Source organism: Canis lupus (genome assembly GCF_048164855.1).
Source record: "Canis lupus baileyi chromosome 16 unlocalized genomic scaffold, mCanLup2.hap1 SUPER_16_unloc_4, whole genome shotgun sequence".
Lineage (NCBI taxonomy): Eukaryota > Metazoa > Chordata > Mammalia > Carnivora > Canidae > Canis > Canis lupus.
In genome coordinates this window covers 70,164-213,586 of record NW_027326431.1, presented here as the reverse complement: position 1 = coordinate 213,586, position 143,423 = coordinate 70,164, and the positions used below count along the sequence as shown (strand labels likewise).

The window sequence follows — 143,423 nt, the reverse complement described above, 5'->3', positions numbered from 1 at the left end:
CAGTTTGAAATTTTACTTCATTTTCAAACCATCCTCTATAAATCATTCTTATTTTGATTAACCGCATTTTTGTATTCTTATTGCTTATTATTTTCTATTCTGGGTATCCTTACAATGATCATTGATTTAATTCTATTATGTACAATTTGAGACCACACTTGTTCCTTGGTAGACTCTTTGGTAGGATCCTATTATACAATTAGATTCAGAAATACTATTTAGTAGAATTATTTATATTCTTCAAACATGGGTTTCCAATTATTTGAAAAGTGTTTTTGCTTTTCATGTTCATTTAAATTTTACCTAATTCCCCTATTAATGAAAAAAATGCATTCTCATGGCATCTTATTTTTCAGAAACAAGAGTAAAAATAGAAATCACATAGGAGAGTAAAGATGCATTCCCAAGAGTGAATGAAAGTAGATCACAGCTGCCTCAAAATAACAAAATATTGATCAAGGTTTTGTCAAAGGTAACAAAATGCATTAAATATGAGCATGAAAATTTTGAGACAGCATGTTGAAAAGCTAGAAAGGGGGCAAGAAAGGGAAGATGCTGGGGGAGCGGACAGCCGAGTTGTTAGAGAGAGAATGGACTTTGACAGGCCTTGCCAAGGGGCACAGGGATTTCCAGTTGTAGAACAGTCATTTGAATTTTTGTGTGTGTGTGTGTGTTAGCAATCCACTTTCAAGTACAAGAATTGGTACTATGCTTGAAGGAATTAAATGGTGCTACAATACTGCAGTTTTCAGAGTGCTACATTGCTCCAATCCTCAGAGCAGGTTGATTGTCTGATGGAGTTGTTTGCATCCTAAGCTGCACTTGTGTATTCTAGAAAGTTCTGATCTCTTTGGTGTCAACCGAACCATACCATCATGTCTATCACATTTTCTGACAAATAACATTGAAATAGAGTCTGTGGGAAACAAAAGCAAAAATGAACTATTGGGACTTCATCGGGATAAAAAAACTTTTGAACAGTAAAGGAAGTAATCAACAAAACTGAAAGTCAGCCTATGGAATGGAAGAAGATATTCACAAATAATATGTTAGATAAAGGGCTAGTATCCAAAGTCTATAAAGAACTTACCAAACCCAACACCCCAAAAATGAAAAAAAAATCCAGTCAAGAAATGGGCAGAAGACATGAACAGACTTCACTGAAGAAGACATACAAATGACTAGACTCTTAACTCTAGGAAACAAACAGAGGGTTTCTGGAGAGGAGGTGGGTGAGGGGATATGGTAATTGGGTGATGAGCTTTAAGAGGGCATTTGGTGTAATGCACACTGGGTGTTATATGCAACCAATGAATCATGGAATTCTACTCCTGATACTAATAATATAGTATATGTTAACTAAATTGAATTTAAATAAATTTTTTTAAAAACCCAATCTATCCTCATTTGTAGCAAAAAAAAAAAAAAAAAAAAAAAAAAAGTTCTAAAACTATGTTAAAATGCAGAAGATAGCCAGCAAAGAATTGTCAGTGTTCCAGATGACCAAAGCATTGGTAGGGATCCAAGGAAAGCAGAGTTATTTGTCCAAGTATATAGTTGAGACTCAGGAATTAAAAGTGCAAATGCTAGCCTTGTATTTGCCATAACTTGGTTTTCGACCTTTACTAAGAAGGCTGTAGGAGAACATGAGCACTGTATTTAAACGACTGATGAGTTACATATGATAGAGAAATGAGACTTGGTCTGAGTGACCTTTAAGGAGTGGAACTAGACAAATAATAGATAAAGAGATGAAGACTGTGGCTTGATATAAAGAAATGTTTTCTAATAGCCAGGGCTAATGAAATAATAATCTATTATTAGAATGCATTGGTAAATAGTTGCTGGAATTGCCAAACATGGGCTAAGAGCTCTCTTGGCAGTGCTGTTCTAAAGGGGATATACACATGGATAAATATTTGGCCTGGAATAACTACAACATCAAAACATCAAATACAACACTAGATGTAATGGTTAATTTTATGTGTCAACATGGGGCCACAGGTTGCCCAAATATCTGGTTAAATGTTGTCTCTGGGATGTTCGAGGGTGTTTCTGGAAGAGATGAGCATTTGAATTTTTGAACAAAGTCAAACGGATGGCTCTCTCAAAAGTGTGTGGGCATCATCCAGTTTGTTGAAAGCCTAAGTAGAACAAAAAGATTGAGGATGATTGAGCATGCTGTCTGCCCTGCTGAGCTGGGACATTGATGTTCTACTACCCTTGGGCGCTCCTGACTCTCAGACCTGACTATCCTATTAGTTTTGTTTTTCTGGAGAACCCTGAACACTGGGCACCATGCTTTGCACACACTATAATTTTCACAGTGATTTTCTATAATTTCACTATAATTTTCTTTGCTGAGAGTATTCTTTTAATCCTTTTTACAGAGGAGGAATCTGAAGCTCAAAGATGTTTAGTAACTTGTAGGAGGTCTGTCAGGTAGTAAGTGGCAAATTTGAAGTTGCTTCCAACATTTTTTGACAGTTTGTGCTTGGAATAACATTTTTCCATTGGAAAAGTTTCAATTGGTGCAAGGTCAATGTTGCCCTATTTTTCGTTAACTGGATGGTTGGCTCCAAGTCTCTGCTCTCCTAGTTGTGCCTCTGTGACTTCCAAGATCCTTCTGACCATAATATCCCATCATTCTAAACCAGTGTTAACTAATGGATACTTAGAAGAACACAGGAGATTGAAATTCCACCACCAACCTCAAAGAAGAAGGAACATTGTGAGGTCTTGAAAAATAGAGAATACTACCTACCATATTCTTCTTGAAAGATTTATATTACAAATTTGTATTTTAAAGTTTTGAGAAGTCTTGCAATGAAGAAACTTGTATAAATTTGTATTTCTGGCATTTTTCAAATTTGCTAGACTGTGGAACTAATTGTCATGGAACTCTATTAATATCTCCCCAGAGCCAGTGTTTTGGAGTACATGTTTGAAACAACATTAACATTCAACCCTCCATGCCTCCATTGTATACCATGAAAGTCAAGTGATTGAGCTAGATGGCCTTTAAGAGTTCTTGCAGCCTACAATGTGTAGTACTGGTATTGTGTCCACATAGCCAGCTCTACTGAGTAACCACTAGGACTCAGCCTCTAGAAGCCTGGCCACATCACCTCTACCTCAAAGTAAACCAGCAAAGAGAGACTACGGGAGGTAAAAAAGGCAAAAAGTGATTATGCCCTCAAGTCCAGTATTATACCTACTATGATTTAAAAAACAATTTCTTAAATTTCTCTTTGCATAACAATAAGTGCTTAACATCCCTTTAACCATACACAAAAAAGTATTTTATTATGTATATCAACATAGTCATACCAGGAATTAAAGAATATTAAATTGGAAATTTCAAGAGAGATGGTAGGATACGATAGAAATTAATGACAGTAGTAATGATAATGAAAGTAGCAATAAGAAACCTTTACTATATAGTAGGCTCTATTCAAAGATATATATAGATATAGAGATAGAGATAGAGATATATAATCATTTAATCTTCACAAAAACCTATAAAGTAGATGTCATATCATTATTGTTTCCAATTATGTAGATGAAGACACTGAAGGAAGCTCAGGAAAGTAAAGTAACTGCATCCCAAACCCAGTAAGTGTCAAGAAGCTGGCATGGAAGAGTAGGAGGGTGTGAAAGGGGGAGAAAAGGTTTGTGAAAAGAAAGTTATGGGGATCCCTGGGTGGCTCAGAGGTTTCGCGCCTGCCTTCAGCCCAGGGCACGATCCTGGAGTCCTGGGATCGAGTCCCGCATCGGGCTCCCTGCGTGGAGCCTGCTTCTCCCTCTGCCTGTGTCTCTGCCTCTCTCTCTCTCTATGTCTATCATAAATAAATAAATAAATAAATAAATAAATAAATAAATAAATCTTTAAAAAAAAGGTTATGCTATGACTCCACCCCAACCAAAGTGGACTGATGAAGGGAAATTAACCCCCATTACCTCTGAGGTAATGAAACTGTAATATATACAGTTAACCCTTGAATGATGTGGGGGTGTGGGATGCTAACCTCCCCATGCAGTTGAAATTCACATATAACATTTGACTCCTCAAATATTTAACTACTAATAGCCTACTGTTAACCACAAGCCTTACTGATAACACAGTTGGATAATACATATTTCATATGTTAAATGTACTATGAACTTCATTTTTATAATCAAGTGTTCTGGAGAGAATAAAAGGCTCTTAAGAAAGTCATAAGGACTCCTATTACTGTCCAGGGGCAAACCTCTGTCTCTCCTGACACGCAGCCTCCAAGCCACCTGCACAGTATTCTTGGCTCATCAGTGGGAGACCCCAGCCATCCATACAGGAGCTCTTTATCCCCAACATCACTGAGAATGATAGTGGATCCTATACCTGCCCCATCTAGAACAATGGCACCCACCTCAATAAGACCACAGTCAAAACTATCACAGTCTTTTATAAGAGCATCCCTGGAGCATCTACACTGAACACCAGGGCAAAGGTCTGTCCGCCTTTCAGAAAAGAGCCTAGAAAACTTATTTCCCATGTGCTTGTCATAAGCAAATCCCAAATCTGTCCATCAACTCTCTGATTACATGTCTGCAGGCACTTCCTCTCCTTAACTCTCAGATTTCTCATGGCACCTTGGGTCCAGCCTGGAATATGAAGAGAGGAATTGTCAGCCCCAGAAAGCCCCACACATAAAAGGGGGTTTTGCAAATGGGGAAGAAAAAAGGGTCCCCTGGGTGATTGTCATTTGTTGTTGAATTGCAGAAGCTCTTTATATATTCTGCAGATTAACCTCTTACCGGATATGACTTGCAAATATTTCCATCTAATCCATGTGTTGCCCTCACTTTTTTGTTTTGTTTTGTTAGTGAACTTTAGTTGACACACAATGTGACTTTTGTTTCCTGTGTACAACATAGTGATTGAACAAACATATATGTTATGCTCTACTCTACACCATGCGGCTCCCATCTGTCACAATGCAACCCCATTAAAATACCATTGAGTATATTTCCTTTGCTGTACATTTCATCCCTGTATTCTATTCATTCCGTAACTAGTGTTATGACTCTCTGGATTGTGTCTTTTGATGCTCAGAAGTTTTCCATGTTGATGCAATCCAATTCATCTATTTTTTTATTTTGTCATCTTTGCTTTGGGTGTCATATCTAAGAAATCACTGGGGAATCTCTTTTCAGTGAGTTTTTCTTTTGCATTTTCTTCTAAACCTTTTACAGTTTGGACTTTTATGTTTGGATGTTTGGTCTTTTAATTTCTGTACATGGTGTAAGGTCAGGTCCAACTTCATTCATTTGCATGGATAGCCACTGTTCCCAACACCATTTGTTCAATACATTTTTTTTTCTCCATTGAATGGTCATGACAACCTTATTGAAAATCATCTGGCCACATATGTCAAGGTTTGTGTCTGGGGTGCCAGTTCTATTCCATTGATCTCTATGTCTGTCTTCATATCCCACCCCCATTATATTGGTTACTGTAACTTTGCAGTCAGGAAGTAGGAGTCCTCCAACTTTCTTCTTTTTCAAAATAATTTTGGCTTCTTGAGGTCCCTGAGATTCCATGTGAATTTTGGAAATTCCTATTTTTGCAAAAAATTTCCTTAAGAATTTGATAGGAATTCACCTGGCTGGCTCAGTTGGTGGAGTATTGGTTTCTTGATCTAGGGGTTATAGGTTTGAGTTCCACTTTGGGTGTAGAGATTACAAAAAATAAATATTAGAGGCACCTGGGTGATTCAGTCAGTTAAGCATCTATCTTATCCTCAGGTCATGATCCCAAGGTCCTGAGGTGGAGCCCCGTGTTGGGCTCCCTCCTCAGAAAGGAGTCTGCTTTGTACCTCTCCCTCTGCCCCTCCCCTTTCTTGTGCTCTCTCTCTCAGATTAATTAATAATCTCTCTTTAAAAATAAAATAGGGCAGCGGTTAATAAAATGGGTGGCTCAGCGGTTTAGCACCAGCTTCAGCCCAGGTTGTGGTCCTGGAGACCCGGGATCAAGTCCCACGTTGGGCTCCCTGCATGGAGCCCGCTTCTCCCTCTGCCTGTGTCTCTGCCTCTCTTTCTCTCTGTATCTCTCATGAATAAATAAATGAAATTTAAAAAATAAAATAAAATCTGAAAAGAAAAAAAGTCATAAGGAAGAGGAAAAACATTCACAGTACTATACTATATTTATCAATACCATGAATTTATGTCATCTGTTTATAAGACAAATTGTCAGTACCTATATCGATATTGTCTTATATAAAACAAAACATTTTGTATTACTAACACTAGATATAAAAAATAGAACGATAATGTGAAAAAAATCCTATTCATTTCCAGGTAAAATGCTTCATACATTGATAACAAAGAGGCAGCAATATGATTGCTTTATGGTAGCCTAGTGTAATTGATAAGATTCCTTCACAGTAGCCTAGTCTATACACTAATGAATGAATCATAAAATTTTTATGGCATACAGTATCACAATCATATTCATAATAGGGTATTGGAAACATTGTTACATTTTATAAAAAGCACCTGTGATGATAAACTGATACACAGTTTCTCCAGTAACTATACAGAGTTAATTATTTCTTAATTTTTTGGATATTTCTAGTGACACAGTTTATCTGAGAGTTTTTTCAAATTACTACAACCTCCAAAAATTGTTCCAATATATTTCTTGAAAAACATCCACATATAAGTGGGCCTGTGCAGTCAAATTCATGTTGTTCAAGGGCCAACTATATATTCAATAGAATAGTATTCAGCTATAAGAAAAAGAATTCAATCTTGTCATTTGCAACAGTATGGGTAAACCTCAATGGCACTAAACTAAGTGAGATAAGTAAGAGAAGGACAAACGCCGTATGTTTGTGTCTCTGATATATGGAATCTAAAACAAAAATAAAGAGGCTCATAGAGTACCGATTGGTGTTTGCGAGAGGTGGAGTGGGGTTAGAATGGGAGAAGGGAGTCAAAAGATAAAAAGGAAAAAACATTAAAATATGTAATGACGGGATCCCTGGGTGGCGCAGCGGTTTGGCGCCTGCCTTTGGCCCAGGGCGCGATCCTGGAGACCCGGGATCGAATCCCACATCGGGCTCCCGGTGCATGGAGCCTGCTTCTCCCTCTGCCTGTGTCTCTGTGCCTCTCTCTCTCTCTGTGACTATCATAAATAAAAATAAATAAATAAATAAATAAATAAATAAATAAATAAATAAATAAAATAAAATAAAATATGTAATGAGCAGTAAGTCTTTCTGGAAGACAGGAAACCGGAGAAAGAGAACACAATTTTATTAACTTAATCAAATTCTATTGTAATCATTTGCTTATAAGTCTTTTCAACTGGACTATAAGTCTATTAAAGATTTAAATTATTATTTAACTATCTTAAGAGAGTTTATTATTTATAGTTATAGCACTAGAACCCACAGTGTCTGCCGCATAGTAATCAATAAATCACTACTGGAAATGGGTAAAAAAGATTAATCTCCAAAATATATAAGGAACTCCTACAACTCAAATGAATAAATAAATAGATAATGCCTAATAGCCCAATTAAAAAATGGTCTATGGACTTAAAACATTTCTTCAAAGATAATCTGCAAATGGCTAACAGTTATGTGAAAAAATGCTGAACGTTACTTATCATCAGGGGTATGTTTGACTACTGATGAGATGGAATATATGATGGTGTTTTCATGCAAAGATTGTTTACTATAAAGGAAGAACCCAGTTAAGTGTCTGACTTCTGACAGATACAGGCACTGTCAGCCCTGGAAGTGGGGCCCAACCACTGGACTTATGCTGTTGGATGCTGGAAAACATTTTCAACTCTCTCTGCTTCTTTAGGTTAATCTGTCCAGATTCAAAGTCTTCAGCAAGGGTGTCTGATTGAGATTGGGTCACATGTCTGTACTCTAGCTACCCGGGCTCAGAGTGATGGGCTTTTTTCCATATCACTGGAATGGGAAACAGGATCTTTATTCTCACAATATTCACACAACGATGGACTTCTTAAACAGAGAGAAGGGGTTAAAATGCTGGACAAGCAGTAACATCCTGCCCAGATGCAGTATCATAGGCACTTGGCAAAGGGCAAAGGTCCTCATAGGAGGTGTGCTTGAAAAGTAGTGACATCTAGGTTATTATTGTTAATATAATTCATTCTGTTAGTATTCAGGGTCTTCTTAGACCTTGGAAATTTTATGATACATTTACAAATATGTATAAAGGATGAGGAAGAGAGTAAAATGAAAATTAGAAATGGTGAGATTTTTTTTTTTTTGATAGAAAAAACAGCCCACATACATGAGAAACAGATGCAAAGACAGCAGAAAATGTAGAGGAAATTATGGGAGGGGTATGTTAAGCTGAATACAAGGGCACGTAAACTGCAAGACAAGGGGAAATTTTATAGAGCAGTCATTTTAACTATATATTAAAACTTTATCGGTGCCATAAAATCCAAACACTATAAACGTGAATTCGTTGTTAAAAGTACACCATCACATACAAAGATAAATTGAATTTGTATGTAAAAGACATAAACCAGTGTAACATTTTAGAAAATGTTTATACATTTAGAGAATATATATAGAATACGGTATAGTCATAGTCTCTCTCTCTCTCTCTCTCTTCCTGGTTTTTCTCTCTTCCTATCTTTGTCCATTCTGTCTTACTCACTTTTCCTTTCACTTATTGTTGTGCCTGTCTTAATTCTTTTACTTCTCAGTCTACACATACACCCACTCTTAATCTGTATCTGTAATTCAGACCTAATCCCTGGGTCTAAACCTAGATATAGCCTCCATGTGTGTTGTCCTTGAAAGAAACATAAACAAAAATTCTCCTAACTAGAGCACAGCATCTCCTCAAAACTTGTCACCCCTGTAGTCCCAATATTAGTAAACATCATACCTATTAACATGGTTGCCCAAGTCAGAAACATAGGAGTCACCCTTGATTCCTCACAACATTCAAGTAATCATCCAATCCTTCCAATCCTAACCCCCTAAATAACATCTTCATCCTCTGGTCTATTCCCAGTATCATTGTCGTTGTTCACATTCTAACCGTGTCAGAGAACACCGAAAGTACCCTTACTGGCTTTTTTTCTCTTGGGACTAGAGTAATCTTTTATCCAAATCTAATAGGGTTACTTCTCGGCTCAAATAGCTTCCATCAACTTTTCCGTAAAATTCTTTTTATGCTATAGAAGGATACGATCTTTCTCATCCCTGGCAGCTTCCACTTCATTAATTCCTCCAACATATGCAGATTCCTTCAAGTTGCTCTAAAATGTTACTGTCATCCACATGAACATGACGTTGTGCTTGGATTTCCTTCTGCTCTCCTCTAGGGTGTGGCAAAATTCTGTTCATCTCCAAACAGATTTCAATATGCTTTGTACCTGTGCTTTCTTATGGTTTTCATCATAGTAATTATAGTAATTACAAAATTATATTTTTGTTGTCCATAGTAATTATAGAATTATATTTTCATTGTCCTTTTTGTCTCTCTGTCAGACTTATACTCTCAGTACAGTTAACAGGATATAGTAGGTATTCCGTGAATTGTTGCTGCATAGAATGGTTAAAGAATATTTCACTGTGTAATTGTATTTTTTTATTTAAATTCAATTAGCCAACATATAGTACACCATTAGTTTCAGATGTAGTGTTCAATAACTTATCAGTTGTGTATTACACCGAGTACTCATCACATCACTTGCCCTCCATAATACCCATTACCCAGTTACCCATCCTGCCACCCACCTCCCCTCCAGCGACCCTCAGTTTGTTTCCTATAGTTAAGAGTGTCTCGTGGTTTTTCTCCCTCTCTGATGACTTGCCATTCAATTTTCCCTCCCCTCTTCGATGATCCTCTGTGCTGTTTCTTCTATTCTACATATGAGTGAAACCATATGATAATTGTCTTTCTCTGGTTGACTTATTTCACTCAGCATAATATCCTTCAGTTCTATTTACATTGATGTAAATGGTAAGTATTCATCCTTTCTGATCGCTGACTAATATTCCATTGTATATATGTATAGACCACATCTTTTTTATCCATTCATCTGTCAAAGGACATCTGGGCTCTTTCCATAGTCTAGCTATTGTCGATATTGCTTCTATTAACATTGGGGTGTAGGTGCCCCTACAGATCACTGCATTTGTATCTTTGGGGTAAATACCTAGTAGTGCAATTGCTGAGTCTTAGGGTCATTCTATTTTCAAGTTTTTGAGGAACCTCCATACTGTTTCCCAGAGTGGTTGTACTAACTTGCACTCCCACCAACAGTGTAAAGGATTCCCCTTTCTCTACATCCTTGCCAACATCTGTCATTTCCTGACTTGTTAATTTTAGCCATATGACTGGCGTGAGATGGTATCTCATTGCGGTTTTGATCTGTATTTCCCTGATGCAAAGTGATGTGGAGCATTTCTTAACGTGTCTGTTGGCCATTTGTATTGTGATTATATATGTTAACCAGTGTTAGTTCCATGTAGTCTTTTTCTTTAAAGGATCATGTTTGTGTTCATTATCTTAGTGAACAATTCTTTATCCATCCATTTCCCTAAACTCGAAAGCCAGAGATCACTCTTGAAATATCTTTCTCCCTCACCTCCATATCCATTCTAACACCAGGGCCAATCAACATTACTTTTTTTTTTTTTTTTTTTTAATTTATTTTTTATTGGTGTTCAATTTACTAACATACAGAATAACACCCAGTGCCCGTCACCCATTCACTCCCACCCCCCGCCCTCCTCCCCTTCTACCACCCCTAGTTCGTTTCCCAGAGTTAGCAGTCTTTACGTTCTGTCTCCCTTTCTGATATTTCCCACACATTTCTTCTCCATTCCCTTATATTCCCTTTCACTATTATTTATATTCCCCAAATGAATGAGAACATATAATGTTTGTCCTTCTCCGACTGACTTACTTCACTCAGCATAATACCCTCCAGTTCCATCCACGTTGAAGCAAATGGTGGGTATTTGTCATTTCTGATAGCTGAGTAATATTCCATTGTATACATAAACCACATCTTCTTTATCCATTCATCTTTCGTTGGACACCGAGGCTCCTTCCACAGTTTGGCTATCGTGGCCATTGCTGCTATAAACATCGGGGTGCAGGTGTCCCGGCGTTTCATTGCATTTGTATCTTTGGGGTAAATCCCCAACAGTGCAATTGCTGGGTCATAGGGCAGGTATATTTTCAACTGTTTGAGGAACCTCCACACAGTTTTCCAGAGTGGCTGCACCAGTTCACATTCCCACCAACAGTAGAAGAGGGTTCCCTTTTCTCCGCATCCTCTCCAACATTTGTGGTTTCCTGCCTTGTTAATTTTCCCCATTCTCACTGGTGTGAGGTGGTATCTCATTGTAGTTTTGATTTGTATTTCCCTGATGGCAAGTGATGCAGAACATTTTCTCATATGCATGTTGGCCATGTCTATGTCTTCCTCTGTGAGATTTCTGTTCATGTCTTTTGCCCATTTCATGATTGGATTGTTTGTTTCTTTGGTGTGGAGTTTAAGAAGTTCTTTATAGATCTTGGAAACTAGCCCTTTATCTGATATGTCATTTGCAAATATCTTCTCCCATTCTGTAGGTTGTCTTTGAGTTTTGTTGACTGTATCCTTTGCTGTGCAAAAGCTTCTTATCTTGATGAAGTCCCAATAGTTCATTTTTGCTTTTGTTTCTTTTGCCTTCGTGGATGTATCTTGCAAGAAGTTACTATGGCCGAGTTCAAAAAGGGTGTTGCCTGTGTTCTTCTCTAGGATTTTGATGGAATCTTGTCTCACATTTAGATCTTTCATCCATTTTGAGTTTATCTTTGTGTATGGTGAAAGAGAGTGGTCTAGTTTCATTCTTCTGCATGTGGATGTCCAATTTTCCCAGCACCATTTATTGAAGAGACTGTCTTTCTTCCAATGGATAGTCTTTCCTCCTTTATCAAATATTAGTTGCCCATAAAGTTCAGGGTCCACTTCTGGATTCTCTATTCTGTTCCACTGATCTATGTGTCTGTTTTTGTGCCAGTACCACACTGTCTTGATGACCACAGCTTTGTAGTACAACCTGAAATCTGGCATTGTGATGCCCCCAGATATGGTTTTCTTTTTTAAAATTCCCCGGGCTATTCGGGGTCTTTTCTGATTCCACACAAATCTTAAAATAATTTGTTCTAACTCTCTGAAGAAAGTCCATGGTATTTTGATAGGGATTGCATTAAACGTGTATATTGCCCTCGGTAACATTGACATTTTCACAATATTAATTCTGCCAATCCATGAGCATGGAATATTTTTCCATCTCTTTGTGTCTTCCTCAATTTCTTTCAGAAGTGTTCTATAGTTTTGAGGGTATAGATCCTTTACATCTTTGGTTAGGTTTATTCCTAGGTATCTTATGCTTTTGGGTGCAATTGTAAATGGGATTGACTCCTTAATTTCTCTTTCTTCAGTCTCATTGTTAGTGTATAGAAATGCCACTGACTTCTGGGCATTGATTTTGTATCCTGCCACGCTACCGAATTGCTGTATGAGTTCTAGCAATCTTGGGGTGGAGACTTTTGGGTTTTCTATGTAGAGTATCATGTCATCGGCGAAGAGGGAGAGTTTGACTTCTTCTTTGCCAATTTGAATGCCTTTAATGTCTTTTTGTTGTCTGATTGCTGAGGCTAGGACTTCCAGTACTATGTTGAACAGCAGTGGTGAGAGTGGACATCCCTGTCTTGTTCCTGATCTTAGGGGAAAGGCTCCTAGTGCTTCCCCATTGAGAATGATATTTGCTGTGGGCTTTTCATAGATGGCTTTTAAGATGTCGAGGAATGTTCCCTCTATCCCTACACTCTGAAGAGTTTTGATCAGGAATGGATGCTGTATTTTGTCAAATGCTTTCTCTGCATCCAATGAGAGGATCATATGGTTCTTGGTTTTTCTCTTGCTGATATGATGAATCACATTGATTGTTTTACGGGTGTTGAACCAGCCTTGTGTCCCAGGGATAAATCCTACTTGGTCATGGTGAATAATTTTCTTAATGTACTGTTGGATCCTATTGGCCAGTATCTTGTTGAGAATTTTTGCATCCATGTTCATCAGGGATATTGGTCTGTAATTCTCCTTTTTGGTGGGGTCTTTGTCTGGCTTTGGAATTAAGGTGATGCTGGCTTCATAGAACGAATTTGGAAGTACTCCATCTCTTTCTATCTTTCCAAACAGCTTTAGGAGAATAGGTATGATTTCTTCTTTAAACGTTTGATAAAATTCCCCTGGGAAGCCATCTGGCCCTGGACTCTTGTGTCTTGGGAGGTTTTTGATGACTGCTTCAATTTCCTCCCTGGTTATTGGCCTGTTCAGGTTTTCTATTTCTTCCTGTTCCAGTTTTGGTAGTTTGTGGCTTTCCAGGAATGCATCCATTTCTTCTAGATTGCCTAATTTATTGGCGTATAGCTGTTCATAATATGTTTTTAAAATCGTTTGTATTTCCTTGGTGTTGGTAGTGATCTCTCCTTTCTCATTCATGATTTTATTAATTTGAGTCTTCTCTCTCTTCTTTTTAATAAGGCTGGCTAATGGTTTATCTATCTTATTAATTCTTTCAAAGAACCAACTCCTGGTTCTGTTAATCTGTTCCACAGTTCTTCTGGTCTCGATTTCGTTGAGTTCTGCTCGAATCTTTATTAACTCCCTTCTTCTCTTGGGTGTAGGATCTATTTGCTGTTTTTTCTCTAGCTCCTTTATGTGTAAGGTTAGCTTTTGTATTTGAGTTCTTTCCAGTTTTTGAATGGATGCTTGTATTGCGATGTATTTCCCCCTTAGGACTGCTTTTGCTGCATCCCAAAGATTTTGAACGGTTGTATCTTCATTCTCATTAGTTTCCATGAATCTTTTTAATTCTTCCTTAATTTCCTGGTTGACCCTTTTATCTTTTAGCAGGATGGTCCTTAACCTCCACGTGTTTGAGGTCCTTCCAAACTTCTTGTTGTGATTTAGTTCTAATTTCAAGGCATTATGGTCCGAGAATATGCAGGGGACAATCCCAATCTTTTGGTATCGGTTCAGACCCGATTTGTGTCCCAATATGTGGTCTATTCTGGAGAAAGTTCCATGTGCGCTTGAGAAGAATGTGTATTCAGTTGAGTTTGGATGTAAAGTTCTGTAGATATCTGTGAAATCCATCTGGTCCAGTGTATCATTTAAAGCTCTCGTTTCTTTGGAGATGTTGTGCTTAGAAGACCTATCGAGTATAGAAAGAGCTAGATTGAAGTCACCAAGTATAAGTGTATTATTATCTAAGTATTTCTTCACTTTGGTTAATAATTGATTTATATATTTGGCAGCTCCCATATTCGGAGCATATATATTGAGGATTGTTAAGTCCTCTTGTTGAATAGATCCTTTAAGTATGATATAGTGTCCCTCTTCATCTCTCACTACAGTCTTTGGGGTAAATTTTAGTTTATCTGATATAAGGATGGCTACCCCTGCTTTCTTTTGAGGACCATTTGAATGGTAAATGGTTCTCCAACCTTTTATTTTCAGGCTGTAGGTGTCCTTCTGTCTAAAATGAGTCTCTTGTAGACAGCAAATAGATGGGTCCTGCTTTTTTATCCAGTCTGAAACCCTGCGCCTTTTGATGGGGTCATTAAGCCCGTTCACATTCAGAGTTACTATTGAGAGATATGAGTTTAGTGTCATCATGATATCTATTCAGTCTTTGTTTTTGTGGACTGTTCCACTGAACTTCTTCTTAAAGGGGAATTTTAAGAGTCCCCCTTAAAATTTCTTGCAGAGCTGGTTTGGAGGTCACATATTCTTTTAGTTGCTGCCTGTCTTGGAAGCTCTTTATCTCTCCTTCCATTTTGAATGAGAGCCTTGCTGGATAAAGTATTCTTGGTTGCATGTTCTTCTCATTTAGGACCCTGAATATATCCTGCCAGCCCTTTCTGGCCTGCCAGGTCTCTGTGGAGAGGTCTGCTGTTACCCTAATACTCCTCCCCATAAAAGTCAGGGATTTCTTGTCTCTTGCTGCTTTAAGGATCTTCTCTTTATCTTTGGAATTTGCAAGCTTCACAATTAAATGTCGAGGTGTTGAACGGTTTTTATTGATTTTAGGGGGGGATCTCTCTATTTCCTGGATCTGAATGCCTGTTTCCCTTCCCAGATTAGGAAAGTTTTCAGCTAGAATTTGTTCAAATACATATTCTGGCCCTCTGTCCCTTTCGGCGCCCTCGGGAACCCCAATTAAACGTAGGTTTTTCTTCCTCAGGCTGTCGTTTATTTCCCTTAATCTATCTTCATGGTCTTTTAATTGTTTGTCTCTTTTTTCCTCAGTTTCCCTCTTTGCTATCAACTTGTCTTCTAGGTCACTCACTCGTTCTTCCACCTCGTTAACCCTCGTCGTTAGGACTTCTAGTTTGGATTGCATCTCATTCAATTGATTTTTAATTTCTGCCTGATTAGCTCTAAATTCTGCAGTCATGAAGTCTCTTGAGTCCTTTATACTTTTTTCTAGAGCCACCAGTAGCTGTATAATAGTGCTTCTGAATTGGCTTTCTGACATTGAATTGTAATCCAGATTTTGTAACTCTGTGGGAGAGAGGACTGTTTCTGATTCTTTCTTTTGAGGTGAGGTTTTCCTTCTAGTCATTTTGCTCAGTGCAGAGTGGCCAAAAGTAAGTTGTATTGGGAAAAAGAGAAAAAGAGAGGAGAGAAAGAAGGAAAGAAAAGAGAAAGAGAAAAAAAAAGGGAAGAAAAAGAAGAAAAAAACGAAAAAAAAAAAGAAAAGAAGAAAAAGAGAAAGAAAAAGAAAGGAGAAAAAAAGGTGGTGGGGGAAGGAAACAAATCAAAAAGCAAAACAAAACAAAAACAAAAACAAAAACAAACATACAAAAAAAGAACCACCGGGGAGTATCTTCTGATTCTGTGTTCTTTAAGTCCCTTGGCTTCTCCTGGAAGTTGTCAGTCTAGCTGGTGTTCTGGGGGAGGGGCCTGTTGTGCTGATTCTCAGGTGTTAGCAGTTGGGGGAGCTGCTGTGCCCCTGCCTGGTGCAGGGCTCAGTGGGGGTTGTTTACCCCCTGAGGCCGCAGGAGGAACAGCCCCAGTGGCGAGGCAGCTCTGGAAACCTGGATTCAGCTCCGGCAGGAACTCCGTCTGCAGGGCCTGGAGGCTCCGGGCGGGGCCGCTGATCTGCTCAGCTGGGGCAGGAGCTTCCTTGCTGTCCCGGCCCTCCCGGCCTCTGCCTGTCCCGGGGGAGGCCGGATCCTGGGCTGTGTCCCGGCGCCCTGTGCTCCGGAGCCTGCGCTGGTGGATTCGCGCTCCCGGGCCGCGCAGCCCCTTCCGCGGAGCTGCCGCCCAAGCCCCTCCGAGCTGCTCCTGGAACCGCGCAGCCCCCTCCGCACGGAGCCTCTTCCTCTGCCCGAGCCCCTCCGAGCTGCTCCTGGGGCCGCGCAGCCCCCTCCGCGGAGCCGCCGCCCGAGCCCCTCCGAGCTGCTCCTGGAACCGCGCAGCCCCCTCTGCACGGAGCCTCTTCCTCTGCCCGAGCCCCTCCGAGCTGCTCCTGGGGCCGCGCAGCCCCCTCCGCGGAGCCGCCGCCCGAGCCCCCCCGAGCTGCTCCGGGTCCCGCCGGTCCCGCCGGGTCCCGCCGTGAGCGCTGCAGCCCTTAGGGAGCTCGGCGCACTCTCCTGGGCGCGCAGTTGCTGTTACTGTCCCGGGGAGCCCGAGGGCATCCTCGCCCTCCTGGGTCCTGCTCCAACTCCCTGCGAGCCCCTTTCCGCCCGGGAAGGTCGGTGCAGCTCCTGCTCCTCCGGGACGGGGCTTTCCTGTCCTGGGGACACTCGCCCCGGCCTCAGCCCGGCTCCTCGCGGGGCCCCTCCCCCTTGGAGGCCTTTGTTTCTTTATTTCTTTTTCCCCGTCTTCCTACCTTGATAGATGCACGAACTCTTCTCACTGTAGCGTTCCAGCTGGTCTCTCTTTAAATCTCAGGCCGAATTCATAGGGATTCTGTATGCCTTTGATGCACCCTTATCCTTGTATGTGAGGGTGTGTGTGTATACATGTGCACGTGTGTGTGTGTGTTCACACTTTCTTACTTTCTGGCACTCCAGATGCTCCAGGCTCATCTTGTATATTTCCTACCCCAATCCTAAAACCAGCCATTTCTCTGAGGAGCCCTGGTTCCTCTTATTGGACAGCGGTATGAGAAACAAACCACAGATCTAATGCTCATTACTGCTGGGGGGTCATTGTCTGGAGGAATGTGTGTGGATAGGAACCCACGTATGCAAAACTGTAACAATCCTCCAGGACTCTGAGATGATAAACATCTGTCACTCTAAGCCACCCAGTTTGTACAGCAGCCCTAGGAAATTAATACAAGACCCTTCCCCTCCTCTGCAGTGAGTCTCCCTCCCCGTTTCCTTCTTTTATACCCTCACAGTTTCTCCGCACAGCCAGCTGTCTGCCTGCCTTTGTTGTTTCGTGTCTCTTTGGCTACTTCCTACCCATTCCTTCCAGATTCCACTCAGACACCAGCCCTCTGGCTGCCTTGGCATGCCCCCCCACCATGCACAGTTAGGTGCCCTGGTCCATACAGCCCCTTGCGTGTCCACATAGTTACTGCGATGTCGCTGTCGCCTCTCACTTGACTGTGCGCTCCTTGAGGGAAGACTCCGCCTTTGGCTCCCAGGGTGTGCAGCTGCTCAGGTGTCCCATACACCAGGAGAAGGCTGCAGAAACTGAAGCCTGATGAAGGCCATGGCAGCTCCAGAATTTTATTCTAGGAGGGTCCCAAGGTGGCATTTGGTTTGCAGGAGCGGAACCCCGAAACCAAAATTGCCCAGCACTTAACAAGCGTTAGAGAATTACAGTTCGTGTTAGAGGCGGAGAGATCAGGCCGCGTTGTGCAGGGGTCACCTCCCTCTACAACCCGGTGGAAGCAAACTCTAATATCCTTTGCTTCCGATGAAGAATCTGAGGAGCTGCCATGCTCTTGATCAGACTTCAGTTTCTGCAGCCTCGCAGGTCACACGCTTCCTTGAAGGTCACACGGGCGGTTCATGGCAGGCTGGGACTGCAACCTAGCTCGGTTTGTCTGACTCCAGGCTTGTCATCGCGGGAGGCGTTTAGGGGGCTTGAGGTCCCCCACCTTGTGCATCAAGGACCAGCCTAGATCTAACGGAGTTGACAGCGAGGCGGGAATCCCAGCCTTCCCTGCGAAGGGAGGGCGCAAGGGGGCACCGCTGTTGAGGGCGAGCGGCAACCATGCCGACAGCTGTTGTGCACTAGCTGGGATGGGGTGGAGGGAACTACAGTTCCCAGGAAGCAGTGCGGCTCCCTGGCTGCCCCGCTCAGGCCACGCCCAGACCACGCCCCCACCCGCCTCGGCCACGCCCCGGCCACGCCCCGGGCCGGCTGGTATATAAGGGCCGAATGGCCCGGCGGCGGGCAGAGCGCGGAGGCGGCGCGGGCGCGCGCGGGGCTGCCGGGGCCGGAGGAGGCTGCTGCTCGCCCGCTCGCCCGCTCGCCCGCCCGCCGCTCCGCGCTTCTCCCTCCGCCTCCCCGGCCCCGCGCACCTACGAGCTCCGGGCCGCGGGCCGAGCTGCCCCGGGCGCTGTCCGGGCCTGCAGAGGGGATGCCGGCGGGGACCTCGGGCTCGCGCCGGCGTTGCGCAGCAAAGAAAGGCGAGGCGCGGCGTCGGGGCTGCGCGCCCTGGAGCTCCGGGACGCGGCACTTGGGAACCCCCGCGGCGAGCTCCCGCCATCTCCGCGCGGCCGGAGCGCGCAGCCCGGGGCTGGCCTCGGGTGGAAAGTGCGGGGAATGGGGCGAGGGGCTCCGGACCCCCTAACGTGGATTACTTGGTGTGCATCAGCCGGGCTCAGACGACCCCCACCCCCGCGACCTCGTCTGCGTCCTGGGCTTGCTTCCTTCCACCTGGCAGTCGGGGCGCATACCTGGCAGGTAAGTGTTCCCTGCGTTTCGAGGGAGGGGGTTTGGTGCGCTCCTCTCTCCCCGCCTCCCCCCCCCCCCCCCCCCGCGCCGCTTTCTGGAGCTCTTGGGGTTTGCACGGAAATTTCTGCTCTCGCACTGACATCTCCGCAGAGACATCCCCTCGGCCCCCCTCCGGGCGGCCCCCCGCGGGACAGACCCTCCGCCGGGGTGGAGGTGGGGGTGGGGGTGGGGGGCCCGTCGCCCTAACCTCCGCCCTCGTGGCCGCCCCGGGGCCCGTTACCCCGGGAGGGAGCGCTGCCGCCTCGCCGACCCAGACTGCGGCGGGCTGCGTGGGGGCTGCGGCGTCTCCCCAGGTCCCTGTGGCCGGGCCTTGGGTGAGCGGCTTAACTGCAGGGCCACCCACCCAGGGTGCTGTGGGCAAGGCTTCCCGAAGGATGGGAGACGGCAGGATCCCGGGGCACCGCGTCCACCGTCCGCCGTGCATGCACCGGGTTCCAGGTCAGCGTGGGGAGGGGGCTTAGTCTTGAACCCTGAGCTAAAAGCAAACCAGTTTTAATCTATAGCCGCATCCTCTCCTTGTCCTTTTGTGTCGGCCGCCCAGGCCACGGTTTGGGGCAGCTCCCGTGCCTGTCACTGAGTGGGCGACCCAATAGATGTTTGTTGAATGAATGACTGAGCTAGTCCGTCTTGATGTGCAGAGAAGCGGGGGTCTCCTTTACCTTCTCCCTCCTTGCCACTAGGGCTCAACTCCAGGACACCCCCCCCCCCAACCCGGAAGATGGGCTTCCTGGTGATGCTTTCCCAGATGTGGGATTCACTCCCCCCCCCCCCAACCTTGGCAGCCTGTCCCTGATGATCCATTTCCAGCCCAGAAGTCCCTCCTGCAAAGACAACTTCTGGAAGCTGTCAAGGGGGCCTCCCTGGGGGTGTTCTCAGGTGCTGTGCCTCCAGTGAGCACCTGCTGGGGGTGGGGGGAAGGAGGGAGGGCCAGGCACCGCAGGAGGAGAAGAGGTGGTCTGTGTTAGTACTGTCCCCTCCCCCCTGGAGCCTGTGCCTCTGGCTGCACCCAGGTCCCTGGAAATGCTCAGGTTGACGCAGCACCTTTTCCTGTGGCCTTTATACCCACCCTCTCCCCCTGGCAGCCTCCTGCCGCCCCCAGAGAGGAAATATTAAACTGTCCCACCATTCACGCACAGCTCCACCTCTGCACCTCACTCGATTTTAAAAGTATTCCGTGTTCTCTCTCTTCTTTGGAGGGCTTGGGTGGCTCCGTCGCTGAAGGGTCTGCCTTCAGCTCAGGTCATGATCTCGGGGTCCTGGGATCGAGCCCCACATCGGGCTCCCTGCTCAGTGTGGGGTCTGCTTCTCCCTATTCCTCTGCCTCTCCCCCTGCTGGGGCTCTGTCTGCCTTTCTCTCTCTCTCTCTCTCAAGTGAATAAATTTTAAAAAGTCTTTAAAATGTAAAAGAAAACCACAAAAAAAGTGTAAAAAGCAGGAAAAAAATACTCAGTTCCAGTAGTGCTGGCAGTTTGATGCATTTCCTCATTGCTGAAGCCCTGCAATGTATACACTTTGTTTACTGCTTTTTTCCTCTCGATTTTGCTTGAACAGTTCCCCAGGTAATGGCTGTATTCCTCTGCCGGCATCAAATCCTAATCTGACAATTCCCCTCTTGTTGGACACGAAGGTATTTCTAGATGTTTACCCTTAGAAGTAGAGCCTCGGTGAGCATCTTTTCTACACAAAGCTTTGTCCACCCTTTGGATTATTTCCTTTGGAAAATTACCAGAAATCACTGTCTTTGCTTTAAGTCAGAGTCATGTCTGAAGCTGGAGAAATGCCCCTCTGGGTGGACATTTCGGAGCTGGGCTTGGAGGAAGAGATCCCCACTTAATCCGTCACACACCTTCTGGCACCTGGGAGCCAGAAGACAGTGGGCGCTGGGAAGACACTTGCTGAGTAAATGCAGTGTTTCGTTCATTTCGGTTTTCCTGAGGCCAGCATTGGCATGAGAGTAACTTATGCTTTGCGTCCACGACTACCTTGTAAATTATTTTAGCAAGGCCACAGGTGAAGATTTAGTAGGCGGCTGGATTAAAACTGCTGTCCTTTTTTTTTTTTTTTTAAAGAATTCACTTTTGATTTTGATAGAGATCTAGATTTACAGGAAAGTCACAAAAATAGTACACGGAGTTCCCCTATACTCTTTACCCAGCTTCCCTGAATGTTAACATTTTTCATACCCACAGCGAGGTGGTCAGAGCCAGGGGATTAACATTCACAGACTACTTTGAACTCCTCTTTGGGCCTTATTCCGATTTCTCCTAAGGTCCCGCTGATGTCCTTTACTGGGCTCAGGAGCCGATTCAGAATCTTGCATTGCAGAAAATTCTGACGTAACAAAAAAAAGCGGGAGTTGAGAGGGATTCAGGAGATGCTCTTCTTCCTCTTTGTTTTTTTTTCCTAAACCATTTTATTGAGGTGTGATTGACATACACAAAGCTGTGCGAATTTAACGTATACAACTTGATGAGCTCGGTAATGAGTGTACACCGTGAGACCCTGACCACAGCCTAGGCCATAAACCTGCGTGGCCTCCAAAAGTTCCCTCCCACCCTCTTTATTATCATTATTATTTTGTTGATAAGAGCACTTACCAGAAGATCTTCCCTCTTAGCAAATGTTTAAGTGTACAATGCAGTATTGTTAACTGTGGACGCTGCGCTGTACAGGAGAACACTAGGCCTTATTCAGCTCAGCAGAGCGTCTTTATTCCGGAGAAGGTTTTTGAGTCGAGACTTCTTCCACTTTCTTGCCCAGGTTGACTTGCCCCTCGTCCCTCCCTATTTATGGCCAGCGGAGCCGCTGAGACCCGACGGGGCCCAGAGGAAAGGGGAGCCCCCGCCGGGAATGGCAGGAAACTTCTCTGTGTACCCCTCCTTCCTTCCCCCGACACCTCCACTGGGAGTGAGTCGTTGAGTAAAAATTGGGTTATAGCCTGATCTGTCCGGACACGTCTTCCAAGGGGTAGGTGGATGGATGACATCCGGTGTGCGTGAGAGCGAGCCGCCAAGCACCGAATCCGCTGCTGACAAGTCCGGCGTGCAATGCCTGTGTGGGTGACTCACGCCGGCCCGAGTAGCAGGTGTGCCGGGCTGCTAAGTGTGCAGACCCAGCAGAGGCCGTGTTTCCTGGTTATCTTGGCAGGTTTGAAGGAACAATGGGTTCTACTCTTACCTCGGACTGGATTTTGGGGATTGCCCAGCCCCAAGGGCCAGGGAGTGATCCCCCTTTTCTTTAGGGGGCTTCTTTCACCCAAGAGGGCTGCGGAGAGCCAGCCCGAAGGGGTTTTGGAAGTGGCTGATGTGGATGGAGGCCCGAGTGTCCTTGCATGAGAGAAGGAAGACCTGCGTTCAGTGAGGAAGCCCACGGCAGAGGCCCTTCTGCGCCTCCAGCAGAGACCACGTTAGCCTCAGTGTCGTCAACAGCCTACGTATGCTCGAGTTAGGGCCGTCCCCTCCTGCTGGGGGCGGCTGCCCAGAGCGAGTGGAGGTGATGTTTGTTCGGGATCAGGAAGTTTTGAGTTACTTGAGTCTCCACACAACAGACTTCAGTTGTCCAGAGAGAGTTTTGGGGGTGTTGTTGGGGGTCTGGTCGCCTAGCGTGGATGTTTCTCCTCCTCTTTGAAGCCCTTCCCGCCTTCCTATTAGACCTCCTGAGCTCTGGAGGATACTCATCCTCTCCTTCCCCGTCCCCCCCCCCCCCCACCATCCCCGGTGCGCACACACGGGCCCAGACGGTTTCCGTAACCCGGCAGCTCGGCGAGGAGCATAACAGGAAGTCTTGGTGGGAGACGGGCTGGGGATGTTGCCTCTACTTCTGGAACAGCTTCTTCTGTCTACACCTGCCTTGTCCCTCTCCTCAGTGACTCCTTGTGGGCCCTCCCTTCTCAGGAGCCTCTGCTGTCCCCTAGCTGGACGTGGGCCCGGTCCAGACTGTTCGCTGGGCCGCTCCCCCAGTCTCCCCAAGTTGTGGTTTGCACGAGAACGGATTGCCTGGGGAACTTGAGAAGAAGGAGTACTCTTCATGAGCACTCAGCAGCCATCCTGCCCTCCCCTGCCTTAGAGGCTCTGTTTGGGTATGTGTGGGGGCTGGGGGTCTGCATTTTTGACAGGCTCCCCAGGCCATTCCAGTACAGATGGACACTTTAAGGATCAGGGTGTTGACTGATTTCTTGGCCAGCAAAACCCTGCATTGAGACTTTCCCCCCTGCTGAAGCTTACCCAGCCATAAAACCATCTTTTCTCTCTTCCAGGAAGCCTTCCAGGCCTACCTCCACCGGGCTGGGGCCCTCACGTGCACTTATTTGGTTTGTAGGTACATCTTTTGAAATCTGAGTCTTGGCAATCAGGTATCCTTTGTGCTTGGTTAGGACAGGAATGGCTGTGTTTGGATGATAAAGGTTGGGCAGTTGTGGGTTTTGGGGACGACTTAGATCTGCAGGCTCTACCCCTGGGTTTGCGAGTTCCCGGGGAGCTTGGAAGAAGAGGCCCCGCGATAGGCAGCTTCCCGCTGCTTCTGTTAGTCGGGCCCACGCAGACCACTGCTCCTCCTGTTTCTGGACGTTGTCGTCTTAGGCAATGTCCACCGTCCCCACGGAGCTGGTCGGGGTCCTCCGCGGCCAGGTAGCCCCCGTTCTTCATGTGGCACATGCTCCCAGCTCACTTTCCACGAGCAAGACAAAGGTCCTGGACGAATGTGCTCACTTTGATCCGTGTCGTTGGCTAGAGACGCCCTGTTCAGAATCACGTGCTTTGCGGACTAGGTTTGCACCTGGAGAAAGGTCTGTACGGAACCAATCGTGGTCGGTCACGTGACATGCGAAAGGCCTGGAGGAAGCATCCAAGCGCAGGAATGCTGAAAAGGCTGGTTTCTGTCTAAGCATTCTGTTTGTGATGTGAATCATCGCCTCCTCCCGCATTTGGTTTGTTGGTACAGGTTTTCACATAGAAATCTCGAAACCAGGTGTTTTTTTTTTGCAGTTGGTTGAGACAGAAGTGGCTGCGTTGGGACGGATGATAACGTTCTGGGTCCGTAGAGATGAGTCAGACCTTCAGTCTCCCCCTGGGGTCTGTGAGCTTCCCCCCCCCCCCAACCCTCCTGGCCCACCGCCTCGCCAGGCCCCACCGTCGTTTGGGAAATGGCCCTTACGGGAGCTGGTGGTGTGGTCTCCACCCCCTTGCATGTCCTGCAGGGTGACCTTGTCCCACTTTAGAGTGGTCTGTGCTTTCCTTGGGCTGGCCGGGAAGCCTGAGAGGGACGGGGCAGGACGGAGCGTCTCCGCCGGCCCGAGATCCCCCGTGTCAGCCCGCGCCCGGCTGGAGCCACCGAGGGACCGTCCTGTCCCATTACCCTCACCGTCGGCGCGTGGCCCGTCATTCGCAAGCACACGCCTGCCTCCCTCCCAACTTCTGCAGGTGCTGAGTGCCTGCTGGACGCCTCCTTGGACACTGCCGCAGCCCCTTGCCGCCTTCTCCCGTGGCCTTCGGGTTGGCGGGAAGCGCTTGATTTCGCTGACTTTGCGGAGGAAGGTTCTGCGGCGCTTCTTGGGTGTGGAAGGGAGGGTCTCCGAGAGCCTGGCCTTCGGGGGCCCAACCTTCAGCGTGTGGGTGAAGGCCTCAGGAGCTCCCGGGACCATGACTGTTTCGGCTGTCCTACCTTCCTGTCTTAGCTCATTTTTTTTTTAAAGATTTTATGTATTTATTCATGAGAGAGGCAGAGACAGAGGCAGAGGGAGAAGCAGGATCCCTGCAAGGAGCCCGATGCAGGACTCGATCCCGGGACCCCGGGATCACGCCCTGGGCCGAAGGCAGACACTCAACCACTGAGCCACCCAGGCGTCCCCCTCCCTTAGCTAATTTAAACATTTTTCACCTTTTGTTTGTTATGGTGGCAGATTTTACCAGGGTAACCATTTCTTATGGGTGTGATTAACGGCGCTCACGCTGCCTCTCCGTCCTGCCACCATCCATCTGTCTCCAGAGCTTGGTGAGCAGCCCCGACCCCGACCGAGACTCTCTGCCCTCCCAACACCAACTCCCTGTCCCCCTGTCTCACACCCCAGCGGCCACCATTCTGGTGTCTCCATCGATAGGGACCTTGCGGAAGTGCGGGGACCGAGCATTTGTCCTTCCCGTGTCTGCCTTACGTCACTGAGCATCACGTCCCCCAGGTTGGCCCATGTTGTAACAGGTGTCCCAATTCTTTCCCATTTTAAAGCTTAAAACCTTCCCACCATGGTTGGGCAGGAGCAGCCCCTGGCAGCCGTGACCCCGGCCACGGGGATGGGCTCCAGGGGAAGCTGAGTAATGGAAGCTGCAGATCCATGAGCGGGTGAGCGGGCTGAGAGCTCAGCTTATGAATCACCCCAGCGGTGGCTCTCTGCTCGCCTATTCCCAAGGGAGCCAGTGTCTGGGAGACGTGATGTCGTCACTGGGAGGGCAGTTTCAGCCACGTGTGGCCTCAGAGAACTTGTTCCCATGAGTAACACCCAGATCCTCAGCCTGAAGACTCCCAGGCCAAAGAGATGGGGCTCTGCACTGCCTTGTGTATGTGTGTGTGCGTGTGTGTGCGTGTTTTAAAGGACAAGTCTTGTCCGTTCTGGGACCTCGTTATTAGCTTTCAACTCTGTGGCCGTCGAGGGTGGTGAGAACCCTCATCTGCGCAATCACGGGGGAGGTGGCTCTGATGGATAGCCCGCCCGCCTGTAGCCATCCCAGCATTTTTCTCCTAGACTTTCCCTCCCCCAAACCATGCTCGAGACCCATGATTTGCACGAAACATTCCCTGTTCGACCATGATGTCTCCTCATTTGGCATGCACACTCCACTCGTGTGGTTAGAGGGATTGGCCACCTTTAATTGATTTCAGAAAGGCAAGGCCAGCCCTGTGCAGGCTGCTTATTTTCTCCCAGCCTGAGAGCTCCGCAATTTTTTCCATAGGAATTGGCTCATCAGGCCTCCTTACTGCGCTGATGGTTGATAGAGAAGGAATAGAGCTCACAGCAGCCTCACACCACTGTACTTTGTCTTGCGAACCTGATACGCACCCGGAGCAAACCAAACTATGCGATGCCATATATATAGCCTGTCCCTTTGCACTGTGACCCATCCTTGCTTATATATAAAACCATTCTTTTATATTTTTTAAAGATTTTATTTATTTATTTGAGAGACAGACAGAGGTAGAGAGAGAGAGAGCACAGGCAGGGAGGAGAGGGAGAAGCAGACTGCCCGCTGAGTGGGGATCCCGATGGGGGACCCGATCCCAGGACCCCAGGATCATGACCCGAGCCAAAGGCAGGTGCTTAACCACCTGAGCCACCCAGGTGCTCCCATTCTTTTATATTTTTGCAGAACCTTCATTCTCCTCACCTACGATGCTCTACTGAAAAGCCCTTGGCTTATTCCTGCCTTCTTGGGTAGCAAAAACATAAAAACCTTTAAAATAGAGGGTCTCATAGATAACAGAGCCATGAAGAGGACAAGTCTAGTGTATGCCTTCTTAACAAATAAATGAAAAACCAGAGGGCGTTGAGATGGGGTTCCGATGACGGTCGCTGGCGTGGCGTGTGAATCGGGGATGTGATTTGCCCGGGGAAGCCCACCGGTCCCCATACTGCATGCCGTGTAGCTGGTCTGCAGCACACCCTAGCATAGGATTCTTACTGGAAACAAAACAAAATTCCCTTAAAAATAATAAGCAGCAGTTTCCAGTCCATATTTATGGGCTCATTATTTCACGACTCTGTGTGCTGGCCCCTGCGGGTACCTATGGGGGTGCATCCTAGCACAGACAGTGACAGGTTCTAGTGAATTCCTAACTTCCTGGTGTTCTTGGTGAGTGGGTGTCGCTTGAGTGGCTTCCCAGTTCTTCAGAAGCAGAGAGGACGTTTGTGGATGCAAAGCTAATACCCAGGAACCGGGTTGGGGTTTGTTCGCCCCACCCACTGCCGGTAGGGGTGCAGATAGAATGGCCACGCCATGGGCACAGCAAATATAGACGCGACCGGCGCTGTGTGCACCTGCGGCCCACGGGCCGTGGCTCTCCTTGCATCCTGGAGCGTTGTTATCTGAATCATATTTGAAAACCACTTTCCCTTTCCTCTAATCATAGACTTTGCTTTCTCTTTCCTTCCTGCACATGACACCGTGCGTCAGGCAAACCTGGCGACGAGGTGATTTGCAGAGCCTCTGGGGATGCCGGACGGGACAGCGCTTCCTTCGTGGAGGGCTGCCTGTCGGCCCCCGCTCAGCTGTTCCCTAGTTCATTCTGTCTTGTGACAGGTACGAAACACCGGTCAGTTTTGTCATTTCCTGAGGCTGGTTGCTTCCTGACACTCGGTGCGATTAGAGTTGAACAGGTGGGTTTCTTCCCCCCTCCTGTCGCTGTCATTGTCACCTGGACATTACCATGGCGATAATCCTCCTTAAAACAAAAATAAGGGACCGAACCGGTTGGACAGAAAGTATGACCGCAGACTCTTCCCCTGAGACCCAGCAGGGAGGGACCTGGAGGCTGCCCGAGGCTCCCCCAGGTCACGTCCAGGGGACAGGGAGGTAGGAAAACGAGGGGGCCCGGTGCCCGGGGAAGCGCCATGGGCTGAAGTTCCATCAGACTACACTGCAGGCGAAAGCTTCATCTGGGTTCGTCCGTGGATTAGGTGGGATAGTTTTCCTCCTGCCACCGCAGGCCTGTCTGGTCTCCCTCTGCCCTTGGGAGAAACAGAACAGTAGATCCATAATCTGTCAGTGGAGATTAGCTGGGCCATGAGTCACAAGGCGGGGAGGGAGGCCGGGGATTATAATCTGCTCTGCAGAGTCTTCCAGGCTGTGCGATGGTGGAGGTTTTGGCTTCCTGAGAAGCCTCGAGGTTTTAGGAAGGCAGGTTTCACTATGTCAGCACCGAGAAACCGGTTTGGGGTTTAGGAAGTGAGGACCCACGGTAGGTGGGTGAAGAGAGGTGGATTTTATTCTCGGCTGAAACAAATGTATTTGCTCTGTCTCCGGAAGAGCCGTGAGGCTGGCTTCTGGTGGCTGCAAGGATGAGCCATCCCAAATTGCTTTCTTTGCCCTGCTCGCTCTTAGAGCCCTCTGTGGAATGTTCTGAAGGGTTTGGCAGGTTCTAAGAGAAAATGCTGTTGGCTTACGGGATCTTCTCAGCGGTGGCACAGAGCAGTGACCTGGGATTGCTACCAACCAGCATTTCACTGTCTGGTTTCTCTGGAAATTCTTGAAAGAGCGGAAAAAAAAAAAAAAAACAGAGATCTGTGCAAGGTGGTTTAGCATGCAGCCTCCCTCGGGGCAGGGAGGTGGTCTGGTAACCTGGCTGACCTCTGAGTCGTCCCCGATCCTAAAGTATGAGACACATGCAGTGTTGGGTGACCTGGGCTGACGGATGGGGCAGCTGCTCTTTCATTCATCCAACAGATAGTCACTGAGCGCCTACTATGTGCCAGGCGCCAGGCACAAAAAAAAAAAAAAAAAAAAAAAAGAAAAGAAAAAAATCTTGGCATCATTGGAGGGAAAACAGGATTACTAACAGATCAGCCAATGGACCCAGAAGTGATAAATGTTATGAAAAAAAGTAAGAGAGGGATAAAGGGATAGAGCGATGGTGGGTATTGGCGAGTGTGGCCAGGAAAGCCTTAGGAGATAACCTTTGAACAGAGACCAGGCAGGTATCTGGGGGGCGGAGAATGTTCTAGGCCAGTGGTCAGCAGATGATGGCCCTCAGGCCAAAACTCACAGCCACTTGTTTTTGTAAATAGGGTTTTATTGGGACTCAGCCACTCTCATGTGTTTATGTATTATCTGTGGCTGCTTCCTCCGCTGCAGCAGGGTTAAGTAGTTGTGGCAGAGATGGCCTGGCGGGCGTCTGGCCTTTGACAGTTTGCCAACTCCTGATCTAGGCAGGGGCAAAGTGCAAGGTGCAGGCACCACTCTGTGTGTCTACTCTTAGGTGATGGGCGCCTAAGCTGTCCCCAACTCTTCGGCACAAGACCCAGCTCTTCAATAAGCCCCCTTCCCATGTCACTGGGTTTACCTGCATGAGATTCCAGGGATGGAGATGCTTTTCTTTCTTTCTTTTTTTTTTCTATTAGGATGAACAAGGGAACATAAAACTGTGGACAGGAGATTTTAATCATGTTATAAAACCTGCCTCATCCTGCCATACGTCCTGCCACCAGGGCTGTTGATTCTCTTGGGGGCAAATGTGGCTTCTTTGGGCTTTATCTGGGGAGATAATAAACCGCTGGTTCATTCGGAGGGATTTGTGGACATTATCAAAAGGGACCGTGTGCGTGCAAACACTTGGGAGAGCCAGGAAGGGCTAATGCATGTTGGGGGTGGGAGACAGTGATCTTCTTAACCTCAGACCTATGACTTATCCATGGTACAGGCTTTAAAAATCTCTTTATTTCTCACCTTCCCTCCACATCTCCCTCCCAATCCGGACCGAAAGCTTCCTGAGAGTGGGATCCATTCTTTCTATCCCCAGGGCCTTGCAAAGCACTGGCACTTAGTGGGGGCACAAGAGGTGCTTTTTGAATGAAGATATGACATTTCCTCTTACCCTCTTCTAAGCAAAGTAGAAATGCAGCGCTTAAAAAAAAAATCATTTAAATCATTTACATTCTAAAGCTGAAGAGAAACGAGTTCAGGTACCATTTTTTTTTTCTTTTCTTCTTGGAGAGGATGTATCGTGCTTAAGAGACCACAGAGAGCTTTCTGGATGCAGCTGATGGCGTCAAGCTGAGCAGCTTCATGGCGCGGTTGCAGAAAACACGGACAAAGGCCCAGAATTACGTGTTCTTACCTAGTGGCCTTTGCCGACACCCGTCCTCCTGCCAGCAATGCTTGGCCTCGGTCCTCTCTGCAGGTCTGTGCTTTGCTTACCATTCCAGACCCAGTTCTTCCTCGGTCCCCAGAGACTCTCCTCTTGACTTCACTGCATTTAGTGACCGTGCCGTTCCTTTGGCAACAGATCCCACATCGCCCTGTGGCACCCCAGTAAGTGGATGCTGCGATGCAAGCGTCTCAGGGATCAGACCAGGCCTGTGTGTCCAGCTGGTCCTTGGAGCGCTGGCTCCTGGCTCTCAGGCTGCATGAATATTGATTTATGGATCGATAGGCTAGCCCATTGACAGTATGACCATTGCAAGTTGCCACATTAATATCTGTCACTGGCCTCCATTGATTTGGTTCTCTGAATCACCAAGTAGATAATGTGGATGCGTGGCCTTCGGGTTCCTCCCCTGAACAACGGGAAGAAGAAAAGCTGCTTCTCCAGGCTGGCCTCGGGAATGCACAGAGCATAGTCCCCAAGGGGCTCCTTCCAGTAGGCTGCAGGTGAAGCCCGGCGAGACCAGGCTCACGTGCTGGGAGAGCCTGCTGTCCACGTTTCCCTCGGGTCCTTTCCGCCGATGGTTCACAGAAGCTCCTTTTGTGAGCTGTGACTTTGTTTTCGGTGCCTGGTGCTGACAACCTCTGAGACAGAGAAGTATTTCGGGAGAGCTGAGACCAGATTTTCGCCATTAGATTGTTTTTTTTTTTTTTTTCCTGCTCTCTGTGCAACTGACAGCCTTAACTTTGCATGAACCAGGAAGTTTGGCCATTTAACTTCTTGTGATCTCGGGAGAAGGAGGTGAGGAATGCAAATGCCACAGAGGAGAGAGAGACATGGAAGGAAAACGTCCCGGGGAAAGCCAGGAGATGGCCACGCCAGGGAACCCAGTGGGTGCCGGGGCCATGGGTGGTGAGGCCAGCAGCTTTCCTCGTGCCTGTTGGGTGGCCGCCTGGGCAGGGTTTTTAATTATTTTATTTATATAAGCTTCACTGCTGCTGATCTTTTTCAACATTGAAAGCAGCCCATTTATTTATAAGCCCTTTGCCTCATATCGTGAGTATGAGGGCGGTGATGTTTTCTTTCGCCCTGCGTATCGCCGTGCACGGTGCGGTGCTGGGGAGAGTGAACAGTGCAGGACGCCTTGCACCTAGGCCTGTGTCATTACTCACTGAATCTGTCCTGGGACACCTCGCAGAGCCTTTCGTCCCAGGTTGCAGCTTCTCCATTGAAAGAAAGCACGAGGGGATCTCCTAAGGCCCTTCTGGGGCCTCCGAGCCTCCTGGATGGGCTCCACCCATGTTTCCCAATGACTGCCCCGATCCTGTCCTTTCTCTGGCTTCTAGGCAGTTAGGCCAGTCACGACAGGCAGGTGTCCACTGAGTTCTGGAGATCTGATAACCGGGACATGACCCCTCGGAAAGTCCTGGAATGAAGATGGTTTCTAAACATTCCTGTTTGTGACTTCCAGAAGCGGTTGAAACTCCTGCCCATCAGTCAGCTGCTTCTCTGTGACAGGGTTTCCTACACTGTGGCAACGTTAGCTCAGTCTTTGACTAATTAAATCTGTTGGGTTTGTTTTATTCTTTTATTTTTTTCAGTGAATCGAACTAAAAACTGTGATTCTCAATGGGGTGGAGTGGGCGGCGGGGGCACATTGGATAATGTCTGGGGATAGTTTTGGTCGCCCGCTCTGGGGCAGAGCGATGCTACTGGCGTCTAGTGGGTAGACGAGGCCGGGAGTGCAGGTAAGCGTCCTGTGATGTGCACAGCAGCCCCCACGGCAAAGAATTATCCAGCCCGACGTTGCCAGTGGCCGAGGTTGACAAACTCTGGGTTAAAGAAACACTATTTTAAGATGAAATGTAGTGAACCCACGACGACTTCCTGTACGGAGTAAATATAAAAATAACGAGCACCGTGAAATCAAAACCCGGTGTATAAATTCCAGGGGGGTGGCCTTGTCCACCACGCGTCTGGCCTTGAGGTTATCTTTCTCTTTAGGATGAAGGGACGTGAGCACGTGGAGAGATGTCACAGACCTGGCTGCCTGGAACTGACCCTGTCTCCTTAAGTGCCAGCAGCAGGATTCAAAGAGAAAGTAAAGGGAGTTGCTTCCTTCCTCTGCAGTCGGGTGCTGGGTTGTGCTGTCTGCCCGACACCCCCCATGGTGTTCCCCATCCCAGACTTTGGGAACTGCTGCCTCGGTGCCCCAGACCTGAGTATAAGCTGCCCAGAGTACTTGCCCACAAGGATCTGCTCCCTGCATTTCTGGCTCCATGGGTACTAGGAGCTGATCATTAGACCTAGATTCCCATTCTTTTTTCCACAGGTAGTTATAATAATAATAGCCCCCTTTAGGCACGGGCTTTTTCATCTTCAAAGCGCTTTATAAACATGAGCTAATCTCCCTGTTCCCCAGTGAGGTCAGGAGCCCCACGTTTTTACTGGATGCTGCCACCAGGGCAGGAGAGATGAAGTGAGTCACCGGCTGTCCGGGCTGGGAGTTAGGCGAGGTTAGAGCTGGGATTCAAGTTCACGGTTGCTGGCCTCCTGGACATGTCCTTCAGCGAGCCACACCTCTCTCTTGGCCGGGCCCCGTCCTCATGTTGGAGCCAAACCTCAAATTCAGGCGGGTCTGGAGAGAGAGAGAGAGAGAGAGAGAGAGAGAGAGAGAGATTTCTTTTCCCGACTCTCAGTAAGCTGCTCTTACAGGGGCAGCTAAATGTTTTTCTTTAATAATAATAATAATAATAATAATAATAATAATAAAATAACTCCCCTATGGCAGGTAAACCCCCTCCAAAACCAGGGAGTTACTTTAAGAAAATATTTTCCTTGCGGACCCTGTCTCCCAGGATGGTGGTAGGGGTGGAGCCGAAGCAATGCTTCTTTTCAAAGCCTGTGTTTGAAGACGGCTGTGGTCGGCGGGGCCCGAGCCGTAAGGACCGAGGGTGTCTGGCCGCGGGCCGTGACCGCTCCGACAGGGACCACCATGGTGCACGCAGCCTCTGGGTGCCTGTGGGCGCTGGGGTATTTCCTTTGCGCTCATCCCAGACACTCCTGGACCTGGCCAGGAGGGGAGCCAAGGTGAGGTGTCAGGGAGAGGCAGTAAGGCCAGCTTGAGAGGCAGGCTACAGGGCAAGGGCAACCATTTCATATTATTTCCTAAGGGCTAGAAAAAAAAAAAAAAGTAAAAATCTAGAGTATTCAGGAGGTATTTAAGGGCACCTGGGTGGCTCAGTGGTTGAGCATCCATCCGCTTTTGACTCAGGGCATGATCCTGGGGTCCTGGGATCGAGTCCCACATCGGGCTCCCTGCATGGGGCATGCTTCTCCCTCTGCCTGTGTCTCTGCCTCTCTCTCTGTCTTTCATGAAGAAATAAGTAAAATCTTAAAAAAAAAAAAAAAGAAGTATTTAATCCTGCCCATGGATCACCAGGGATTTCCGGGTCTCCTGGGGAGATGATCCACTCGGAGGTGCCAGGGTCCCCTGCACAGGGCAAAATAAATCCAGAAAATGTATATGGAGTCAGAGCTGGAGGGTGGGATCGACCTTGTTTATGTTGGACATGCCACCAGCTTCGGGCTGAGTGTACTTTTTGTGGCACAGACGCTCTCGTGTGGCTGGCATCAGGCTTCCGACATGATGGGCTGCGTCACATCGTGTGGGCGGAAGAGTGGATACCCCCCCAGCCCTCGGCTCACAGTTGTGTGTTCGTCTTAAAACCTTTACTTTTTGTCATGGTCAGCTCCAGCTGCTATGACAAAACCTCCATAGACTGGCGGCTTAAACGACACTCATTTCTCAGGGTTCCAGAGGCTGGGCAGTCCAAGATCAGGGCACCGGCGTCGTCAGGTTCTTGGTGAAGGCTCTCTTCATGGCTTATAGGTGGCTGCTTCATTCTCCCATCATGAGGGGGGTTCGGGGTGAAGAAAGCAAGCTCTTTCACGTCTCCTCTCATAAGGGCTCCAATGCCATCATGGGGCCTGCACCCCGTCCTCAAATCCCATGACACTGGGGCTTCGGGTTTCAGCATACGAATATTGGGGGGGGTACAATATTCAATCTGTAGCACCTTGTTCTGTGATTTTGGGGCCTCGAAGCACTGAGTAGAGGTGGGGATAAGGATGCAGAGCAGGGAGCTACTCACTAAGACCCCAGAGCAGCAGCAGACTCTCAACCAGGTTTCTCCTACATCCTTTGATGAAGTGGATCGCTCATGACTTGTAGGATGCGAAGGAGGACCGTGCATGAGAGCAGGGCTGCGGTGACCCTGGGAGCCCGAGAGTGAGCCAGGAAAGGAGTCTCCTAGCCTCAGAGTCCCCAGAGCTGGGCTGTTACTGGGAACCTGGGCTTTGGCTGTGCCTGGTCCACCTGCTGCGATCGGCTTGTCTGTCCCGTAAAGGTCAGATCCGCTGTGGGACAGTCAGCAGCAGCCTGCTTGACATCTCACTCTTTGTTGCTAAAAGGATACAGTTCCCCCAGAAAACAGAAGTATGGCCCCACGAGGCACGATGTCCTCCTAGCATTTCAGTCATTTCTTCATGCTTCCTGTTGCCATGGTTTCTAACTAAACGGGGTAAATGATACACAGGTAGAATGGGAGGAAGACAAGGGAGGGGACTCCCAATGGGATTTAAAAAAAAATACCCCTATCAGGCAGGGCCCATCGCCTGGTCTCCTCATGTCCTCTCCACTATACACAGGCTCTTCCTGCCTCTCTCTCCCCTCCCCACTTCTCTGCTCCTTTCCCCTTGTCCTGCTTAACCCCTTCCTCCCCCAGATTGCAAATACGGACGAGAGAGCTCAGAAGCACTGCTTCTCAGGTGTGTCCAGGCCACCTCCTCACCTTGACCCTTTCCAGCCCATTCATTCTGCCTCCCACCAGCTCCGCCACCATGTCCCCTTTCTAGGCTGAAAGGTGTTCTTGGACATAGCCACTTACTTCTTCCCTCTCCTTTTTCTTTTTTTCTAATATTTTATTTATTCATGAGAGACACAGAGAGGCAGAGACATAGGCAGAGGGAGGAGCAGGCTCCCTGCGGGGAGCCCTATGCGGGACTCCATCCTGGGACCCTGGGATCATGCCCTGAGCCAAAGGCAGACAGACGCTCAACCCCTGAGCCACCCAGGTGCCCCTTTTCTCCCCCGTGGTATGCAGAGAGGTAAAGATGTCTGGGAGGCCCATATGCGATTGCAACACCTCACCCATCCCTTCCTCTTGGAAATCCCACTCCGGCTTTTCCCACTCTTTGGGTGATCCCCTCCAAACCACTTCAGACCCAGTGGCCTTTTTCTCAGTTCTTCCTGTGTGCGCTCTGGCCTGTTCCACGCTGACCACCCACAGGTTCCCCCCATCCCTCCTCTGCTCTCAGGGGTTGAGCGTCAGCCCCAGGTTTCTATTCTAGAGTCCAATCCGCTGCCAGGGTTGTGGTCACACCCCTCAAAAAAAAAAAAAAAAAAAAAAAAAAACCACCAGCTCTGAAACTTGCATCTGTAGCCTGGATTTTTCTTCAAATGTCCACTCTGTGTATCTCTTTTTATCTCTTTTTATACCTACCTCCTCAAGTGCGTTACTTTTGATGTCCGAGGTGTCCTTGCCCCCAGGCTGGCCTCTGCCTTGGGTTTCTTTCTCGTTGGGGTAAAATAATTTGTCTGGACCTCCACATTAAGTTTTATTATCTTTTTTGCCTTTTGGCTGGCATTCCGCTGGTCACTACCGTTTTAATATATACCTGCGACGTTGGCTCTGTAAAAACAAGGGTTTATTATGGCTTGTTCCTCTCTGCACTTCCTGGGAGTGCGTTCCACGCTGCCGTCTTTAACAAATGTGTTATAATTAAGCGCAGGGTTATTGTTCCCCAAACTTGTACAGCCCTTTTGATCCACCCTTCCTCTTTCCCCCTGACCCCCCCCACCACCACCCTGCCCCATCCTCCGAGGACCCGCCCTGGATGGGAGCTTGACACCTTATCCCCAGAGCTCCTCACCCTCTCCACTGTGAAGACCCGCATTACTATTAGGTATTTTCAGACTCTTGTTGGCCAAGTAATGAGTCAATATCTTATCTACTAAGTATTCGAAAAACACAGCCTGTTTGTGTGAGGCCTGATGTTGTCAATCTTTTAACAATGCGTCCTGTGCCTTCATCTTGTGGGACGCTGACCTTAATTTTATGGCCATGAGGTGACCACCAACCTCTTTGACTTTGACAGTGGCCCCCACCTGGTTTTCCTGGTGCCCGTCTCTCCAGTCTGTCCTGCTCACCAGTAGGTTATGCACCTTTTTGCATATGCCACCCCCTGCCCCCACCCTACTCTTGATCCTGAAGGTGAGCTCCTTAAGCTGCCATTTGGTCTTCCATTGGCTCACAGTCTTTCCAGCATTAGAGCCCATTTTGGGAAATATTCCTTCCCACCCCAGGCAGACACTTAGGTTCCAGTCACTAGATCTTGGCGCCTCCTGTTAACCTTTTTCTGGAAAGCCCCACCTTTTGAACTCCGAGAGCTACCTGTCTGTAAGAACCACATTAAACCTTCCCGACTTTGCCAGTTGGTGTTCACTCCTCTGCTCTGCGTGGCTTGTCCCACAGATTTGAGCTTAAAGTATGCTTGCATGCTGTCTTGTTTTTATACGCATACCCATGCACGTGCTTAACATAATTCTAAACTTTGTGGAAAAAAATTCAAACATTCTAAAAATAGGATGAGGCACTCCTACGCCCTTTACCCAGACTCACCTGTTTTTAACATTTTACCCTATTTGCTTTATCATTTGCTCTCTCTCTCTCTGTATTTTTTTTCCCCCTAAAGCACCTGATGGTAAGTTATATACATCCTGGGCCTTTACTTCTAAATACACGGATGTGCGTTTCCTAAGGAGAGGGATATCCTCGTACATAGCCATGTTTTAGAGACCACCTTCAAAAATGTATACTGTTGTGGTACTTTTGTGTACTCTCCACCCATGTCCTGGTTTTATCAATTGTTCTGATCATAGATAACCATTTCCCTCTGGTGCAGAATGCAGTCTAGAGTCAGTTACTGCATGGAGGTGTCATGTGTCCTCAGCTCCCTTTATTCTGGAACATTCCCACAGCCGTTGTTTTTTATGAGATGGGCATTTTTGAAGAGTACAGCCCCCCCTTCCCCATTTCGTTAATGGAAAATTCATTTTGTACATGAAGTTTCCTTGTGGTTAGACTGAGGTTGTATGTTGTGGGACTACTGGATAGGTAGTATGGTGTCTTTCATAGCGTGACACGTCTAGAGGTACCCAATGTCCATCTGTCTGGGACTGGTGATGTTAATTTTGACCGCCCATGTAAGGTGTCGTCCTGATTTTGCCAGTGTATATCATTACTGTGTTTTTATTCTTCCTTGTAACTAATAAACAGTCTGTTGGGGAGATACTTTAAAGCCCTGCAGAGATCCTCATCTACATTTCCTCCTAAAATTAGCATCCAGTGATGATTCTTGCTTCATCCAGTCTTTACCATGATGGTTGCAAATAATTTTCCACCTCCAATGCTCCCTCAACATTTATCATTTGGTTCTTGGCACTGTACTATTAGCAAGAGTCCACCCCGCTTCCCTACTTATTTATATAATAAACAAATGAGTCTGTTCACTCTCGGCATGGACTCATGAATACCTAGCTCTGCAGTGGGTTTTTTTTTTTCATTTTGTTTTAAAGATTTTATTTATTTATTCATGAGAGACACACACAGAGAGAGGCAGAGACACAGGCAGAGGGAGAAGCAGGCTCCATGCAGGGAGCCTGATGTGGGACTCGATCCTGGGACTCCAGGATCATGCCCTGGGCCAAAGGCAGGCGCCAAACCGCCGAGCCAGCGAGGAATCCCCCTCTTGAGTGGTTTATAATTCACTACTTCACTTAATTATTTGGTGCTCAAAATGTCCCAGATTTGGCCAGTGGGAGCTCCTTCCCATTGGTTCCTGGGTCCTTATACGAACACATTTATTGTATTGTAGCCCCCTGAAGAGATTGTGCCCCCTTGAAACACATTAATACTGTGATCCACCCATGGCAAATGTCAGGGAGAGAGAGAGACAGGGGTGACTTGTGTCTGTTGGATGCTTTCTTGGGTCCTTTCATGCTGCAGTTAAGTAGCATCTATAATGCACAAAGACACACCTGCTCAAAGCACTTCATGGTTAGAGACCTTGAAGTATCATAGCACTGAAAGTTCTACTGGCTTGCACCAAGAAATCCAAGAGGGCCAGTCATTGATCTTCTCTTATCTTTGATCCCCTTTATACTACACTATGTTATTTCTACGTAGGTAGGAGGGCTGAGTGGATCAAAATCCATCCTTGACAGTGCCATGAAAGAGATCAAGAGAAGTGTCTAGTGGAGATGCTTTTTGACCAGGGATTATAAATTCAAATGCCTACAGGGACCACAGAGGTAACCCAAGTGAGTGAAAAAGGCCGGTGCTTTGGCCTAGTATAGATTACAGTATGCTGGCGGGCACACACCCAGCTGCTTCTCAGGTGGCTACTGTTCCCGTGTAGGAATACACGTATGGGGCTGCGGATCTTCTCATTTTTCGAAACTATCCAGAAATCTGGATTCTTAGGTACAACCTAAAGATCTCCCATCTTTATATCTCAACACGTAGTTCCAAAAGAATGTCAGAGCACACTTCAGGGCTGTACACTGAGCCAACTAGCTTGCTGCATGCATTGTGCCCCCCTCCCACCCCCGACATCGAAGTACAGAGGCAGAGAATTCATGGTTGACCTTTCGTGAATCTTCCTGAGGATGTAATTCAATGATTCTGTGATTTCTTATCCAAGGACTAGATTTTTCAGGTTCGTCTTCAAGAACAAAACAAGATATAAACTCCAGATAGGTACAACCCAAACCACGCAAGTGCCACGCGTGGAGCTAATGACCTCCCCCAGAGCAACCATTCTCGCTGGCTTACTGGATCCAGTTTTCATGCAGATGTTGGTCTGTTACTCGATGTTTGGAGATGAATTATTAGCCTCTTCCCTGGAACTGAACAAAGGTGGATTGTAGTGACCGCTGCCCCCTCGTTAGTCCACATGCCCAGCCTGTCACCTCGCCAAGCCATTTCCAGGGGGAACATCTTCAGTATGTGCAGTTGGTCACGACTTCACAAATATTTCCACTGAATTGTTACCAAGAAAACCTTTGCCTTATGAATTTTTGTTTTATTACTTTGCTAAAACAAATACACTCCAAAAAGACATGCGGTATTCCACTTCAGCCAAATGCTCTGCCTAGCACTCTGTCTCCCCCCCTCCCTTTTTTCTCCTCTAACGAAAAAGCAGAAGAAATGCCAACTTAGAACACATTGCGTTTTTCAGAGGTGCGTGTTACTTTCTCTCTGCTTCTCACTAGGGATGGGTGAGCTGACCTTCTGATTTAAAGGCTCCCTAGCCCCACTACTATTCTTGACTCGCAAACTCAAATAAAACCTATTGGTTCATGGTTGGAATAGACAGACCTATCCGCTTACGCTTGACCCCTTTGCCTCTTTTCTGAACACCTCCGTGTGTCTTCTTTCTGGATAAATGATACCAGCAAAGTAGATCGCATGATAGGGATTTTTAGAATTCTTGCCAATCTGAAGCCTTTCCCCCACCCACCAGGTTTGCGTCCTACTTGGAGTTGGAGAACACAGCTGTGACCACCCGCCCCCCCCCCCCCCCCGCCCCGCCGGCCCCGGGCCAGCGGTGCAGGGGCCGGATTGTGAGTGACTCTGGATAAGGGGCCAAATCCCTGCATTCCAGTCCTTGCCCTCACATTTCCCGATGACCTTGGCATCCCCCTCCTGCCCAGAATAGCATCCCTACCTTTAGGAAAGCTACCTATCTCCTGGTGTCTCGTTGAAAAGGGCACACGAGTCTCTCCAGGCCCCGGTTCTGCAGACTCAGCCTCGCAGGGCACAAACCTGAAATGCAGTTGTTCATGCCCTGTGTTTACTTTTATTTCCAGCCACATCTGGAGGCCAAAATTCATAAACGTATCGCCAAGCCTGACAACAGTTTACTGAGTTCGTACGCTAAGAGCAGGGGGGAATAAAAGATCTCCTGACTTGTCGGGTAGGAGATGGATGGAGAAATCGATGGGCAGACCATAAACCTCAACCGTGTTTATTAGCATCTGCGGGCTGCCTGCAGACGGGGCAGGCGTGAGCGGGCCGTGTTTGTCTTAGGGGTTTAGCCCGCAGAGCTCCACGGGGCACTCCTCGTCTCCATACAGCCAGGCGTCTCTAACCCACCAGAGACCGAGGGAGGGAAACAAGGGCTGTCCAGAGGTGGGGGACCACAGATCCGATAGGGGGGGAGGCAGGCACCGGGCAGCGGGCCCTGTTTACAGTTGGGGCAGTACAGTGGGTGGGCCAATTCTTGTGACGTACTTGAGGCTTTAAAAAATGATCATAAATCTGATGTCTGTCAAACAGGGCTGGCATTTTCGTTTCCTTTCACAACTGGGTTTTGTGTGACCAAAAAAAAAAAAAAAATTTTCTTTTTAAAGAAGACATCCACTCAGCTCCCGTGAAGAGTGTCCCTCCATCCCACCGTTAGGGTGGAAACCCCCCTTCCCCCGCACTCCCTCGCCAGGAGCACATTGGAATTTTCTGGTGGGAGGCTCACAGGGGAGAAGGGTGTCACCGTTACTTTTTAAAAAAATTTTATTTATTTATTCATGAGAGACACACAGAGAGAGGCAGAGACACAGGCAGAGGGAGAAGCAGGCTCCATGCAGGGAGTCTGATGAGGGGCTCGACCCCAGGACGCTGGGATCACCTGAGCCAAAGGCAGACGCTCAACCCCTGAGCCACCCAGGGGCCCTGTTGCCATTACTTTTTGCATTATATCACCTAGAAAAGCCATGGGATGATCTTTCAGTGTCTCAGATCAGAAATGTTTCTCTCTCTGACATATGTCACTTTGATGATAGAAATCAGTATTGTTCTATCCTTAGAAATGTAGCTTTAACCTGGTTAATACTGAAAGTCACAAAAATAACAATGAAAATAAATAATGGCAACTCTCCTTTAATGAATGCATAAGATGTGCTAGACATATAGCCCATACGTTATTTCTTGTCCCATAACCATGGTATGCTTACTTATCAAAGAATATGCTGAAACTTAGCTTAAGGTACTTAACTAAGGTAATAATTATTTAGTAACAGTGTTAAGATCTGGACCCAGGAACACCCGAACTCATCCTGTCCCCATCACCTTTGCTGGGCTGTTAACCATGTTGAGGACAGCATGACTCCTGACCTCCATAAGGTAAAATCAGTCTTTCAGCTCAGTGTATTTCATTACACTGTGTTCTGTTATATTTGTCCTTCAGTGAATGTGTGGCTGCAGTGTTAGATCGAATGCTTGCAAAGATGATACAGCTTTACATCATCTTAGAAAATCTGTCTTTAAACTGATACTTAAAAATCATATCCCCAGGAAACCTTTCCTTGACATTAACCTCACCTATATTTAGGCATCTTTATCTTGTTAGAGTTGACATCCAGCCCCATAGCTTGAAATACTGTCGATTACCCGTAGCCTTCACTTTCCTCTAATGTCCCAGGGCCATATCTCTAACTGCTGCCCACTGGACTGCCCCTCCTAAGCATTTCTGTAGCATCTTAAATGCAACATTCCTGGGACTCGGGGATCACAACCTGAGCCCAAGGCAGATGCTCAACCCCTGAGCCACCCAGGCATCCCTCAGCCACATTCTTATACCAGCTTGTGCAGAGCACCCGCTCTTCCTGAAATGAACCCTAGTGCAGCTAGCACAAGAGTGAGAGGATTCAGTCCTGCTGCAGGGGGATTTATAGACAGACCATCTGGAACTGTGGAGAAAGTGGAGATGTCTCTGAGAGAACTCTCGGTTCGAGTCCAGACTCCGTTGTTTGCTCTGTGACATTAAGCAAGTTGTCTAACTGTTCCCAGCTTTGCTTTTGTCTCTAACGTGAGGTTAATACTGCTTGTGCTCTCTCTGTCCGGTGGAAGCAAACTCTAATATCCTTTGCTTCAGATGGAAGCAAACTCTAATATCCTTTGCTTCAGATGAAGCAAACTCTAATATCCTTTGCTTCAGATGAAGAATCTGAGGAGCTGCCATGCTCTTGATCAGACTTCAGTTTCTGCAGCCTCGCAGGTCACACGCTTCCTTGAAGGTCACACGGGCGGCTCATGGCAGGCTGGGACTGCAACCTAGCTCGGTTTGTCGGACTCCAGGCTTGTCATCGCGGGAGGCGTTTAGGGGGCTTGAGGTCCCCCACCTTGTGCATCAAGGACCAGCCTAGATCTAACGGAGTTGACAGCGAGGCGGGAATCCCAGCCTTCCCTGCGAAGGGAGGGCGCAAGGGGGCACCGCTGTTGAGGGCGAGCGGCAACCATGCCGACAGCTGTTGTGCACTAGCTGGGATGGGGTGGAGGGAACTACAGTTCCCAGGAAGCAGTGCGGCTCCCTGGCTGCCCCGCTCAGGCCACGCCCAGACCACGCCCCCACCCGCCTCGGCCACGCCCCGGCCACGCCCCCGGGCCGGCTGGTATATAAGGGCCGAATGGCCCGGCGGCGGGCAGAGCGCGGAGGCGGCGCGGGCGCGCGCGGGGCTGCCGGGGCCGGAGGAGGCTGCTGCTCGCCCGCTCGCCCGCTCGCCCGCCCGCCGCTCCGCGCTTCTCCCTCCGCCTCCCCGGCCCCGCGCACCTACGAGCTCCGGGCCGCGGGCCGAGCTGCCCCGGGCGCTGTCCGGGCCTGCAGAGGGGATGCCGGCGGGGACCTCGGGCTCGCGCCGGCGTTGCGCAGCAAAGAAAGGCGAGGCGCGGCGTCGGGGCTGCGCGCCCTGGAGCTCCGGGACGCGGCACTTGGGAACCCCCGCGGCGAGCTCCCGCCATCTCCGCGCGGCCGGAGCGCGCAGCCCGGGGCTGGCCTCGGGTGGAAAGTGCGGGGAATGGGGCGAGGAGCTCCGGACCCCCTAACGTGGATTACTTGGTGTGCATCAGCCGGGCTCAGACGACCCCCACCCCCGCGACCTCGTCTGCGTCCTGGGCTTGCTTCCTTCCACCTGGCAGTCGGGGCGCATACCTGGCAGGTAAGTGTTCCCTGCGTTTCGAGGGAGGGGGTTTGGTGCGCTCCTCTCTCCCCGCCTCCCCCCCCCCCCCCCCCGCGCCGCTTTCTGGAGCTCTTGGGGTTTGCACGGAAATTTCTGCTCTCGCACTGACATCTCCGCAGAGACATCCCCTCGGCCCCCCTCCGGGCGGCCCCCCGCGGGACAGACCCTCCGCCGGGGTGGGGGTGGGGGTGGGGGGCCCGTCGCCCTAACCTCCGCCCTCGTGGCCGCCCCGGGGCCCGTTACCCCGGGAGGGAGCGCTGCCGCCACTGTTGAGTCGGGCGGTTCTGAAAGTGAGCGGCCTCGGGATCCACACCGAGAACTTTGATTACACCTCGTGGTCCTGTGTTAGCTTCTCTCCGGGGCGAACAGGGGGCCCCGAGTGCCTTCGCGTGCAGGAGCTCGGGCGCCCTCGCCGCGTGGTGCCGTGACTGTGCCCGCGCGTGTACTACCCGCGCCCCCCGCGCCCCGCGCCCCGCCGGGGGTCACCTGACCGCGCCGAGGGCCGCCCCCTCCCGAGCGGGGGAGCCCCGGAGCGAGCGGCCGGCGCCCGCGGCGGGCGGGGTGCGCGGGGCGATGGGCAGGCCCCCGGCGGGGCGGGCGGCGCGGAGGCTGCAGGTGGGGGCTGCGGCGGGCGGGCCGAGCGCCGCGCGCCTCGTCTGCGAGAGGAGGGAAAACAAAAGCGTCCGCGGCGGTTCGGTGGCTGCGCGCGGCTCGACGAGGCAGAGCCCGGGGCGCGTGCGGGGGGCGCGGAGGCCGGGCCGCGGCTGCTCTGCTCGCGCCCGGGGCCGCCGACGGGAGGACGGGGCGCGCCGGCACAGGTGGTCCGCGGCGAGCCGGAGCGAGGAGCATGGCCAGGTGCGGCGGGACGAGCGGGCCCGGGCCTCGCGGGCGCCCGGCTCCAGGTGAGCGAGCCCCAACTTGCCGCGCCCCCCGCGGGGCCGCCCGCCAGGCTGGGGCTTTTGTTCGGCGCCGCGGGTCGGGTCGGGCCGGGGCCGGGGCCGGGGCCGGGGTCCGGGCGGGGGGCTGCGCGGGGGGCTGCGGCTCGGCCCCGGGGCTGCGGGGCTCGGCCGGGCGCCCGGGACCTGCTGAGCCGGCGCTCCCCGGCCTGCCACGGCGCCCCGAGACCTCGGGCTGCGCCCGCCTTATCTCCATTTTCCACCTAATTGAGACCAAATATGCTAAGTTTGAAATGGCCCCGACCCCCGGGGCGCCCGCCCCAGGCTGCCCGCGGCGCGGCCTCTGCCCCCCGAGCCGGAGCCCGCCCGCCCGGGGAGGACGCGGGGTCGTCGCCGGCGGATGCCGAGGCCGCTCCGACGATCGGGCGGAGGCGCGCGCAAGACGGGCGCGCGATGCCTCGTCTCGCTGTGCGGGGACCCTGTCTTTTGTTCCAGCCTCTGTATTTTCCTGTGTGTGTGGGGGGGGTTTTTGTTTTTTTTTTTTTTTTTACAAAGAAAGCGTCGCCTGTGCTTTCTGTGACAGGGGACTTGTCTGCCAGTTTGCCATTGTGCACTCAGGAATCTGCTCCATTCTGAAGTGAACTGCCCAGAGGTATTAGTCAAGAAGCTGGAGGAGGCTGGGGAGTGGGGAGAGGTGGGTTTTTCTTCCTCTTCTTCTTTCTTCCTTTTTTTTTTTTTTTTTTTTTTTTTAACTATTAGCTCAGAAGTGTCTGATTCACATGATTTTAAGAGGAAATGGGGGAGAGGCATTTAGTTTTGAATTGGATGCAGGTCTGTGCTGTGCACTTGGCAGAGACTACATCAGGGAGATGCTCAAGGCGGAGGGCGTCAGATCTGTGCTGGGCTCTCTAAGAACAGGTTCCGTGAGGGTGACTGGCCGGGTCCCTCTGGGCCACATTAAGATGCGCTCCGGCGGTGCACTAGCAGCTGTGAGCTGACGTTTGCTTGTGAACCTAGTGAAAAATGGCTCCATGTCTCTCCTCCCAGTGCTGAGGAGATGGTCCCTTCGGGTTGCCGAGCCCTCCTCCAACCCGAGGTGCTCCCGCGGTGCTCTCCCCGGAGGGGACGGGTAGGCTGCCGGTGGCGTTCAGCTCCCCTGCCTTTTTGGATCTGCGGTTGACTGGGGTGTGGGTGGGGACCGGTTTACTTCAAGTACAAACTACCCAGCAAGGCCAGCCGAAGAGAAGAGATGTTCCTGGCCATCGCGTTTCCATTTTCAAAAGCGCAGATTACATTTCTTTGGACACGATATAAAGCACTTTGGGTTGTTGTCCAGTGGGCTAGTAAACGATTTCTCCGGGGACAGACGCACGCATGTGTGACACTTTGCGTCTGGACTCTCCGCATGGAAAGTGACAGGTGAAAAACATAGGGATGCTTGCCCATCATCCATCTCTGAAAAGATAAAGCTGCCCTCTTCTATCTTACCCTCCCCCCACCCCCTATTTTTGAATTGTGACTCGTTGTACTGGGACAAGGATCGTGTCCCAGAGTTAGAAGGCAGGGAGGTAATGCACTACTGTCCTGTAGGACTCATGTGCTTATTAAGGAATTCCTGTGCTGAGCAGGGAGTGGAGGTGCTACAGCAGCTACACTGCTCCTTTATTTAGGCTTGGGTTTGTGAAAACTCCAACCAGCAGAGGCAGGATGCGCTTTAGCAGAGAGAGCTGAGTGTTTGAGACTCTGGTTAAGAGAATGTGTTGTTTGGGGCGGCGGGTGTGTGTGTGGGGGGGGGGGCGTGGGGGTGAGATTGGCTGTTCTCTATTATACAACATTCTAAGATGATTGTATGAGTGTGGAGTGAGTTCAGGAGGGAGGGGGTGGGCTCTTCATATTTTAGGGAAGAAGTACAGCACTATCCATCCACGAGAGAGGACAACACGAGAATGCAAAATAATACAATAGTGTGCGCTCGGTGCAGAAACAATAACTCTTTAAATTGTATGATAGTTCCCTAACTATAGGAATTTGAAAAAATTTCCAGGCTTCCTGAAAAATGGCATGAAGTCACCTCTATGTTATAACAAGTAAGACTACTCGTACAATGATTTTAACTGCATTATGGAAACAGCTCCAGAAGTGCTTTAGATATTACACCACTTGTACCATTGAAGGTTATCTCTTAAAGGTTTGCATCTTGGACACTTTTACATAGGACAGGAGTTATAACACAGGTTTTCTTGTTGGGGTCTGTTTGGAATTATTTTGATGAAACTAAGAGTTTACAGAGGCAATGGGATTTGCCTCTTTAGTAGGACAACAGAAGTGAAACTTTTAACACCGCATGCAGATCTGATTACTGCTTTTATACGTGTAGACAATTAACTATGGTACGTAGTGTGCTTTAGGGAAAATGATGCAATTGTAATTGAACAATGAATGAAACAATAGATAATACAATGAAAACATGGATCCCAACATTCATGAGAAGACTAGCAGGGTCTCTCTTAAATATTGTTAATGACTACAGGTGAGGACATTTTACCCAGAGAAATTTCAGATGTCTAGAATGGGAGGACCATGTTTATAAAACTAAGGGCATAGCTCACCAGCTGTTTTAGAAGCTGGATGGCACTGATATTTAAACCAGATAATATGTGACACACAAAAGAATAGCATACAAAAAGAATCATGCACCGCAGGAACTTTCCACCAATGGAATTTTGTTTTAAAAGCGGCAAAATAGCTTTAATATAGAAGCAGTTCACAGAGCAGTAGCCATCAAGGGAGAACCAAGAAAATCTAGGACTAATATGAAATTTTTGTAATGAGGTGCATGTGATGCCTGAGTGACCCTCAGGATAGCAGTAAGTTCTTAATGAGAGCTGAAAAAGAAAAATCCACATGTTGAAATAAACTTCAGTATGCCTAAATTCGAATAACTTCAAGTTTGGAAAATAGGAAATTTCCTAGGAGTAAAATTAGTTGTTCATATGGTACCTGTGGCATAGAAAGGAAAAGTTGCGGTAAAACAATTAAGTCTCAGAAAAAAGATATTTTACTCTCACTGAATTATTCTTCAATTGTTTTTGAACACAAAACTTCTAACTTTCTGAAAATATCTTAAGTAGTAATGGCCTCCATTCTGACTCAATTTTCTCATTTTCTCTGTTACTTTTAGAACTCTATTACCCCGAATTCCATTTTCAATTTTTAAAAGTCTTATTAGATGGCAACATGCCACTGAATAAGTACAGACACGGTACGAGCCTCTGAGTTCAAAATGCTTTAATTTTCTGTTCAATTTCAGGTACATTTCTCTTCCAACTCTGTTATATCTTCAACTTTTACTCTAGCTCATACTAGCATGTGGCAGTCTCACTTCTAAGACCTGAATTACATACTCTGAAAAGAGCAGATGTTTCATGAAATTGGAAAAATAAATAAGTAAAAGTGTATTGCTATCTGACTGCTATTTGACTGTATTTGACTATTTTCTGTAGGGTATTAGGTAATACCCTAAAGAGAAAAGTCAGAACATTATTATGATGTGAACTATCAGTCCAAATGATTCACAGATAGCAGAGGTTAAAGCAGATACTGTGTATCTCAAGCATATTAAGGCCTCTAAAATATACTAAATATACTGTATGGAGGTTAGTTCTTTTCCTGGTGCTCATCACAAAGACAACTTTCTGTCAAATAATATCTTTGTCAAATTGTATATTTCCCAGGAACAGTGCATTTTTTCTGTTTCCTCTCATAGATCCCCTGCTGGGTCTCCCAAATTACACAAAGAATATATCTAATCCAATGAAAGTGATAATGATAAAAGAAAAAAACGTCCTAATCAAGGTGTTTGATATTTTAATATTTACTTTGAAACAGCATTGTCAGAATAGCTTTTTTCTCCTTTAAATCTGTAAAGCAAATCAAACTTTAGAGTCTTTAAGGAAACTAACAATGACGTGTATTATGAAATAGGAGGCTCATTTCCAGGCAGTCAGCCAATGGAGGAGCAGAAGCAAGCTTAATTGATGACTCTAATTGAAGCATTGCAGGTCAGGAAGTTCCCATATTAATAGGACCCCAGCTGAAATTCCAGAGCCAGCTGTTCAGCTTGCTCACCTTTCTCTTCTCCCTGGGAGCAGGGCCAGGAGAATAATCCATTAAATAAAAAGCAATCACTTTGCTCTAAGATCATCTCTGAGATTGACCAATCCTACAAGCAGTTCAGATATTTTTAACATCCTCTCAGCCTGAAATTTCTATGACTTTTCTCTACCTACCACAGATTTCAGGTGACTCTGGATGGAAGACACTCATAGTATCAGGTGTCTTGCCAAGCAGCACCCTCAAAGGCACAAACCCCTTACCCAGTGAGAAAAGCAGAAGAGGTTGGGGGCCTTCTCTCCTGCAACTAACAGCCTATTTGCAGGTCAGCAAGCATTTTCTATAAAGGGTAGGTAGCCTATATTTTAGGCTTTGCAGGTTATCCAGTCTCTTTGTAACTACTCATTATGCAAAAGCAGACAAATCAATATATAATTAAAGGACATGGATGTATTTTGATGGAGCTTTGTTTATGAACAGAGAATTTGAGTTTTGTATACTTTCAGGATTTGAATTTCAAAATACTGTTCTTTTGATTATTTTTTTTTTTTTTGGGCAACCATTTAAAAGTATATAAATTGGTCTTCATTTCTGGACCATACAGAAAATAGAGGCAGGCTGGATTTGGTCCACAGGACAAATCCTGGCCCCGTGTGTTCATGTGGGGCCTTCCTCTTGGCAGATCTTAAATGCCAATATTTTAAAAATGTTTTTTCTTCCTAGTATTGCAAGACTGCCAAAAACCTGTGGTGCATTTCAGGGGTTTTAGCTTAGCTGTTTGCCTCTAGACCTTGCAGCTTCTGAATTGACAGATGTCATCATGGGATAATGGGTTGTCTGTTTAAGATCTCTCAAGTCTATATTTTGTCATTGGCATCAAACATGATATATAGAGAAACAGTCTTGTGGACCTATAAATATTATTGATTTTTGTGTTTAGAGGCATAGCATTCTGCTGGTTATTAAAGAATCGGTGGTATGCAGATCTATACATATGGCTCTCAAGACTCCTCAGCTTTCGGCTGGCTTCCCTAACCTCTAGCAGTGGTCTTCTACCTAGGCAGTCTGGGTTCTTACCACAGCCCAGAATCAACAAAATCAGCTGCAAATTCTTCCCTCACTTCTTCAGGGTTTTCTCCTCTTTGGAATCCTAGGCCTGTTGTTTCAGCAGTGCTGATGCCTTTAAATTGTTTATTTTTTACATTTTGTGTAGATTTTTTTTGTGTTCTCATGGTTTATAAGCTTCTCACTCCATCCTACCTGGAAGCAAAAGTTTTATGCAGTATTTTTTAAATTGAACATTTTAGAGCTTATTGGATTGCATAACTATAAATTCTTTATTATTATCGTAATTAAAATTTTGATCTCTCAAAATGGAATTCCATGATGTTGTATATATGTGCATACTGTCATGAATGTGCATATGTATTGTGTGTGCGTGTGTGGATATGGATCTGTAAATGTTGACATTTTTAGTTCTGTTAACACTGGTACATAAAGTTAATTCCTTGGTCAACTACAAAAGAAGAAGCTGAGTGAAAGAGTGATGGAAGGGAGGTTATCAACTGATTTAAATTATTCTTGGGCTAGAGAAAAAAACTAGCAAATATTTTCTTACTGTTATCAAGGGGGACATGGGAACATAGATGGCTCCATACAAATACATATTAAACAACCATCTGTTGACACCAAAGCAACCATTTTATCTTGAAGCATAATGTACTAAACGTGAACGCATACTTCCTTCTCTCACAATACAGTCGAAAGTACTAAAGTCACTACATTCTGTGCATTTGTCATCGCTCTGCATTTTTAGAGTTTTAGCACCAGTCTACATAGCAGAAAAAAAAAATCTCCACCTACTACTGGATTCTAATATTAGTATTTGGGGGAGTGCCATTTAGCAAGCCAATATAGTCTTTTACAAAACGCCACAGAAATAGTGGTTAACTATTAAACAGTTTGGAGGCAAGATCAGTGAACTGCATATAAAAAACATCAACATATGTGATACTGGCCCCCACAATCAGTACCATGGGGTTTCTCCTGAGACATTGCTGATCACATATATCTCTGTGGTGACACATCCCCCAAGATTCACTGAGCTATAGGGTTAACATCAAACATGATTCAAGCCTTGGGGTGCCTGGGTGGCTCGGTCATTTGAGTGTGCAACTCTTGGTTTCAGCTCAGGTCATGATCTCATGAGTCATGAGATGAAGCCCCATGTCCCCATGTCAGGTTCTGCACTCAGTGGGGGAAGTCTGCTTGAGATTCCCGCCCTCTGCCCCTCCCCCCCCACTCTCTTTCTCATAAATAAATAAGTCTTTTTGAAGACACCTCATAGGATCATTCTTTTCTTAAAGTTGAAATGTAATTAAATTATCACATTCAGAAGAAGAAATTGTGTGAAATTTGGAGTCAAGGAAACTTCTAATCCGAACACAAATCTGTGGGCTCTTGGGAAAGGTACTTCTTCACTTCTGAGAACCTAAGGTTTCTTACCTGTAAAAATGGGAAGGATATCTGTTTCCTGTAGATTCAGCTTCACAAATAAAAGGGACAGTGCTTGTGACACTACAGGCTCTCAATAACTGTTCCTTTCTTTTCCTTTTCTGTGTGTTCTGAGCCAACAAATGAGCCTCATAGAAGACAAGAGGAAGAATTCAGAATAGTTGGCCTACCTAAAGAGCTTTGAATTATTCTAGAGTATCCTGGAGAGATGGAAATGAACAAAACCCTTGGAGGCTAAAATTATCTGCCTAGCTAATTCCAGCCTAATATTGATAGATTAAAGATTGTCCCCCTCTATTCTGTTACGATGGCTCTAAATTCTCAGAAAATTGTAATCACAGCTGTACATACTAGGTGGCTTCATTTCCATATTCAATGTGTATGAATTATAAGGCAGTTTTCTCATATTGCTGTAAAAACAATCACATAATCTTAACCTCTTTACCTATGTGAGAACTCCATTTCCATTGACATTTAGTTAAAACTAAAGTTTTGAGTTATTTATCTTTAAAAAAAATGGTGTCCAAAATGCACATAAATGAAGATAGCATAAGCTATGTTTGGAATATATATTAAGTGGATTTTTTTTTCAAGAGGAGGTTGCCTTTTTTTATATATATCAATATAGTGTACTGAGTTTTCCTTTTATTTTGCATTTATTTTTAAATTTTTTTCTTTGAATTCAATTTCCCAACATATAGTATAACACCCAGTGTTCATCCCCTCAAGTGCCCTCCTTAGTGCCTGTCACCCAGTCATCCCATCCTTCGTTTGTTTCCCAGTGTTAGGAGTCTCTCATGGATTGTCTTCCTCTCTAATTCCCCCTCCTCGATTTCCCTCCTTTCCCTTATAGTCCCTTTCACTATTTCTTATATTCCACGTATGAGTGAGACCATGAGAAGGGTGCCTATTCTAAAATAATAGAAAACACTAATCAATTTTAGGTCATTTCTTTTTTCTTTCTTTTCCAAATTTTTAAGTTCCAATTAGCTAACATACAGTGTAATATTAGTTTCAGGTGTAGAATTTAGTGATTCATCACTTATATTCAGCCCCCAGTGCTCATCACAAGTACCCTTCTTAATGCCTATTTAGCCCATCCCCCTGCCCCCCTCCCCTCGAGCAGCCCTCAGTTCTCCATAGTTAGTCTGTTTTCTGGTGTTTCTCTCTCTTCCCACCCCCCATGTTCATCTGTTTTATTTCTTAAATTACACATATGAGTGAAATCACACAGTATTTGTCTTTCTCTGACTTATTTCACTTAGCATAATACTCTCTAGCTCCATCTATGTCATCACAAATGGTAAGATTTCATTCTTTTTTTATGGCTGAGGAATATTCAATTGTATATGTGTGTACCACATCCTCTTTATCCATTCATCAATCTATGGATTGATGTCGGATTGTTTCCATAATTAGCAATTGTGGATAATGCTGCTATAAATATCAGGATACATGCATCCCTTTGATTTAGTACTTTTGTATTCTTTGGGTGAATACCTAGTAGTGCAATTGCTGGATCACAGGGTAGTTCTACTTTTAACTTTTTGAGGAACCTTCATACTCTTTTCCAGAGTGGCTGCACCAGTCTGCATTCCCACCAACAGTATAAGAGGGTTCCCCTTTCTCTGCATCCTCATCAACATCTGTTGTATCCTGTGTTGTTAATTTTAGCCATTCTGACAGGTGTGAGGTGATGTCTCATTGTAGTTTTGATTTGTGTTTCCCTGATGATGAATGATGTTGAGCATCTTTTCATGTGTCTGTTAGCCATCTGTACGTAGTTGTAGGTCATTTCTTAAGTGAATTTCTTAACTGTCACACAGATTAGGAAACACATAATTTTATTTTTGTAGTTCACATTCTGTTCCTAGAATGCATAGTTTATTTCTTTTTCAAATAGGGGCTTTGGCCTGTTGTCTCATTAAATTTGTATTGATAATTAATGACCCTAATTTCTCAACAATAAATATGAGCAAATTAATTTCACCTTTGAATATTTGTTTTCCTGATCTAATAAACCTAAGATTATGTTTGTAAAGTACCTTGATAGCTTTCCCCTAGGAATAATTCAGTAAAACAGGCTCTGGGGCACCTGGGAGGCTTATTGGTTAAATATCTGCTTTTGGCTCTGGTCATGATCTAGGAGTCCTGGGATTGAGCCCATGTTGGTCTTCCTGATCAGTGGGGCATCTGCTTCTCCCTCTCCCTCTGCCCCTCTCTCCTCACTCATCCACTTGCTCTCTCTCTCAAATGAATGAGTAAAAGATTAGAAAAAAACAGACTCTAAAGATACCCCTCAAGTACTGAAACTTTAGAATTGAAAAATCATTGATATTTTGAACTCCTATCTTTAAATATTATGAACTAATCTGAATGTTACTTTGTTTTTATAATGATATTTAGGATGTTTTATTAAAAATTTGAGGAAATTTAAAATATCATCTTAATAGAAACTGTTCTTATTTTGCTAACTGGTACTTATTCATATTAGTCATGATTTTTTTATAGCAGCATTTTGAGGTATGCTTCATCCAATAATATAGTACCTTTTCCAGTGTTTTCAGCTTAGGGGTACTACAAAATACCAACACTTTAGGAATATAAATCTTTTGTGGAGGAAATAATAAAATAAAATCAAAATAAATCATATAGGATAGATTTTTCCACTGCTTTGCATAGATACCAATTCTTCTGTTTATGGCTGACGTCTGTAATAATTGGCCCCCATCTACTCTGAGTGATTAGTGTCCAGACCATAAAAGTTGTTAAATATTTTAAATATCATTTTTGCACTAATCATTTATGTATTTCTCTTTTCTACCTCCAATCTTTATCATGGCTATAAAATAGTACCTGTGTAAGGATTATAAAATTGCATCCTTTTATTCTTGATTGCTCAAGTTTCTTTTATATTTAGGAATGAGTTATGTCTTGTCTTTACTGCTTAATGCATGCAGGTTTGAAAATAATATTGACAGCATCAAATCTGCTTGTTTTGTGCAATAGCAAAATAATTTCAAGATATTTCAAATATGGCTTTTCAAAGTTTTTTATTTTGAAATATTTATAAATTCACAGGAAATTCTAGGGAGGGCCCAAACACCCCTAACAAAGATCCCCAATGTTAACACCTTACATGAATATAATACCGGATCAAAATCAGGAAACTGACACTGGTACAATCCACAGATTGATTTCACTAGCTATCCAAATACTGGTGTATGTATGTGTATGTGTGTATTTTCATGCAGTTATATCACATATGTAGTTACATGTGACCATGACCACAGTCAAGATTCATAACTCTTCCATCCCATAAGACTCTCTTATGCTACCACTTTATATCCATATCCATCCCCTCTCACTGCACAACCCCTAACCCTTAACAACCACTAATCTGTTCTCCATGTCAATTTCTTTGGTATTTCAAAAATGTTCTAAAAATGGAATCATGCAGTGAATAAACTTTTGAGATGGACTTTTTTTCACTCAACTTAATTTCGTTGAAACCCATTCAAGTATGTGTATCAATAGTTTGCTACTTTTTATGTACCACTGTTTGTTTAAGCATTTACCTGTTGAAGGACATCTAGGTTGATTCCAGCTTCTAGTTAATATGAAAAAAGCTGCCACAAACATTTGTATATAGGATTTTTCATGAACATAGATCTTTTACCTGGGATAAAAGCTCAAGACAGTAATTGCTAGGTTTTTTGGAAAATACATTTTTAGCTTTAGAATAAACAGCTGTACTATTTTCCAGAATGGCTATATTCTTTTACTTCCCACCAGCAATGAACCAATTTTCTCTACATCCTTTCCAGCATTTGGTGTTATGACTTTTTAAATTTTAGTTATTCTGAGAGGTGTGTAATATTACATTATGGTTTTAATTTGTATTTCCCTAATGGCTAATGATATTGAACATCTGTTTTGAAAAATATTATTTATTTATATGAGAGAGAGAGATTGTGAGAGAGAGCACAGTGTGGGGGGGAGGGAGAGGGAGTCTCTCCACTGAGCAGGGGGCTCCTTTCCAGGACCTTGGGATCATGACCTGAGCCAAAGGCAGGCAGACGCTTAGCCAACTGAGCCACCCAGGTGGTTCTTGAACATCTTTTCATGTAATTATTTCTCATCTGTGTATCCTGCTTGGTAACATGTCTGATGATGCCTTTTGCCCAAATCTTAATTAGATTATTCTTTTAAATTTGGTTTTGAGAATTATTTACATATTCTATATATAATAAATCCCTTTATCAGATATGTTGTTTATAAACATTGCCTCCCAAACTATGATTTTTATTTTATCCTCTTAACGGGGTCTTTTGCAGAGAAAATATTTTTAATTTTGATGAAGTCAAATTTATCAATTTTTAGCAATTTATCAAATTTATCAATTTTTCCTTTTCTGAAACATGCTTTCAGTATCAAATATAAAAACTCTCTAACCAGCCCTAGACGCCAAAGAGTTTCTCATTTTTCCCCTAAATTGTGTACTTCAATATTTGACCTGTAAGTCTGTGACCTACTTTGAAATAATTTTCGTATAAGGTGTAAGATCTAGGTTGAGATTTTTAAATTATTATTATTACTATTATTATTATTGCTGTAGCCTATGGATGTCCACTTGCTTTAGCACTGTTAGGTGAAAAGGCTATCCTTCCTCCAGTAAACTGTGTGTACAACTTTGCCATAAATCATTTGGGTTCCATTGATCTATGGGTCTTTCTCTGCACCAGAACCATCCTGTCTAGATTACTGTAGCCATATTCTAATCCCTAATATTGGGTACACTGATATTCCCTAACTTAGTTTTTTAAATGTATAAATAGATAGAAGGTTTAATTAATCAGGAAGATTTAAAAAATTCTAAATGCATATGCATCTGATAACATACCTTCAAGTTTTATATAAAGGAAAAAATTACAAATCTGAAAAGAGGATTTGAAAAATTTATGGAGTATATTACCTCATGTACCTCTCCTTTCTCAATATTTTAAACAAAAAGAAAGATTTGAATAACAGAAATAGTAATCTTGATTTAAAAGCCACATATAGACACTGCACTTAGATGGAAAGTACGTTCTCAAGCACACAGAGTACTTTACAAACAATGAGTACATGGTAGTCTGTGGAGCCAAGTCTCAAGAAATTTCAAAGTTGACAGTCCTGTGTTACAGAAAACCTTAATTATGTATCAATAGAAAGATAACTAAAATACTGCCCATGCTTTGAAATATAAAAACGATTTTAACATGTGTTTTTTCCAAATTTATTGAGATATAATTGATATATTGTATAGTTAACGATATACAACATTATCATTTGATACACATATATATTGTGAAATGAATGACACAATAATAAGTTTATTGTGTTAATACATCCAACAACTCATATAATTACTTTATGTGGGGGGTTGGGATGAGAACATTTAAGATTTACTCTCTTAGCAACCTTCAAGTATAATACATAGTACTATGAACTGTAATCAGCATGCTGTACATTATATCTCCAGAGCTAATTCATCTCATAACTGGAAGTTTGTATCTTTTGACCAACATCCCCCCATTTCCTCCATTTCTTAGCCTTCCATTCTGCTCTGTTTCTATGAGTTTGCAGGAGAGGGAGTTCTAGATTTCATATATGATATCCTACAGTATTTCTCTCTATCTAACTTATGCATAATACCCCCAATCCATCCATATTGTAACAAATGACAGAATTTCTTCCTATAGCTGAAAAATATGCCATTGTAGACGTACATTACATTTTCTTTATCCATTCATCCATTGATGGACACATAGATTGTTTTCATTTGCTGGCTATTTTGAATAAAGCTGAAAGGAACATAGGAGTGCAGATACCTCTTCCAGTAGTGATTCAGTTTACTTCAGATACATAGCCAAAAGTAGAATTTCTGGATCATATGGTAGTTCTATTTTTAATTTTTTGAGAAGCCTCCATATGTTTTCCATAGTGGCTCTACCAATTTATATCCCTAGCAACAGTGCCCAAAGGTTCCATTTCTTTCTACATCATTGCCATCTTTATATTTTTGATAATAAATATTCTAACAGGTATGAGATGATATATCCTTGTGCTTCAGACATATTTCCTTATGATTAGTGATATAGAGCACATTTTCATATACCTGTTAGCCATTTGTGTGTCATCTTTGGAAAAAAGTCTATTCAGATCCTTTGCCCATTTTTTAACTGATTTTTTTTTCTTTTTTTACTCTTAAGTTGTATGAGTTCCTTATACATTTTGGATTTTAACTCCTTTTAGATAAATGATTTGAAATATTTTCTACCATTCTATAGATTGTCTTTAAATTTTTTTTTATTGTTTCTTTTGCTATTTAGAAGCTTTTCAGTTTGGTGTAGTCCCACTTGTTTATATTCTATTTTATTGCTTGTGTTTTGGCGTCAAATCCAAAAAACTAATTGCCGAGATCAATGTGAAGAAGCTTTTTCCTATGTTTTCTTCTGGTAATTTTTGGTTTCAGATCCTATATTTAAGTCTTTAATCCATTTCAAGTGATATAGGGGTCCTATTTCATTTTTCTGCATATGAATATACAGTTATCTCAATATCACTTATTGAAGAAACTATATGTCTCCCATTAAGTACTCTTCGCTCTCTTATTAAATGTTAGTTGACTATAAGTGCATGGGTTTATTTCTGGATTCTTGATTCTATCCCACCTGACTATGTGTCTCTTTTTATGCCAGTACCACACCATTTTGATTATTTTAGCTTTATGATCTAGTTTGAAATCAGTAAACATGATGCCTTGATTTTTGTTTGTTTGTTCTTTCTCTCTGGATTGCTTTTGCTATTCAGGGTCAGTATGATTTCATATGAGTTTTAGGATTTTTTTTATTCTGTGAAAAATGCCATTGGAATTTTGATAGCAATTTCATTGAGTCTATAGACAGCTTATAGATAGCTTTGGGCAGCATGGACATTTTAGCAATATTAGTTCTTCCAATACATAAATTCAGGATATGTTCCCATTTATATATGTCTTCTTCAGTTTTTTTTCATCAAAATCTTGTATTTTTAGTATATAGAACTTTGATCTCCTTAGAATTTCTTTATTTTTTATTCTATTGCAAATGGGATTATTTTCTTTATTTCTTTATCAGATAATTCATTCATTTCTGTATCCTAAAACTTTATATAATTGTTGATTACTTCTGACAACTTTTTGGTATAGTTTTTAGGGTTTTCTATACGTAAGATTATACTTATTTGCAAACAGAGATAATTTTACTTCTTTTCTGATTTGAATACCTTTCATTAATTTTCTTTGCTAATTTGCTACTTTCTTTGGCTAGGACTTCTATTACTATGTTAAAGGAACTGATGGGAATGGGCTCCCTTGTCTTATTCCTTATCTTAAAGGAAAGATTTCAACCTTTCATTATTGACTAGCTGTGAGCTTAACTTATTATTTATTATTATGCTTTTATTATATTGAGATACATTTCTTCTCTGCTCAAATTGTTGAGACTTTCTATCATGAATGAATGTTGAAATTTTTAAATTGGCTTTTGTGTTTCTATTGAGATGATCATATAATTTTATCTTTCATTTCATTAAAATAGTATGTCATATTACTGGTTTACGTATGTTGTACCATCTTTTGCATCCCAGTGGTAAATTCCACTTGGTCAGAGTATAGGATTCTTTAATGAACTATTGAGTTCACTTTGCTAATATTTGGTTGAGAAGTTTTACATCTATATTTTTAAAATATTTTATTTATTTATTCATGAGAGACACCAAGAGACAGAGACATAGGTGGCGGGAGAAGTGAGCTCCCTGCAGGGAGCCTGATGTGGGACTCAATCTCAGGACCCCGAGATCACAACCTGAGCCAAAGGCAAAGGCTCAACCAATGAGCCACCCAGGGACGCCTTACATCTGTATTTATCAGGGCTGTTATTAATTTCCTTTTCTTGTAATTTTTTTTTTTTGTCTGCTTTGGTATTAGGAGAATCCTGGCATCACAAAATGACTTTGGGAGTATTCCCTCCTCTTCAGTTTTTTGGAAGGGTTGCAGAGGGATTGGCATTGCTTTTTCATTTTATGTTTGGTAGAATTCACCAATGAAGCCATCTGGTCCTGGGCTTTTCTTTGTTGAAAAGTCATTTTTATGATTATAGTATTTTAATGAAAATTATAGTCTTTTTTATAATTATTTGTTGAATTACTTCCAGGACATCCAGAGGGGAGGGACAGAGAAAAGTGAGTCCATACCATCTTCTCTGGGACCAGATGTCTAAATGCTACTTTTGATATTAAATGATAACAATAAAGTTTACTTTATCATACACTCTTTCTTTTCCATCTACCAACACCCTGTGAGGGTAGGCAGATTTTTTAACCCCTACTTTTTTAGTTAATAATGCATTAACTGAAATAAAGCATTCCCAAGATTTTAAGGGCCTTGTCCAATAAACATAAATTTAAAAATAAGGCTAAATCCAAACCACCCAAGTTTAAGGTAGATCTCAATGTTATATCCATCATACAACATCACAGTATGTTTTAGCAGGAGACACTAAGCTCTTAAAAATATGTTAAACTGGTTTCAAATATTTTTACTTGGGACCAAGATGGCGGCGCCCAGTGAGGGGCAAGCGTTTGCCTCGGGGGTTGAAAAGACTTGGGGTGCGGTTGTTCGCTCCCCAGAAGGGACCCCTCAAAAGATCCGGCAGCTGATAGATGAGGGGATTGCCCCGGAAGAGGGAGGCGCCGAAGCGAAGGACACATCTGCCACATTCCAGTCAGTTAATGGGTCACCCCAAGCAGAACAGCCGCCATTGGAATCTACAAGTAAAGAAGCCTTCTTTAGCAGAGTGGAAACATTTTCTTCTCTGAAATGGGCAGGTAAGCCCGCCGAGCTGTCTCCACTTGTCTGTGCAAAATATGGCTGGGTCACAGTTGAATGTGATATGCTCAAGTGCTCCAGTTGTCAGGCTTTTCTCTGTGCCAGTTTGCAACCAGCTTTTGATTTTGACCGATATAAGGACCGATGTGCCGAGCTGAAGAAGGCCTTGTGCACTGCCCATGGAAAGTTCTGTTTCTGGCCAGACAGCCCCTCCCCAGATCGATTTGGGATGTTGCCATTGGGTGAGCCTGCTGTTCTTGTTAGCGAATTCCTAGATCGTTTTCAAAGCCTTTGTCACTTGGACCTCCAGCTTCCTTCCCTGAGGCCAGAGGACTTGAAAACTATGTGTTTGACAGAAGACAAGATCAGTCTTCTTCTGCACTTGCTTGAAGATGAACTTGATTGCCGAACTGAAGAGAGAAAAACTACAAGCAAATTAGGCTCAGACATCCAAGTCCATGTCACTGCATGTGTTCTCTCTGTATGTGGCTGGGCCTGTAGTTCTTCTTTGGAACCCATGCAGCTCTCCCTAATAACGTGTTCACAGTGTATGAGGAAGGTGGGGCTCTGGGGCTTCCAGCAGATTGAGTCATCCATGACCGACCTGGATGCATCCTTTGGCCTGACCAGCTCCCCCATCCCAGGCCCTGAGGGACGGCCAGAGCGCTTCCCTCTTGTGCCTGAGTCTCCTCGGAGGATGATGACTCGGAGCCAGGATGCCACATGTTCTCCTGGCTCAGAGCAGGCTGAAAGGAGCCCAGGTCCCATTGTCTCCCGAACTCGGAGCTGGGACTCTTCCAGTCCTGTTGACCGTCCTGAGCCAGAGGCCGCTAGCCCCACCACCAGAAGCCGTCCTGTGACCCGAAGTATGGGAACAGGAGACAGTAGTGGCCTGGAAGTGCCGTCTAGTCCTCTCCGGAGAGCCAAACGAGCTCGCCTCTGCTCTTCTAGCAGCTCAGACACATCTTCCCGAAGCTGCTTTGACCCCACCTCTCAGCATAGAGACTGGTGCCCTTGGGTAAATGTGACACTTGGCAAGGAAACCAGGGAGCATGGTGGAACGGAGACAGATGCCAGTATCTCTACAGAGCCAGGCTGGAAGGCTGTGCTGAACATCCTCTTGGCCCACAAGCAGTCCAACCAGCCAGCTGAAACAGACTCCATGAGTCTCTCTGAGAAATCCAGGAAAGTATTCCGAATATTCCGGCAGTGGGAATCTTTATGCTCATCCTGAAGACATTCTAGCCCTTCCCAGAGAGAAGCAGAATGAATGACTTTGGGAAATGAAGTCTGAATTTCTTTGTGGTCAGCTGATGCCAAGTTTTTTCCATTCTGGTATAACCATCAGAAGCCATCATCCTTGCAAAAGGCAGTGAGTGTCACTCTCTGCATCTGACTGAAGGGAAGCCTGTTTCCATGCGGGGGTGTGGACAGGTGAGGTACAACACATGTGGTCCTATTAAAAGAGTGTGGGGTCACTTCAACCAGACAGAAGACCAAGGCCCTGAGCACGTTTAGTGTCTTTCCATACTGGGCAGTGTCTCAAGGGCTCTTGTATACTGGGAATATGACAACATGTATTAATAAAATATTTGTGAATATTCTTAAAAAAAAATAAAAATAAAAATAAAATATTTTTACTTTATAATTTTGTATTTAAAAACATAAAAGGGAACTTTTTCATATATTCTTAACATTCTCTCTGGTCTATCATTTATAAATAGACCAATCTGTATAATTTTATGATTGAATAATTTACTTGTCATTTGATTTATGTTCTTAAATTAACAGAGTGAATTTAGCTCTTTGAAAGACATTTTTAAGTAACTATTGATTTATATTTTATGTTTCTCAATTTAAAAGAAAAAGAAGAAGCTTTTGTGGGTTTTATGCCTTCACAATTTCTAAAAATGTTCACTACAGTCCACATAATGTTGGAACAATTTCTTTAAGAGTTAAATGCGGGTCTCTGTCAATCATACTATGAGACACAGTCTTATGTGTCCCTCAGTGGTTAGATCTGTTCATCAGTGCAGAAAGCAAAACAGAAAGGTGAAGCTCTGATCTGAATATTATAGACAAGTTCTTTCAGAAGTAGGAAAAACAGATCCAGGCCATCAACCCAAAGCACTGAACATTAACTATGACTTGTAGTTGATAGGGTGGGCAGGGTGGAGGTGGGAGGGATTGGGATAGGAGGCTTAATTTAGGTTGCTGAGGTGACATGATCTGATGTCCCTCTTGGTACATTTAATTTTAAGGTTTCCTAAATACATGACAAAACAGTACTTTCCAAGGAAAAGTGGGTATTTGAAAAGTTTGTTGTTTGTTTTACTAATTTGGGTGAAATTTGAGCACATATGACATAATCCAATGTATGATTGTGGCCTAAGCATGAAGCATCTCAAAGTGCCTGGTATAATACATGTTCAGTGAGATCACTCACAGCTATAGTTAAGGGCCTATCCATTTTACTATTAAAATCTCGTGTCGGGTAGCCCCAGTGGCTTAGCGGTTTAGTGCTGCCTTCAGCCCAGGGCATGATCCTGGAGACCCAGGATCGAGTCCCACGTCAGGCGCCCTGCATGGAGCCTGCTTCTTCCTCTGCCTGTCTCTCTCTTTGTGTGTCTCTAATAAATAAATACAATCTTAAAAAATAAATAAATAAAAAATAAAAACTCATGTCTTCAAGAAATTACATATCCAAGAGATCAAGATTTTATGTGCTCTTTGTAGAAACAACTTGAATTTAAAAAGTTGCCTTAGACAAAAAGGGGCAAACACAATTTGGATGCTTTGATGCCAAAACTGCATAAAGAACCCAAATATATTTAGAACCATTATTTCCGAGGCACCACTTCAAATCAGTAATACAAAATCAGTAGGAAATTTTATTGACTATATTTGTTCTTGAACTTCTTACCAGTAAGTAATAAATCATGGAAATTATATTATCACTTTTTTGACCATAAAATTAAGCTTGACAATTTCATATTGATTCCCCAATACTTGCTTTGATTTTTTTAGAGTCTTATTTCTCTTCTTCCACATTATCTTTTCAATTTATTCTAACTTATATTTTTTCTCTTCGCCTCATACTTGTTTGCTTAACCCAAATCTTTTCTTTGAGGTTGTTTGATTCACTCCTCCAATGTTTTGAGGTTACCAAAAAATTTACCTTTTCCCTTTGATTCTGGTACTCAATTATCATATATCAAAAGTCATGTTATTACTTTTAATGTGGATTACCTAGTTGCAAACAAAGCAGGCTGACCTATTTGTCCATATGACAAATATTTGTTGGATATCCACTCTGCTTGTAGAATTGAACTATGCCTCATGAAAAATGTAAATAAATGCAACCTGTTCCTCAAAAAGCAATACAATTGACAAGATACTATAGTCAGCATTCCAAATAATGAGGAAAGTTTAATGATGGTGTGAGGAATCACCATCACCCAAGAGGAAAATAAAGGACAACCAACCATGAACAGGAGTGTTCAAAGAAGGCTTTTTTGAAAGACATGGCATTTGAACAGAATTTTATTTTTATTTTTATTTTTTCCAAGATTTTATTTTTAAGTAATCGTTACCCCCAACATTGGAATCTAACTGATCTCCACCCTGAGATAAAAAGAGTCACCTGCTGTACTAACTGAGCCAGCCAGGTGTCCCAAGAATCTTAAAGATGATTTGGATTCACAGTCATTCTTAAAGGTTCAGCTTCTGCTGAATTATTTCATTAGGTCACCTTCTCTTTCCGGTCCACTCCTTCTCCTTGGGTGTTACTCCCTTTCTCATCATGCTGATGACTCAATTTTTCCTTTCAATCCTGATTAATTCTGCCTGCTATTATTAATATGCACAGGTGCTATGTCCATTTCTGTTTACTCCGTTAGATTTTGTTTCTATTATGTTATTATTGCTTAAGTAATTTTCAGTACCTCAATCCTGGACTCCTATGCCAACCAGCTTTGCATTTGCTATACTATCTTTCCTTTCAAGTTCTTCTTTTAAAAGGCACAAAACTTGTCCTTTCCATCGCTACACTGTTACTCTTACGTGCGTTCTTTCGATCTTTAGTCCATATTTTCATGTATGAAATCCCTTATGCCAGAATATATTTCTTATATTTTTTGAAATGTATTCTCTTAAAATTACCTCATTCCAAATGGATATCTTCTTTCACTATTCACAATAATGTACTTTCCAGCTATTCTTTCATTCCTTGCTTTTTATATTCAACATAAATTCAGGGTTTGTGTCTTTATATTCAAGATTCTGCATGATTTCTGTCTCACTCCATTTGGTTTCTTTTCTTTGGAATGCTACCAGCTGTTTTTACTGTTTTTTTCTATTCCATTCTGATTACTAATTTTTTTTAATTCATTTAAGCATTTTTGGATCTCCTTAAGACGACAGTTCAGAAAGGTCCACGTACCAACTTGGTATATTGATAGCACATGGATTTGACCTCCAAATACTAAGGGAGCACCTAATAAAATTATGACACAGGAAAAGGATAAATGAATATATAGTTTGAAATATTATGAGCATTTTGGGCTTCAGTACATTTTATTTTACAACAACAACAAGAAATTCAACTTCCAAAAGTTTGAGTTTTAAAAAGAATATTAAGGTTTTTTCCTTTGAATTGAGCTTCCTATGTCTGTGTGAACACGTTTAAAGTTTAATAAATTTTACATACACGGTATTTTACGAAAAAAAATCTGTTACATGAAAAAACATTTGGTTTTTCACCTTTAAATGGAGAAATTACCATAAGCTTCTATGGATGGAAGATTTTATGTCTTCATTATTATCTGTATGGGTTGACATTTCCTTGTTTTATTGGTCTACTTGCTATTCCGATTCCGCCAAGATTATTATTTTGTATAAAATTCTGGCCTCATGAAAATGAAAGCTTGTGCTCAAAACTTATACATCTCACTCTAAATTTTGAATGTGTGTTGCCTCTTTGTCTAGTAATTGGGGCTTGGCAATCCTCAATAACTGTTTATATTTAATTTAATTAGAATCCTAGTGCCTGAAGTTATGTCATATTAGCTCTTTTTCCAGCATAATTTTAAAATTACCTATTGAGTCTGCAACTCAGTTTTCTCGAGAGTGTAACTGAATTATAATCCCATCTCCTAAATAGATGTATTATCATACAATTTTTTATCATCTTCACACAACTCATAACTAACAACTCAACAGATGCCTGATGCCCTAAAGCCAATAGGTGCCTTTACAAAATTTGTCAGGAGAAAACCCAATTTGCAGGTAAATAAATAAGAAACATGTGATAGTTAAATCTTTTCCTCACCTAGGATAGCATTCCTCTTGGTTTATTCTCACATTGATACCAGTGTATGTGATAGTATGTAAGAAAACCTTTCAAAACTGCAAAGCACTAAAGGCTGCAAGTTGATGTTACTATTGTGGTGCTAGGTGCTCTCTAAATTAATATATGCTGGAGATTGTTCCCCGGTGATGAGAAGGCTCAGATGGTAGTGAAAAACCAACGCACTGAGTCTGAGCAGGTTGTAGCTCTTTGATGACTACTTTGCCTTTTACACGTATCTGATAAAAGAGCTCATTTAAGATCTCTTCTCACTCATTTCTTCCCTCTCTTCTCTCCTCCTGCTTCTGGACTCTTTCATTTAATGGCTTCTGAATTACAACTTTCTACTTGTGAGTTCATTTGGAGTAAAGAAAGTTGACGAAGTACTGTGTTTAGATCCCCAAAGGGAAACCACTACATTCATGTATGATTGCATAAGAAATAAATATAGTGTGTGTGTGTCCATGTGCCTGTGTCTGCATGTGTTGTACATAATTGGACACAGCAAAAATTATGGCATAATAAATACATCTGCTTAATTAGAGAGGACTTCTTTTACAAAATAGACTTTTGTGTGAAGTTTTTAGAAAGGCTAAAGAAGTACAGCATGACACAGAGGAAAAACAAAAACGTGTTATACATGCGGATTGACTTGAAGATGCGGTTGTGTGGGAGAGAACAATTAGGTTTTCCTGACTAAAGCTGGGATTGGAAGCAAATAAAGTCATATGTAAGTATAAAAGTAGATGAGCATAGTGAGGTAAAAGGCAGAAATGTTATAAAGTGATCTTATACTTCAGCTGCTTTGGTGTATTTATTGTTTACAAAACATATTTATTTTGTAAAGCATTTATGCAGATGTCAGATTTTATCCTAATCAGCATTCCATGAACTATTGAAAATTAATATTCACATTAAGACACCAAGGCCTAAAGAGGACAATGATTTGCCTAAACCAGTTGCTGATTAACTTGCAATTAGATTCTTCCCTCGTGATTCTTCAGTTAGTGACCTTTCCCCATATTATATTGTCACTCCTCATGGGGTGAAGCTCAGGGATAAACAACTATCAAGAGTCCCTGGGATTTAGAATGCTAACTCCTTCTCCTAGAAGATGTCCAGCATTAGTACCATCGTTGCTGTCATAAACAGAAACCGAGATCTAGAACAACAGCATATGTTTAGGATGCTGCTGCTTAGCATTATTGTGCAACTTGGGAATTCATGCTTAGAAGAATGCTTGAGTACTCTCCCAACATTCCATTGGGTTTATGACATCCCATATAAATGGAACGGTGTTGCAGCTAACATTTACTAGTATTATTTGGAGCACATGGTTCCTGCCATCCTTAGAAATGCAGTATTTCCTCAAAAGAGTGCTAAAAGCTGTCTTAAACTTTTTAAATCCATAGCTTGCTTCAAGGGCAATATGCAATCCTTCAAAGAAAAGTTTTCTTTTTATTAAAAAAGGTGTTTATTGACTCCTTTACTGCCACAAGGCAGATAGATTTAGAAAATATTATTGGTTGCTCCTTGGTTCCATCATCATTATTGTCTATATTAGTTTTGTCTCAAAATTTGTTGCCTTTTCTTCAAAGATTGTTTTAGGACTGTGTATTGTGTATGTATATAAAATCATAGACAAATCTAGCAAATAAATAACTGCTAATTTTTTTAACTAAACGTAAAGTAGTCAATTTAAGATATTAATGTAGATTGGGGAACTACACTTTGCCATGAATGCAAATTTATTATTGCAGCAAAATTGGTGATGAAACATTTGAAAGGGTGAAGAAATGATCATTTTTGAACCGAGTTATTGTAATAATTTAATACTATCCCGATAACTCTGAGCCATGGGACTACAGAAAGGGAACATAGGGGTGCCTAGGTGGTTCAGTCAGTTAAGAGGCTGCTCTCAGCTCAGGTCATGATCCCAGGGTTCTAGGATCAAGCCCCACGTGGGGTTCTCTGCTCCACAGGGAGCCAGCTTCTCCCTCCCCCTATTCTGTTCCCCTTGTTCTCTCTGGCACTCACACACACACTCTCTCTCTTTCTGCCAAATAAATAAATAAAATCTTTTTTTAAAAAAGGGGACCATCGGATAGTCAGTAAGAACATGGACTCTCTCTGAAGCTATACTGCTTCAGTTCAGATCCTGGTTCTGCCCCTTACTGGCTGTGTAAACCTGGGCAAGTTACTGAATCTTTGTACCTCAGTGTCCACATTTCTACAGAAGAAAAATTGATCTTTCTCATCATAGTGAAAATTGAATAGATTAGTATATTTAAAGTGCTTAGAAATATGCCTGGCATAGTATAAACACTGTGTAAGTCTTTTTTTTTAATTTTCTAAAAAACAAACATTTATTGAATGTCTCTCGTGTCAGGTGCTGATATACTGATAAAAATATAAATGTCTCATAAAAATACCAAGTGGTTTTTAAAGTAAATTAAAAATTATCCCAAAGTAGGACAATCGGGGGCTAAGAATTAGCACATTAAACTCGGTTTATAAAAGAGCAACAGATGTCATCATCCTAAATGTGGTCTTCTTACTGAAATAAAATTGATAGGGCAGCCCCGGTGGCAAAGCAGTTTAGCGCCGCCTGCAGCCCAGGGCGTGATCCTGGAGGCCCTGGATCGAATTCCATGTCGGGCTCTCTGTATGATGCCTGCTTCTCTCTCTGCCTCTCTCTCTGTCTCTATGAATAAATAAATAAAATCTTAAAAAAAAAAAAAGAAAGAAAATTGATAAACGTAATTCACTTCTTATGTAATATAACCAGTACTCCAGCTCATTTTGGGCATGAAATGGTTAAAAAACAAAATAAATTTTCCATTCTTAGATGAGTACAGGCTGTGTATTGCCTTGTGAAACAGTTTGGTTCAGCCACTAAAATTCACTATTACAGAACACAGAGAACCCTAATAATTTGTTAGTACACAAAGGATTATTTAACAAGTGTTAGGGCCCTGACAAAGAAACACTTGGTTGTTTAATTTTACGGAGAATTATTTCACTTTTTCTTTTCTTCTGGTAATAAAGGCTTATCAAAAACATATTAACTTATATCTTATGCCTGTTTTGTGTGTTCTAAGCTTGACAGTAAAGCTGACTTTATTGTAAAGCATCTTATCTCAAGGAAGTGACAACTTTGTGTCTTAATCATACACGCTCCTACTTAACAGACCCATTGTGTTCAGCCAATGGACTGGGATTTTCTTTCTATTTAGAAGTTTATTCTTTTTTTTAAACATTGTATTTATTTATTTGACACAGAGCACAAACAAGGGGAGCAGCAGAGGGAGAAGGAGAAGAGAAGCAGGCTCCCTGCTGAGCAGGGAGCCCAAAGCAGGGGCTCGATCTGAGCAGAAGGCAAACACTTAACCAACTGAGCCACCCAGGAGCCCCTAGAAGTTTATTCTTGTAAACAGGAACAAATTATTATTTCTCTGTGTCTATCTTCTGTGGAAGCAGTAATTTTAGTGGCTGACTCAAATTGCTCCATAGTTCTGTGCATACTTCATAATATCCTGAAAGAGAAAATTTATATTGTTTTTTGAATCTTCACATGCCCAAAGTGATCTAGAGCTCTGATTATGTTGCATGGCAAGTGAATGATGAAAAGAATGGGTGAATTATGTTGACCAAATTTATTCCATTAAGAAAAAAAAAACAGAGCCTTTTAAATATCTTTCTGTAGTCAGTCATTCATAATTCCTACTTCTAAATAAAGAATAAATAACACATTAATGCCTATTAATATGTTCCAAGCAATTTGTCATTATTAATTCTCAATTTCCTGTTAATTTTAACTTTTTTTTTTTCAGTTAACTGGTGCTTGATTAAACATAGTTTCTATTTTTTAATAAGTGTTCTAGATGTAGATGACAAATTCTACAGTGGTTGAGTACAAAAGATAGAAAATATATAATCTTCTTTAAAGAGAGTAATAATCTCTTTTAAGTTCAGTTCCCTTTGGATCAAAAATGATTTTTCCACCTACATTATGTCAGCACAGAGCTAGAGGCTTGGGCTAGAGAGATGAAGAAAAATAGTCCTCAAGGTGGTTTTACATCCTGATAATGAGACAAACATATGTTTGGAGACTTTCAATGCAAAATGGTAGAGGCTGATTTCCACAAGAGCTTAGGGAACACAGAGGAGGAAGATGGAGTGCATCAAAGGCATTTTGTATTTTCTGCATTAATTTTACTGGTTGTTCCTTGGTTTAAAAGCACCATGGTAGGTGATAGGTAGAAGAAATTGCATCCGAAAATCACTTAGAGAGAGGTTACAGGAAGGATGGGAGGGGAAGTGAAATCAGGAATATTTTAGAGTGATCCATTATCATTAAGCAAATTGGAACACTGGGAATCCTATCCCAGGGGTAAAGGCAATATAAAGCTGTTCTTCCCAGATAGGAGCCAAACAGTCTCTAGACTAGCACTATTATTGGAAATAGAAACTCTCTGAAAAAAATAATTGGGAGAAACAGCCAACTGTGTTTTAAAGTGGTGTCTTTATATCAGGGAGGTATGAGAGCCTTTGCATGTGGCACGATCAGATTTTCTTTACTTGGGCTCATTCCAAAGAGAGGAAAGAAATGCCATGCCATTAGGATGGTCTTAGGAGAACTTTTCAGTTGGCAAGTATGTGTACATTTATGTAGCAAGAATTCCTCCAGTCTTCTTCACTAAAGAAACACAATGTAATTGGAGGGGACTTCCCATAGCACAAGGCCAGGGACCCTGCATCATTTCTAGCATGGAAGGTTTAGGAAGGTGTTTGCACAGAATAAGTAATAAAAATAGTGTTGTGAAATGCTTTGTTTCCCATTTGGTCTATGTCTCCGGTGGTTCTGATTCTAGACTGGTTCACAAATATTGATTAGTAACTTTAGTCTATGCAGGTCTTAATTTACTTTTAGAAATTAATTTAGTTATCAAAATTAATGGATGATGTGCCTAGTTTTCAGAGAGTATACATATTTGTGAAAGATATCAAATCCATATATATTATGAACTGTATCTAGACTTCTGCCCAGAGAATATGCAGCTCCCCAGAGAATTGTGAACTAGTGTTAATTTACTTACTGCTCTATTGTTTCTTTAACCTTGACTTATTCAAAACAGTGAGTTTGTTAGGCAACAAGTAATAGTAATGATGGCATCCCTACCCTAAATCATCCCTACCCTAAATCTGAACATGGTACCTGAAATTCTTCTCCTGTAGCCTTTGACCATTATCCCGCCCACCTGTGAGTGATTTTGCTATTATTGACCTCCTGACTTGGCTTCACTGTGTCACCTCCGCCTGACTCCTACCTCAATCAGATTTATTAGCTGTAAGCAGCAGCACTCTCTCCATCAAATCTGTCACAGAGAGGAATAGCCAAGGTGTCAGAGGCATCCTTTGCTTTAACCTCCCAGTTATGGTCTGGCAATCAGTTAGCTGTGTATCCTATGGACCTTTTTTTTTTTTTTTTTCTGTGAAAAACTAAAGCTTAATAATATTAAATAACTCAACTCAGAGAAAGTTACTATTGGAGACCTACTTGAAACGTATTTTAATTTTAACATCAGTGTGATACAGCTGAAATGATTTTTCAGTGGTTTGAAACACATATTGTATTTTCACATAATTTTGTAAAATGCAGATACCCATAGAAAAGCAAAATGAGAATAGCCAGCAGACCTCATATACGTATTGTACATACATATGTATAATTTATACTTTGATGTACACATGGATAATAATGAGTACCTTTAATTTATCAGTCCCTATCACCACCTAATCTCCTACATTCAACCCATTTCATACATTTCTATTGACTGCATGAATCATTAGCCACTGAGTTTGTGTCCTCTGCAAAAGGGAAGTGATGAAAACAAGATCTAGTATTTTGTCTATTATATATCAGGTTCTGTAGTAGGATGCTTTCATATATTATCTTATTTAAATCTCATAAAACAATGAGAAAGGATTATAATCACCATCTTACAAAAAAGATAATGAGTCTGTGACAATTGAATAAACTAGCCCAAAGTTCACTAAGTACAAGCTCTGGGAGTCAAACTAAGATCTTTTTTTTTGTTTTGTTTTATATTTTTAGTTGAATTGTTTGAATAGGTAATATAGTACATGGCGCAAAGTGTGTAAAGCAATGAAGTTTTCCCCCTACTTGTGTGCCGTCGCTACCAGTGTCCTTACCCAGAAATAAAAAAATTTGTTGATGTCTTATATATTCTTCTAGAGATAGGTTTCTTTCATAAACAAGCAAAATAAAAATGTTTATATAGAGCTTTTTTGGTTTTTATTTTGTTTTAAAAAGAAACAATGTGGAATGCCTGGGTGGCTCAGCAGTTGAGCGTCTGCCTTCAGCTCAGGGCGTGATCCTGGAGTCCCAGGATCGAGTCCCACGTCAGGCTCACTGCATGGAGCCTGCTTCTCCCTCTGCCTGCGTCTCTGCCTCTCTCTCTCTCTCTCTCTCTCTCTCTCTCTCTCTGTGTCTCTCATGAATAAATAAATAAAATCTTTAAAAAAAACTTGTTTTTAATATGTAGGTATATCAAATCATGACACTATACACCTTAAATATGTACAGTTTTTGTCAGTTATACCTCAATAAAACTGGAAAAAGCGTTTTATATGCAAATAAAAAATGAAACAGCATTTTAAATTAAAGTGTTCATTGTAAGATTATAGCATATTTATCAACTCATTTAGGGTATGCCTAAATTCTGTTGTCAAAAATTTTACTACCTTAAATAATCTAGCATATAAGTCATTTCATACATAGGTGAGGATGCAGTTTTATTTTTTAAATGCTAATCCAGTTGTCTCAGTATTATCTACTGAGCAATCCTTCCCTTCCTTTCTAACATGAGATACTGCACGTAATCTAATATTCAACTGCATTTTGCATTTGCAAATCCAATTCTTTGTGACTTTGCTTTATGTAGTGGCCTCCCTCCCAATAACAATAACCTATAAACATATTGTTGGGACTTTCTTGATATCTATTAATTTCAGGTCTAACAACATTTCTCAGGCCCCACCAATTTAACCCCCAGTACTACCAATAATATTTTGTTTTAATTAAACTCTCTTTTGCTTGGCAAGATGTCTGAAGCATATCAATTAGCCAATTAGTTCTGATCACTGAAGTGTCTCTTTGGCTCTGTTTCCACCAAGACACAGCCTTGTTCACAAAGGACCATCTCTTAGGATTAGAGCCCGAGGCATAGCCGTGTGTCCTAAGGGGCCAGTTCCTTAGGGGTTATTGTGAGGATTAAGTGAGTTAATGTAAAATTCAAGAATGTCAACCAGATTGGAGAAAGCATTTCAAACATGTAACAGAAAAGCAGATATCACAGTGCTAACAGGTGCAGACCCTGGAGCCAGGAGACTGGGTTTGTACCTATCTCGTCACTGTCACCTATCCATCGTGTACCTTTGGCAGATTCCTTAACTTCCTTGTGTCTCCATATCCTTATCTGTAAGATGGGAATAATAATAGTGCCTACCCCCAGGGATGCCACTTGCTTATGCTGTCGCTTTGTGTGAATTTGGAAAAAGACAGTTGCCTATTAACTTTGCAACCTAAAGGCGTCTTTGTGTGAAGAAATAGGAACTCCTTCATTCCCATGCCAAGGCAAGGACAAGATGCGCTGAATGAGGGTGGAATTGTAGCCCCTACGCCCACTCTCTGCCACGTGCCTTTATGCAATCCAGTAGTACAACCCCACACCATGATCAGTCTACACTGTGGGATCACTGTGTATAATAGAGGAGTTACTACTTATAAAACACTTAGAACCATCCTTAGCACATAGTCCGCCCTCAGTAAGTATAGCTGTTCTCTTACCTAGTGCTTCTCACAGTTTATTTCTGAGCCTGGCTTTGCCAGTACTACTGATGACAGCACCATTTTAAAACCCAAAGACAGGGGATCCCTGGGTGGCTCAGCGGTTTAGCGCTGCCTTCAGCCCAGGTTGTCCCAGGATCGAGTCCCACATCAGGCTCCCTACATGGAACCTGCTTCTCCCTCTGCCTGTGTCTCTGCCCCTCTCTCTGTCTGTGTCTCTCATGAATAAATAAATGAAATCTTAAAAAAATAAATAAAAAAATAAAACCCAAAGACAAGTAGAGAGCTTTTTTTAAATACCTCTCTTTTGGTAATCACCACTTATTTTATTTTTAAAAAAAGCTTTTATTTATTTGAGAGAGAGCATGCGTGAGCGGAGCAGGGTGGGGGAGAGAGGCAGAGAGAGAGGGAGAAGCAGACTCCCTGCCGAACAGAGAGCCCCACGGGGGGATCGATCCTAGGACCCTGGGATCATGACCTGAGCCAAAAGCAGACATTTAACCAACTGAACCACCCAGGTATCCCAGTCACTATTTTAATTATTTGCAAGGCTATTTATATCACATATAATCCAAATAACTTAATTAAATTCTCTAGGTGTGTGTGCCAATGCACACGTGCACACACACACACACACACACACACACACACACACACTTTTTTGTTGGGGAGGGGGGCAAATTTGAATTGGCCTAATCACTGATCTTAAAACATCTGCTGAATTCCCAGTTTGTCTTCACACCTGGGCCTGGGTAAAGCACTTCCAATGCAAAGTTGAATGGGACACAGAATCAGATCTCTTTCAAGAGAAATAAAATCGGTGGTTACAGTTCAGTGCAATGCATGTTAGGCTCAGAGTGGAAAGGGAGCACAGAGTGGGGGCTGATTAGGAAGCACGTCAGGAAAAGATTTCTGTAAGATGTGATCCTGGGTTTGTTCAAAAAAGTTAGGAAAAAAAACAAACAAAGGGAAGTTCAGGCCAGTAAAGGCATAGAGATGATAACCAATTCCATTTCACTGGGCCAGAGGCTTTGGTAGTTTTGAGGGGAGTTTTTTCTTCTTTTATTTGAGAATAGTAGACACACCATGCTACATTTGTTTCAGGTGTACAACATCATGATTCAAATCCTCTATCCATGCTATGCTTACACAAGTGTAGCTGCCATCTGTCACCACACGTGCCCTTACAGTATCACTGACTGATTCCTAGCTGTGCTTTATTCTCCTCACTTCTTCATTCCACAACTGGAAGCCTCTGTCTCCCTTTTACCCATTTTGTTCATCCCCCACTGCCTCCCCTCTGGCAACCTCAGTTTGTTTTCTGTGCTTATAGGTCTGATTCTGCTTTTTTGTTTGTTTATTTGAGTATAGAGGAAGATTATTTGAGAAAGGAAGTTAAAGGAGAGTGATCGAAGCCACATTTGACTGAGTATTGAAGGAAGCCAGAGTAAATACTTAGAAGTTGATCCTAGAAGTAAGAGAGGGTCATTTAAATAATTTTTGCTGAGAATTTATCTATCTAAAACTGCATTTGGGGGTATAATTTTATGGCTGAGTTGCACAGGCTCAGTTGGAGCAGAGAAACGATGGCAATGGGCCACTCAAGATATCAGGAACCTGAAGTGAGAGATATTATGAAGGAGGAAGTGGTGTGGTTTGAAGATTTGACTGGATGATAATGGGGCTGGCTGACATTTTATCTGTGCAAGTTAAGCAGAGAAATCATAACCAAGGGATGACATACATTTTTCTTTCTTTTTATGCTGTACGTTTAGGGCCTTTCTTATAAGGAGTTCTTTAATTCTCTTTCAGAAAGCAAACTATATTTCCCAGGCTCTGGTGGTCTAGAAGTAAACTCAGATTTTCTAGATTTAGGCAAAATAACGTAAAGGAAATTTTCCCTATGATAACCTGCATCTTTTCATAATTATCTCCTTATCTATGCCATATAGGATACCTATAGATGTTAGAAACATCAACTTCTCCAGAGAACAGCTTAAGGATTTCTCACAATGAAATGCGTCTGCTAACGGCTTGATAAACCATATTGTGCAAGGTGAACCTCATGCCCTATGGTTCAGGAACATGGCACAAGTCCCCCATCTATACATATAGTCTATAATGTGCCTATCGCTATCTTGTAAAACAAGTATCTACAAATTAAGATTTATGTACTAGTAAACCTGTTCCAGTTTATGATGACTTTCAATGACCTACCTACAGACACCTGTTCTTGTCAGTACAAATTGGGTTGGTTCACTTGTGCCATATGTGTATGCATTTGAAGCCTAGACTCACTGAATTTCATTGGATTAACACCGAAGATGCTGAAAACATGTTTTGTTACTTGATAAATCTCTTGTATTTTTCCCCAGGTTAACTATAATCTTTTTGATATTTTTTATTAGTATTACTTTTGCAATTAGTATTCTAAAATAATAATATGAGGAAAACTGACTATAAAAGCAAAGTTAAAATATGCACTATGCAAGTATTATAGAATTTATAGAATTATTTCTAAGGGTTGATAGTAATGGGATTAAAAACTCAGAATAAGATGCATGTACTTGCCTCTAGCTCATCATCAAGTACTTCTTAAACTTGTGAAGGATAGCATGGGCATTTGAAAAATTCAAGTGCCACCCAGAATGACTGACTATACCTGATTGAGAAAGGTATTTCTTTGATGTATCACTTTTAGAGAAACCAAATTCTTATCATTTCATTTGTGAAAAATATATTTGATGCAGGATGGAAAAATAAGCTATGCCTTCTATGTGGACCATTAACATATGCAGAATAATTTTTTTCTACAATCTGGTCTGCAGACTAATATTGACTATTATGTCATTTTCTCTATTCTCTGGAAAATGAATTAAATTTTAAGAACATGTTTGACTTTTGTTTGTTCTTGAACCTGGAGAATCCCAACCCTCAAGTTGTGAGGCCAGGATAAGCAGCTCAGGAAGGACACTGAGTAATGGCTGAAGGCAAAGGAAGAACAAAAGCCAGAGAGGCAGAGGGCTTCCAAAATTAAGAATTCATCAGTAATGATAAGTGCTGCAGTGAAGTCAGGTAAGAAACTGTTCTCTGGATTTTTCAACAAAGGTGTTATCAGTAAATTTGGCAGGAGTGAATTCTTGGAGTGTCAGGAGTTGGAAGTTAAAGTATGTTGAAATGTGAGAAGGAGGATTATCACTATGTGTTAGTAGGTCATGGCCAAGCAAAGCATTTCTGCCGTAAGGGATAATGGTAGTGATGAGGGTGATGATGACAAGGATGACAATATCTAGCATTTCTGGAGCACTTCCATTACACCAGACACTATAGTAAGCACTTTCCATGTGTTATCTCTTACAACCTTCAATATTCCCATTTTACATAAAAATGAGACATTAATAGGTTAACTCATTCTAGTTTCATCTGTTTCCCCCACTTGCTGACTGCCTTTCTTCCTTCCTGTATTCTTTCCTTTCTTCCTTTTTATCTTCTTTCCTTCCTATTATCTCTAGCAAACATTTGTTTAACTCTTTTTAGTTTCTAGGTATTTTGCTATATGCAAGACCTACAGCAGTGACTAAGACCCTCTTAGCATGCAGAGTAGACATAAGAAGTAATGGCTTCTATTCTTTGCTTCCTGAGCAAAAGCCCTTTCTTGTTTACCTTCAATTTTTCTAACCCTTCATTTTCTCCATATCAAACCACCTCCATTTGCTAGGGGGAGTTTTGCAGAAGCTATTCTTGTTTCTTTGCTCTCCTTGTTACACGCCAGGATTTTGCGTAGTAGCATCTACTCCCTCATGTTTAATTTTCTATGATGGTCATACAGTTAATCTGCAAAGCCACTGTGTTTAATGTACAGGGCCTTGGGGGGGTCTCTGATTAGAACACATCCAGGGTCGGGCTCCCGGTGCATGGAGCCTGCTTCTCCCTCTGCCTGTGTCTCTGCTTCTCTCTCTCTCTGTGTGACTATCATAAATAAATAAAAATTTTTAAAAAATGAAAATCCAGGGGCATCTGGGTGGCTCAGTAGTTGAGCGTCTGCCTTTGGCTCAAGGTGTGATCCCAGGGTCCTGGGATCGAGTCCCGCATTGGGCTCCTTGCATGGTACCTGCTTCTCCTTCTGCCTATGTTTCTGGCTCTCTTTGTGTCTCTCATGAATAAATAAAGTAAAAGATTAAAAAAAAATAGAAAATCCACTGAACAGCAAAGAGAGGTGACGTCAATTAGATCTCAATAAATCTGAGTTTATTGATATAAACCTGAGTTTAGAAAAGGTCTACAGAATAAATAAATAAATAATAACTAACTAAATAATAAAATAAAAAAAAAGAAAACAAAAGGTCTACAGGTTCATCCTTCCCAGAGAAAAAAATGAACACACATACACATACAATTAGGGAGAAAATAAGAAGGAAATCAAGCACCTCTTTGCTTGATTGAAATGTGAATGAAAAATCAAAAGCTCCCAAGAAGGCCTTCTGAGGAGCCTGCAGCTAGAACCCTGACCTATTTCTGCTCAGGTCTCCTGAAAGGCCCACGGAGCGCCAGCCAAGAATCAGGTGCCGTGCAAGGAGCATCCACGCCCTCTGCTCCTATCACAAGACACACACACAGGCTGAGGGCAAATGATTCACAGACGTGGGACCAAACCAAGAGGTTTCACAACAGCCAAGAAACAGAACCACCAATGCGCCCGCCGACATCCCCGCAGCCTGCCTCGCACAGTCACCTAGTAGGTGTTCAAGAAACTTCACAGGATTCCACTGGCCCCGTGTCAGGCTGCCATGTGAGGGACCGGGCGCTCGGGCAGCATCTCGACTCTCCCACACTTTCCGCAGGCCCTCCGTGTCACGTGTGATTAATGAGCGCCATGTCACCAACGTCCCAGGGGTCAGCCTACTGGAATGGAAACACGAATGAGTCGGGAATGGCCTTAGAATGGAGGAATTCCAAAAACGGTGAAGCGAGAGAAAAAAAAAATGGGGACATTTTGTTTTGTTGCTGACTTGAATAGGAGCAAGGTTTTCTCCTTGTCACAGGCCAAGCCATGACCCGGGTTTAGAGCTTTTCAGAATCCTGAAAACCGACAAACGCACCCAATTAAGTGCTGCCCCAAAGCCCTGTGCACTTTCTAGAAGCCGCCAGAAGTCTAGAATGGCAGAGGTTGATGTGGGGTGGGGTACTGATTAATTTATCCTGGATTTTATTAACAATAACCAATTACTGTACATGTCCTAAATGTCAAGCACTACACTCGGTGTAAAGTGATTTATGGCCAGTGCCGCATGCAATCACCATGTAATCATCATAGCCCCAAAGGAAAGGCATTGTCATCCCTATTTTACAGGTGGAAAAACTGAGCTCATGCGGCTAAGAGATGACATAGGGAAGACGCACATGCCCGGCTGACGCTGAAGCCCACACCCCTAACGTCGTTCCCCTGACTGATGAAAAAGCTGGGGCTCTTCCGTGCAACGTCCTGCGCTCACTGCCCCGAGAGGGAACTGGTCCCAGGACCCATCGGATTCCTGATCCAGAGGATGAAAAGAGAGTAGCACTTGGCTGGGATCGCGAGGATGGAGGCTGCTCGAGAGAGGTCCCCGTTTGCACGGTCTTCTCCATGCCCTGGGTGAGCTCCGGACTCGCCTCGGCCCAGCCACACAGGGAGGGAAGGCCCCGTGGCCTCACTAAAAGTCCCAACGGCCCCCCCAAGTAGACAGCGAACAGCTCTGGTGGGAAGGCCCCGGGATGGAGAGATCAGAGGCTCGAGGCGGCCACGAACAGGACCCAGAGGTTTCCCAGCAACTGTCCCACTGTCCCTTGAGGCAGTCCTCCCACCCTGAGCAGAAGACAAAAGTCAATCTCCAGGACCTCGAGAACCTCAGGCTAGGGGAAGGAGCCAGCCACAAAAGGCCACGGATTGTGTGACCCTCTTTCCATGAAACCTGCAACAGCAACGGGAAAGGAGATGAGCAGTAGCCAGGGGCTCCTGGTGGGAGGGAGGCGTGGAGAATGACTACCTAACGGGTACGGGGTTTCCTTCTGGGGAAAGGGGTGGGGTGGGTTCCACAAGTTCTGGAACTAGATGGTGGTGAGGGTTGCACAACTCTGTGAGCAAATGCACCTGATGCCACTGAGCTGTGCGCTTCAAAATGACTACAACGATACATTTCACGTTCTACGTATTTTCCCGTAACATCATCATCAACAACAAGTGACTCCAAAGGATCCTTGAATTTATTCACCACAGCGGGAGACCAAACCATGGGGGCCGGGGATTGGCCTGGAGGAGACTCAGACCTGGATGTTCCCCGAAGCCCCTCAAAGGTATAAACTCGGGGCTCAAGGAGAGGCTGGGGCGGACAGAGAGCGGAGGAGGAGGGGTGTCAGGCCGCCAAGCAGAGGGCTGGCTCGGCTGGGAGGCAACGTGGGGGACCGGGCAGTCTCCCCCAGGCTGGGGCCCACCCGGCGGGCATCCTGGCTCCCTGCTCGGGGCTGGGGGCCCGGTGTCCTCGGTCTGCATCACAGTCAACAGCAATCTACCCGCACCGGGCAAACCGGGCAGCGGTAAGTGGCGGAACTCCGACAATATTTAATGACTTCGGGGGGTGGGGAGGCTTTGCAGGGTGGAGGGGCAGCGAGCAAAGGAGCCAGAGAGCAAGCAGGCCACTCCAGGGGAAATTCCAGGGGGGGGAGATAAAAGGGGGCTGTAAAGCAATTTTGACAGGTTAACAGACAGGTAATATTCCAACGGTGTTTACTTAACCAGGCTAGCGCTCCATGCGGCAGCGATTAAGCCGAGGCACGGGAGCCTCAGCAACCAAGGGCTTCAGTGAAACAAAGATCTAGTCAGAGAAAACCAAATAACGGCCAGTCAGATGCTGGGCCTCCCCCCGCCCCAGCTCGGAAGCCACGGGAGATGCTTCCTGGAGATCAATCTGGAGAGATAGCATCCAGCGGGATGTGCTGCAGGGGCTGCCACCGGGGGCAGAGGGCCTGGCTTCTGACGCCTCCGTGGGAAGGGCGGGGCGCAGGCGACGGGGCCCAGATGCCTGTCCTCCCTCCCACTTCAAACCAGACCAGTTCTGCAGTCTCCTGGTCCTCGAAAGACAGCTCCCTGGTCCCACCCACTGTCCCAGGGCCCCAGCCAGCACTGAAACTCAGGCCGGCTCCCAAACCCCAAATACCGCCCCCCCCCCCAGCCTTCAAAGGCCCCTGCGCCTCCTTATCTCCTCGCTGTAATCCATGGGGTAAGTTCCCTAACCTCCCTGGGCCTCGATTTCCTCATCTGTCGAATGGGACAGTAGTTTCCCACAAAGCCATGTAACGAATGCATTACTTTATCATCAATCCTGTGTTAATGTAGTTAATGCAAATATTAGTAATGTTTAATACATCATTAAATAACTACGAGGAATCAATAAACAACACAAGGGTTACATGAAGCACACTGCCGAGATCACAGTAGGTACTTGATACATTTTTTTTTAAAGATTTTATTTATTGATTCGTGAGAGATGTAGAGAGAGAGGCAGAGACAGAGGCAGAGGGAGAAGCAGGCTCCCTGCAGGCAGCCCGACGTGGGACTCGATCCCAGGTCTCCAGGATCACGCCCTGATCCAAAGGCAGACACTCAGCCACTGAGCCACCCAGGGGCCCCTACTCCATACATTTTAGTTCCCTGTTACAACTGCCGGTACCACCCACCTGCCCAGATGCCGAATACAGTAGAATAACTAACAGGCTAAAAGGTGCTTTTTTTTTTTTTTAAACATGTTAAGGTTGTTCTATATTCACCCCTATTCTCATAGAATGGGGAGAAAGCTCCTCATGGGCACTAGAAGAGGTGTCACCTTGGCTTAGGTACCAGAGTGAGACACCTAAGACACTCTCTGCGTTCTGAGCGCTTGGCATCCACGCCGAGCAACTTGATAGGACTCCATGTGCTCTGTTCCTGGGAGGACGTGAAAGTGTTCAAAGCCACTGAACCACCACATCATGGGTGCCAAAATTCTGACTTCATTTCCTACAGGGTTCCCTGGCCTGTGTTACAGGACACTATTTTGAGGTTGGATTATATATTTTCAGGTTATTTGGAAAATCATTGTGGCTTTAAATAATAAAATTCGGAGTGACATCTGTCAGCCCTGATTACCATGAGTCTGCTAAGCGGTGTGTTCTTTCTTTTTCATTTTTAAAAGTGCAATGAAGTAAGTGTTACCTAGAAGGGTTCGTTAGAGTCTTCAGGGTTGTGTATTCAACACTCTCTTTCAAACAGGTCCCAAAGGCGTGTACCAGAGACCGTGCTACAGGCCGGAGGTGGTATGGCCAAGAGTTGAGCTGGAAAACACTGCCAGAACCATGGTGCGGGGATCAGACACCAAAGAACCATAGGGGCATCTGGTCAACCTCTTGCATTTCATCAATGGGGAAACAGAGGCCCCAGGATGGAGAGGCAGGTCTCCCCAAGGTGCATCCAGCACTTTCCAGGTTACCCGTCACTCATTTTGCCTTCTTGCATGACTTTGAGCAGCACCTCAATGAGGTTTGTCTCTTATGGGCCAAGAAATCATCCCACAAAAGGGTTCCTTCACATGAATCTCTGCCCCAACTCTTATTTTCAGGGTGCAATCAGTATCCCTATTCAGAAAAGTGCACCTTTAAGACTCCCTCTACCTATTGATCATGTGAGCTTTACCTAGTCTGGGACGGGTGGTCTGGGAACTAGCTGTGGCTGTCACCGCTTTAGTCCCAAGGGGAAGGTGCCATTTGCCAAAAGAACTTGGAATGTCTGGGTTCAGATAGTCTCTTTTTGTCAGAGAGCAGGGACCCCTGCACCAAAGATCTACCAAAAGCCATCTGCCCCATGTCACCGGTGTCCCCCCTGCCCCCACCCAAGTATCTATAACCTGTTGATCAACCACCAAGCCCTGAGTATCTATAACCTGTTGATATTCTCCTTTGATAGAGAAAACTACAGAAGCACAGAAAGATTGTTTGCATCCAGGTCTTGAAGTGATAATATCTGTGAGCATCAAGATTGCACTGGACACTCATCCAAAAGAGACAAAGAGGGACACCTGGTGGCTCAGTGGTTGAGTGTCTGCTTTCAGCTCAGGTCATGATGCCGAGGTCCTGGGATCAAGTCCCACATCAGGGTCCCCACGGGGACCCTGCTTCTCCCTCTGCCTATGTCTCCACCTCTCTCTCTCTCTCTGTCTCTCACGAATCAATCAATAATTTTTTTTTTTTTTTAGGGATCCCCGGGGGGCTCAGCAGTTTGGAGCCTGCCTTCAGCCCAGGGTGTGATCCTGAAGTCCCGGGATCAAATCCCACATCAGGCTCCCTGCAGGGAGCCTGCTGCTCCCTCTGCCTGTGTCTCTCATGAATAAATAAACAAAATCTTCAAAATATATTTTTTCTCAAAAAGGGAGAGGACAAAGAGGTGCTAAGAGTCAAAACAGCTTCTTTCTTTCTTGCTTTTTGGTGGAGGGAAAGGGAGAGAAGGGGAGGCTGCATAGTGCAAATTGGCCTCTGAGCATGAAAATAATCTGGAGGTATGATTTCACAGAATCCTCTTTTTTCCCCAGAAAAGTTTGATCAACATACACTTAATCTGAAATTTTGTTCACCTCTCTCTCACTGGGATGCTAATGCATTGCCTAGAAAAAGGAACCCATTGATGATTATTTGATGAAGAGAGGAATGGATTTGGAAGGTAAGCCTTTCAGGGAAGACCAGGAGGTGGATTAGTGCACGTGACCCGAGCACGCATTTCCTTGTACAGATCAAGGGGCTGAAGATGGGCTGGGAGTTCCATTTGAACTGACAGGAAATCCTGTTTAAAAGGTTTCTGGGCTCAGGGACAACTGGGTGGCTCAGTCCGTTAAGCATCTGCCCTGGGCTCAAGTCATGATCTCAGGGTCCTGGGATCAAGCCACATGTCGGGCTCCTGCTTGCTCTCTCACTCTCTCTCAAGTAAGTAAATAAAATCTTTGGGGGAAAAAAAGGGTTTACGGGCTTTGAACCATCCTTCCCTATGAAGACCTCTATGACGTGGGAGGAGGGTAGGAATATTCTTCCCATGTGACCAAGGAGAAAACTAGGGAGTACAATGAAGAGCCTCTCTAGAGTCTTAAAATGAATTAACAGAAGAACTGGGCCTGGCTTTTGGCTTGTTCACTTTCTTTCTTTTGTATTTTCAATTCCCTTAAAATAGTGCTTTAGTCTCTCTCTAAAAAAAAAAAAATCTATCTATATCTATATATGGATATATATCTTAAACATCACATTAAAAGTCTCCAGACAATATTTATTTAGGGGACAATGACCCCACATGCCACCAGCCTTGCCAATAGCCTACACCTAAGACACATCATTGTTTGTGCTTTGAAGCCCACGAAAACAATCCTAGTCATATTTCTATAAATCTAGGAAAGGTGGCTTGCCAAAAGAAGAGAAGTATTAGACCATACCTCAAAGCATTCTGTGCAACAAACGTGGGAAATGAGGAGTTTGAGGGGTTGTTTCCCCCCAAAGAGCTCAGCTTCACCCATACATGCTTCTGCTTCTCCATCTGAAACACAGAAGCCACACCTGGAAGCCCCCCAACAAGGTAACAGGCGTGTAGTCAAGAATGCAGTAGGTGCTCCAGACATGTGAGAATAAGAAGATTGGGTCTGTGATGTCCTTGCATTAAAAACTAGGTTCTAAATATGGTCTGTCGCGGGCAGCCTGGGTGGCTCAGCAGTTTAGCGCCGCCTTCGGCCCAGGATGTGATCCTGGAGACCCGGGGTCGAGTCCCAGGTCGGGCTCCCTGCATGGAGCCTGCTTCTCCCTCTGCCTGTGTCTCTGCCTCTCTCTCCTCTCTGTGTTTCTCATGAATAAATAAATAAATCTTAAATAAATAAATACATAAATGTCCATAAGGGAACATTATTCAGCCCTGAAAAGGAAGGGAATTCTAACACATGCTGCAATGTGGGTAAACCCTGAGGACGTTACGCTCGGGGAAATAAGTTAGTCACAAAAGGGCAAATATTGTCTGATTCCATTTAAATGAGGCACTTAGAATAGTCAAATCATAGAGAAAACACAGTGGAATGGTGGTTGACGGGGCACTGGGAATGGAGAGCTACTCTTTAACAGGGACAGAGTTTCAGTTTTGCAAGATGGTAAAAGTTTTGTGGGGGGATGGTGGTGATGTTTGCACAACAACGTGAATGTCCTTAATGACACCAAATGGTACACATAAAAAGGGTTAAAATGGTTCATTTTATATTAAGTATGTTACCACAACTCTAGGTAAATAAATAGTGAAAGAAAGAATCCTCTAAGCTCAAAGAGAAAGCTACATTTTTCAACCACCTTATTCCCGATAGGGCAAGAAGCAGGAAAGTCCTTCAAAAGACGCCAATTCCAAGTCTTGGTGCTTATACCCCCCGCGTCTCTAACATCACAAACACGAGACAAGGAGATAACACGCGGGGCACTAACCCCCTCCCGGCATCCTGACACTTCTCTCATTTCGTCAACCGATCACCTGCAGCTCACCAGAAAGCAGGCTGCAGAGCTGGACACAAACGGACCCATGAAGCTCAACAGCGATGGTGGCACATGAATGGTCCCAAGTCCAACTACCTGCCGCTCTTTAAAGGAGCCAGAGGAAAATCAATTAAAAACCAAGAAAGGAGAACAAAACAAGCGAGGACAAGCGACAGAGGTCAGGTAAAGCACTCCGGTGTCCAGGAGGAAGGCTTCCAGCCGGAGAGACGTGGCAACCAGAGTGGAATGAGCTGGAATGGGGCTTCCTCTTGTCCCACAGGGTGGGCAGGAGTTCTCCACAGAGGACTACAGATCGTCGGCCCCCATGGTCTGCCAAGTGGATCCAAGCAAAAGAAAAATGTGTTTAACCAGAGATACAGGATCGGAAGGGCGGCCGGCTCTTAAAACCTGGGCCATGAACGCACGCAAGGGTTGGTTTTGCCCTTAAAGGAAATAAAATTTATGGTTTGTCAGATAAGTAGAAAGGAAAACCATCCGGATAGAAACCCAGCCAGATAAAAGTCTACACACGAGCAAAACAGTTTTCTTAAAACAGTGTCTAAATATCTCAGCCAAAGAAAGGTCCTGGGATCCACCAAGATTCATGCGACCTCAAAATGTAGCTCCATTTTAATTTCCTTTTAGACACATCTCCACAAGAAGCCAATGCTTCTCTCTTTGTTGGCCGGGCTCATCTGCTGACCATCTAGCTGTGAGCGTGAGAGCCTTCCTTTCCACAACAGAACACTACAATTAACCACGAAATGTTTATCTGTGGGAAGTGGGGAGGGATTGGCAAGACAGCACCTTCCAGATTGCTGGAAATAGTCTGTATCTTGATTTGGATGGTCGTTACGCGGAGGCATGCGTATGTAAAAACTCATTAAGCTCTACATTTCATATTTGTTTATTTTATATGCGGTATTCTTTAATAAAAGGTCTACGCACAGAGATTTTTTATTTCTTTTTTTTTTCCACACACACAGATTTTTTTTTTAAGCCCCACAGGTTTATTTCACGCCCAACGAGAGCCAAGCCGTTTGTTAGAAAAGGTTCCAATCAACAGTTAATGCATTCTCCCAAGCTCCTACCTCCCCTCCCCTGAGCCCCACACTCCTGTTATCCAAGCTGGCTCTACCAACAGGTCACCTGGACGAAGGAAAGTTAATCGAGACCGTAGTCAAGCAGCTTATTTCCTGTTTGGATGGGTTTTGCAAGGCAGTAGATGGAAGCACATGACAAAAGGAACTAGAGATTCTCACCAAACTCTCCCCTAATTCGTGCTGAAATCTGTCACTCAAGAACTGTAACAAAGGTGGTTCTCTTCTTGCGTCATAGGAGGACGTGGCATACACATTCTCTTCCCAACATGGCAACCTTTCAGGTAGCAAAATCCATACGTATTGTCTCATTTAGATGATTCACTCATTCAACACATAAGATATATCAGATGACCGCGATATGACAACTCTTTCTTTCGCAGTATGATTTATCACACACCCCCCCCCCTGAGCTGGCCACCCTCCTCCTAATACACTCCAATTTATAGGACCCCGAAATAACCAACTACCCTTAGAGCTCTGTGTGGCCCAGAATTGTTTGACTACACTTTTCATTATCTGGACACTGTTGACTCTCTTGATGCTTGATAAAAATATCAGCTTGATATATTAATCATATGACTGACTTCCAAAGAATCACTCCTTCTCCCTTATACAATTGTGTAGGACCTAACATTGCAGAGTTGCGTCTTTGTTGGTTTCAGCCCATGGTTTCTACCCTTTGTGGGCCATTTTTGAACCCAAACTCTGGTGTGACAGCTGTACTCTTAGCCTGGGGCCATCTTTGTCTATGAAAGCTCCAGCCTTACCACCCCCCCCCCCAAAAAAGGAAAGCTCCAGCCTTCACCCAAGCAACACGCCAGCAGCTACTGCAGATGCCCACATGGTGGAAAACTAGTTCACCCATCTGCACAACTGGGGATGCAAATGCACCTGAGGCTTCTTACCATCCAGAAGCACACCAAAAAGAACCATCGTATTTCCTGAAATCAGGACACTTGGCTGCCTGCCGCATTTCTCAGCCCCGTACAACCGTCGGAAGTGTGAGCAAGGTTCCAGACTCCCTTTCTCCACCTCCATCACCACCACTCATCCCCCCGCCACACAACCAGGAAACTGTTGTCTTGGTCTCATGTACGTTCCTCTTCTGTGTGCCCGGTGGTCTTGCTAACGTTCTTTCCGGGAAATGGAATGCTTTCATTTTATGTAGTGACCATCCTGGTGTGGGTCACGCTCAGCGCTTGGCTCAGTACAAGCACGTGTCTGATTCAGACCCAGAGTCCGGCTCCAGGGCTGGGGTTCAGAGTTGGCTCCATAAGCATCTCCGCAGAAAGGGATGGGCCCTGGGAAGATGGGGAGCCCGATGCGGGACTCGATCCCAGGACCCCAGGACCACGACTTGAGTCAAAGGAAGCCAGAAGGCTGGCTCTGGGGTGTAGACACAGAGGTCTTCCTGAGACGGATCCATCTCATGCCCAGCTCCCTCTGTGATCACCTTTCATCTTGCCTGAACTCACAGGCCCCCCTCTCACGCCCGGCACTCCACCAACTACCTTTGCCCACTTTCCCGATGTCATCTTGCTTCTAAGTAGCCCTTGCAGTCCATCTACCTAACCTGGGAGGTGTCCCCCACTCCTTGTCCCCCTCAACTCCATACCCACCTATAGAACACACCTGCACCCACAGAAAGGAAACACAGTACTGCGCTGCCCAGGGGTCCTGGATCTGAGATCCTGCAGAGCTCGCCTCACCTTTCCCTCCGCGGTCTCAACTCCCAGGCCGCTCCCTCACAAACCCAATAGCTTCCATTTATTTGATGTGTCTTCAGCTCAGAGCCACTGATCTGGAGCCTCTTCCCCCTCCCACCCCACCCCTGCCTCCCCACCCCCACCCCACAGCCCTCCCGCCCCAGCAAAGTGTCACGCACTCTCTTTGCCTGGCATTCTCCCAGACAGCTAGGGAAGCAGCGTCCCTCTTGGGTTCACCCCATCTCTGGTGTAACAACTCTCTTAGAGGTCGTGCGCGGCCTGGATCTCTCTGGCAGGGCCCATCTCCCTCCTGTCACCCCCCACGTGTTGTCCCTGCCCCTGTGGCTCACCTGTGTCATCCTCCCTTCTTGGAAGCCCGACCTGGTGCACACCAGCCACCCATCAGCTGGTGCTCCTGTCTGCTCTCACCTCCCGCATGCCATCCTCAGCTCGTCACCCACTGCACCTCCTGGTAACCGTGGCCATCATCCCCCTAACAGCACCCCACCCAGCACCCCTGTCCCGAGTGCTTCGTGATCATTACCCCATTAATCCTCATAAGTGTGTGTGCTAACTATAATCTGCCCATTGTACAAGTGAAGAGACAGAGACAGAGAAGCTAAATACCTTGCCTAAAGGTGCACAGCTAATGTCTAGATTGTACACTTGGAGAGAGTGTTTCGACTTCTCTGACTTACGTAATATTTCATTCATTCAATGGGCATTGACGTTTCTGAAGGAAGGGAAAAGACTCCAGATGCATGCAGGCTCTGCACTGTGCCACCCCGGACTATTATCCCGGCCTTGCTTCCATCTGGGGGATGCTGCTTCCACGTGGTGGCCCTCCTGGAGGGCCTGTCTCTGCTTGTAAACTGGGGACAATCTGACCTACCTCCCAGGGTCCTCTGGGTGCTCAGTGAGATAACGCTTCTGAGCCCAGGGCTCAGTACACCACAGGTGCTCAAACAATGCTCACTCTAATTACTACAGCTGCTCACAAAGGCCAGTCCCCAGCGCAGCCCCTCCAACAGCGCAGCCCCTCCAACCCTTCTGGTGGCCTCAGAAACCTACAGGTGGGGCAGTCCAGTTGGCTGAGTGGTTTAGCACCACCTTCGGCCCAGAGTCTGATCCTGAAGACCCGGGATTGAGTCCCACGTCGGGTTCCCTGCGTGGAGCCTGCTTCTCCCTCTGCCTGTGTCTCTGCCTCTCTCTCTCTCTCTCTCTCTCTCTCTCACACACACACACGAATGAATAAAAAAAAAAAAAAAGAAAGAAAGAAACCTACAGGTGTCATCCCTAGGAAGATGCATGGCAGAACGACCAGTCTGTGTTTGAGGCTCATACCCTGTTACCTTGGAGCATCAAAGGAGGAGTCATCCTTCAAGTCCATACAAGGAAAAGACACCCACAGGTAAACAGAGGCCCTGGGACCCCCCGCACCCTCTGCCAGCCCCTTCCCAGAGCTGCTGTTCCCCCCAGGCTTGGTCTCCTAAGGGGATTTGCGAGCCTCATTTACTGCATAAAATAGAAAGAGTAGCCCTCACGTTTTAGTCAAAGGCATTCATTTGGCTTTTATTTATAGTCTCGCACATGTTTGCACACAGATATGCCAGCCAGGAAGCATGGGCTCAGGTGTACACACACACACACCAGGAGCAGCAAGATTCGTGTGTAGATAGGCACCGTTAAAGATAAGTCCATTCATGGTTTCTGCAAAACAAGAAGCTATCAACCCGCGCACTTTCCATTCTAGAAACAACCTTAAAATAAATACCGAGTCAACTTCATCAACTCTCAGAGCCACCCACGGTAGTGGATGTGCACACACTCCAGCGTGCTTCCTCCTTTGCTCTTTTTTATTATTAAGATTTTATTTATTTATTCATGAGAGACACAGAGAGAGAGAGAGGCAGAGACTCGGGCAGAGGGAGACGCAGGCTCCCTGCGAGGATCCCGACGCGGGACTTGATCCCGGGACTCCGGGATCACACCCTGGGCCAAAGGCAGATGCTCAACCGCTGAGCCACCCAGGCATCTTTCGCTTTGCTCTTACTTAACCTGATAATTTGGAAAATGGAAGGACAGTGAAGAGAGTAACAGGTGGCCTCTGAAACATGCCCGAAGCTGCCCGACCCTGGCAGGACGAACCTCCCGCCCCTCGTCTCTTGTCCCTCTGCTATTTGGGAAATGCTGGGTCTGCACGGCCCACCGAGGGACCCAGTGAGACTCGGTGTTTAGATCATCTCACAGGGGGGCTGGGGGACAGAGAAAATATTCCCTAATATTTTTTTTTCTGCTGTGGACCAAGAGGCAGCAGAAGAGATACACCAAGCGGAGGGAGGACGCACATGAGGTTATTCTTTGTACTGGAAAACACGACTCCCCCATTGGCCCAAATCCTGATGCTTCAAAGTAATTCTCTGTCAATGCATTTGTTTCTTTCTTTCATTTTGATTATCTTGCAGGAGGTGGACTCCCTGGCCATCCTGTTCCTTGCATTTCCATCTCGCTCCTTTCAAGAGAAAAGGGAGGTCCTCTCCCTTCCACCCACGCAGGCACTTTATGAACAAACAGACAGACAGACAGACAAAGTCTCTTTGCTGGAGCTAATCTGGAGCCCCAAGATGTTAAGAACGAAGCCCGAAACAATGTTGCCGGTTGCGGCCCATAAGTCACCCAAACGGTGGGAAGATTTTTGTTGAGTGGCAGGAGTCAGCTGAAAGAAAAGGAGAATGTTCTCTGGCTACGAGGGTCCCTGCCTTTTAATTAATTAATTTAATAGAGAGGGGAGGTCAGGAAGGAAGCGCCCTTTGCAACTTCTCAGGCGGGGCTGGGGTTTGGGACAAGAGGGCACTGGAAACACACAATGGGTATACTGTGAAATGTGACATTTCACGGGGGAATAGGTTGCAGAATTCCCAGGAATTCTGAGAATCAATAAAGGTGACTTCCAAGAAATAGCCAAGGCTGCAAAGAAACAGCCAAGGCTGCAAAGAAATGTCCGGGCCAAGTCGCTAGACATCCTGAGACGATCCCTGCCTGTCCGTGTCTAAAAATCTCCCAGGAGGCTTTCGATGTTAAAATTTGAAAATCAAAAAAAAAAAAAAAATTGAAAATCATTTAAAGGAAGAGATGGTCTTCTGTACCTTGGCTGTGTGTCTCAATTTCAAGCTCCCGTCGGATCCACCCACTCTGGCCTGTCCCTCGACCTCAGCACCCCCCAGATAAAGCCCCCCCCCCACCGCCCTCCCAACCCTGAGATACGTAGGAACGCTTTCTGAGAGGTTATTAGCCTAACTCAGTGTGCGTGAGAGCACAGAAGGCGTGAGAAGCAATTTAAAAACACATTTCTTTCTTGCGTCCAAGCCCGCCGGTCATCCGTAATAATGCCACGTCTCCAAAACTCGGATCCCAGCCACACTTTATCACCATCGCTCTCGAAAGGGGACCTGTCACATCCGTCCAAAACAACACACTCCGTGAACATGTTCAAAATACATCCGAAGTGTCACGAAAACAGTACTGATGTCAGGTTCTCCTTTGACAACGGTCATCATAACATTTCTCGTGTTATCACAAAAAAGTACGTTAGGGGTCCAAAACGAAGGAAGAAAAACTCTGACGGGATGGCTCAGTGGCTGAGCGTCTGCCTTTGGCTCAGGTCATGATCCCAGGGTCCTGGGATCGAGTCCCGCGTTGGGTTCCCTTCGAGGAGCCTGCTTCTCCCTCTGCCTATGTCTCTGCCTCTCTCTGTGTGCCTCTCATGAATAAATAAATTAAAAATCTTCAAAAAAAAAAAAAAAACCTCAGACAAGTGGTGAAGAGGGAAGGGATGATGTTATTTTAATAGCAGAAAGATGGTAAAAGCAGACCTTTCTTTAGAGCATTACTTCCTAGGACTGTGCTCTGCACTTTACCTGCACTATTGCGTGTTCTCGTCCCCAAAGCTGAAGCTCGGGCGTTCCTATTATTCCACTCACTATCCCTTAACCTCTCTTCTAAGCCCCGGGGCCTCTGCACACGCTGTTCCCTCTGCCTGGAATGCCCTTCCCCTACTCAGTTCCTCCATCCAACACTCGTGGAACACTCTCGTCCTTTAGAGCCCATTGAACGAAACTCCCTGGCCGCGTCTTCCCGCTGACCGCGTCCCACATGGCCGGGCGGACCCCCAGGAGCCCCACACTTCCCTCCCCAGCCACTGACCACACACCACTTTCTGGCCCACAGGTCTGCCTACCGACTATCTGAGCCCTGCCCTGGAGGGCACGTATCTGCATGCATCTTTGTAGCCCGGGCACACAGCACCTGCCAGGCCGATAGTGCAGGCCCAACAAATATTTGTTGAATAAATTAACAAATGAATAAATTCCTCTCGTGGAGATCTGCGGATAAGAGGTTTTCTTTCTCAAACACAAAACAGGTATCCAAACTCATTCCAGGTGCGGATGTTTACAAGTGTCAGACCTGCACCCCCGCCCCGGGGCAGTCTGCGGGGTGGTGCTGGGCCACGAGTTGCTCAAGCAGAGGCTCCGCTGACAAGCTAGCTCGCCCCGCAAACAACTGCTCTGCCTTCCACTCGCGCTTACTTGCAGTCTGCAGAAGGTGACCTCTACTACGTGAAGGCTGAAGGAGCTCGGGGAGAGGCAGGCCGGGGTGCAGGCCCACGTGTATTCACCCGAGGCTTGAGTCCGAAGCCCAAGCAAGGTCATCTTGGCTTCTCCGTCCCTCGCTCCGAGGAGAAGAGAGGCTCCACAAGCAGGAGAACCCCGGGCAGGTGAAGTCAGCCCCCGGGACCCGAGGCAGCAGGCAGGAAGGAAGGCAGCGAACTCTTCCTGTTTGCGACATCCAGGGATGAATGGACTCAGGTATGTGCACATGGCTGTCACCACGAGGCAGGTCAGTGGGTTGTGTCTTAGACACCTTCCGGCTTGCAGATCCCATGGGGAAGCAGAAACCCCAGAGGGGTCTGACCACAGCACGTAGCTGTCCGGCTGGTTTCTGAACAACTGCCAGACAGCAAAGATCAGATCTCAGAAGACAACCACATGCTCCTCTGTCATCATTGCCCAGAGGGCTAGCTGACACTTCCCCCTACCTCAGCATCCCCGGGGAGCAGGGCAGTGGGCTGCGGTGTCAGTCCCACGGGGCATTTCTAGCTGCAGCAGGCTCTCAAGGGGGTCAAGTTGAGCATATGAGCCCTTCCGGTGGGGGGGGGGGGGTAGACCCCTGGCTCTGGCCCCCAGTGTCACCTGGCGCTGAGCAGGAAGGGCACTTTCTCTCTGGAGAGGCAGACAGATAGATGAGAATCAGGTTCTCAGTTCTGCCCGAAACAAGCTGTGTGACCTCAGGCCAGTTGCTTAACTTCTCTGAATATGCTTCTGCATTCCCACCATGTCAATGATACCTAGCCATCCGCCCGGAATTGTGAAAGGTCTCAGGAGAACCCATGCAAAACACCATCTGGGCACAGCACACGGGCAATAAACACAAGCTATTGCTTATGGGATTTACATGAGTGTTTGACTCTAAGCCCCAGGAGGGCAGCCTCTCACTGTTTCTATGAAGTACCGTTCTGGGCATCACACGCAGCATTACTGGAATACCCTGCATCACTGACACACACCTGCTGATGTGTGTGTCAGGGGTGCCCAGGGGTCTCCGGGAAAGGCCCGCGAGAGGCTCCTGCTGACACAACAGCAGCCTCAGCCTCACCACCCAAGAGCGATAGGAAATGCCAACATCCCCCCAGGACCACTTCCCTCATGCCTCCCCAAATTAGCACCGGTGGGGGGGTCATTTTTAGAGCTAAAAGAAAGGCCAGGAACTCCAACCTGGCGGTAAGTCCTCAGGCCAGCCACCAGCATCGTAAGGATGAAAGAGGTGATGGTCCCCACTGAGCAGAGTCACCTGTGGGAACATCAGGGGAATGTGGGGACCCCCTCCAACCCCGACGTGGGTTTTCAGGGTGGGACCTGGGGGTATGCAAGGGGCCATCTCCATCTGCCACCTGTGGCTCTCACAGGCTGTGGCCGCCTCCCATCTCAACTGGAGATGAATTGTGTTAACAACCCGTGTGGGTGTGTGTGTGCACACGTGCGTGTGCCCTAAAACTGAGCTCTCTCCCACGCTTTGTCACACAGGATGGAGAGACCCCTCAGACAGCAAGTCCTAGGGAGAAAAGCACAGTCCGGTGGCCAGCTCTAGAAAGGAAACAGCTCTCTCACCGGGTCTATCAGAAAGTCCCTCCCCAAAGACACCTGGCCCAGCAGAAAGTAAATAACGTCACCCTGGCCGAGTCGGGTCCCCACGTTTGCCATGTGCCTGCCTTCTCTCTTGCCTTCCAGCGGGCAGCAGCCCTTCATCGCCACCGTCATCCTTGCCACGGCTGGGCCTGAAGGCACGCATGCTCCCTCCACCAGAGACACTGCTTCAAGTGATACCCACTGGCACTCAGGTGTCACCGCAGGCACTGCCCTGGGGGGCCAGCCCCTGAGAGTCAAATGAAAGGACCTTTTCTTCTTTGAAGGGTCTGAAGGGTCGATGTTTCTGGACTTACTGGATAAGAAAACCACAGCAGCAAGGACGCAAGAGGCACGTAGGCAGGGGAGCCCCAGAAGGCACCCCAGGCCTTTCATCCTGCCCTGGAAGGCTTGCTCTGCCGCCCTGCTTCTCCCCACCTGCCCCCTGCGCTCCCCCACCCCACCCCTGCCTGCCTTCTGGAGTGATGCTCCGTCTCCCAGCATCGCCCCTACCTGATGCCTTGGGTCACACCATCTGGCTCCGGTGCTCTTTCCACCTGCAGGGCTGAGGATTCCCCACCTACTCAAGTGCATGTTCACACACACACACACACACACACACACGCATCCTCAAAGGTTTGCTCTTCCTTAGTGGAAACGAGATACGGCGGAGACGTTTTTCATGTCTTATGACCACAAACGTGCATATCCACTACCGAATACGCTGCTCCTTTCTTTATTCAAAGCTCCAGGGTGGTTTCTTGTGGAGTTTCAGAAACAGGAAGTGGATCCCATGACTTCTGGAGGAAGAAACCCGCAAAGCTCCAAACCCGAGGTCCTTGGCAAGGGGTGGGATGAGCCGCCATCTGACTGGCTGCCTGCCACGCCGGAGCACACGGGGAAGGGGCATTAGAGGAGAGTGGTGTTGGGGAGGCGGCAGGAGGGGGGGCACAGCCACCAGGCAAAAGGTGTCAGGGTCGAGCTCGGAGGCTCCAGGGCCTGGCATCTGGGGGACTGTGGGCACAGCGACAATGGCCTGTCTGGGTGTCAGGTCCCCACCACAGGGACCATGATAACATGTACGTTGTTGGGGTCTTGTGAGGATTAACATAGCATGTGGCTCATGGGAGGCATCTGGTAACTACCAGCTTTTTTTTTTTTTTTTTTTTTTAACTACCAGCTTTTAAGAAGGGATTCTCCAGGGGCGCCCAGGTGGCTCAGTGGTTGAGCGTCTGCCTTCAGCTCAGGATATGATCCCAGGGTCCTGGGATCGAGTCCTGCATCGGGCTCCCTGCATGGAGCCTGCATCTCCCTCTGCCTGTGTCTCTGCCTCTCTCTCTGGGTCTCTCATGCATAAATAAATAAAATCTTTGAAAAAAAAAAAAGAAAGCGCTCTCCATTACTTCAGCTGTCCTCACATCAAACCTATGGATTGGTCGATGTTTCTGGACTTTCTAGATAAGAAAACCAAAGCCAAGAGGGTTGTGGGATTTCTCCCTGCCCCCGGAACACAAAGCTAGAGATGGGCCAAGCTGGGGTGTGAGTTCTGGTCAGTGTGGCTACGGGATGCTGTGCCCCCACCACCCCCATCACCCTGTCCTGCTCCAGGGCCACTGCAGGCACAGAGGACCTCAGTGTCATCCGGGCTATCACAGCTCTGATGACCACAGTGCTCTGTTTCCTCTATCCCTGTCCCCTGCGGTTTCTTCCCTGCGTCCTGAGAAACCACAGGACCCATCGTGCCTCCAGGGGCAGCCAGGCAGGGTGGCATAGAGGAGTAGGAGCAGGGGGAAAACAAAAAGAAAGAAAGAAAAAGAAAAGAGAGAGAGAGAAGACAAAATGAAATTTCACTTCTCCTGGAGCTAAGTGCCCCGCTGCCCTCAAAGCAGGGAACCAAGGGGTGCCAGCTCCAGCCTTTTCCTGCCCCTGCGCTTTGCTGCTGCTCTAGGTGGGGCACACAGGCCGGTCAGCTCGGGCAGCCTTGCTGCTGCCCCCGCCTGGGAGAGGAAGCCCGACCTGGGACAAGCAGCCCGACACCCCCTGCGACACACACACACACACACACACACACGCACGCATGCATGCACAGGCACGCACACATGGGCCTCCTGCCTCTGCCCAGGATCTTCCAAAGGGACAAGGGCCTGAATCGGTGACCCCTGAGCCCCGCCCCTCGGTCCCCAGACCCGGGCAGCCTGGAGAAGCTGTGGCTACACACCAGACCCCGGAGGTTCTGCGAGGCAAGCTCAAAGCCCGGAGGCCTGGTCACCCCGCTCCGGGGGCTCTAAGAGCTGCTGAGTTAAGTGGGGGCAGCTCGCTTTGCAAGTCGAAACGGGGCAAGTCGGGCCTTCACCACGTGCCACATCTCCCCAGCTCTGCCCCCCGGAAGCCACACTTCCATCACCCTCTTCCAACCGTCTGAATCACGGCTTCAGGGAGATCTTCTCGCACAGACACCTAGCTGAGAGCCGTCTGCACAGAAAAGCTTCAAAAGTCGACCTGCTTGAGTTCAGCTTTCAAAAAAAGCCAGCTTGCCAAGGGGGGAAATAAAAAAAAATAATTAAAAAAAATTTAAAAATGTACTTGATGTATTACATTAAAAAGCAGACAACCAAACCCGGGAATCAATGGATCCAGTTTGGGGGATTAGGGAAGGCAGATCCGTGCGATTGACAATATAGCTGAGAATAAGATACTGAAATAGAAGTCCGTTCGGGGTGAAAAATCATGAAAGCTTTCTATTTCTTCCTCCGTGTTTTTCACGATTTTATAAAAGCGCCACTGCAGCATGTTTGGAGTCAGATAAAAAGTCCTCTTTTAAAAAGCTTCCTTTCTTCTTAATTTTTTCGCTTTGCATTCCACGCTAGACAGCTCGCTTGAACTTTATATTCAAACACCTTTCTCTCCCAAGCACCAGCCCTAAGAAGGACTTTTTTTTTTTTTTTCTCCTTCCTTGGAGCAAAATCAGAGCCACAGAAAAGCTTGAAAGGAGGAAATAGGCCAGCCCGGCCATTTCTTCCTTCCATTCCTCCACCCCAAATCAGAGCAGAGATTAAATGAAATTATAGTTCTTGAGCAGGCCCCGGGGCTTGGGGCAAGGGACCCGGTGAAGAGCTATTAGTGAGACCGCAGAAACGTGGTGCAAGGAGGCAGGTAAACAAAACAAGAAAAAAAAGAAACATGGTTTAAGGAGAATAAAAAGTCCGGGGTGAGCTGGGTCGTCTCTGCCAGGCCGGGGCCTGGGCCAGGGCACCGAGGCCGGGGCTTCTTGCCTCGCGGGGTGGGAGCGGGTGGTGCTGGGCCAGGCCCGGGTCCACGCCGGGAGCCCGCAGAGCCACCGGCCCCGCCGCCCGCCGCCCGGTGGAGCCACAGCTCCATCAAGCGGCCTCCCGGGGAATGGCCACACGGGGGCCCGGAAAGAGGTCCCCGACGGGCCCTGGGGGAGGGTCTGGAGCGCGGTGGCCTGGGCCTGCCAAGCTGTCACTCCAGGCCCCGCAGGCAGGAGCCCGCAGACGGACACCAGCTGTCGGGGTGCGCTCCACACCCGGGGCCGGCCAGGAACCGGCTGCCCTGAGGATGCTCGGGGGCTGCGTCTGCAATCGCAGACCTACCCTCTCCTCCAGAAACTGGCTCCAAGTGACAAAGGATTGTTTCCCCCAGAGCGGCGGGGCCAGAGGAAAGGGGGAGATCTGATGGGCAGCAGGGCTGCCGGTCACACCCCTGGGGGTGGCGCAGAGGCACACAACCGCAGTGAGGAGGGACGTGGCCTCGGGCCTGTGCGACGGGCCACTTGGTACATGTGATCCCAGAAGTGGGCTTGGGTGGTCGCCCACCACCCTGCAAGGGCCACATGTCTCCTGCGAAACAGTGTGTGCCTCCCAGGACAGGATCTGACGCTCCCAAACAAATCATGGGGGAACACAAGAGGCCCTCCATCCACGGACCACAGCAGGACCCCAACACAGGAAAATTACAAATCCTGAGAACACCAACCAGGGAAACACATTTTTTTTTTTAAAAAAAAGATTGATTGATTGATTGATGAGAGAGAGAGAGAGAGAGAAAGAGGCAGAGACACAGGCGGAGGGAGAAGTAAGCTGTATGCTGGGAGCCCGACTCAGGACTCGATCCCGGGACTCCAGGATCACACCCTGGGCCAAAGGCAGTCGCTAAACCGCTGAGCCACCCAGGGATCCCCCAGGAAATACATTTTAACAAGAATATTCTATAACAGGAAATCAGAGCAAAGGCACGGAGTGTTTGCTACGTGCGAATGATGGCGCTAATTCCGTTATACACATTATCTTATTAAACCTTGCAAACCGCCCGAGGGGATGAGCACGTTCGTGATTTTTGTTTTACAGAAAAGGAAGCACGCAGAGGTTCAATGACTTGCCCAAGGTCTGCGGCGGGTGAGTGGCAAAGCCTCGCTCGCCTGGATCTCAGAGGCCAGAGCCCCCCACTCCCTTGCTTATTGCCTCCTGAACCCCCTCTTTCCACCCAGCCCCCGTCTCCCAGGGGTGGATTCAGGTTTTGTGGGACCTGAAGCTTGTACCGTGTTCTGGAGGGCGGGGCAGTGCCTTTAAGAGAAATAATGAGGTTTAAAATACACATGAGACGAGAGACACATAGTTCGGTGCAGGGCGTAGAGGGCCCAAGCAGGTGAGGGGCTGCTGCTTCACCACCTCCAGGGTAGGTCCCCCTCTGCTCCCCCCACCTCCCCTGCAACTCTGCATCCCCGCCTCCCAGCCACTGCTCTGGCTTCTGCGATCCACCGCCACGCCCCACCTGTCCCTCAAAGCGCTTTGACTCGAGGTGGCCAATGACACCCCAACTGCCAAGTCGAGGAGTGCTCTGCCGCCCCTCCCCCTGGAAGAACTGTACCCCTGGCCTTTCCCCTCCTACACACCCCCTTCTCCTCCAGCATCCTGGACACTACATTCTGGTTTCCCTCTCAACGTCGCCCACTGTTTCTCTACGTTCCTCCCTGGTGGAGCTCCTGTCACCTGCTCCTTCCACACCAGGTGAGCCTGACAGAGGAAAGAGCACAAGCTCTGAGAGAGCCAGACCCAGGAGGCTTTGACCCCCTCGTCCCCACGTAGGAGCTGTGTGGCCATCAGCAAGTCGGTCACCCTCTCTGAGCCCATTTTCTGCTCTGTATAATTGGGATGAAACGCCGTAAGTTATTTAAAAGATCAGATGACATCATATATGCAGAGTGCTTAGTAGGATGGCCGGGCTCCATGGTCACTGAGAGCCAGTGTCACCCCGAGGGCCAGTCCCTCTCTCTGTCCAAGGAGCTAGATGACCAGTTCCAGGGCCTGCAGAGTCGCCTCATCCATGATCCCCCTGAGGACCTCGTCTTGCTGGGAGTGCTCGCGCCACCGCCCTCAAGCCTGTGGCCTCCTCCTACAGATTTTTGAATGGCACAGGTGTCACTGCGTGGAGACAAGAAGTCTAGGCTCCATCCTGGACCCACCTTCCACTGCACCCACAATGTCCCTGGCATTCATCAACCGTCCGAAGATGTCCCCCATCAGCCGCGCCCTCCTCTCTGGTGGGTGCCCAGGTCCTCCTGGTCTTGCCCAGACCTCTGCACAGCCTCCTACGTGATCCGCATTCCCACGGCCCCCGCTCTGCACCGCCCCCAACCCACCTGCCTCCCCAGGAGGGCGAGCTTCCTCAAACACATTTCAGATCATGCTGTTTCTCTACTTGAGTGAGATGCACTGTCTTCCCTCCTCCACCAGGGTAAGGGCCAACCCAGCCACAAAGCCCAGGATTATCGGACTCCTGTCGTCCCTGTGCCTGCCTCATTGCCCCCCAAGGTCCCCTGCACGGCGACGATTCCCTCAGACATCCCAAACTGTCTGCATTTCCCAAACATGGCACCATGTGCCTCTCCGCTCTGTGCCTGTGCACACTCGATTCCACCGCCTGGAAGGCTCACCCCTTTTCTCTGCCAACTACCGTCGGAGCCCGGTGCAAATGTCACTGCCTCCTGGAAGCCCTCCAGGATGCCTCCTCAAAAAACTAGACCAACTCCCTCTGTATCCTGCGCATGCCCCAATCACAGCACTATTCGAAACCTACAACATTAGTATTTATTTCCTGCTTCCCGGGCTACACGGTGAGCTTTCTGAGAGCAGTGAGATCTTGAAAGGCAAGAGAATGCAGTGGTCAGAAGGGTGAGTTCTGGAACCAGACACCCTGGGGACAAATTACAGCACCTCTCAGTGCCTCTGCTCTGTCATCTGTATCATGGGATAAGGGTGGGTCCCCCTCAGAGTAGGGGTGGGGGATAAACTGGCGTAGGAAGACCTCACATAGGCCAGCAGTGAACAGGAACAGCAGACCATGAGCCCCACACGTCATTTAAAATGTTCTAGCAGCCACTTTAAAGGGCTCAAAAGAGGGACGGCCTGGGTGGCTCAGTCAGTTGAGTGTCTGCCTTTGGCTCAGGTCATGACCATGTCCTGGGATGGACCTGGTGTAGGGCTCCCTGCTCGGCGGGGAGCCTGCTTCTCCATCTCTCTCTGCTCCTTTCCCCCCAATTCGTGCTCGCTCACTCTCTCTCGCCCACTCCCTCTCTCTCAAATAAATAAATAAAGCCTCAAAATAAAAAAGAAAAAGCTCAAAAGCAGCAGCCAAGGTTAATTTTAATAATGTTCATTTAACCCAGATATAATGGTATCTCACATCTTATCACCTCAATATGAAATCTATTTTAAAAAATATTCATGGGCTACGATGCTCTTTTTTTCATGTGACTCTGAAATCCAGCGTGCATTTTTGCACTGAGACCACCTCTCGATTTGCATGTGCAGCTCCTGCCTGCTGCCCTGGGCTGCGTGCTCCGGGTGGCTACCCTGGGAAAGGATGCTGGTAGCCTGTGCCTGGTCTCCCCCAGACTGCACACACACCCGTTTCCCTTGGCTGGTTTTGCTTTTTCTCCTTTCACTGAAATCATGCGTAGCTGTGAGTGCAGCTCTATGGTGAGTCCTGCGAGTTCCAGTGAACCACTGGGAAGGGGGTGAGGGGTGCCCGGGTGGCTCAGTCGGTTAAGCGGCTGCCTGCAGCTCAGGGCATGATCCCAGGGTCCTGGAATCGAGCCCTGCATTGGGCTTCCTGCTCAGTGGGGAGCCTGCTTCTCCCTCTCCCTCAACTCATGTTCCTGCTTGCTCTGTCTCTGTCTCTCAAATAAAATCTTAAAAAAAAAAAGAAGGAAGGAAGGAAGGAAGGAAGGAAGGAAGGAAGGAAGGAAGGAAGAAAGAAAGAAAGAAAGAAAGAAAGAAAGAAAGAAAGAAAGAAAGAAAGAAAGAAAGAAAGACAAGGGAAAGGGAAGGGAAAGGGAAAGGGAGAGGGAGAGGGAGAGGGAGAGGGAGAGGGAGAGGGAGAGGGAAGGGAAGGGAGAAGGGAAGGGAGAAGGGAAGGGAAGGGGGAAAGGAAGGGAAGGGGGAAGGGAAGAGGGAAGGGAAGGGAGAAGGGAAGGGAAGGGAGAAGGGAAGGGAGAAGGGAAGGGAGAAGGGAAGGGGAAGGGAAGGGAGAAAGGAAGGGAAGGGAAGGGAGAAGGGAAGGGAGAAGGGAAGGGGAAGGGAAGGGGGAAGGGAAGGGGGAAGGGAAGGGAAGGGGGAAGGGAAGGGGGAAGGGAAGGGGAAACCAGAGGTGGTCTAGGGGTCCTGGACTCAGCTCCCCTGCCAATGTCCGGGTACCATGTTCACCAGGCAACCATCCAACCCCCAGTGCAGCGTCCCAGGGACCCTGACTTTGGGGGAGAATCTGTACAAGGGAGTCTCCCCCTTTTAAGTGAATAGGCAAGAATCCTTCTCTCTTCCTTGGTCACTGCAGATTTAGATAGTTTTCCTTGCGTGTCCAGAGTCCAAGCAGCCTACAAGTGTGTGCAACGTGAAACACAGAGCATAATTCAACGGTCGTGGCAAAGTCACTTGCAACACTCACTCACTCAGTACCTCCTAAACGCCAAGCACACGAGTCCCTTCCTTCATCAAAAAACAGACAACTGGCTGATACGGTGTTCAGCTCTTAAAATTGCCTTATCTTCTACGATGTAGTAATAGAGTTGCTGCGTCATAGGGACCTTCCACGAGTTCCTCCGCGAGGACCAACCCTAAGGCCATGTGTACCTTCTCTGGGTATTCTCGAATTTGACAGTTCTAGACTTTCAGGGCCGGGGCCACCTCAAAGGCTAGCATGCACTTACGGGGCTGCATTCTGACGCTGGTACACACACTTCTGGCTCTCAGGGCCATCTCTGTCATTTAAAAAAATTATTTTAAAAAAACATTTTAATTGTATCTTATCACTGTGTTGGTTACATAAAGGTAATCCAGGTTGGCTGCATTACTACATATAATGTGCTATATTCACTTTTCCTCTGATTTTGAAAGAAACTGAAATATTTTTGTGGCCCTTGTAAAGTATCATGAGCCCTGAGCACCAGGCCTCCTGCACCTACGGGATGCACTGGCCTGCCCAGGTAAGGCCCTTCCCGGGTGGGGGACCCTCAGGTTGTCATCTGTGAGTCAGGTTTTTACAGATGGAAAAATGTACGTATTTCAACCTGCGTCCTCTTGCTTTCCCACCACACGGGAAGCCACAATCCTACCGACGTCCTGTGAGTCATACAGGAGCCCCGTGAGGCCACGACCCAGTCCTTCATGCCAATACACTCAGGTGAGGCAGCGGGGGGTCACATCCCCCCATCCCTGAAGCCTGCAGGTGGACTCCTCACATTTGGGTTTTTCACGAGGATGGCATTTCCGTGCCGGTCTGCAAAACCAGTCGGTCCCTCCTGCCTCTGTGCGCTCCCCAGGGCTGATGCAGAGCGGAACCGCAACGCACACCATCGGGTGCAATAATCCAATTAAATATCTGCCTCCCCCACCAGCACGAGCTGAGCATGAGACACGATTTCACTTTTATTCATCTCTGCTTCCCAAGGCCCAGCCCACCATTCAGGAAGGAAATGAAATATTTACTACGTATTGATTATAAATGCTCTCTAATTACCTTTCTATGTGAAGATGTGATAAGTGAACAGAAAAGTTTTTAGCATTACGGTGCCATCAGCCAAAATGCCTATCATTTCTCTCCAAGACACACACGGCAGTCTATTTTACACCCGAGGTCTCTCAGTACATCCTGTCCAAAATACGTTTATTACGTGGCAAACGCTAATTACTCTTATTTTAAAGCATGCAAAAGGAGAGCATTTACTGTCTACTAGCTGTGCGGGATTCCGTGAACGCAGGTGCCAAGAACGCAGCCCCGAGGCTGTGGCTTCCATGGTGCTGCTCCTTCTCTCACGCTCTCTCCTGCTCCCTTAGCCAGCTGCCACAGTGTGACCAGACCTATTCAGAGGCCCGTGTGACAAGGACCCAAGGCCCTCCCTCTAACAGCTCATAACGAACCAAATCTGGCCAACAACCTTCGAGTGAGCTGGGGAGTAGATCCCTCCCCACTTGAGCCTTCGGATGGCTGCAGCCCCGGTCACTACCCTGACTGCAACCTCCGGAGTCACCCTGGGTCAGAGGACACAGCTGCACCACACCCAGATTCCTGCCCCATAGACACCTGAGAGGACACATGTTGTTTCGAGCTGCAAAGTCTGGGGTGACTTGTTACTCAGCCGTGAGGTTACGAATATAAGTAAGTACTGCGAACAGTGCCTGGCACATATGAGCCACTTGGATATTTGCTGAGTGAGTAAAGAGAAAGAAAATTAGATGCGAAGGTGATGACTTATGACCTCGACTCTCTTTTAGAGGAAGGTGGTTAACAATTGTAGAAATACGGAACTCTGCACCAGATCTGGACAACCCCCAACATGACGGCCAGCCTGCCCGGTTGCTACTGTCCTGGTTACGGTTTCACACTGCTGCGTGGCGACAGCAGCATCTGCCCAATTCCCTCACCTCTCCTCATCCCCAACCCACCCTCACAGACCGGGTGCTGGTTTATCTTCCCCAAAACCCCTTGTCCAAAGCCTTCCCGGTGCCTCCCAATACCAGCATCATCAAGGCAAAACTGTCACTCAGCAAGGAAGCCCCTCCCAATGCTGCCCTCACCGCCCTCCTCCCCGCACTGCCCAGCAGTGTCTAAAGCGTAAAATTCTACATTGTGCACCAATTCTTCTGCCACAACCTACTGTATACAATTGAATAAGTTATAAGTCTACTATATACTCACGGAGCCCACTTAACCATGGAAATCTGACTCTTTTCCTTGGGCTGGCAAGCTCACTCCCACTCCCACTCCCACACTGACCCTCACCCTTCGGTCCATAAAGTTAAGCAGGGCAGCTGCGCCTGACACTCCTCCCAGCTAGTGATCGTCCCTCTGCTCTTTGCAATCTGGCTCCCTTGCTCAGAATGGCCTAAATGAACATATTTTTATGGGCCCCTAGCCCAGGACACCCTCTAAACTGCTCTCCACCTCCTCATTTAAGTCTTTCCTGCTGGAAGAACAAATTCCTTGGTGAGGCCTGAGAGGCGACACCACATCACCTTGGTCAGTACTGGCCCTTCCACTGTTAGCCAAACCCTAGCAGGACCTTCCCTTACACTGCTTGCCCTAAACACCTTCCCGATCACCTCAACCCTAGGCCTCCAGTGTCGCCCCTAGATAAGTAGTCTTGGGGGATGCCTAGAGGACCATCCCTAACATCCATGTCCCTAACCCCACTGCACACGCAAAGGTCCCCGTTGAAATACACCAGCAGGCTGTGACTTGATTTCCCCTCCCATCAACCCCATAGAAGCTCCATACCTATTGGCTCCTCCTTCATCTCCCCACTGAGAGAGGTCAGCCCCTTCTCTCCAGCAAATTCCTAGTGCGTTTTACATGACATGTCTGTGACTATGTCGGCTTTAGACCAACCATCCCATAAGCTCCTGGGGAGCTTGGAATCCCTTTCCAACTCCTAAAGCCCCTGCCTCATCCAGTTCTTCCCTCACCCCCTCAGATCCACCTAACAGCATTTCCTCCTTTCACACTCACCTGCACGTGTGGGGGTGCACACGCACACACATGCACACCTATGCACACAGGCCCCACGCTGTCTCTTTCCCACAACTTATGAGCCAATCAAGAAGGACATTAGCATATGCCCATGTGTGTTTAGTAGAAGGGAGATTTTAGCTACAGGAAAATAACAGGGCTCGGGGTGGGGGGAAACACCTCTGTGTAAGTGACCCAAGAGATGGTCACAGGAGGTACCTCCCAAGAACCTTGAAAACAATCAAGAAGAAATGTTTCTGGTGAAGTCAAACTCATTAAATCAGCAGATGAAGAGAAAAGACAGTCCTCTCGATGAGTGGGATTACGACACCTGGGGGGTCACACGGATGCATCTAAAGAAGGCACCACGTGGAAGCGGTGGCCTTCAGACCACAAATCAGACACACGCAATCACACATATATGCACACAGCCCACACATGCACACGTCTACACAGCCGCAAGTATGCACACACATATACCTGCACCCATACAAACTCACACATGCATGCACCCGTCCCCATACTTGTGAACACGCCCCACATGCATGCAGGCTGGCGCACGTGTGCACACCTGCATGCTCAAGCACTCATACTCAAAGCACATGCCTACACATTCGCACATGTGCACGCACACACTCATATACCTGCACTCATGCACATATACTCATGCCACATATACAGGGACACACCCATGTACACACTTCAATGCGTATGCCTGTACATCCCCTGCACACATGCAATCACAAAAACACACCTGTGCACACGTGTACTCGTGCTCTACATACACACACACACACACACACACACAGCTGCTCTCTGCACACATCCCCACCCTTACACACACTCACCCCTGGTTCAAAGAGTTGACTGAGGCAGTGCCTGGCCAGCTCCACCCAATAACAATGAGGCGGACTCCTGGACAGAGGGTCAGGGAGAAGGACAAGGGGAAGGGGGAGAGGTGGCCCACACTTATCCGAGGTCAGCAGCCCCCGCAAGTTGCCACTGTGGGTACCATGGAAACTGTTCAGGCTGAAATGTGATAAATGAGTGACGGTCCAGATCCAGTCCTACCGCGGTTCGACTGTGACGGTGCAGGGGCCCCCGAGCAGTCTGACCTATTGGCCCTCTGCCTTTGCGGGTGACAGAGCTGCAGCAGGGCGGTCACCCACCTAGAGGTACACTCGGTCGGAGCAGCACCAGGATTTCTGTGCAGGAGCAGGGCCCATGCCCTGCAGCCTCCCCCAAATGACATGGCCAAAGCCCTCAACCACTGCAGGGGCCCCGCGTCGCCTGCCACCAACAGACCCCCATACAAAACCTATTTCTCATTTTACCAAACAACCCCACAAGTCCAAATCCAGGTGGTAATTATCCATATACATTATCGTGAGTTTTTTAAAAATACGGCACTAAAAGAAATGCTAAAGCGTATTCACCCAAAATCCTAAAACCAGAGCTGGGGTTACTCTCTAAGCTTGGAAAGAGTTAATCCATGATCAAGACAAGGAAAAATGCGTTTCAAGAGGCATTCATGAGCCCATACTGGTCTAAAAATAAACAACCCAACAGATATAATAATGGGAGGGGGAGGACAAAATTCTCTTAGAGAAGATTTCCAAACAATATATGCAGGTACTTCCCCCTCCAGGAAACGAGCTGGCTTCCCCTCCTGCGGAGCGTGGGCTGAACGTGGGGACTCTCCTCTCATGGACAGAGTGTGGGAGGGAAAAAGAGCAAAAGTGCAGTGGAGGCACCTGGCCGAGCCGCCTTATCGAGTGATGAACGTCAGTGTCTCCAGGGAGAAATCACACTGATATCACGTACCCCTGATGGGAGGCAAGGAGAACACTGCACCTCTGTGCTACTCTGCCCCAGACCAGTCTATTGTTAAAAAAAAAAAAAAAAAAAAAGAAAAAAAAAACGGTTGAGCCAAAATTGAAGGACATTCTTCAAAACGCATGACCGGCACTGTCCAGAATCGTCAAGGTCATTCGAAACTGCCCAGACCGGAGAAGGCTAAATGCAGTGTGGGATTCCAGACTGGATCCTCCCCCAGAAAAGGGTTATTGGGGCAGCCTGGGTGGCTCAGCGGTTTGGTGTTGCCTGTAGCCCAGGGCCTGATCCTGGAGACCCGGGATCGAGTCCCACGTCGGGCTCCCTGCATGGAGCCTGCTTCTCCCTCTGTCTGTGTCTCTCATGAATAAATAAATAAAATCTTTAAAAAAAAAAAAAAGAAAGAAAGAAAAGAAAAGGATTATCGGTGAAGAAACGAAGGAAATGCAGATCAAGTCTGTAGTTCAGGTGCTGGCACTGCACGGATGTTAGTCTCTTAGTTTGAGGACTACCCCAGGGTTACGGAAGATGTTACGAGAACTCTCTGTACTAACTTTTCAAATTCCCCGGGAAACCCAGAATCATTACAGGACGATTAAAAAGTTTATTTTAAACACTCTACTTGATCCGACAGGTGGATAACTGGCCCAAACCATTATCCACCCTACTCCCCACCCCAGGAATGATACAGTAGGATGGGGTCAGCAAGCTGTATACGCACAGCTTCACTGGCCCCAGGTCCACGGGCCATCACGAAAGGCAGTTGAACAGCTACTGTGTGCCAGGCAGTTTATTTCCTCTAATTCCCAAACCACGTCGAGCACCAGTTTGCCTATAAATGGGAACCGGGCGGTGGGGGAAAGTTAAGGAACCTGACCTCCAGGTCACAGGGCGCTCAGGGGTGCCTCGGATCCAGGGCTGGCCCTGAAGCACCGGCTGTCTTCCGTGAGCCTCCTGGCCCCTTTCAAGACCGGAACCATAGAAGACCGCCCCCTCGCCCTATCAGAGCCCTTGGGGTCCTCTTGTAAGAGATGAGCCCCCCCCTGGAAGGGGTCCCAGTCAGACAAGTTCCTCCCTGTCCCAAACATCCCGGTTATTTCAAGAGCCGATACAGCACAGGACCACTAGGTGGCGACAGACCCCACCCATGTCAAGGAGAGGTGCACAGGTGAGGACAGAGGCCACCCCTAGCTCGGACTCTCTTCTTTGCCTGAGACTTCCCAAGAGCCAAGCTTCTTATAGGCCACTCAGTGCACCCCCCTCACCCCTGAGATGACCTGTAGGCTCACCCTTCAGAGCCAGGGCTAGCAGAGCTCATCTCGACAAGCGTGCTAACCATCCCCACTGTGGGGAGCAGAGCTCCTGGCCCCCATCTTTTAAACCTCAGAGCTCCAAAAGCAAACAAACAAACAAACAAAAAACAAAAAACAACCAAACAAAAAAACCTCAGAGCTCCAGACAGACAACCCGACAGCCTGGGCTTGAACCTCAGCTCGGCCACTCCCTATATGCATGACCCCGGGGTCCCTGGCTTAGCAGAGGGCCTGGCCTTCCTCATCCAGCTCCTGGATCTAGTGATGCACAGCAACTATTAAGTAAGTTAACAGGTGTGGGGAGCCTGGGTGGTGCAGTCGGGGAAGCATCTGACTCTTGGCTTCGGCTCAGGTCATGACCTCAGGGTCGTGAGATCGAGCCCCATGTTGGGTTCTGTGCTCAGTGGAGAGTCTGTTTGGAATTTCTCTCCCTCTCACTCTGCCCCTCCTGCTTGTGTGCTGTCTCTCTCTCCCAGATAAATAAATCTTTAAAAAAAAATAAGTTAACAGGTGAAAGTCATTTAAACCAGTGCTTCAGAAATGGTCTGCCAATTTTTGGTGGTGGTTTCTCCCTCTCGACGGGGTATGCCTACCCACCCCCCTGAACCCCCAACCCCTATTCCGTTATATGGAGAGGATATGATCTTACTGTGGTAACCATGGAAGGAGCCCTAATGGACACCTGCCCTGGTGTGTATCCAGTTCCAAGAACTGAGGACTCTGTTTGTGGGAGATTATCTTGACCTCTAACCAGTTTCAAAGAACCCACATGGCGGACCATCCCCTTATGCAGGGAGGTCATTGGGCAGCCTGCATCGTGAGGAAGACACCAGGAGTCTGCATGGCAAACTTGCTTTACTGAGATGTGGGGTTTCATTTCCGTTTCTGAAAAGGTCAAGGTGAATGTTTAGGAACAACAGCTTTAAAGCTTTTTCTAGGCTCTGGGGGCACTGGGGTGGCTCAGTAGGTTGGGCATCCGCCTTCAGCTCGGGTCACGATCCCAGGGCCTGGGATCGAGCCCTGCATCGGGCTCCCTGCTCAGTGGGGAGTCTGCTTCTCCCTCTCCCTCTCCCCCTCCCCTTGCTCTTTCTCAAATAAATAAGGCTTTTTAAAAAATAAATTAATTAAATGAAATAAAATTTTTTTTTCTAGGCTAAAATACGACAGCCTGTAGCCAAACCTTGGCCCTCGAGCTTGTAACTCCTGTTACTCGCGTGTGCAACAGCTTTCTGGTGACCGTCAAGCTGCAGCACAGCAGAGACAAGGCCTCCCATTCTCGTGAGTCCCTCCATCTTCACATGAAGGTGGCAGCCCCATCTCAGCAGGGCCCTCCGCTTTAACACCCGCATGGAAGAGCCACCCTCCTGGGCCTGACAGCGCAGAGCTTTAAAAGCTTGTGCCAGCGAGTAGTCACCAAAAAGCTCTGCTGCCTGCAAGCATTCATGGAAAGATGTGGATTGACCTGTTCCCAGTGGGATCCCTAGACGGGCAGCATGAGCATCGCAGGAGCTTATTAGAAATGCAGATCCCCGGGCCCCACCCAAGAACTACCGCATCAGAAACTCTGGGGGCATAAAAAAAAAAAAAAAAAAAAAGGAAACTCTGGGGGCAGAAGAGGGATCTGTGTTCTAACAGCGCTCACATGGCCCAGATGCACTTAGGCTGGAGAACCACCACTCTGGATATTCAAGAGCATCCTTGGTTACACCGGGTTGGCCCTGCACCGTCCCGCCTTCCTCCGAGTCACAGACCTGCTCTCTGATGCTTACACCTCCGTGGAGAGATGTGACAGGAGATGAACCCAGACGTACCTTGAAGTTCCAAAGTCTCTGTAAGAATATGGTGTTTTGGGGGGTGGGGGGAGCCCAGAGGGCTGGGGCATCTCTACCAAAGCACGTAGACAATGTCATCTACCGAGAATTGACTGATCTAGAAAGCTCTAGACCACCATAGACCATATCCATGCCACATTTAAGGATTATAGCAGACCGTTTTATCCTAGCTTTGTTCGTGGTTTCATCTTATTTTTTTCTACCTTTATTTGCCTTACTTATAAAAATAAGGTTGCAAGCAAACTGCCTTACGTTCATTTGGCGACAAGGCCAAGCGTACTAAGCCTGTTGAACATTCTGCAAAGACCCACAACGTCTTTAAAGCACCGTCCAAGCCGGGGGAGAAAACGCAGTTTGGATTTTCAGGTCTTCAGCCCCAGCCTCCAGTTGGTACAATGTGGAGAAGCGCCTGCGATACTCTCGATACCCTCGTCTACGCACTAGAGGGCACCCTTGCCCTAGAGTCGGGCTGGCCGTCACCAGGCCCTGGGCAGGCTCCAGGGGCCGAAAAAGCGGTAAGAAAAAGACCCACTCCAGACCCCAGAACCATCTGAGCTGCAAGATGCTGCGAGATGCAGGCCCCTCTCAGCCTGGCTCAGTAAGCAGGGACCTGGGGACACCAGGAGCTGCAAACCCGGGCCACTCGCTCTGCATTTGTAGAGATGCCCACGCTTGCCGAGTGCTATGAGGATAAAAAAAGACGGTACCGCTGAACATCTGAGATCACATCACTTTACAGAACATTCTCCCCCCACACGCAGACATGCACAGGTGCTCACCACCTCGTGACAGCAGCCCCAGCCCCCTGGATGGCTAGTTCCATCACCCCACTTGCAGATGAGGAGTGTAAATCCCCAAAGTGCAAAGTGACTTGCACGACCTGATGTCTGGGCCCATTGCTGGCAGAGCCTGGGGAGGTGTCACCCGGCCAGGGTGGTTTTCATGTTAGCACAGCACCTCCCCAAAGGCAAACATGAGCCTGTTCTCAGGAGCGCCGGCCTCAGTGACCCGGAGCTGGGATAAACCTGGGGTGAGTGTGGCTGACGGAGCCCAGGGCGCGTCCCCAGGAGCCCTGGCCCATTGCACACAGCGGTGGGGGGAGTCACGGCTGGGAGGTCTGCAGCCCCTTTCTCTGCCTTGAGACTTCCCTCCGCTGTTAAGAACCTCATCAGGTTATGCTCCACATTATGTTACAACTGCTGCTGTATCTCACCCTATTACCAAGTGAGGTAGGAATGGGTGTGGGCCTCAGAGCATGTTGCCGGTGGGCCCCGAGGGACCTGCCTGCACCCCCCTCCCATCCCGGCATCACCCAGCAGGGTCCTGCCCCGGAGGAGTTTGGAAAATACAAGAAAGAGACAAGGCACCTGCCCCAAATCCCCAGAGGCCTCCCCGCCCAGAGGACAAGCGACCCCTCCGGGTGGTGTTCCTGCCCCAAGGCCAACGGTAGAGCGTGGCCTCCCTGCCACCCAGCCCGACACCCCCGGCACCCCTGACAGCGGTCCCTCCAGGCCAGAACTGCCCTCACACAAATGGCCCAACAAGGAACAGCCGCCAACTTGCACAGCCACTTCACATCAGGATCAAAAACATGGGCTAAATACACCAGCCCCAATTTTTCTCTGTACTTACCCCCTTTCTGTCCTGTCCTAATAAATATTTTATGTCAAAAGCAATCCCCAACAGGGTTTCTGGGCAGACAATGACAATGTGAGCCTTTCCTACATCCACAAGAAGGGGGAGTCTGTTGAAACCTATGTACGACCCCAAGGATACGTCCCCCCTTCATCACGAAAGCTGCCTCCGTTCCAGCCCCGGGTGTCTGTGAATTCCTGCCTGGTCCACACGGGCGGCCCAGCGCACGCTGCCTTCAGATTCCAGCTCCGTCGGCGAGGACACACCATCGTCCCTGCAAGGCGGCAGCCCTGCCTCTCCCTGTGTCCCCCGTGGTGTGTGAATCCAAATGCTGGGAGAAAGGGATCTGGAAATAAGCTTTGCTTTGCGTACATAACTATATTCTCTGCCCCAGGAGAACATCCACCCAGTGAGTGAGCCATGGCTCAGCAGGGCTCGTGCGTGGAGCCGTATGAGCATCCCTTCCCAGCCACCACCCTCGGTTTTCCCCCCTCGGTTGTCCCTCCCCGAGGACGAGAACTGGAGGGGGGGCAGGCTCCGTGGCTGAGCCCCCGGGGGGAGCTGTAACCACTCCTTGGGGGACCTTCATCTCGGGGCAAGAGGCCTGGTCATGGTAACTGAGGCCGGGGGCACAGAGGCAGGCCCCATGGTATTTTTAAGGGCCATGAAAATGTTTTAATTTATTTTAAAATCAGAAGAGATAAAAAAGAACACGAATTTCTAGGCTGAAGGAAATGTCTTACTATATAATGTCAATGTGGTTGTATGGAAACCAACACAGCTTTTGGTTCTGTTATACAGTTTTTTGTTTGTTTGTTTGTTTGCTTGCTTGCTTGCTTTGTTTTGTTTTTTTTAGGAAGGAAGAGGCCCATGAAGGCCAAAGCACCTCGGACAGTCTGCATGAGGCCGGGAGCAGCCCCGGAGGAAGGGACCTGTGTCCCCAAGCAGGATCCCTTAGGCACCCCTGCAAGTGGGCCCCAGGAAGCCCCCCTCTCCGTGGGAGCCCCTTCTCCGCCCTGAGGGTCGAGCTTCTGCACCCACCACCCCAGGACGTGGGTTCTACATAGCTCACGTAGTTTCCCTTTGCCAAGAGACTCTTGAAAAATTGGGGGAACTTTGCAAAGGGCCTCCTCCTCCAATTCTGGGTCCCAAACGCTTTCCTACGAGGCACAGAGGGCACAGAGGGCCGGCCAGGTGCAGAAAGCCGGGTAGATGAAACTCTGAGCCTTTCCCTGAAACAAATCCTATGGCCAAGCCCCAGGCGTACCCTCCTTTCCGTCTTTCTTATGATAATATTCACCTAACAAAACTCTCTAGGATTCAGCGGCACCGAGCCTGGCCACACTGTGGTGCTGCCCTCCCCACTCTCTGTTCTAGAACATTCTCACCCCACTGAAAGGAAACCCCGCCCCCATGAAGCAGTGGCGCCCTCACCCCCACCCTATTCCAGGCCCTGGCGATCCTTACCCCGTTTCCTGTCCCCTTCATAGCCGCAGAATCATACAATACGTGATCCTTTTGTTTCCAGCTCCTTTCACGGGCATAATGTTTTCAAGACTCAACTACCCTGTAGCATGTCAGGACTTCACTCTTTGTAGGGCTGAGGAACATTCTACTGTTCCCTTCCTTTTATTTTATTTTTTTCCCTCCCCTTTGTAGGCAGGAGAGCACTCAGATGGGAAAGCGAAACCCTCCGTGACGGACACCGTCCAAGCCCACTGGCAAGCCCTCAGCTTGGGACATAGGGACAGGGACACAGGTCCTGTCAGCCCCAGGACGGCGGCATGCACAAAATCAGACGCACGTACATGCACCGCAGGATCCTCCCCTCTGCTCCATTCTCCGGGGCCCAGGAGTCCAGGGCTGATTCAGCACTGACATCAGAGGATTCTAGAAGCAGCATGGCAAGCGGGGTCTCCAGGGTCTTGGCCATCAACCCATCTTACTGACCCTCTGGCAAACGCTGGGGCCTGGGCTTCCTGTTCCCCCTCCTCCATGAGGCCAGGGAGGACCAGCCTTGGGTCCTGGGAGAGGCAGACTCAGGAAGGGGGAGGCAGGAGGGAGCCGAAGGAAGGGGACGGCCTCCCCAGGAGCTGAGGGAGACCAGGGGATGGGCAAGCAGAGGACCCGGCCCTCCTGGGGCTCAGTGTGCAGTGCTGGGGGAGCAAGGGCAGCAACGAGGCTCCACGCTTTGAACACTGCGAGAGCTTTCCCCGCAAGTGAAGGAGGGTGAAGAGAGGGAGAGGGCACGGCCCCGCGACGGACAGCCCCCCAGGCCTCTCCGGCCACCGCGAAGGCCGCTTCCCGTTGACCAGGTCCCACCGCCGCCCCACCTCCCAACGGCGAGGGAGCAGGGGCCACAGCTCTGCTCCTCTTCCCAAACTCACCACAGTTTCAAAGCAACGGGGACAAGGGATCTCGAATTGTCAAGTCAGGAGACTCAAGTCACTGCAGATGCTCGTTATTAAAAAAAAAAAAAAAATGCACAAAAGTACAAAGATGTTCATGACAGCCTTGGGGTGAGAAATGGAAACCCAAAGACCCAGCACTGGGGACATGCTGAGGCAACAATGGTCCACTGAGTCAGTGGTCCTCGTGCCACGAAGGATCGTGAACAAGGTACACTGTGACGTGGGTACGTCTCCTGTCGTGTAAAAGTGACGGAAGAATGGAAGGGACCCGCTACTGTGGCTCTGTCACATTGCTGTGATACGGATATCCGGTCGAGCGCGGCAAGGGGACCTCAGACATATTTCATCCCCAGGCCACTGCCAAGGGCTCGAATTTTCTGACACCGTTTCAACGTGTCCCTTGTGTGAAAATGAACAGTAACAGCCTCCGTGCTCCTCGCTGTCACGTTTACCTCCGTGACGTTTCCCATCACCTCCCCTCCTTTCGGGACAGGATTTGGAAGAGCTTTCCTGGAAGAGAAGCTCGGCCACCCCTACCACAAACGTGTTCGTGTGTATCCACGTGCACATACACACACACACGCACATGCACACACGTGCGCACACGCACTTGCATCCTGCAGGGCCACTTAGCAACTCTCAAGTCAGGGCAGTTGGTGGCACTTGGGGCCAGGCCATCAGTGCTGGGAGCACACAGCAGCTCTCCCCTTTCAAGGGCTGTTTGCTCAAGGCTCAGAGCTGCAGGGCAGGGCAGGGCTACAAACAGAGGAAGACTCTTCGATGCCCAGAAGGAATCCCTGTTTTCCATCCCCTCCCACACGTGCCCAGTGGTCCTTGGAGGATGGGAAGGCAGGAGGAGAGGGGGAGAGAGGGGTGCAGCCAACATGGGAACATGGACAGAGGGATCCCCCCGGCGACGCGGAGCAAGGCTGAGACTCCAGTTTCTCCTCCAACTGTGAAGATTTCCACACCCCACCTTGAACCTGGAAATCCACTTATGGGGACCAACGGTCCTTCGGTGGCAGCTGGGTGCCAGGCAGGCCCAAGAACATAACTGAAGAGTCTCCAGGTATCTCCAGGATGTGCAGCTCGAGAGGAGAAAAAAAAAAAGTGGAAAGCGGAGGCCAGGAATGCACCTGCACTTTGCATCTTACGACTGAAATGCCCAGTCTGACCGAAAGGTAAAATGGAGAAAAGGCGGTTTACAGGCCTCGTCTATATGAGACGAAGCCAAAGCCGGTGGTCGTCTGCTGGGTACTGCCATTCAGCAAACCGTGATCCTGGGGTTTTTTTGCAGGTATTATTCGGGCGAGGAAACAGAACAAGACGAGAGATGTCGGAACAGGAGAGAGAAAAGGAACACGAGAGGCTACGCTGGAAGGAGGATCAAACCACCTGCTGTGAGATCAGGACTCTCCAGGATGTAACGTGGGCCTGGAACAGGGGCCGGAAAGTACAAGCTGATGGCAAGGAGGCAGGATGCTGCAGAGAGGGCTGCCAAGTGCCAGGGGGTTCGGAGCAGCGAGTGCTTGGAACGGTGCTGGAGAACAGAAGGAAACCCACCGGAGCACCCCCGAGGGATGGCAGCTGGGAAAAGCATGGACTGTGTGGCCAGGGGTGCTTGAGGTGGGGGTGGGGGGCTTCCCCAACAGCCCACACCCACCTCGAGGTTGCCACCAGGCATCTACCCCCCTGCCTTCTCCCCCCGATGGCAGCAGCCACAGCCCTGCGGCCTCCCTGTGGCACATCTGTGGGCCACCGGCCTCGGAGCAAGGGCTTGGTCACCTGCTCTGGCCACACTGTGGCTTTGCCCCCTCTCCCCCTCCGGCCAGCCCGCACCCCCATGCCCTGGCTTCTGCATCCACTTCCTCCTGGCCGTTCCGAGCAGCAGCACCCCGGTTGCTCCCCTATCTGGAGCGGGTGCTACCGTCCACCCAGCCTCAAGCTGTCCACCTTGTATATTCCCTTCCCTGCCCCTTGGGGAGCCTCCGAGAACCAGACACCCCAGAATGTGCTGGCTGAATGAATAAATGGCTCCTCTCTGTCTCCCTGCCTCCTTGGATTGGGGCTGGGGAGGGAGGAAGGGAGGGAAAACCCTGAAAATACATCTAAATGGGAAATTTAGAAAATACATCTAAAATAAAAAAAATTTATTTTATTATTTTATTTTATTTATTTTATTTTATTATTTTATTTTATTATTTTATTATTTTATTTTATTTTATTATTATTTCTTTATTTTATTTTATTTTATTTTTATTTTTTATTTTTTATTTTTTATTTTTTTACCTTTGCATAGAACAGCCCTGAGAATCAGCCAGGGAAGAGAAAAATCAGCTGCAGCCATGGGGAGCGTCGGAGAGAGGAGGGAATTTGCCAACATCCTCCCAGATGCTCTCTGGGGAGCAGGAGCGAGGCCATGGGAGGGTCAAGTCCTTCCTGGCTGGGAGGAGGGTTGGCACAAGTTCCAATCTTCCACTTGCTTTAATTGCCAGGAAACAGAGCTTCTCCATCTGTCATTATGACTTAATTAAGCCGAAACCGCCCGGAAGGAGGAAGCCAGGTCCATTAAAGCTGGCTGGCAAGGTGGGGTGTACAGCTTGGGAGCCCCCGGCGGGAGGCACAGAAGACAGGGCTCAGACCCCCAGGTGGGGCCCCCGTCCCTCCCAGCACACCCCCCAACCAGGTGCATGCTTCTGATCAACCCGTATTGGGGCCCGCAGTTAAGTCTGGGGACACACACACACACACACACACACACACACGACTCAACGAAAAGTCAGTGGTGGCCCCTTGGCCACTTCTCAGAACCCCCGAGTGAAGGAAGCCAGATGTCCTATGACTGCGTGGACACAAGATGCCCCCATAGGGCAAATTTGCAGAGCAGATGACCCAGGGCTGGCCAGGCAGCAGGAAATCTGGGCCCGTGTGAGGAGGGAGACAGAAATGTCTCGAAACTGCACTGTGGTGATGGTCACACGACTCTACCTATCGACTGAAGTTCACGGAGTCAGACCTTTACAGAGGATGAATTTTGCTGGATTTAAGTTATTTCTCAATAAAGCTGTTCTTTTGTTTAAAGGTTGGTGTCCACGTAGGCGGCTCATAGGAAAGAATGAAGCTTCATGTTCGGAGCCACCACCTGCCCCCCAGGTGCCCAAGTCCCCCGCTGACGGTCGTGGGCTGCACAGACCGCAGGCTCCCAGGTCAGCTGTCTGACCTTGGGTGCGCTTCTGGGTTTTCTCAGCTGTAAAGTGAGGCTAATAATAGTCACCTGCAGGTGTAATGTCACCAGAAGGTGGCATGTCATACACACGCAAGTGCCACTTCAGTGCTTTTCCTTCCAAGTTAGCAGGTACTTAAAGAGATCTCTGCGGTGTGCCTGGCCCTGTGTCTGATGCTCCGGGCGACAGTCCTGTTAGAGAACGTGCTCTGGATTTTCAAGTTTGCCGCCTTGTAGATGCACTCAAAAGGCAACTCAAGGTAGCTGAGAATAAAACCTCGTAACCAAGGTCTAAGGAGTCAGGGCTGAAAAATCCAAAGGTCGAGCCACGGCCTGGAGGAGACGGGTCCCCAGGAGAGGCTCTCAGGGGAGCTGGGGGCCGAGCCGGCTCTGAACAGAGGCCGGAGCCTCAGGGAAGCACACGGCCTTCCAGTCCTGGTTTAAAATCCCCGCTCTGCCCCTCACCAGCCGTGACGGTGGGCAGGACAACACTGAACATCTCAAGCCACATCAGTAAAACCAGCTGCAGAGTGGAATCCCTCCCAACGTTGATGTCAGGAGCAGTGACGCTGCACGGGCAGAGCCCGACACGCAGTAGGTGCGCAGTTACCATCTGGCATCTGTGCCTTTAAGGAGAGGCAGCATGCGAGGGTCAAGGAGGCAGGGGGGAGGAGGAGGGAGGAGGGAGAGGGAGGACAAGAAAGGGGAGGGAGAAGAAGGAGGGAGGATGAGGGGGAGGAGGGAGGGAGGAGAAGGGAAGGGGAGGAGGGAAGGGGAGGAGGGAGAGGGAGGAGTTGGAGGGAGAGGAGGGAGAGGAAGAGGAGGGAGGATAAGGGGGGAGGGAGGAAGAGGGAGGAGGAAGAAGGAGGACCCCTTAAAACAGTGAAGGAGGCCCCCCCTAAGTGGGGCAGACTCCAAAAGATAGGGAAGACAAGACAATTTCCTTCAAGGCACAACGGGTCCCCCTCGGCACCGTCTCAGCCGCTTCATGAGGCGGATGCGTCGTCAGCAATGATGAAAACTGAGGGCGGCCCCCCAGGGTGGGGGCAGCGTGCCAGGCCCAGGGCTTGGGGCCTGCGGGGCCCGTGGGGGCTGGGCCGGGAGAAGAGCAGGGGAGAGCCCCCCCGAGCGAACCCCGTCCTCCTCGCACCACGCCGGCCTCTCGGTGACACGGGCAGGGACACGCTGGCTTCTCCAGGCCCTCTGTCAAACACAAAACATACTGATTTACTGATGCAAACTCTCCCGCAAGGTGATCTGCTGACAGGTGGCGGGAACCACACCGAGTGTCTGCGAGGGAGCACCCGCCTGTAGGGTCAACGGGGCCCCACGGGCCACCGGGTGACCCTGAGCAAGTCACTAGACCTTGCTGAGCCTTGGGCTCTGCTGCTGCAAACTGAGGACAAACAAAGCCCTTGCAAGGCTACGCAGCCTGGTGCTTGGAGCACGACGGCTGAGCCCAAGAGCTCGTCTGGGGCCCCTCTCTGCGTCTGACCTTGCTCCTTGGTAAAACCCAGATGATGGCTATGCCTTCCCAAGGGCCACCGTGAGGACCGTGAGCGTGCATGTCTGTGCAGCCACGTGTCTGAGCAAGCTTCCACGGGGGCCGATCTGGGCATGGGTGCCCGCGCACCTCACCGCGAGAGGCGCCTGAACACGGAACGAGCTAGTGTGTTAGCAAGTGCCCCGACCACCCAAGAGTGTCAGCACAGAGAACCGACGGCGCAGAAACTCCTCTCTCAGAACGGGGTGAACGGGCCCTGGTGCGATGCTGACCCCCTGCCTGCCCCCCGACGTGCCCCCTGCGAGGAGTGGCTCAGAGCCGAGTGTCCACACCTGCCACCAGGATTCTCCATCACGGCTCCCGCGGGCAGGTGGCTGGCAGTCCAGGTGACCCAGCTCCGGGCTCCTGGGGGGCCGTGAGGGCTGCCGTCCTGGGAACAAGACCCCTCAGCAGAGAAGGGGCTGTGCCACTCTCCCTCTCCCCGGGACTGCTGCACCTGTGGGCCCCACGAGCTGAGGTCTACAACCAGTTGGGGGTCTACAAGCCCCTGTGGCTAAAAACCAAAAGGTCGGGGTGCCTGGGTGGCTCAGTGCTTGAGCATCTGCCTTTGGCTCAGGGCGTGATCCTGGGGTCTAGGGATCGAGTCCCACATCAGGCTCCCTGCATGGAGCCTGCTTCTCCCTCTGCCCATGTCTCTGCCTCTCTCTGTGTGTCTCTGTGTCTCTCATGAATAAATAAATCAAAAAGAAAAAAAAACAACCCCCAAAAGCAAGAAGGCATTAGTTAGAAACCAAAGTGAGTCACTGGGTTTGGGAAGACCCGTCCACAGAGGACAGCAGGGCGTCTGCAGAAAAGACGCAGCTGGGCAAGTGCACAGGGCTGGCCGTGGAGGGTCCGAGGCAGAAAGCACTGGAGCAGGAAGGTCTCTGCACGGCCCCCTGCCGCCCCCAGACACCCGAGGTCTCCGGCACTATAGTGAGGACAGGTGAAGGGCGCCCCACCCCTTGTCCCCACGTCCCCCAGGGCCTGCCTCCACTGGGAGGGCTTCTCTGCTCGGTCAGACCCCCCCCCCATTAGGCTCAGTGAAGGAAGCAGAACCGCAGCCCACCAGGAGCCCCCAAAGGAAGACAGAGCCCTCTCTCCATCCTCCCTCCCAAACCCCAGGGAGACTCTCATGCGGGATCTTCTCTCGGGCCACCCTCACGGAGCAGAGCAGATGAGGGATCGATTCCCCCAAATCTGGCCCAGAATGCAAACCATCAGGCCAGCCACCCCGCCAACTCCCACGCAGCTGGCCGTCCTCGCAGGGGCCCAGGACCCCGACACAGAGGCTGCAATCCGTCCGGCGCGGGAGTCCTCCTCGCACGCCCTCTCCCTGCCTCCCCGTCCCTCGCTCGCCCTGACCTTCCTAAACAAAGGTGCTTTTTTCCCCTGCTCCTCGGGGTCACCACATTTTCGTCAGACCTGTGCTTGTTTTCTTTCTGCTTGGGCCCATCTTGGCTTGCCTCCCCAGGCACCATCGTCCCCTGGAGACAAACCCCGTATTGTTTTCAGGGACCTAATAAATGACAACACTCTCCCACCCCCTGCCACTTACCCCACCAGCCCGCCCAGCTCCCCCTTTGCCCGGTGAAGCCTGCCTTGTACTACGTGTGGCCCTCCCCGCCGCCCCCCCTCCCACCCCGATGCAAGAACAGGAGGCTTATGTCCAGGGGAGAGCGAAACCTGCCCGGACTAAGGGCACCTCCCCAGCCGCGTGTCGTGCCGTGAAAGGTGCAGTCCAGGGAGAGGCCACGGGGGCGGGCAGCTCCAAAACTCAGCCCCCCGTCCTCCGGTTCAGGCCGAGAACCAACGGGAACACACAGACATGGCCCTTAACGGTGCGGATGATAAAACAGGAGGATGCGCGGTCCATTTTCCAAAATGCACCTCTCGTCACCCAGAAGGCTCCCTCGCCCGCTGAAAAAGTCAATGCCAGGAGGGATTAAACCGAGCACAGGCCGACTTTTTTCCTGGTCAAATTGTTGAGGTCGACCAGGCATGCTCTGGGAGGGTATGTGGGCGCCCAAGGAAGGTTGATCACCGGTTAAAAAAAAAAAAAAAAAAGGCTTCTGAGCTGCTTGAGTGTGGGCTGCGTCAAGTGTGCAAGAGCAATGAGCCAGTGACAGACACACATCATCCTGCTTGAACATAGACCCGCACGTGCGTTGTTCCAAGCCTCCAAAACAATCCCCAGAGCCTCCAGCCTTCCTTGGGTGTGAAAGAAGCCGGAAGGGGACAGCAGCCCCACCACCCTATGCCCTCAACCACGTGCTCTGAGCCCGGACCTCATGCTCGGTGCTGCCTCGTTGACCAAGCACCCAGCAGGGCCGACACAAGAGCTCAGCCACCCAGGAGACCGGCATCTTGACTTCTGACTCCCTACCCTTCCCTGCCGTTGGCCTGGCTGCCTGGGGCCAATGGGTTCTCGCATTTCCACTGGTGGCAAAGGTCCCACCCTCCTCTGGGCAGGGGTCGAGAGGTGGGATGACATCCTACCAGGGCAAGGGTGACCTGGGTCATGGGGAAATGTGCACGAAGAGCCAAGAGACAGGAGAGTCCGTGTGCACACCCAGGCACACAGGGCCGCGGGTATGCCCATCGTAAAACACGTGGTTGCATTATTTCTAGAGCAGGATGGACTCTGGGACACGTCCTGGTTCTCTGCCTACAACACAAGCCAAGGCTTAGAGAGGCACGGCAAGCTCTCCAAGATCTCCCTCCTGGGAGGCGGCAAGCTGATACAGAGACCCTGGACCCAAGACAACGTGCGCCCTCCTTTAGATGGCCCATCCGTAGACGGTGGCACCGAAACCTCTGTGCTCTACGTCCTGCAGTAAGTAGTTCCAAAACACTCACCTGTAGGAGATGAGGGCTCGCGTTGAGGCAAAGGTAAAGAAATAACCAGGGCACACCCACCAGCGCCGCTGCCCTGCCCGGAGTGACCCCGATCCCCCAGCCCCATCGGTGCTAGTTGTCACTGTGGTGTGAATGTTCCCTGGAGATTATTCTGGATCCCATGGCTGGTGGCGACTTCAGGCCGGTGATGCTCATTTTCTCCATCCAGTCCTGGGAGCCTGGTCCAGGAACACACCAGGGATGCAGAGGCCCACCCTCCGACTGTCCAAGATGGGGCTGTTGCTTCCCCTTCTTCCCCACCCCACCCGCGCCTGCTTCTGAGACCCACCCAGCCTCCTCTTGCAGGAAGTCCACCTGCAGAGCCCGGAGCTCCTGCTGTCTGTCCGCAGAAGGTCAGGTTCTCACCAAGGTGGCCCCTCCATCACTTTAGTCCCAGCGATCCGGGGCAACTGTTGCCCTCCTGGTTCACACTGTAGGCAGCCTCAGCGGGGAACCAATGGCCCATGGGCAAGGCAGGCTCTGCCACGAGGGGAAGGCCCAGGAGCCTCCGGCCCTGGGATGCGGGTCCCCTGATTGCCCTGGCAGCCGTGATTTGTGAACAGGGACCTCACCTGGGCCACGAAGCCCTGTTGGAAAGGCCTCTCCGGCTGCCGCTGCACCCCCACCCGGCCTCCCGCAGGCACCCACTCCTGGGGCGGGCAGACATGAGACACAGGCCACCTGGGAATTTCAGGAGCCGACCCTCCTGCCCTCCCCTCCTCTCACCCCGCCAACCCCCACCACCAGGGTCCACCACCCCGAGGAAAGAAAATGGGGAGACAGTCACAGATTTAGGGTTCAGGGGGGCGCTGGGAACGGGGTCAGGGATCCTCTCTCTCAAGACATTCGTGGGGAAGGTTCCTTCTCGACCACAGCTCCCTCCAGCAAGGGCCCTTAACTCAGCTTGTTTGCTGCAGCAGCCAGGTGGGCAGCAGAGGCTCCAGCCTCTCTGCTGTCTCCCCGCTAGGAGGGGGCACCCGTGCGAGACAAGCACTCCGAGGGCACGGGGTACAAGGGGTGCGAGAGGCTCTAACGCACAGCTTCGCTTTGCAGCGCTTCAGGAGCAGCTTTCCAGCCGGAGCCACGTAAAGGGAGCGAGGAACAGCAAAACCCAAACCAAAGCCAGGCCAGGAGGCGAGGGCCCGGCGGCACCAGCACCCTCATGCTGCTGTGACCCCGGCGCCCTCAGCTCCTCCCCTGCACCCCCTTGAGCTGTGCGGGGGGGGGGGGGGGGGGGTCCTCCTGCTGGGCAGCGGGCAGAGGCTCGAGGCACAGACACTCCCTTGGTGATGGGAGGCCCGGCGCTGTCCTCTTGGCCTACGTCCCAGGTCTGCAGAGCACTCAGTAGCTGTTCAACTAACAAGACTCCAATTCCAACAACCAATCACGGAAACGTCTGGCTTACATGACTGAGTGAAAACATCTCGCCACGCACAACAAAGGCTACGCCCGAGTTATGGCAACGGCCACACGTGAGGGGCCGGGGGTGCCCGCAGACCCCCAGATGGGGTGCATGCACGCAACCTCGCCCAGATGTGCAGGCGCATGCACACAGCTGGGGCCTGGCCCACCAAGTGCACAAGCGTTGCCCTATCCAAATAGGCTGAAGAAAGAAACCAGGGATTCCTCTTGGCACAACCAAGGCGAATCCGCCCAAGGGTTTCTCGGGGCGCTGCAGGGGACAGCCAAGGTGGTTCCAGCAGAGTCACAGCCCACTGTCCCCTGCTGAGAGTCCCCCTAAAGATAAGCTGATAAGATAATGGCCCTGGAGGCTCTCCACTCCCCCCAGCCCAGCCCCACCACAGACCCCTCCTCTGTTTGCTCAGACCCCTGCTCTCAGCACAAAGTCCTTATTGGTCTCCCCGCAGGGGTGAAAATAAAGGGGGTTTTGTCCTTCTCCCCGCGGGTCTGAGTGAGTTTATCTGACGCTGCAGCGGGCTTTGTAAGCTGAGTGTCCCAGGATAAACGCTCCCTTAAGAGTTGCTTGGCTTGGGACAGAGGGACCCTCTCCAGAGGAGAATGGGGAGCTTGTTCCGATGGTCTTTTAATATGGGGGGCGGGGTGTCACGGAGGACAGGCCTCCAGCAGACTCTCACAGAAGGGTCTCTGTCCCGGGGCTACAATGCAGGGAATTCTTAAAGACACAGATGCAGAAAGGAAGAATGATTTTTTTTATTTTTTTTTCCTCCCCTCCTAGGAGGAGGGGAGGGTGAGGAGGGCGGGAAGGAAGAGGGGGTGTGGCGAGGACTTCTCCCTCCCAGAGCAATTCAGGTTATTACCAGGCAGCTCTGCCTCCAGGACAACAGAAATGCAAGCAGGGGGAGCAACCGCTGCAGAGCAGGATTCTGGTGGCGGGGGGGCTGTGAGCCCTGCAGCGGGGTCGGCCTCCCAAAGCCAGGTCGGGAACCCCCAGCAAACAGGAATCTCATGTTTTTTTTTAAGATTATATTTACTCATGAGAGACACAGAGAGAGAGGCAGAGACACAGGCAGAGGGAGAAGCAGGCTCCATGCAGGGAGCCCAATGCAGGACTCGATCTCAGGACCCCAGGATCACACCCGGAGCTGCAAGCAGATGCTCAACCACTAGGCCACCCCAGCGTCCCAGAAATCTTATTTTTACCGAAACGAAGGGCCTCCATTCCGTCGTCATACTAAGAGGATCAATCCCTCGAAGGCAGTTTGAGTCCAAATGTTGGCTGTGGAAAGCGGGGAGGCAGGACACCCCCAGGCCCTTCAATAAATAAAATTCTCTCCGGCCCCAGGGCGAGGGGGGTAATTTACTCCCCCCGTTGTTGTTGGTTTTTTTTTTAATAATAAATTTATTTTTTATTGGTATTCAATTTGCCAACATACAGAATAACACCCAGTGCTCATCCCTCGTTGTTTATTATGGCCCAAGGTCACCCTAGCTTACGTCTGAAGACATCCCAAACTATCATCACAAGTGATGTTTTATAAAGAAGGGCCCACGAGACGGCTGCGTGTTATTTCGCTTATAGTTTCACGGAGCCCTTGTCCAGGAAGCTGTGCGGTCCGTACGGCAGAAAGAGCTGGAGCGACGCGTCCGCCAAGAACAATCGGGCGTTTCTTCTTGCCCACCTTGCTCCCGCGCATCTGCCGAAGGCAGCAGGGGAGACAAGGAGACGCCTTCTATGCCGGGATTAATCAAGGAACCGAGTGTACACTCGAAGGTACACAGGCAGGAGGCTGAGGCCCCAAGATGTGGTAAAACCCGTCCAAAGCCACAAGGCAAATTAGTAAAACCAGCCCCCTTGCCGAAGCCACCAATTCTAGGCACAAGGGACGGAAGCGTGCAACGGCCAGGGCCACTTGGAGCAGAGACCTGTAACCCCTCCCCAAACCAAGATGCGTACCCATCTTCCCAACGCAACGTGTCTGGGGGGCCTTGCCAGTCCATGGGTGCAGCACCCAGGGCCACACACAAAGGGCAGAGTGGCGTGGGCCTCTGACCTGTCACCTCCCCAAGATATAAACTGCTTATACCAGAGTCGGCCTCAGGCCAGGTGCCGTGAATGGACGCTTCTGACTGTGCCGAAGGAGAAAAATCCACGTATGTGAACCAATCACCGGTACATGTTACATTGTCAGTCATGCAGACATGAGGGGAAGGGAAAGATTGGGTAAAAGCAAAAACAGAGAGTGAGTTTAACCCGAGGAATGACTGGACAGCAATATTGGATTCTAGGGTTCTTGCCCCCCCTCCCCGTGAGTGTCACTAAGTACAGGGAGAGGGACACAGCCCCTCGGGAAGGTAGTGACTAGCAGGTTGCAGGGAAGAGTGAGGGCTGAGTGAGACGAGCCCACTGCAGACCCCAGGAAGGAGGACCATCGGGGGCACCTCACTGCACCCCAGTGCTGTCTGTCCACTCAGGCCAACAGAGCTCGGGGGGCTGGTTACACTTGCCTGCACGTCCGAGGACACAGGCCACCTTCACATAGTCACCGCACTTAAGCCAATGGAAGCCCAATCTTGCGCTTCCCAAATCCTACCCTCTGCAGCCCAAGCTCTGGGCTTCCGAGAAGAAAACCCAAAGTGGACTGGAGCTCTGGACTAGAAAGTGGAATTTTTTTTCTCCCAAGTTATATCCAGCGACATTGGAGCAGAGAGACAATGGCAGCCGAAGCACATAGAGCCATGAACATGCTCTCCATTTCTGTAATGCTTGCACAGTTTTATTTTTTTTTAAGAATTTATTTATTTATTCATGAGAGACAGAGAGAGAGAGAGAGAGAGGCAGAGACACAGGCAGAGGGAGGAGCAGGCTCCATGCAGGGAGCCCGACATGGGACTCGATTCAGGGTCTCCAGGATCAGGCCCCGGGCCGAAGGCAGTGCTAAACCGCTGAGCCACCCTGGCTGCCCCTGTTTACACAGGTTTTGTTTTGTTTTTTGTTTTTTTTTTCACACAGGTTTTAAGCCAAGAAGAGGCAAGCAAAGAAGTGGGAGGAAGAATCCAAGATTCAGTCCACGCGATCCGCAAACTAGACACACCTCGACTGCCACCCCTCCCCAACCCCAAGGCCACACAGGCTCCATTCTCCACTTTCCCAATGACATCCTGTGAGCAAAGGACAGAGCACGTGGTGGCTAACGGGAGCGCGGCCCAGATGGCCAAGGGTCTCTCACCTGCCCTTAAACCCGGGCGGAGGTGACGTTGGCCCAGCCCTGGACGACTCTGTCCAGTTTCCAAGCACAACATCAGAAGGGCAGGCCGAGCCGCAGGTGTGGTGTGAAAGCTCAGCTCAGCTTTGAGCTCAAGGAGTAAAGCGCACAGAACACCATCCGGGGGATGAAGGGTCACAACCCTTCAACACAGCATTTCCATCGGAGGCCTCCATCGTGGGCCAGTCTGCCTCCCTGTCCCGCTCACACGTGTGCACCCAACCTCATAAGGTTCCTCTAGCGAGGATGCTAGACCACCCCTGAATCACCGCTCTAAATGCCAACGATCGCAGGAGATGGAAAATGCGACAGGACTCCACCTGGGCGGGCCGAGGCCTGAGCATCCCTCCCGGGATTTCAACAACACGGGGACTGATGACGTCGACGCACGCCCGGGACACGGGCATCTCCTAAGTGCACAGACTCAGGACAATACTGGAGGGAAATGCAGGGGTTTAAAAACGAAATAGACCTGCGTCCGGATCCCGACTCCACCCTTGCCAGTCGGGAGCTGGTGCGCAATGACTTGTAGCTCTTCCAGCGGGATTTTACACCTGCAGGGAGCAACGGGAGGATGGCAAGACAGGAGGGGGAAGGCGAGGAAAGGCCTGGAACCCGGGGAGCAGTTAGTGATCGTGTTTTCCTCGGGGTAACTCTAGATGAACCTTTCCATTAATTTGGTGTAAATTTGTTTTAACTCTTGACTTCACTGAGAAGGGAGAAGGAAACGCTGTTTTAAACTTGTCCGTGGTAAGGAGGAAGAGGGGAAGGATGAATCATCGCTATCGAGATGTTATCAAGTCCATGTGTGACTTTTGGCATTTTCCAAAAGAAGCTGGGACGCAAGCTGGCAGCCAGAAGCCAGGTGGATGCCGTCATGTGCCAACCTGGAAGCAGATCAAGGTTGGGCTCCAGGAGGGCAGGGTGACTTCGGACAAGTGACTTAACTCTTGGGAGTCTCAGCTTGCCCATCGATTAAATGGGGGCAATACTGAACGAAGCAGCTAGCACACGTCCTAGGACATGCATCACTTGAAGACACGACAATCACCCCTCTCCTCCACTGCACCACCCTTCCTAAAGAGGCTATTCACATTCCAGCTTCAGAGCAGAAATAATTTATCGCCATGATAATGAACCTTTTTCCTCGCAATAACAAATGAGGCCAGCTGGGAGCACCTGCCAGGACAGCATGGCTGCCTTTAAGAGCTCACACGACCCATGAGCATGAGTCACTGCTCCCCAGACAAAGCCTACCTGTGTAATGTGCGGACAAAGCAAGCAAGGAGGGCCCCCACCTGGAGCTCAACAGCCTGGAGAGCAAAGCCATCCCTCTAACACGGAGCCCCCAGAAGCTGGGCCACAAGCTGGCACCTGTACCTGTGAACACATTGGAGCCATCTACATCAGTCTACGTGTGTGGCTGCTCCAGGTCGAGCCCTCTGTCTGGTCTGACTGGGTGCTCAGTCTCCTCCCCAGGAGCTCAGCGAGAAGCCTGTACAAACCCACTAGCCCCTGTTCCCATCACTGGGCTTTTCACACCAGGAATAGGACAGGATTTGCCTCTGCCAGGTAGGCCAGGAGCAACATCCCTAGTCTGGAGGTGCTCAGAATGGGGGAAGGTGTTTTCCTTCATTTTAAAGGAATCTCAGGCAAGAGCTGCCATTCCAAGCATCAACTGGCTATGCAGGTAACAGCCCTTTCATGCAGGTAAATGAAAACCCAGCCGTGAGTGATCCCCTGCAAGGCTGGTCTTGGAGATCCCAGAGCCAAAGCCCTAGCTCCCTGATGGAGCAAGATGATGTCCCCTGAAAAAAAACAGACTCTCGGGTTCAGAGACTCAGAGGAGGGAAGAACTGGTAAGGTTCATCCATTTGCCACCTGTCACTGAGCATTACCATACCTTTCCACCCTCCTAGGTCCCTAGCTAGACAGTGGGAAACACAATCAATTCCCTGCCCACCATTCATTCTGGTGGATTATCCACTGATCCAATTCATTCGTAGCAAATCTGATATTTCTCTGTATCCCGCCCTGCTCCTAAGGCCCTAATTTCCGTCTGCACATCCCAGTGGCTCTGGGGAGGGAAGCTGCCTCGACCCACAGATCAGCTGTGAGGCATGTGACCAAGGACAGCTAATCAGGGCATCCCACCTCTTGGCACACGGATGGATCACCTCCCAGGGGTGAGCTCCCACAGGGTCAGCCCTCTGGAAAGCTGCGATCAAGGCATTCTCTTACTCTGGGTCTGTGGAGGCAGGGGTCTGCAAATACTCCTGCCGTTCTGCTTCTACTGGGAAAGTAAAACACAAGAATGAAACGAATTGGAGAAGAGCACCTAGGTGGCCCAGTGGCTGAGCGTCTGCCTTTGGCTCAGGTCGTGATCCCAGGGTCCTGGGATCGAGTCCTGCATCAGGCTCCTTGCAGGGATCCTGCTTCTCCCTCTGCCTGTGTCTCTGCCTCTCTCTGTGTGTCTCTCATAAATAAATACATAAAATCTTGAAAACAGATAAAAAAGGAAAAAAAAAGAATTGGAAAAAAAAAAAAACCAGAGAGCCCAATCACCCCCCAAATCACCCAAAAGCATAATGCATAGACTCTCCAGTCAAATTAACAACCCAAAACTTGATTATTTAAGCCCATTAGAATTGGTTTCTCTGCAATTTGCAACCAAAATCACTCAACCTAAAAATAGATTCGTTTTTTAATGAATGAGGAATAGAGCCCAGAGGGGCCCGGTGACTCATACAATGTCACAAAGATGTTGGTGACCGGGCCAGGATGGGACCCCAGGGTTGGGCACGTGTTAAGACCCGAGTCTGAACCACGGCTCCATCCTGCAAAGCTCTGGCGTCTTAAGGACATTGCTTAAAGTCTCTAAACCTTTTAAACCTCTGATGTCAGAGATGATGATGCCCACCCACAAGCAGGCCTATGAGGATGAAGAAAGAGACGCTGGAGCCATCTGCTCCCAGCCTGCAGAAGGCGGGCTTCTCTCTCCTTCCCGACGTAACACTGCTGCTCTGGCAGCCGGCACGGGTTGGCGGCTGTATTTGTTGAACCCTCATCCAGGGAGGCAGAAGGAACAGGGCAAAGGCCTGCTTTAGGGCACAGGTGATATCAAATGGCCATTCTGACCACCACCCATGAAGGCAGCCACACAGGCATCTTCCCCAAGTCATCTTCCCCTACAGACAGATGCCAGGATGACCAGGACAGAGAGAAAGAATCTGGAAACGAGGAAAGGCTTTAATTCAAGTACAACATGAGGCGGGTGGAGGAGGAGGACAGGATACAAACAGGTCAGTGGAAAGTGACCAGAAAACAATTCCGGGAAAGGCGGAAAAGCCCAGTGGCCAGGGTGGAATTAGAAACTGGGACCATCTCAGCTCTTTGGTTAACCACATTCCTGGTTTCTACTTAAGAAATTTAATTAAAAACCCAAACATCTAAATTTCCCAGCTGGCTTGCCAGGGGCCACGGATGCCCTCAGATTCAGAGAAGCCTCCGCCAGGGTGACCCTGGGGCCACTAGACGTGTCCTGTGTGAAGTCAGAGGAGGAAGGGGTCACAGGCCGGGGCCGGGGTGGGGCGATGCCACAGGCAGGCACCTCCTCCCTTCCCCTCCGAGAGAGAAGAAAGCCTCCTCCTCGAGCTTGGGAGCACCCTGTTCTTTCACCCCATCCACAGGAGTAAGAACTTTGGTTCTTGTTGCTTCGTTTTAAAAAATAAAAAGAAACATCAGAATGGAAAAAAAAAAAAATTGAAATGAACTAGAACCACATTCATGATGCTTCCAGGGACACGAGGTCGCTTTCTATCTGCAGACACAATCGGTCCCCAGGCCACTAAGACCACTTCCTGCAAACACCTAACCCCCGCTGAGGCTGGATGCACGCTGGGGATGTCCAATAACCAGCCGGAAAAGAGTGAGCTTTGGGGGATCACACACAGTTTCAGGAAAAAAAACCCGAAGAGGGAGCTGGGCAGCTGGGCATTCTGACCCAGCCTCGAACCAGGGCTCTCCACGGGAGCCGAGACGGAGATCTATCACGGCACCACGGTGCTCCAAAAGATGTTTCTTAACCCATGTGGCTGTGCAGAAGAGTTTCATAGAAAAGTTAATTTTTTTTTCCCAAAAACAAAACAAAACAAAAAACCACGGCCAGCAAACTTCATATATGAAATCTGGCCACCTAAAGAAGGCTCCCCCTGGAGTTCCCTCCAATGGAGACACCAATCTCCATCTTCCCAGCACCCACCCCCACCCCCATTGTACCAACACTTCCAAAATCCTCCCTGTGCACGGTGTGTGCCAGGTGAGGAGTCAGGAGCTGGCTCCTCTGGGTCAGTGTCCACCTCCGGCACATCCTTCCCTCACCTGTGCCTTGATAACCTCTTCCGTAAAATGGGGAGGACACCTGGCTGTTTCGCCGGGTTGGGGGTGGTACCAGACGCGATAGGGACACAAAACCACTTGTAAAAACTCCCATGGCAAATAATCAGGATGGAAAGAACTCACTAGATCATCAATCCTTTTAATGCACAAAGCCGACTTGGGCCGAGCGCTGCCCACGTAAACCCCACTGCTCCTCATTTCCCCGGGGTGCTTAGCTCCCAGGGAAGATTCTCCCTGGGAGAGAAAAGGAGATCCACAGGCATCCCCGAGTGTAAAACCAGGGTGGGAAACATTCTCACCGTGGGGGTCGACCTGCCTTTATAATTAAAGTGCCACTTCACACTCGGTGGGATGGCTGTGATCAAAAACAAAAGCCAGGGAGTGAGTGGGGAAATCCAAACTTTTCTGCCTCACTGCTGGTGGAATGTGAAATTCTGCAGCTGCTTTGGAAAACAATCCGATGGTTTCTCAAAAAAAAAAAAAAAAGAAAAAAAAAAGTAAAAGAAAAAAATCACACATGAGATGACCCTAGAGTCCAGCAACCCCACTTCTGGGCATAGGCACAGAAGACCTGAAAGCGGGGACACCAACAGGTTATTTGCACACCCATGGTCAGGGCGGCAGTGGTCACAGTGGCCACGAGGCGGAAGCAAATCCAAGTGCCCATCGATGGACGGGTGGATAAACAAAATGCGGTCTCCGCACGGTGGGAAGGTTTTAAGCTTTAAAATGGGAAAGAATTGGGACACCTGTTACAACATGGGCCAACCTGGGGGACGTGATGCTCAGTGACGTAAGGCAGACACGGGAAGGACAAATGCTCGGTCCCCGCACTTCCGCAAGGTCCCTATCGATGGAGACACCAGAATGGTGGCCGCTGGGGTGTGAGACAGGGGGACAGGGAGTTGGTGTTGGGAGGGCAGAGAGTCTCGGTCGGGGTCGGGGCTGCTCACCAAGCTCTGGAGACGGATGGATGGTGGCAGGACGGAGAGGCAGCGTGAGCGCCGTTAATCGCACCCATAAGAAATGGTTACCCTGGTAAAATCTGCCACCATAACAAACAAAAGGTGAAAAATGTTTAAATTAGCTAAGGGAGGGGGACGCCTGGGTGGCTCAGTGGTTGAGTGTCTGCCTTCGGCCCAGGGCGTGATCCCGGGGTCCCGGGATCGAGTCCTGCATCGGGCTCCTTGCAGGGATCCTGCTTCTCCCTCTGCCTCTGTCTCTGCCTCTCTCATGAATAAATACATAAAATCTTTAAAAAAAAAATGAGCTAAGACAGGAAGGTAGGACAGCCGAAACAGTCATGGTCCCGGGAGCTCCTGAGGCCTTCACCCACACGCTGAAGGTTGGGCCCCCGAAGGCCAGGCTCTCGGAGACCCTCCCTTCCACACCCAAGAAGCGCCGCAGAACCTTCCTCCGCAAAGTCAGCGAAATCAAGCGCTTCCCGCCAACCCGAAGGCCACGGGAGAAGGCGGCAAGGGGCTGCGGCAGTGTCCAAGGAGGCGTCCAGCAGGCACTCAGCACCTGCAGAAGTTGGGAGGGAGGCAGGGCGTGTGCTGGCGAATGACGGGCCACGCGCCGACGGTGAGGGTAATGGGACAGGACGGTCCCTCGGTGGCTCCAGCCGGGCGCGGGCTGACACGGGGGATCTCGGGCCGGCGGAGACGCTCCGTCCTGCCCCGTCCCTCTCAGGCTTCCCGGCCAGCCCAAGGAAAGCACAGACCACTCTAAAGTGGGACAAGGTCACCCTGCAGGACATGCAAGGGGGTGGAGACCACACCACCAGCTCCCGTAAGGGCCATTTCCCAAACGACGGTGGGGCCTGGCGAGGCGGTGGGCCAGGAGGGTTGGGGGGGGGGGGAAGCTCACAGACCCCAGGGGGAGACTGAAGGTCTGACTCATCTCTACGGACCCAGAACGTTATCATCCGTCCCAACGCAGCCACTTCTGTCTCAACCAACTGCAAAAAAAACACCTGGTTTCGAGATTTCTATGTGAAAACCTGTACCAACAAACCAAATGCGGGAGGAGGCGATGATTCACATCACAAACAGAATGCTTAGACAGAAACCAGCCTTTTCAGCATTCCTGCGCTTGGATGCTTCCTCCAGGCCTTTCGCATGTCATGTGACCGACCACGATTGGTTCCGTACAGACCTTTCTCCAGGTGCAAACCTAGTCCGCAAAGCACGTGATTCTGAACAGGGCGTCTCTAGCCAACGACACGGATCAAAGTGAGCACATTCGTCCAGGACCTTTGTCTTGCTCGTGGAAAGTGAGCTGGGAGCATGTGCCACATGAAGAACGGGGGCTACCTGGCCGCGGAGGACCCCGACCAGCTCCGTGGGGACGGTGGACATTGCCTAAGACGACAACGTCCAGAAACAGGAGGAGCAGTGGTCTGCGTGGGCCCGACTAACAGAAGCAGCGGGAAGCTGCCTATCGCGGGGCCTCTTCTTCCAAGCTCCCCGGGAACTCGCAAACCCAGGGGTAGAGCCTGCAGATCTAAGTCGTCCCCAAAACCCACAACTGCCCAACCTTTATCATCCAAACACAGCCATTCCTGTCCTAACCAAGCACAAAGGATACCTGATTGCCAAGACTCAGATTTCAAAAGATGTACCTACAAACCAAATAAGTGCACGTGAGGGCCCCAGCCCGGTGGAGGTAGGCCTGGAAGGCTTCCTGGAAGAGAGAAAAGATGGTTTTATGGCTGGGTAAGCTTCAGCGGGGAGGAAAGTCTCAATGCAGGGTTTTGCTGGCCAAGAAATCAGTCAACACCCTGATCCTTAAAGTGTCCATCTGTACTGGAATGGCCTGGGGAGCCTGTCAAAAATGCAGACCCCCAGCCCCCACACATACCCAAACAGAGCCTCTAAGGCAGGGGAGGGCAGGATGGCTGCTGAGTGCTCATGAAGAGTACTCCTTCTTCTCAAGTTCCCCAGGCAATCCGTTCTCGTGCAAACCACAACTTGGGGAGACTGGGGGAGCGGCCCAGCGAACAGTCTGGACCGGGCCCACGTCCAGCTAGGGGACAGCAGAGGCTCCTGAGAAGGGAGGGCCCACAAGGAGTCACTGAGGAGAGGGACAAGGCAGGTGTAGACAGAAGAAGCTGTTCCAGAAGTAGAGGCAACATCCCCAGCCCGTCTCCCACCAAGACTTCCTGTTATGCTCCTCGCCGAGCTGCCGGGTTACGGAAACCGTCTGGGCCCGTGTGTGCGCACCGGGGATGGTGGGGGGGGGGGGGGACGGGGAAGGAGAGGATGAGTATCCTCCAGAGCTCAGGAGGTCTAATAGGAAGGCGGGAAGGGCTTCAAAGAGGAGGAGAAACATCCACGCTAGGCGACCAGACCCCCAACAACACCCCCAAAACTCTCTCTGGACAACTGAAGTCTGTTGTGTGGAGACTCAAGTAACTCAAAACTTCCTGATCCCGAACAAACATCACCTCCACTCGCTCTGGGCAGCCGCCCCCAGCAGGAGGGGACGGCCCTAACTCGAGCATACGTAGGCTGTTGACGACACTGAGGCTAACGTGGTCTCTGCTGGAGGCGCAGAAGGGCCTCTGCCGTGGGCTTCCTCACTGAACGCAGGTCTTCCTTCTCTCATGCAAGGACACTCGGGCCTCCATCCACATCAGCCACTTCCAAAACCCCTTCGGGCTGGCTCTCCGCAGCCCTCTTGGGTGAAAGAAGCCCCCTAAAGAAAAGGGGGATCACTCCCTGGCCCTTGGGGCTGGGCAATCCCCAAAATCCAGTCCGAGGTAAGAGTAGAACCCATTGTTCCTTCAAACCTGCCAAGATAACCAGGAAACACGGCCTCTGCTGGGTCTGCACACTTAGCAGCCCGGCACACCTGCTACTCGGGCCGGCGTGAGTCACCCACACAGGCATTGCACGCCGGACTTGTCAGCAGCGGATTCGGTGCTTGGCGGCTCGCTCTCACGCACACCGGATGTCATCCATCCACCTACCCCTTGGAAGACGTGTCCGGACAGATCAGGCTATAACCCAATTTTTACTCAACGACTCACTCCCAGTGGAGGTGTCGGGGGAAGGAAGGAGGGGTACACAGAGAAGTTTCCTGCCATTCCCGGCGGGGGCTCCCCTTTCCTCTGGGCCCCGTCGGGTCTCAGCGGCTCCGCTGGCCATAAATAGGGAGGGACGAGGGGCAAGTCAACCTGGGCAAGAAAGTGGAAGAAGTCTCGACTCAAAAACCTTCTCCGGAATAAAGACGCTCTGCTGAGCTGAATAAGGCCTAGTGTTCTCCTGTACAGCGCAGCGTCCACAGTTAACAATACTGCATTGTACACTTAAACATTTGCTAAGAGGGAAGATCTTCTGGTAAGTGCTCTTATCAACAAAATAATAATGATAATAAAGAGGGTGGGAGGGAACTTTTGGAGGCCACGCAGGTTTATGGCCTAGGCTGTGGTCAGGGTCTCACGGTGTACACTCATTACCGAGCTCATCAAGTTGTATACGTTAAATTCGCACAGCTTTGTGTATGTCAATCACACCTCAATAAAATGGTTTAGGAAAAAAAAACAAAGAGGAAGAAGAGCATCTCCTGAATCCCTCTCAACTCCCGCTTTTTTTTGTTACGTCAGAATTTTCTGCAATGCAAGATTCTGAATCGGCTCCTGAGCCCGGTAAAGGACATCAGCGGGACCTTAGGAGAAATCGGAATAAGGCCCAAAGAGGAGTTCAAAGTAGTCTGTGAATGTTAATCCCCTGGCTCTGACCACCTCGCTGTGGGTATGAAAAATGTTAACATTCAGGGAAGCTGGGTAAAGAGTATAGGGGAACTCCGTGTACTATTTTTGTGACTTTCCTGTAAATCTAGATCTCTATCAAAATCAAAAGTGAATTCTTTAAAAAAAAAAAAAAAAAAGGACAGCAGTTTTAATCCAGCCGCCTACTAAATCTTCACCTGTGGCCTTGCTAAAATAATTTACAAGGTAGTCGTGGACGCAAAGCATAAGTTACTCTCATGCCAATGCTGGCCTCAGGAAAACCGAAATGAACGAAACACTGCATTTACTCAGCAAGTGTCTTCCCAGCGCCCACTGTCTTCTGGCTCCCAGGTGCCAGAAGGTGTGTGACGGATTAAGTGGGGATCTCTTCCTCCAAGCCCAGCTCCGAAATGTCCACCCAGAGGGGCATTTCTCCAGCTTCAGACATGACTCTGACTTAAAGCAAAGACAGTGATTTCTGGTAATTTTCCAAAGGAAATAATCCAAAGGGTGGACAAAGCTTTGTGTAGAAAAGATGCTCACCGAGGCTCTACTTCTAAGGGTAAACATCTAGAAATACCTTCGTGTCCAACAAGAGGGGAATTGTCAGATTAGGATTTGATGCCGGCAGAGGAATACAGCCATTACCTGGGGAACTGTTCAAGCAAAATCGAGAGGAAAAAAGCAGTAAACAAAGTGTATACATTGCAGGGCTTCAGCAATGAGGAAATGCATCAAACTGCCAGCACTACTGGAACTGAGTATTTTTTTCCTGCTTTTTACACTTTTTTTGTGGTTTTCTTTTACATTTTAAAGACTTTTTTAAATTTATTCACTTGAGAGAGAGAGAGAGAGAAAGGCAGACAGAGCCCCAGCAGGGGGAGAGGCAGAGGAATAGGGAGAAGCAGACCCCACACTGAGCAGGGAGCCCGATGTGGGGCTCGATCCCAGGACCCCGAGATCATGACCTGAGCTGAAGGCAGACCCTTCAGCGACGGAGCCACCCAAGCCCTCCAAAGAAGAGAGAGAACACGGAATACTTTTAAAATCGAGTGAGGTGCAGAGGTGGAGCTGTGCGTGAATGGTGGGACAGTTTAATATTTCCTCTCTGGGGGCGGCAGGAGGCTGCCAGGGGGAGAGGGTGGGTATAAAGGCCACAGGAAAAGGTGCTGCGTCAACCTGAGCATTTCCAGGGACCTGGGTGCAGCCAGAGGCACAGGCTCCAGGGGGGAGGGGACAATACTAACACAGACCACCTCTTCTCCTCCTGCGGTGCCTGGCCCTCCCTCCTTCCCCCCACCCCCAGCAGGTGCTCACTGGAGGCACAGCACCTGAGAACACCCCCAGGGAGGCCCCCTTGACAGCTTCCAGAAGTTGTCTTTGCAGGAGGGACTTCTGGGCTGGAAATGGATCATCAGGGACAGGCTGCCAAGGTTGGGGGGGGGGGGAGTGAATCCCACATCTGGGAAAGCATCACCAGGAAGCCCATCTTCCGGGTTGGGGGGGGGGGTGTCCTGGAGTTGAGCCCTAGTGGCAAGGAGGGAGAAGGTAAAGGAGACCCCCGCTTCTCTGCACATCAAGACGGACTAGCTCAGTCATTCATTCAACAAACATCTATTGGGTCGCCCACTCAGTGACAGGCACGGGAGCTGCCCCAAACCGTGGCCTGGGCGGCCGACACAAAAGGACAAGGAGAGGATGCGGCTATAGATTAAAACTGGTTTGCTTTTAGCTCAGGGTTCAAGACTAAGCCCCCTCCCCACGCTGACCTGGAACCCGGTGCATGCACGGCGGACGGTGGACGCGGTGCCCCGGGATCCTGCCGTCTCCCATCCTTCGGGAAGCCTTGCCCACAGCACCCTGGGTGGGTGGCCCTGCAGTTAAGCCGCTCACCCAAGGCCCGGCCACAGGGACCTGGGGAGACGCCGCAGCCCCCACGCAGCCCGCCGCAGTCTGGGTCGGCGAGGCGGCAGCGCTCCCTCCCGGGGTAACGGGCCCCGGGGCGGCCACGAGGGCGGAGGTTAGGGCGACGGGCCCCCCACCCCCACCCCTACCCCCACCCCCACCCCGGCGGAGGGTCTGTCCCGCGGGGGGCCGCCCGGAGGGGGGCCGAGGGGATGTCTCTGCGGAGATGTCAGTGCGAGAGCAGAAATTTCCGTGCAAACCCCAAGAGCTCCAGAAAGCGGCGCGGGGGGGGGGGGAGGCGGGGAGAGAGGAGCGCACCAAACCCCCTCCCTCGAAACGCAGGGAACACTTACCTGCCAGGTATGCGCCCCGACTGCCAGGTGGAAGGAAGCAAGCCCAGGACGCAGACGAGGTCGCGGGGGTGGGGGTCGTCTGAGCCCGGCTGATGCACACCAAGTAATCCACGGTGGGGGGTCCGGAGCCCCTCGCCCCATTCCCCGCACTTTCCACCCGAGGCCAGCCCCGGGCTGCGCGCTCCGGCCGCGCGGAGATGGCGGGAGCTCGCCGCGGGGGTTCCCAAGTGCCGCGTCCCGGAGCTCCAGGGCGCGCAGCCCCGACGCCGCGCCTCGCCTTTCTTTGCTGCGCAACGCCGGCGCGAGCCCGAGGTCCCCGCCGGCATCCCCTCTGCAGGCCCGGACAGCGCCCGGGGCAGCTCGGCCCGCGGCCCGGAGCTCGTAGGTGCGCGGGGCCGGGGAGGCGGAGGGAGAAGCGCGGAGCGGCGGGCGGGCGAGCGGGCGAGCGGGCGAGCAGCAGCCTCCTCCGGCCCCGGCAGCCCCGCGCGCGCCCGCGCCGCCTCCGCGCTCTGCCCGCCGCCGGGCCATTCGGCCCTTATATACCAGCCGGCCCGGGGGCGTGGCCGGGGCGTGGCCGAGGCGGGTGGGGGCGTGGTCTGGGCGTGGCCTGAGCGGGGCAGCCAGGGAGCCGCACTGCTTCCTGGGAACTGTAGTTCCCTCCACCCCATCCCAGCTAGTGCACAACAGCTGTCGGCATGGTTGCCGCTCGCCCTCAACAGCGGTGCCCCCTTGCGCCCTCCCTTCGCAGGGAAGGCTGGGATTCCCGCCTCGCTGTCAACTCCGTTAGATCTAGGCTGGTCCTTGATGCACAAGGTGGGGGACCTCAAGCCCCCTAAACGCCTCCCGCGATGACAAGCCTGGAGTCAGACAAACCGAGCTAGGTTGCAGTCCCAGCCTGCCATGAGCCGCCCGTGTGACCTTCAAGGAAGCGTGTGACCTGCGAGGCTGCAGAAACTGAAGTCTGATCAAGAGCATGGCAGCTCCTCAGATTCTTCATCGGAAGCAAAGGATATTAGAGTTTGCTTCCACCGGGTTGTAGAGGGAGGTGACCCCTGCACAACGCGGCCTGATCTCTCCGCCTCTAACACGAACTGTAATTCTCTAACGCTTGTTAAGTGCTGGGCAATTTTGGTTTCGGGGTTCCGCTCCTGCAAACCAAATGCCACCTTGGGACCCTCCTAGAATAAAATTCTGGAGCTGCCATGGCCTTCATCAGGCTTCAGTTTCTGCAGCCTTCTCCTGGTGTATGGGACACCTGAGCAGCTGCACACCCTGGGAGCCAAAGGCGGAGTCTTCCCTCAAGGAGCGCACAGTCAAGTGAGAGGCGACAGCGACATCGCAGTAACTATGTGGACACGCAAGGGGCTGTATGGACCAGGGCACCTAACTGTGCATGGTGGGGGGGCATGCCAAGGCAGCCAGAGGGCTGGTGTCTGAGTGGAATCTGGAAGGAATGGGTAGGAAGTAGCCAAAGAGACACGAAACAACAAAGGCAGGCAGACAGCTGGCTGTGCGGAGAAACTGTGAGGGTATAAAAGAAGGAAACGGGGAGGGAGACTCACTGCAGAGGAGGGGAAGGGTCTTGTATTAATTTCCTAGGGCTGCTGTACAAACTGGGTGGCTTAGAGTGACAGATGTTTATCATCTCAGAGTCCTGAAGGATTGTTACAGTTTTGCATACGTGGGTTCCTATCCACACACATTCCTCCAGACAATGACCCCCCAGCAGTAATGAGCATTAGATCTGTGGTTTGTTTCTCATACCGCTGTCCAATAAGAGGAACCAGGGCTCCTCAGAGAAATGGCTGGTTTTAGGATTGGGGTAGGAAATATACAAGATGAGCCTGGAGCATCTGGAGTGCCAGAAAGTAAGAAAGTGTGAACACACACACACACGTGCACATGTATACACACACACCCTCACATACAAGGATAAGGGTGCATCAAAGGCATACAGAATCCCTATGAATTCGGCCTGAGATTTAAAGAGAGACCAGCTGGAACGCTACAGTGAGAAGAGTTCGTGCATCTATCAAGGTAGGAAGACGGGGAAAAAGAAATAAAGAAACAAAGGCCTCCAAGGGGGAGGGGCCCCGCGAGGAGCCGGGCTGAGGCCGGGGCGAGTGTCCCCAGGACAGGAGAGCCCCGTCCCGGAGGAGCAGGAGCTGCACCGACCTTCCCGGGCGGAAAGGGGCTCGCAGGGAGTTGGAGCAGGACCCAGGAGGGCGAGGATGCCCTCGGCTCCCCGGGACAGTAACAGCAACTGCGCGCCCAGGAGAGTGCGCCGAGCTCCCTAAGGGCTGCAGCGCGCACGGCGGGACCCGGCGGGACCGGCGGGACCCGGAGCAGCTCGGGGGGCTCGGGCGGCGGCTCCGCGGAGGGGGCTGCGCGGCCCCAGGAGCAGCTCGGAGGGGCTCGGGCAGAGGAAGAGGCTCCGTGCAGAGGGGCCTGCGCGGTTCCAGGAGCAGCTCGGAGGGGCTTGGGCGGCAGCTCCGCGGAAGGGGCTGCGCGGCCCGGGAGCGCGAATCCACCAGCGCAGGCTCCGGAGCACAGGGCGCCGGGACACAGCCCAGGATCCGGCCTCCCCCGGGACAGGCAGAGGCCGGGAGGGCCCAGGACAGCAAGGACGCTCCTGCCCCAGCTGAGCAGATCAGCGGCCCCGCCCCGGAGCCTCCAGGCCCTGCAGACGGAGTTCCTGCCGGAGCTGAATCCAGGTTTCCAGAGCTGCCTCGCCACTGGGGCTGTTCCTCCTGCGGCCTCAGGGGGTAAACAACCCCCACTGAGCCCTGCACCAGGCAGGGGCACAGCAGCTCCCCCAACTGCTAACACCTGAGAATCAGCACAACAGGCCCCTCCCCCAGAACACCAGCTGACTGACAACTTCCAGGAGAAGCCAAGGGACTTAAAGAACACAGAATCAGAAGATACTCCCCGGTGGTTCTTTTTTTGTTTGTTTGTTTTTGTTTTTGTTTTTGTTTTGTTTTGCTTTTTGATTTGTTTCCTTCCCCCACCACCTTTTTTTCTCCTTTCTTTTTCTTTCTCTTTTTCTTCTTTTCTTTTTTTTTCGTTTTTTTTTTTCTTTTTCTTCCCTTTTTTTTTCTCTTTCTCTTTTCTTTCCTTCTTTCTCTCCTCTCTTTTTCTCTTTTTCCCAATACAACTTACTTTTGGCCACTCTGCACTGAGCAAAATGACTAGAAGGAAAACCTCACCTCAAAAGAAAGAATCAGAAACAGTCCTCTCTCCCACAGAGTTACAAAATCTGGATTACAATTCAATGTCAGAAAGCCAATTCAGAAGCACTATTATACAGCTACTGGTGGCTCTAGAAAAAAGTATAAAGGACTCAAGAGACTTCATGACTGCAGAATTTAGAGCTAATCAGGCAGAAATTAAAAATCAATTGAATGAGATGCAATCCAAACTAGAAGTCCTAACGACGAGGGTTAACGAGGTGGAAGAACGAGTGAGTGACCTAGAAGACAAGTTGATAGCAAAGAGGGAAACTGAGGAAAAAAGAGACAAACAATTAAAAGACCATGAAGATAGATTAAGGGAAATAAACGACAGCCTGAGGAAGAAAAACCTACGTTTAATTGGGGTTCCCGAGGGCGCCGAAAGGGACAGAGGGCCAGAATATGTATTTGAACAAATTCTAGCTGAAAACTTTCCTAATCTGGGAAGGGAAACAGGCATTCAGATCCAGGAAATAGAGAGATCCCCCCCTAAAATCAATAAAAACCGTTCAACACCTCGACATTTAATTGTGAAGCTTGCAAATTCCAAAGATAAAGAGAAGATCCTTAAAGCAGCAAGAGACAAGAAATCCCTGACTTTTATGGGGAGGAGTATTAGGGTAACAGCAGACCTCTCCACAGAGACCTGGCAGGCCAGAAAGGGCTGGCAGGATATATTCAGGGTCCTAAATGAGAAGAACATGCAACCAAGAATACTTTATCCAGCAAGGCTCTCATTCAAAATGGAAGGAGAGATAAAGAGCTTCCAAGACAGGCAGCAACTAAAAGAATATGTGACCTCCAAACCAGCTCTGCAAGAAATTTTAAGGGGGCCTCTTAAAATTCCCCTTTAAGAAGAAGTTCAGTGGAACAGTCCACAAAAACAAAGACTGAATAGATATCATGATGACACTAAACTCATATCTCTCAATAGTAACTCTGAATGTGAACGGGCTTAATGACCCCATCAAAAGGCGCAGGGTTTCAGACTGGATAAAAAAACAGGACCCATCTATTTGCTGTCTACAAGAGACTCATTTTAGACAGAAGGACACCTACAGCCTGAAAATAAAAGGTTGGAGAACCATTTACCATTCGAATGGTCCTCAAAAGAAAGCAGGGGTAGCCATCCTTATATCAGATAAACTAAAATTTACCCCAAAGACTGTAGTGAGAGATGAAGAGGGACACTATATCATACTTAAAGGATCTATTCAACAAGAGGACTTAACAATCCTCAATATATATGCTCCGAATGTGGGAGCTGCCAAATATATAAATCAATTATTAACCAAAGTGAAGAAATACTTAGATAATAATACACTTATACTTGGTGACTTCAATCTAGCTCTTTCTATACTCGATAGGTCTTCTAAGCAAAACATCTCCAAAGAAACGAGAGCTTTAAATGATACACTGGACCAGATGGATTTCACAGATATCTACAGAACTTTACATCCAAACTCAACTGAATACACATTCTTCTCAAGCGCACATGGAACTTTCTCCAGAATAGACCACATATTGGGTCACAAATCGGGTCTGAACCGATACCAAAAGATTGGGATTGTCCCCTGCATATTCTCGGACCATAATGCCTTGAAATTAGAACTAAATCACAACAAGAAGTTTGGAAGGACATCAAACACATGGAGGTTAAGGACCATCCTGCTAAAAGATAAAAGGGTCAACCAGGAAATTAAGGAAGAATTAAAAAGATTCATGGAAACTAATGAGAATGAAGATACAACCGTTCAAAATCTTTGGGATGCAGCAAAAGCAGTCCTAAGGGGGAAATACATCGCAATACAAGCATCCATTCAAAAACTGGAAAGAACTCAAATACAAAAGCTCACCTTACACATAAAGGAGCTAGAGAAAAAACAGCAAATAGATCCTACACCCAAGAGAAGAAGGGAGTTAATAAAGATTCGAGCAGAACTCAACGAAATCGAGACCAGAAGAACTGTGGAACAGATCAACAGAACCAGGAGTTGGTTCTTTGAAAGAATTAATAAGATAGATAAACCATTAGCCAGCCTTAGTAAAAAGAAGAGAGAGAAGACTCAAATTAATAAAATCATGAATGAGAAAGGAGAGATCACTACCAACACCAAGGAAATACAAACGATTTTAAAAACATATTATGAACAGCTATACGCCAATAAATTAGGCAATCTAGAAGAAATGGACGCATTCCTGGAAAGCCACAAACTACCAAAACTGGAACAGGAAGAAATAGAAAACCTGAACAGGCCAATAACCAGGGAGGAAATTGAAGCAGTCATCAAAAACCTCCCAAGACACAAGAGTCCAGGGCCAGATGGCTTCCCAGGAGAATTTTATCAAACGTTTAAAGAAGAAATCATACCTATTCTCCTAAAGCTGTTTGGAAAGATAGAAAGAGATGGAGTACTTCCAAATTCGTTCTATGAAGCCAGCATCACCTTAATTCCAAAGCCAGACAAAGACCCCGCCAAAAAGGAGAATTACAGACCAATATCCCTGATGAACATGGATGCAAAAATTCTCAACAAGATACTGGCCAATAGGATCCAACAATACATTAAGAAAATTATTCACCATGACCAAGTAGGATTTATCCCTGGGACACAAGGCTGGTTCAACACCCGTAAAACAATCAATGTGATTCATCATATCAGCAAGAGAAAAACCAAGAACCATATGATCCTCTCATTGGATGCAGAGAAAGCATTTGACAAAATACAGCATCCATTCCTGATCAAAACTCTTCAGAGTGTAGGGATAGAGGGAACATTCCTCGACATCTTAAAAGCCATCTATGAAAAGCCCACAGCAAATATCATTCTCAATGGGGAAGCACTGGGAGCCTTTCCCCTAAGATCAGGAACAAGACAGGGATGTCCACTCTCACCACTGCTATTCAACATAGTACTGGAAGTCCTAGCCTCAGCAATCAGACAACAAAAAGACATTAAAGGCATTCAAATTGGCAAAGAAGAAGTCAAACTCTCCCTCTTCGCCGATGACATGATACTCTACATAGAAAACCCAAAAGTCTCCACCCCAAGATTGCTAGAACTCATACAGCAATTCGGTAGCGTGGCAGGATACAAAATCAATGCCCAGAAGTCAGTGGCATTTCTATACACTAACA

The 143,423-nt window shown here is 48.3% G+C and overlaps 2 protein-coding genes, 2 long non-coding RNA genes and 1 pseudogene across 5 annotated transcripts; 4 read left to right on the top strand and 1 right to left on the bottom strand.

Annotated features, from left to right (window-relative positions):
* The first annotated feature begins 42,470 nt into the window (after positions 1–42,470).
* On the top strand, positions 42,471–44,603 carry LOC140629581 (uncharacterized). Its single transcript, XM_072819072.1, has 2 exons — positions 42,471–42,998; positions 44,471–44,603. The coding sequence occupies exons 1-2, from the start codon at positions 42,471–42,473 to the stop codon at positions 44,549–44,551; spliced, it is 609 nt and encodes a 202-aa protein (XP_072675173.1). The 3' UTR covers positions 44,552–44,603.
* A 14,573-nt stretch (positions 44,604–59,176) lies between these two features.
* LOC140629582 (zinc finger C3HC-type protein 1 pseudogene) lies at positions 59,177–64,177 on the top strand (annotated as a pseudogene).
* A 12,718-nt stretch (positions 64,178–76,895) lies between these two features.
* Positions 76,896–137,719, bottom strand: LOC140629585 (uncharacterized). Its single transcript, XM_072819073.1, has 2 exons — positions 137,052–137,719; positions 76,896–77,575 (listed from the first exon to the last, which is right to left on the bottom strand). Exons 1-2 carry the CDS (start codon positions 137,717–137,719, stop codon positions 77,272–77,274), a joined length of 972 nt encoding a protein of 323 aa, XP_072675174.1. The 3' UTR covers positions 76,896–77,271.
* LOC140629583 (uncharacterized) lies at positions 87,314–95,909 on the top strand. 2 transcript variants are annotated; one of them, XR_012027430.1, is made up of 3 exons: positions 87,314–88,440; positions 91,257–91,894; positions 93,170–95,909. It is a non-coding gene; the product is annotated as an uncharacterized lncRNA (long non-coding RNA). The 2 variants fall into 2 exon arrangements; XR_012027431.1 differs by having other exon boundaries at positions 87,321–88,440; positions 91,469–91,894.
* LOC140629584 (uncharacterized) lies at positions 109,398–115,357 on the top strand. The gene is made up of 4 exons (XR_012027432.1): positions 109,398–110,295; positions 111,757–111,952; positions 112,560–114,492; positions 114,609–115,357. It is a non-coding gene; the product is annotated as an uncharacterized lncRNA (long non-coding RNA).
* Positions 137,720–143,423: the final 5,704 nt, after the last annotated feature.

What these genes read in the sequence shown, in the direction of transcription:
- LOC140629585 (XM_072819073.1), bottom strand. Translation starts at nt 137,719, where the DNA reads ATGGGGTGGAGGGAACTACAGTTCCCAGGAAGCAGTGCGGCTCCCTGG. An exon ending in TCGGGGCGCATACCTGGCAG is followed by an intron (nt 77,576 to 137,051) that starts GTAAGTGTTCCC and finishes TTTCCATTCCAG; the next exon opens with TAGGCTGACCCCTGGGACGT.
- LOC140629581 (XM_072819072.1), top strand. Translation starts at nt 42,471, where the DNA reads ATGGCCCGGCGGCGGGCAGAGCGCGGAGGCGGCGCGGGCGCGCGCGGG. An exon ending in TCGGGGCGCATACCTGGCAG is followed by an intron (nt 42,999 to 44,470) that starts GTAAGTGTTCCC and finishes TTTTTTACAAAG; the next exon opens with AAAGCGTCGCCTGTGCTTTC.